The 144,179-nt window shown below is 37.2% G+C and overlaps 1 protein-coding gene and 1 long non-coding RNA gene across 4 annotated transcripts; one reads left to right on the top strand and one right to left on the bottom strand.

Annotated features, from left to right (window-relative positions):
- Positions 1–59,047: 59,047 nt before the first annotated feature.
- PELI1 (pellino E3 ubiquitin protein ligase 1) lies at positions 59,048–114,039 on the top strand. Of its 2 annotated transcripts, none has more exons than XM_028514665.2 (7): positions 59,048–59,392; positions 102,128–102,267; positions 103,805–103,934; positions 106,873–106,974; positions 110,474–110,671; positions 110,769–110,957; positions 111,628–114,037. In XM_028514665.2, the coding sequence occupies exons 2-7, from the start codon at positions 102,197–102,199 to the stop codon at positions 112,192–112,194; spliced, it is 1,257 nt and encodes a 418-aa protein (XP_028370466.1). In that variant the 5' UTR covers positions 59,048–59,392; positions 102,128–102,196; the 3' UTR covers positions 112,195–114,037. The 2 variants fall into 2 exon arrangements, with proteins under 2 accessions (XP_028370466.1, XP_035883940.1); XM_036028047.1 differs by lacking the exon at positions 59,048–59,392 and adding an exon at positions 89,793–89,984 and having other exon boundaries at positions 111,628–114,039.
- A 20,727-nt stretch (positions 114,040–134,766) lies between these two features.
- Positions 134,767–140,006, bottom strand: LOC118501111. Of its 2 annotated transcripts, none has more exons than XR_004903699.1 (2): positions 139,536–140,006; positions 134,767–135,443 (listed from the first exon to the last, which is right to left on the bottom strand). It is a non-coding gene; the product is annotated as an uncharacterized LOC118501111 (long non-coding RNA). The 2 variants fall into 2 exon arrangements; XR_004903700.1 differs by lacking the exon at positions 139,536–140,006 and adding an exon at positions 138,774–139,509.
- Between the last annotated feature and the right edge of the window lie 4,173 nt (positions 140,007–144,179).

Genomic DNA, 144,179 nt, shown 5'->3' with positions numbered 1-144,179 from the left:
AAGAAAGGAAACTTATTCCCTAATTGTCTTATATCTATTTTATTCACTGAAACCTGCAATACTAAACGAGGCACAATTTAACCTTTGGCCTTAATCAAGATATTCCCAGATAAGACTTCACACACTGCTGCTGAAGTCTCACCTCACACAAAACAGCAACCCCCTAACTTTCACACAGATAATTTCATTTTTTAATAAAACAAAGAAGAAATTTAGACTAGTTTTAGAATAGTAAAATTTAAACTGCTCACCAAAACACTTTTGGTTTGGAGCTGTTGGTGTAGTCTGGAACTGCTGGAAGCCAGGGTAACGTGAGGTAATGCCACGTGCAGAGAGGAGCTAAGCCATGTCCTGGTCACGCCAATGCGCCTTTACTGTTTAGAATTCGTTCACTGGTTCTAAAACTCAGTTTCCAGTGTGGGGGAGGGGAGTTTCCCCCACACCAACAAACAATTCCCAAACACTCTGTTCATGTGGGAGAACTCAACTCAATTCTGACACTCTACTCAGAGATAGGATCAGATTCCACAGGTTAAAGTTTTAATCCTACAAGACTGCCTCCCCTTTAGATGCTAGCCACAAGCCCAGGTTGTAACCAGCTGGCTATAAATCAGATGTTCCCACAGCCCCTTCTTGCATTCAATTAATTTGACAGAATGGCTCACAGAACTCAGAGAAACATTTATGTACTAGATCACTGGTTTATCATAAAAGTATATAATTCCGGAATAGCCAGATAGAAGAGGGGCATAGGGCAAGGTCTGTGAGAAGGTGCGGAGCTTCCATGCCCTCTCTGGGCACACCTGTAAGGTCTCTCCCAACCTGTACAGTCTCTAAACCCTGTACTTTTAGATTTTCATAGAGAGTTCATAACATTGGTATGATTGATTAAATCATTGGCCATTAGAGTAGTTGATTCAACCTCAAGGAGCCCTTCTCCCCTCCCCCCAGGTGGGTGTGTGGAGGGGAGTAGCACTGAAGGTTTCATCCCTCTAATCACATGGTGGACTCCACTGACAACTAACCCCATCCTTAGGTAGGGTACAAAATGTCACCTTGTTAACATAACAAAAAACACCTTCCTTGCTCTCCTCACTTAGTATATTCCAAGGGCTTTGGGAGCTGTGAGTCAGGAACTATGGACAAATACCAAATATATATGAGAAATATATTTTAGTGATCAGAATGCATCACATATATCCACTAACATGAGCAAGAGGCTACCAAGTTAAAAAATAGCAAAAGATTATTGTCAGATAGAATATGTTGAATGAATGTTTGGTATTACCTGAGTAAGACCACAGCCAGAGGATAATGTGACAGAGCCAATCAGATTTTTAAAATAGCTGGCAGCACATAGCACTGAGTACAAGACTTGTCATTCCACATTCCTGTGGTGGATTCAGTGGAGAGCGTAGAGAATGGCAGAGCTGATGGTTGCAACATATTGCCTTCTGCAACTTGGTCAAACATCATCGAGGATCTTTTTATTCTCTGGCTTGTGAATAATCATTTTTATGTCTTCACTATTTTCCATAAACTTATTGTTTATGGAAATGAATTCCTTGTCAAAATAAAGAGATATATCACCCTGCCCCAAATGACAGCCTTTTTATTTTAACCTACTGGAACATATTTTCATTTTTTTTCTCATGACCAAATTTGTTTTGATGTTTTTCAATTAATCACTTCCTCTCAGAAGTCTAACCATCCTGTTAAGCAAGAGAGAGAGATAAGAGTACCTTGCCCAGGATGCCTAGAAAATTAGCTGGTTGGGGCCTCTGGGCAGCTGTATCATTTTGGTTCCATCACAAACTTTTCTTTCCTTCCTTTCCCACCCCCAGCCCCACACACCACCAGCACGCCTGTCTCCAAAGGTCCTAGAGCTCCAAAATGACCTTATCTATTTCTTCTATAGTCTCACGCAAAGCGACCACTCATGTGAGGGGGCCAATCTCATGGAAAACTGACAAGTTGAAATGTTCCTTTTTTCCTACCCTGCCTGCACCCTCTGGCATCTCTCTTCTCTGATATTTTATGAAGGCAAGGGGAAGTGGAGGCAGGTGTTCCTTGGGTTGCAGGAACATAGGAATTTTTGTGGGATCATCAGTTTCTTTGGGCTTCAACCTACTTCTTCAGAGTCTGCCAAGCACTTTTGATTGGTAGGAAGAGTCCACACATTTGGGTCAAAGGTGGTCCACTGGCTTAATGATTTGTTATCCAGTTTGTACTTGAAAATGAATGTATTGGTTTGCAGTTTCACCTTGTCGTGAATTGTTAATTACTATTTAATAAGGCTTTTAATTCCATTAGAGTATTTTCTTTAGCCATAATTAAAAAAATGTTTTATGTTCTCTTCTTCACGGTTCCCTACTCTCCAGTTTTCCATACATTTAATTCTTCCAAATTCAGGGTATATGTTAGTATATAATGCTATACTAGATAAGTATGAAAATGTCAGTGCACTAGTTCAATATATTGGTCAGCCTATGCTAGGTCAAACAAGTTCCATATCAACAGCAAAGGCTTATTTTTGGCTCACGGTATATGTTGGCTATGTATTAGCTGCAGCTCTGCTCCATTTGTCGTCTTCATCTGGGATCCAGGCTACATGGCTCTAGGCTAAGAAGCAGCTCCTCTCCGAAGCTGTTCTTAGGACAAGAAAAAAAGAATAATGGTGGAGTTTTGCCATAGCTCTTGACTTTTCTGCTCAAATACAGTCTAGGTCATGTCTATGTCACTCTGTTCATATTCCACTAGCCAATGCAAGTCATATGACCAAGCCCAATACCAATGGGCAGGAAGTGTACTCTTCCTCTAGGGAAACTCACCACCAAAGACCCTCGTAGCTGTACAGACAGCAGACAATTGGGTACAAGAATACAATCTACTAAACAATAGCATTTTCTTACTCACGTAACAATCTGATACAAATGTTCCTGGTTTGTAGGCAGTTTTCCTCCTTGTGATCATTCAGACTCGGGTTATTTTCATCTTGTGGTTCTTCCACCTGCACCTAGCCAGCAGATGGGCAAGAGAGAACAGAAAAGCCCCACTCACTTCTTAAAATTCTAGGCCTAGTAAAGATATATATCTCTCTGTCACATTTTATTGATGAGCACCTGGATGCAAGAAGTCAGAGACAGGGCATGGTGAAAAATACTGCCTCTGCCTAGGCAGCCACCTCCCAGCAGCAGCTCCACTATGGTAGCAAGAGGGTAAAATTTTGGTGATCTCTTAACCACTTCTGCCACACAAAATTTCAAGCTTCGTGTCCTGGATAGGCTTAGGCTTTATTTCCAGACCCACTTCTACTGATATTGGAAGGACCAAAAAATATTCGTGGTTTGGTTTTATTTTTGTTGTTGCTGTATTAATATAGAGCCTACTTACTCAAATAATGAGGCATCAGCTACTTAGAAAATTGCTGTGTCCCTACCCCACCTATCAAGTACCTAATTTTATTTCTTAACAGTTCAGAGGGAAAACATTAGTAATGATTTTCACAGTTTCCCTTTAATTTTCTATTTTCAGTTTGCGGTTATACAACCACTAACACAATTGGTTTTGTCTCTAGACCCCTGAATTTGCACATGTAATCACTTAGTTGCTTAACTACCCAAGTGAAAAGAACAATGGGTCGTTTACAAGCCCAGATTTGCAAGTACAAAGAGGGACTTCACCAAAATTAGAGATGTAAATCTATAGACTAAAATTGGAAATTGGCCTCAATGATCACAAATAACAAACTAGAAGCAGTCAACTGATAACCTCTTTATTTCCACACCCCCCAACTAACCACCATCCACTCCCTATCATGTGCCCTGTACTTTGGCCTTCTCCACCTTCTGGTGGTGGCCCAGATGCACACATGGGTCAAGAGCTCATTTGCAGCCATAGCCCAGGACTCCCAGAGAGCTTTGTTTTTACCTCTTTAATAATATAGTCACATTCTGTCTTGCACATTAGTGGTTTGTATGCAGCCCTTCTCTCTATGTCTACATAATAAGCACCTTGAAAGCAAGATCTCTGCATGTTTATCTTTGCATTTTCCACAACACTTTCCTGGCACATAATCAATGCTTAATATACATTTGTTGATGTGAAATCTGATCAAGTTTCAGATGAATCTGGAGCCAAACCTACAACTAAGGCCACATTCAGATGGTGATTTTGCTAATTAAAACTGCTGGATGCCTACATTGCCTTTGCTGTGCAGGGTGGCTTCAGGCTACAAACTCCCTTCTCTTGTCCCCTCCACTTCATCTTCTTTTCAGTAAAGTTGCTGATGTCATTGAATTTTCCTTTTACATCTTAGATTGCCAGAAGAGGAACTCGAAAAGGAAAGGGAAATCTTTGTCCAGACCTCACCCATAGCTTCCTAATTTCCTTTCTTGGTTTCCATTGTGGTCATGTGGCAACTGTAGGAAAATGTTTTCAAGTCCTCACTGTGAGACTCCTGAAAATGTAGAGACTCTGGGCCTCTTCTGTGGTCTCTTCTTATCCTCACATTCAGAAGCAGAAAGGTCATTCTGTTTCCTTCAGTTTTTCAGAAAATCTAAACCCAGACAGACCTTTCAGATTTATCTACAGTGAAATTTTACACATCCCAGTAGTATCTGTGAAGAAACCAGATACAAAGAAAGAAAACCTTACAACAAAGAAAAAGGAAGGAACCGTAGGGAGCAGTAATGATGAGTAGAAAAAACCATAAAGGCAGGAATCAGAGGACCTTGGGTTTGATCTCAGGCTCTTTGCATTTTCATCTGGCTGACCATGGACAAGCCAAGATCTTACCTCTGGATCTCACTTCTCGGTATAGAATGAGCAGGCTCAGCTAAGGTACCAGTAACGTCCTTCTCAGGCCCAGAAGTAGAAGTCACTACTTGGCAGGCGAAGGCCATTATACTGGAGCTACCATCTCCCGTCTGGCACAGATGTAGCTTTCAATTCAAGCATCTGCCATCTGCCTTTTTGGGTGTTGGCTGCCAATCCATCATCACCTGGGTTAGATATAATATATTACCTAGTGACTTAATTGATATATATACATTTTCCATTTAGAAGAGGTATATATATATATATGTATATATATATAATATATATATATTATATATATATATATTTGTCCCCCTTCCTCCATAAAAACAGATTTCCATTAAAAAAAATGTGACTAGTAGGACAGTACATTCCCCAGCACCAACTACGACCTGATAATATCTCTCCAGGTGTTTACTTTGGATGGGAGGAGAACAAGTCCTAAATGACCTCTCTTCTTTGTAGAGTTCAGTAAAGGAAATAATGTCCCCATGTAAAGGAAAAGCTTTAATTTTCAAGCACTAGTCACAGTAGAGGTCTCTGGGTTTTTTGTTTGTTTGTTTGTTTGTTTGGGTTTTTTTTGCAAGATGTTCTAATGGGCTTCTCACAGTAGGAGTTGGGACATTTTCTGGCAACAGGAGAAAGGAACTGAAAGTATTCTGTGTAAAAAGTTTCAAATTCTATCTCCCACATAGGTGCAAAGATTTGAGGATGTGTTTTTATTTAGAAGAAAATAAAAAGGGTTTCTTGCTTTTACTTTTAATTGAGACTACTCAGTCTGTGAGAAGTATTGCTTTTGTGTGTGTGTATGCCTGTACATGTGTATTTGTAGTATATGTGTGATGTGGGAAGGGAGGGAGTAAAAGAGAAATTTTCTCCTTCACTCGCTCCCAGAGCCTACAGGGATGATAAGAAACTTCTGTACATCCCAGCAATGAAGAAATCCTGGAGGCGACCTTTCCTGGAGGGCTGGAGCCTGCTATATTGACTACCCAAAGTCCCCATGTGGCTAATTCATAACTGAATAACACAGACCCTGGGAACTGAGTAACACAGACCTTGGGAAATGCTGTTGGGGTATCATCAGACTACCCGGTCAGACAAAAGCATCTGGTACTGAGTTTTAATAGAATTTTCTCCCTTGGCAGAGAGTTTCATTCCTGAGGCCAATTGGTAGGGAACTAAGAAGGAAAACAGACTGTTTATGGATCTCTTAAGTGACTTTCTTTATTGTTCCTCTTTCCTTTTTCCACTTTCTAGAACTGAAAGGGTGAAATGGGAAGGGTTTTCTCCTAAAAAAAAAAGGAGTGGCAAGGAAGAGCAGGACATAAGTACTAGGAAAATTCAGAGAGAAGAGACAAAATGAGTCTTTAAAACACTAGAGCAAGGTTAAGAACTAAAAATGTGCCTACAGAGAGAACTTATGGGCAGTTTAAATTGTTTTAGTGATTTTATCTTCCTCTACTAGAACATGTATTTTTAATGGGGGTGAGGCCCTAAGGGGGCAAAATTGGTTTTTGGTAGATGAAAAAATCTTAAGTATATCAATGATTTATGACCCTCCAAAAGACTATGGAAAATAGACAGATATGCAGTGTGTCTTTTGTTTTTACCTTTCATGGGCCAGGATGAGGGGTGGGATGGAACACAAGTATGGAAAAAATGTCTAAAAAGTCTCCTTAGGGGGGTGATAATGAAAAAAAAGAACAATGATATTTACTATAGTTTCACATTATTCACTTCTGTTTGTAACTCTCTCTAGTTATGTCTATTGTTTTTATTTAACACACACACAAATCTTATAGGAGGTGTGGGGAAATTAGTCCTCTTTCACATATCTCCCAGCCAGGGCCACCCAGGGGGAGCAGCTAGTGGCTAGGATTCCTATTGACGACATACAATGATAGAAACAATGGCCCAAGGCAGAGATGAAAGCCTCGGTATAGCATTTAGGGGAAGGGGACTTGTTATGGGGACAGTACAGGAGCTGACAGGAGTCCAATTCCCTCTGTGGTTCTAAATTTTTTGTCCCAGGACTAGCAGCATCAGCATCACTGGGAACTTGTTAGGAATGCAAATTCTCAGGTCCCACACCATACTACTGAATCAGAAGCTTTGGGGGTGGGGCCCAGCCACCTGTTTTAACAAGCCTTCTAGGTGACTCTGAAGCTGGTCAAGCTCAGAGCTACTGGCTAGAGGCAGGTGACTCAAGGGAGTGGGGAGCTGCCCTTTGGGTGACTGAAGGAAGTAGAAAGTGAGGGTTCGGGACATGAAAATTTTCCACTCTCTAATTTTCAGTCATCTTTTAAATTTTTCTTTAGACCTTAGTAACATAAACATTGCTCATTTTCACAAAGGAGGAGAACACTTCTGCAGTCAGCTTTGCTGAGTACGAAGTGAAGGGAAGACTGACTAAGCTGACTAATTAAGGCCAAGTAAGTAATCAAGGCTGTCAAGTCAAGAAAAGTAATTCTGACTACTCTTGGCTGGTTCTGCTATCATCACCCGTCACCAAAACCAAATATTCAGCAATCATGTCTTTATTTCTTGCTGTGCAGACACTGACACAATGTTCATAAAGTATTCCTAATCTGTATCAGGAAGATTAAGTTATTCACTCAAGTCTGGACTGGAAAACTAAGTTATCTATGTAGGATCACATCGTCACTGATGGGCAAGATCCAAACTACAAGGTTCTGACTCTAAATATGCAACATATCAAGTTCAACCTTTTTTCTCTTTTACTTCTTTCCTTTCTTATAAACTATGGCAATTAATTTATAACTTTATATTTTTTCTATTTATGAAGCATTCACAAGATTTGTCCTGAAAACGTTTTTTTAATGAGGTAAGAAGAAAATGAAGGTTGAACGCAAACAATTTGGTAACAATCCACTTCAGTTCAGCCTATTCTGCTTCCAGTTACAAAATCCTAGATTAAAACCCAGGTTCCTGTCATGCTTTTCTCACAGTTAATTTCTGCCAGAGACCTATTAATCATAGGCTAATTATAGAAGGACCATGATAGAATAATGACTTTCCAGTAACTCCACTGTTAGTCCCTTAGGTTACCCTATGAAGGTAGATACCCATAAATATACACCAAAAATTGCTTTCCTGACCAAAGCTAGCCAAATCTCTAAAGAATTTTGTTTGCAATGCTTTATGTATTGGATATAATAATTATGCCTCCATATTTTTCCTGGTTTACATCTAAAATGACCTTGTATCAAGTGTTTTAAGTCCTCTGGTATGGAGGTAGTAAAAATTAACCTAAAAGGTTGTCGTTTCCCCTTTCCTCAGGATTTAAATAATTTTTAAAAAACTTTAGCCCCAGCTGCATAGCTCAGTGGATTGAGTGCGGGCTGCAAACCAAAGTGTCACAGGTTCGATTCCAGCCAGGGTACATGCTTGGTTGCAGGCCATAACCCCCAGGAACTGCACATTGATGTTTCTCCCTCTCTCTCTCTCTCTCTCTCTCTCTCTCTCTTTCTCTCCCTCTCCCTTCCCTCTCTAAAAAAAGTGAATAAATAAAAAATCTTTAAAATAAATAAATAAATAAAAATAAATAATTTTTAAAAACTTCTTCTATTTTACATTGTTGTCCTCCTTCTCCTACTGGGCCAGCCAATGTATCATACTTACACACTTATAATAACTTTCCCTCTGTGTGTTCTCAGAAAAACATGTTGTGACCTAGATCACACGCTGAATGTCAGGTTTTACAAGTTCTTGACCATGTAATTATTTGGAAGCTCACAGCATCTTTCTTCTCATGAACTTTAATCAAATCCCTTTGTAGGTTGGTACAGAGGCCTGCCTCAAGCCAGCACTCTCTCTCCAAGCCAAAGGCAGGCTGACCCGAGACGTAATGAGAATGTATCCTGGCAGAAGAAAAGAAACTGCTCTTGAAATGTGTACTGTCTCTTCAGGATTTGCAACAGAATGTTTGCAAAGTTCTTTAATTGCCTTTTTTTGAACAGGTGAGAGTGAGCCACTAAAATGTCTTACATTATCAAGTAAGTGAGTACTGATGTAAGGAAAGCCCTTTTTTTTTAGTCTTTTTGTTATTTCTAACACTGAATTTGCCAAGTAATTCACACTTATTTCTTAAGGATCTTCAACCTTTCCCATCACAGACATACATGATTTTATTCAAACTATGAAGTGATATCCATGGAACCTCTATGATTCAAAACAGCCCTGTCTTGGTATACACCATAGGTAAACTAATCAAAAAACATCACAAAAGTAAGCCTGAGCTACAAATAAGAGTTAATGTTTATTGAGCGCTTTTGACCAGGTGCAGACCTAAATGTTTTCCATGTACAGCAGTACCCCCCCTTATCCGCAGGAGATACATTTCAAGGCCTCCAGTGGGTGCTTAAACCCACACAGGTAGCACTGAACCCTACATATGCTATGTTTTTTTTCTACACTTACATACCTTTTCACTTAAGGAAGCGCTTTACATGTTCTCTTTGGCATATTCAAGTTGCCAGGATTACTACTCTTGCACTTTGGGGCCATTATTAAGTAAAATAAGGGTTTATTTGAATACAAACACTGCGAAACTGTGATAGCTGATCTGATAACCCAGAGGGCCATTAAGTGACTAATGGGTGGATATCTAACAGATACACTGGACAAAGGGATGATTTGGGTCCCAGGCAGGACCAAGCAGAATGGTGCACAATTTAAAACTATAAATTATTTCTGGAATTTTCCAGTTAATATTTTTCTGGCTATAGTTGACTGCAGGTAACTGAAACCACGAAAAGCAAAGCCATGGATGCGTGGCCACGTGGCACAGTTGGTTGGAGCATTGTTCTGTGCACCAAAAGGTTGCTGGTTCGATTCCCTGTCAGGGCACATGAGTAGGTTGCAGATTCGATCCCCAGTTAGGATACTGTATTCATTTGGACTTCACAACCTGATGACATTGGTGCTCTCATTATCCCCATTTTACAAATGAGGAAAGTACGACCCAGGAAGTTTAAGTAACTTGCCTAAGCTTACGTGGCTGGTGAGTGGCCAGGCCAGTTAACAAGACCTCAAATATATGGCTTGCAAAGATCTCCCCTCCATCACTGCTTTAATCCACTGCCTCCCACTTGCCCTCCTTTCCACTCCTACCCCATGCATTTTTACTGTGGGGTAGCCTGGAACTCTGGTCACCTTCAATCTCCTTTGTTATCCCAGACCCGGTCTTCTTGACAGCCACATCGCTGCCCCTGGCTGAACATCTGATACGCATTGTCATTGCCTCTTACCTTTGGAGACTAATTTCACACTGTACTTAGTGATGCATGCAACAACATTATCTCCTGCAGCAAGCAGCCCGTACGGTGTTAAGAGGTGTTCTCTGCCCAAGGCTAAACTTGGAGAGATAGAAACTTGGGGAAACTGAGGTCCTCTAAGTGCAGGAGCAACTTAATTCCTCAAATGCTTACGTAAACATGAGACAAGGAATAAGGTAAATGAATACATTTGGATTTGTGTTCAATCTGGTGACTCCTTTACCATGCTACCCTCTGCCCTGAAACCTTTCTTCCCCTGTGAACAACCTTTTGGTGTGGGACTTGCCAGCCCACACCCACGCCAAAAGCAGACTGGCAGAGCACGCCAAGTGGCACTGAGAGCCATTTCTAATAAAGGCAGAAGGCTATTGCTCTTTCTTTTTCTTTTTTCCACTTTTAAGTGGATCAAAAGTCCAGTTGCCCCACCAGGTACAGAGTATCTGTCCTGAGTCCTACCTTGAGGACCCTGCAGAATTAACTCTCATTAGCTTTGAAAGCCTTGGGAATAAAAAAGAAAAGATCCCGTCCATGAATAGCAAACATATGGTCTTCTGTTTCACACCCCACCAAATAGTTGTGTCAAAAGCAACTGGAGGTAGCAATTGTTCTGTTCAACATTTGTTCAGTGAGACCATTTAGGGTCTGCTCTATCTTTGCCAGCATCCAAATCCATGACTAGTTTTAGGATGTGACAACACTACAGCAGATTTATCTTGTCACATACAACTTGGACCATATCAAAGTTATTATCCAAAACTTATTTGAGGAATATTTGCTATAATATCCAGAAGTTTTGGAGCTTGCTTAGGGAAGCTTTCAGCTTTAAGAATAAGCACAAAGCCAGGCTGATGTTATGTCTGGAGTGTGGAATAAATAGTTTCCCCTCATTCCACAGTCAGCACAGATTTATGGCACCTGCCAGGTGCTAGGCTCTGCGCATGCCAAGGTGAGTGGCACAGACAAAGGTTCCTGTCCTGGTGAGGCTTCACAATGGCTTATTCCAGGGGATTCTTGCACACTAATTATTTTACTTTCCAAATTCAGTGGAAATTATGTTAATTTAAGAAATGTTCATGACAGCAGGTTCGGGGGCAAACTTTCCAAACATGCTGTAACAAAATTGGCAATTTTAACTAAATCACACCCTGTTCTTCAGACACTTGACTCAGGTTTTTCTTTACTACAATAAATCTGTGTCTGGAACATGGAAGCTCATAAGGACCAGCCACTTCAGCTCAACCTTAAAGACAAGTTTCAGGCTGGACTACATTTTCTAGAAGAACAAATTCTTTAAATATTTTTGTTCAAAGAGGACAGAAATGAAAACCTCCAATAACCAGAATATTTAATAGAAGGCTTTCTAGGCTTTTGTACTGGGATAACCAATGGAATGAATAGATTTAGGAAATGCCAGATTTCTAATAAGGAGAAAAAGAAGAACTATATACCCTCTTAGAGGTATGCTAGAATGTTTCCTTAGTCTTAATTAAGCACTCAGATTCTGAGTCACGTACTATATTGGGTATTTTATAACTTGTCCTTCATGTTATCCGATGAATACCTATCCATATTCATCATACATCACACACTGTTCTAAGCGCTTTACTAATACTAACTTTTAGCTTGAGAACTGTCCAATGTTTGTATATTTTATACACTTTTGGTGCTGCTACTTCTATTCATGCCTTATGGAAGTTATGCCTTTAGTATAGTTTTCTACTAAGTCACTAAAATTAGTGTTACAAAAATGTCTCTGTATACTCTGCATCCCTGAAGTAAATATATTAACTTTCTATCAGAACACTGTCCTTTCAGTTTTATAGGACAACGCTCCAACCAACTGAGCCATACTGGCCAGGGCTACTATTCTTATGTGTTTAAAATAAAAATTAATATGAGCCTCGAATGTCCATCCTTTCATTATTAACTCTCCCACACTCAAATTTCCAGTTATACAAAGCTGCACATTTCTTAGGTTTCTGTTATATATGATGACAACAGCAATAAGTATTTGAAAAAAAAAGACATTTCCCTTAAAGTTTTTTTAAAAGCCCTTTTCTCTGCAAAGTTTCCAAAGAAATTTTTGATGAAAAGAAAGTTTGACAGCACAATAAATACAAAACTTCCTCTTTTGAATTAAAAGACCAGATTCAAGTCTCCAAACCCCAAACTCTACCTCTTATTAGTTATGTGTCATATGACTTTGAGCACGTTACTTAATTTTCTTTTTTTAATGTTTTTTGTTTTTTAATATATTTTATTGATTATGCTATTACAGTTGTCCCATTTCACCCCTTCACTCCCTCTACCCTGCACACCCTCTCCCACCCACATTCCCCCCCTTAGTTCATGTTCATGTGTTATTAGTTCTTTAGCTTCTACATTTCCTATACTATTCTTGCCCTCCCCCTGTCTATTTTCTACCTACCATCTATGCTACTTATTCTCTGTACCCTTCCCCCCCTCCTTCTCCACACTCCCCTGTTGCTAACCCTCCATGTGATCTCCATTTCTGTGGTTCTGTTCTTGTTCTAGTTGTTTGCTTAGTTTCTTTGTTTTTGTTTTAGGTTGTGGTTGTTAATAATTGCGAGTGTGCTGTCATTTACTATACATGTTTTTTTATTTCTTTTTCTTAGATAAGTCCCTTTAACATTTCATAAATAAGGGCTTGGTGATGATGAACTCCTTTAACTTGACCTTATCTGAGAAGCACTTTATCTGCCCTTCCATTCTAAATGAAAGCTTGCTGGATAGAGCACTCTGGGATGTAGGTCCTTGTCTTTCATGACTTGGAATACTTCTTTCCAGCCCCTCTGCCTGCAAGATCTCCTTTGAGAAATCAGCTGACAGTCTGATGGGAACTCCTTTGTAGGTTACTGTCTCCTTATCTCTTGCTGCTTCTAGGATTCTCTCTTCATTTTTACCTTGGCTAATGTAATTATGATGTGCCTTGGTGTGGACCCAAGAAGGAACATTGCTTAATTTCTAGACCTTGGCTTCCTCATCAACAAAATGAAATATCAACACTGTCCTCGAAGTTACTGCGAAGATTAATTAGAATATACTTGTGACCTGTTTAATCAGTATCAGCTGATAGTAAATTCCCAATGAGTGGTTGCTAATGTTATGACCGACACATAAGAATGCCAACTGTATGACAGGCAGTGGGGGAGGTTTCACAAATGCTATTTGATTTAGTCCTCACAATCCTGGGAAACACGGAAGCATCCTGCATTTTTTATAGATTAGGGAGGTAAGAGGCAGAGATGTTAAGTACCTTGCTCAAGGCAGGGCTGGCATTTGCAGCCAGGTCTGCCTGGCTTCAAAGTCCATCTTCTCCCCTATGGAAGAATATTGTTCTTTCCAAATTTCTTTTGCCATTTCATGCAAATGGATCAACATTTTCAAGTTTGTACTAATACATAGAGAGCTACATGAAACCACTTCTTTTATCTACATTGTCACAAGAAGCAAATATATCTCCCACCATATTTAGCTCCTTTATCATTTAAGATAAACATATTTTGCCTAAAGGCTGTGTTGACATTTGGAAGAAACTCAAGGTCTGTACTTAAGATCTATAACAAAAAGTCAGGTCAAATAACAGTAAAGAAATGTCTGTTTCTTTGTTTCCCATAGCTGGGTGTGGATCTATTTTGATCTGAATTTGGATCTAGGGCATTGCAAATCATCTTTGTACACTTCTTCTTTCATTCAACAAATATTAATGAATATTGGATAAATCTGTCCTAAATTCTGCATTCAAGGAACTGAGGGTTCAATAGGAAGATAGGATGTACAAAAAGACCTAAAACTCCAGATGAGATGTGATAGGTGCTAGAGGAAAGAGATGAAATGCAAGATAGCTTTAAGGAGCCACAGTTTCTTTCCTGCAGGAAAGGAGGTTCAAAGTCAGCAACTGCTCCATCCAGGTTGCAAAGTATTCATGAATTGTTTCAAATGATACAGAAAGGGCTGAAGGGTCTGGGTGTAGATGAACCAAGACTGACCATCAGTTGATCATGTGGAAGCTGAGTGCTGGGAGTACAGAGCATCATTACATTAGTGTGTCTGATTTTAGATGTTTGAAATTTTGCTTTATAAAAAGTTAACGTATTGCACAAGATAATTTGCTTGTGTAGTAAACTACATGCAAATAGTTACAAAGTGTATAATGATATGGGCCTGGAGGACTGACTGGACAGAGTGACATGAGTGACCACCAGTGAAATGAACTGAATTCTCCTCCCCCAAACACTACTCCTCCCTACCTCCCCATCCACACTCAGAAGGCCTGCTCAACAAGAATTCTTCAGTGTGAAACCAGAGGTTAGAAAGACTGAGCACAGGGTAATAACAACCCAGAAAGAATCCCTAGTTGCATTGACTACCTCTGGGGACAGAGTGAGCACATATCCTGATGAAAATACAGCCAGTGTGGGTTTATAGAAAATTGAACTCAGCATAATCAACAAAGTTCAGAGGATTCAGGCTATCTGAGGACTTGAATTATGAAGCAAGGTCCTATCACTCTCATCACTCATGGAGATTTTATATGTAACTCACGGAAGGATATGTGTCAGTATTTGTAGGGAGACAAAAGCATTCAAAGCTGCATTGACCTAAGAGTTCTCAGTGGTTCTATGTAGCACACCCCCCCCCCCAGAATGTTCCATAGGTGTGTTATGTAGCAATTTCTGTTAATTAAATAAAGCACAACATGTTTGGACATAGGCAGTTTTTAGCCTAATTCAGATTGCTCTCAGGCGTACCAGAGCAAGAGGGGGGATGTGCAAGGATAGAGCTCAGGCCATCTGGCAGCATTCCATAAAGCTGAACAGATTTGTGAAATACTGTGTGGGGGAGGGTACTAGGTACACTTTTTACTTTTTTTTTTCTCCAGAATGATGGAGTATGTACTGTCTGGATATTTTACCAAAATTAGGATGTTTTGAAGAGGAATTGCCACCCTGACTCCAAACCCCCAAATTAAAATTACAGCAGGTAAAATTAGTGTGTCACATGCTACTTTAATTCTGTGCTGCCGTACTTTAGTAGCTTCTCGTTTAAGAGTACATAATTATTTTCAAATTATTCCATATATCATCTCACAGATAAATTAGATTATCAGCTAGAAAATTCCAGAGAGATTAGAATCCTACATGAAGCTAGATTCAGCTCACTATTTATGCTCCTTTTGGACAGCTTTGTTTCCTGAACCCCAAGATCAGTTATTCACAGACAACCACTGGAAAATATTTAAATGGAAGAGATTGGTGAGGTCTCATGTGGCATGTATGCAAAAGACCTAGTGTGCCTGTATCAGAAATTTTGCTAGTATTCAGTAGGGGTATAGATTTTCAAAAACATTAAAATTGTACTTTAAGGAGATGTAATTCTCCTTAAAGTTCTCTTACTTCTTAAGTGTACCTAGGTCGCATGTTGTGTTTTCTATATTTTATTTCAATAAAAGACAATCTTTTAAGAGCCTCTTTTCCTTTTACACTGTGAGACAAAATGACTTGGAAACTCCCTGGATGTACTATGATCAACTGCTCTGCTTTCAGTTTTGACAGTTTTAATGCTTCTAAGCACCAGGCTCCAATCATTTTCTTCTAAAGAGAAACAGCAATTTTGTTTCCATGTGTAGTCAATATGATAATTATCTAAATTTGTTTCTACCAATCTTGATTGATCTCTGTACTGTCAACTGATAAAATCTATCCCTGTCATAGGACCAAACATCTCTCAGATTCCAGGTCAGAGATCACGCTCTTGGGGAAATAGAAGACCTTAAAAGGTTGGAAAACCTGGATTCCTCACAGAAATCAGCCACATGGATAACCTTACAACCTTCACATCTCCTACTTAATTTCTGCCAGCTGGGTAAATATTTGATTGGCCTTCATCTATTCCATGAGGCAACATAGTTTCAGGAGGGTAGGGCCTGGGTCAGTTTTGCTCACCATTATATCTCATACCCTGAAACAAAGAAGGTGCTTTAAAAAATGTGTTCAGCTAATAACATACAAATATACATAAATGTATTCATGAATAAATGAGTTAATTAAAGAAATTGCTCAAAGGGGCTTTATCAATAACACTTTGGAACTACACTGTCCAAAAAGTAGCCACTACCATTGCAAGCTATTTAAATCTAACTTTAAATTAATTAAATTTAAAAATTAAAAATCCAGCTCCTCAGTTGAACTAGCCACATTGGCTAATGCTCAGTACTCACACATGGCTAGTGGCTACACATTTGACAGTGCAGTTTACAGAGACTTTCCATCATTGTAGAAAGTTCTATTGGGCAGCACAGCTCCAGCAATCCTAAAATTCTAGCCCAAGAACAGCACTATTTTCTCAGGCTCAATCAGCTCATTAGTATTTCTGCTGTTGATATTAACTGTATGACTGAATCCCTTTTCCTATAAAACTATTCTCCACTCATTGATTGAGTATATCTGAATGTGTTACCTTTTTTTTTTCTTCCAAACATGGACATATTATTTGGCTGATTTAATTTGTAAGTGTCCAAGGGTCTATAGTTCTATAGATTTTCCTGAGTACCCAAAGGAATTCTTGAAATTGAAAAAAATCTACTGGCCTTGAAGTCTATTACACAGGCCAGGCCTCTATGCACTACACCAAGAATAAAAATGGAACAGATATAATATGTTCTAGAAGTCACCATTAGTGTGTGAGGAAACTGGATTTGTATTGATTTACTTAACTATGTTAACTGCATGATTGCACATATTCTAAAATTGTAATCATGTGTTAAACAGGTATAGTCTTCTAAATGAATATTCAATGTTTACTGAGATCCTTTTAATTATCAATTGAGCATTTTTAAAAATATAATACTCTAGTTATAGCCATCTTATTCTATACATTGTAAGTATATATTTTGTTTTTGAGAGCAGAGACTAGAAAGAGAACAAAACTATAACATTTATGCTTAGTCAAAAGTAACCATTTGATTTAAATGCCCACACCAAAAAAAAGCATCTTTAGTGACATGTGTTAGAGAAAGGTAAGAGAATGGTGAAGATAATATCATGCTCAACTTGGGTACAGTAAGTCCTCACTTAACATCATTAATAGTTTCTATAACTCTAAGCAAAACAACATATAGAAAAACAGTTTTACCATAGGCTTATTGATAAAAACAAAAGTTAAGTTTCTATGACATCTCATTAATGTTACAAGGAACGACATAATTTGAGGACCTGCTGTACACAAATCAGGAAACCTAGCATACCAGGAGAAATTTGCAAATGCAAATTCCTAGGGAGTTTTGTCTCTTGTAATAAGAAGCGAAGGTTTTATGTCTTCTTTTAGCTAGCTAGACTCTATAACATAATCCCATTTTTCTCCATAATTCTATAAAAACAAGGAAGATTCTATCCAGAGAATAATATGGTTACCTTAACCACATGTTTTAAATTACATAGCACAAACTTTTGTCCATCTGTACCATAAATACCAAAACCAGCTTTTGAGTCAGTACATTTTATCACACCCTCATTTTCATGTCCCATGTTTCAATGACAGTTAATAAAAGCAATGAACACTGGCACTATTTTTGACACATAACCACATCAATGCCACACATGCTGTCAACATAGCTAAAACATTATTATTCATCATATTCTAGTACCATCAAGTGTTCATACCACAGGTGTTCCAAACCACAGGAAATCAAGTATTTCCCTAATAGCACACTTTAAAACATCAAGCCCTACACTGAAAAGCACACAATTAACCCACTTTCAAGGGCATTTGCAGGGATTACACGTATGCCTACTAGGAACAATCTTTGTCTTTCTGTTCACTCTTTCAGTACTTCGTCTTTATGTCTAAGTACTGAATGTCACATTTATAAATGCATCACATTGGCAAAGGTCAAATTATATGGTGCCACCAATTGGCTTTTTGAGCAACTCAGATCTGCTTCTCAGAAGGGGGTGGTCAGAATGTCACACTGGAAGTTTGTCCATAAAGAACTTCAGGAATGGTTTGGGAAGTGAGGGGCCAGATGAGTAGGAAATCGAATTGGGAAGGTTTTTTCCCCTACTTCTTTGCTGATTTCATGTGGAAATCCAAGACCAGACAAACCCTTTGAAATCTGTCCTCCAAAAGTCCGTAACTTTTCAGGAGTTAGAAGCTCAAATGGCTTCTAGGTTGAGGCATGCAACATTGAGGAGTGAAGTAAGGCTATGTGACAGATAAATGAGGGGAGTGGGAACTGTGTGATGAGCCCGTATGAAAACATTTAAGCTTTACAAAAAGTAGTTGAAAATAGCAAAAGCCCACTGAGTACAATCTGTGGAGGGGCAAATTTGGAGTTTCTACTTGAGAGACAGCTTGAGGTGGGGGCAGGGAGAGAGAATTACTGACAAATAATTTAAGGAATTTTGTGTTCCAGTAAAAGTCACAAGGTCATGCTTTAAAAAGTGCCAGGGAGTCCACTTGGAGCAAGTTTTAGGTTGTAAAACTGTATCTAATTATAAACTAACTTTAAGCATTCTTCCACTTTTCTCCATCTCCCTCTACCAAAACCTCAGCTTTCCATTGGCTTGATCAAAGCTGCTTGCCCAACACGGCCACATATCAAATTCTTGCTGACCACCGGTGTTATGGTTCAAACCAAGGAGGGCAGATTTGCAATTTGTCCCAGTTTTGTGTAAAACAATAAAAACAGAAAAGGAATTCTGAGGTCTTTTGTAAGTTTTGAAGTGCTGTATTTCTGAAGATGATTGTCCTACAGGTGGGATTCCCACTCTAAATGGGAACAGAGCATTTAAAAATGGTTGGGCTACATGACTCTGCTGTAACCTGGTACCATGTTTAAATCCTGTGCAAGTTGGGGCAAGTAAATAATCTCTCTACTTCAGTTTCTTCAACTTTCAATGTGACATAGGGCTGCTTAAGCATCAAATGTATTGATACATGTAAAGATACAGTATATTCATCTAGTAAAAATTCAATAAATAATATCTATTTTATCATGACAATTCCCACATCACTTACTAATTATCCTGAACATTGATGATACAATGACATTGAGAAATTTGGTGATAGTGCTTAGGGAAAGGTGTGCAACACTAAAGGAAATGGATTAAAAACAAAGGGGAAATGACAACATTTCTTGGATGCTTACAATGTATCAGATACTGCGATAAGTGCTTTCTTTACATGTATGAAGTCTCATTTACTTTTGACAATAGCCCCATTAGTTGTGAACTCTTAATAACTGCATTTTGAGTGGTTTGTACTGTGAAAACCTGGTTAAGCTAGACCTAACTCAGAATCTTCCTCCTTGGATGGTTCTGGGCTTCATTTGGCCAAGGAGGAATTTGCATGAGATTTGGAAGGCAGAAGTAAAGCAGAATCCATTGCTCTCTGAAGGTCATCATGGTTAGATGGGCAGTTATGGGTAGGCATAGAGGTGCCAGTAGGTTCCAGCTGTCCGCTCTTCTCCACTCTACATCCTGCTCGTTTTTGAGGGACCTCTGGCCCTGATAATCAAATGCACATCATTAGATGCCTGAATGTGAACCTTCTGAGGCAACAGCTTGCCACAGATTTCTCCACCAGCAACCTACTCACAGTCCCCTATTCTGTAGTGAATATGCCTACTTTTCCCAGATGGCCTAGTGGGTGACCCCTTTGATTTTCCATTTCCCCCTTCATACCTTCACTTCTCCAGTGCCTCCCACAATAGCAGTTCAGCTTCCCTCATTGAATTTTGACTGATACAAGTTAGCAGCCTCATGGAGAGATTAACAGCTTACTCAAGGTCACTCAGTGCTTGGTGAAGCCAAAATTGGAAGCCTTAATCTTCCAGAGGCCCATGCTATGCAGCATTTTCTTGAAGGGAGAGACGAGGAAGGAGACAGGGAAGAAAGAAAAGAGACAAGGCTCGGAGATTATAAAAAGGAGGGAGGAAACAGAAGATAAAAAGGCTAGAAGGAATGAGAAGGATGCAGGGAGGAAATTAGAACTACATGGTAAGCAATGGGAGAGGAAGAAAGAGTGAGAAGTAATAAAAGATAAAGTGGGATGGGTTAGTGGCATTCCCAGCTCTACTTGCTCAGCCAGTACTTCTCTTTTACCACAATGGGGGAATTTTAAAGGTGACTAATACATGCCAGAGGACTGCAGAGTTCTGGTGTCCAGTTGTTGAGGAAGCAAATGCCCTTTTGGTTTTATTCTTCTATTAGAAACTGAATCTAAAATTTTATTATAATTTTGTTTTTAAACAGAGAACTTAATGATTTTCAAAGTATTCACTCTTTTTTAGACTTTGTTAATCAATTTTTTACCACCTTGCATAAGTCAGTGATAAATACCAACTTCTAAACCAGCAAACTTTTAGTCAGATTTTCTCCATGAGTTGAGATATCAAATATTCTTATGCAACAGAGCAATGACTAATAATTAATTACAGATCATCATGTTCAACTGATAATCAGTTCGAACTGATTATCATAGAATATGTGATATTCCACATGTGACAAACTTTGTACATAATTCCAAAATAGAGATATGAAATATTTTCCCACGTTGCTACTTGATTTACCCCAGATGTTTACTATGTATAATATATACAGCTGCCAAAGAGGAACAGAAATTCATTTAAAATCTTGTTGGGTTTTATTTCCCACTGTGAGGCAGTTAAGACTAAAAATATTCTGTCTAGGGTACAGGAAGAGCTCTTCAAATATCCTGGTGTGCATGGAGGTGAGAGGACATTATGACTGTCTTAAGGACAAATCATCTCGTTCTCACCACCATCCCATGTAATTTCCCATGCACTGCTCCTACTTGCATTTTAAGTATTGCTCAGCATGCTTTGGGCAAGACTGTACCAGAAGAACAGGTTTTATGAGGGGACAGTGATAGAAGATATGATAATCTTGCCACAAACCATTTGGTCTCTCTGTTAGGCCATGTCTTTCTTCTAAGCTCCATGGTTTCACAGTCCCTAGTTAAGAGGTTAGGCTATAAAGGGACAAGGGGACACCAAACTTGTTTTTACAACCAGTTGTCCTCTTTGTGTCCCAAGATGAGGTTGAGAAAGGCTCCATTCAACACGTTGTTTAAAATGTAGCAATTTTAGAAGACTCTTCTGGATTTATTTTGCTAGATTTCAGTGAGTTTTGCCTCTTAAGAGGTTACCACAGCCTCAGAATACTATCAGAATGCAATATTTTAAAATTATTTACTATAGCCCTGGCCAGGTGGCTTAGTTGCTTGGAGTGTTGTCCCAATGCACCAAGGTTGCAGGTTACATACATGGTCCAGGTGCATGCAAGGGTCAATCAATGAATGCAAGGATGGGCGGACCAGCAATTAGATCGATCTCTCTCTCTCTAATCAATCAATCAAGAAAATTATTATTATAAATAATATAGTTACTAATTATGTTATGTTATAATAAATAATGGCTTATTATATACAATCACTGTGAACAAGGAACAAGGTTAGTTTCTTGGCTCTTCTGGGGCTAAGCCTGGAAAACTACCTTCAACCCATCAGGGTTAACCCTTCAGCAGCCATCACCAGTTAAGACAGCACTTGGAGCCCTAACACCTCCAGCCTTTGCCCTATATCTCTTTACTATACCCACTCTCACACTTCCTCCCCTTATCAGTTCTCCTCCCATCCAGATTCTGGCCTCCTAGGTTGTTTTCCTGTGTGTAGCCTCAGGCCAAACTTGTTACCACCTCCCTGGTGCTAACTTATGCCTTTCCCTCTTGAAGGTTTACTTTCTGTACTTGCTTGACAGGGAGGTTAACAGATGTGGAGTGTGAGAGCAGAAGAAAAGCAGAATGTGTCCCGATGCCAAAGCTGAAATCAACTCTAACAAGGAAAAGCTGGAGAAGGCAATTTTCTTTGTGATAGACTTTAGTTTAGATCACCCATGCTTTTACAATAGTGTTTTAAATCATAGAAGATAATGGGAATCTACCTTGTTTTTTAAAATTGTTTCTTCAATGGAAAGTGTTGCAAATTTTTACAGACTAGATCATTTAATCCTTCTTACTTGCTTGCTTACATAATTTTGTTTCCCTACAAGGTTCTATCATTCATGGAGGTCACCATGTCTTAGTCTCCTTTTATCCCCAGTGCCTGACAAAAAATAGAGACTCAAAAATAATGACTGAGTGAAGAAATAAATGAAGGAACAACAAGCAAATTGTTATCGAGTCAACAATAATGTAAAGGAGACTGGGCTTCCAAGGCTGAGGCTTTTTCTCTCCCAACATGAGAGTTCTTTCCAGTCCTCTATCAGTCCACCAGATAGGACAGGAGCCTCTTTCCTCAAGGCTATCAGGTGCTTAAGGGCAGATTCAAACTCAGCAAACACCCACGGAGAACCCACTATAGGTCAGAGCTTTTAATGTACAGCATCTCATGTAAAACATCTAAAAAACCTATAGTTATTATTAGCCCCACTTTTCAGAAGGTAATGCTTAGGCTCAAACAAGTTAAATGCTCTGCCCAAGGCCACACCCCTAAAAGAGGCAGGGCTGAAAGCCAAACCTGGTCTCACTGAAAGGTTAGTGCTCATTCCACTCCCTCACCACCACATCCGCACAATGCAACACCCAAAGTCTACCATGTAACATACTTTGGTAGAATGCATGGCATACCTTTTTCACAGCTTAACATCCCGAGATAGGGCTGCATTTTATAAATGATAGCCTCCCAAGTTACTTGCAGTGTTACAATAGTTTTCTAAAAATATTAAATATACTATCTCCATCATGTATTATTACCTCTGACCATGAGGTATTATTGAACTCTATTTTATTTGTGGACTCAAAAGGAAGCTGAAAAAACCTCACTGTGATAATATAAAGAACAGTAAGAAGATACTGCTGATTAAAACATTTGTTCTACATTTTTATTTTGTCACTTAACTACTTGAAAGTGTTAACTGAATTTATAGTAATTTAATTGGCTTATTTTCTCTTAACCCCAACTGAGATCACCTCAGAGGCAATGGAGTTGAAGCCATTTTGAGAGGGCAGTAGTTTGGGTTACTTTGGGAAAAATAAGAAGGTACCTCAGGAGAAGGTTAAACAATAGGGGCTGGAGTAAGGAATGGAGTTTAAAGTGGAATAAACATTTCAAGAGGGTAAATAAACACATTCCAAGCATAGACTACCATAGTTTAAAGAGAGAATTTGTAAAAAACTATGGCAAGTAGAAAGGTGACATTAAGAACAAAGGGAAGCTCTTATTTCATATTTATGAATAAGTTAAGTATTCATAAATATACCCAGGGTGAAGCGAAATAGTCCCTAATTTAATTTCAACATCAAAGCCATATTTAATTCACTGATTATTACACCTCCCTAAAACAACTATTGCCTTTAGTGCTTATTATCAACTAAAAAACATTTCTTTATTTTTAATCTTTCTAAATCAGATATCTAGGTTGTTTTGTTTTGGTTTTTAATTATATTTTATTAATTATGCTATTACAGTTGTCCCAATTTTCCCCCTTTTGCCCCCTTCACCCAGCACACCCCACTCCCTCAGGCAATCCTCACACCATTGTTCATGTCCATGGGTCATCCATAGGTTCTTTGGCTGCTTCATTTCCTATACTGTACTTTACATCCCCATGGCTATTCTGTGACTACCAATTTGTACTTCTTAATCCCCTCACCCCTTTACCCATTCCCCCATACCCTCCTCCCATCTGGCAATCATCAAAATGCTCTAAGTATCCATGATTCTGTCTCTGTTCTTCTTGATGCTTGGTTTTTGTTTTTGTTTTGTTTTTTAAGATTCAATTGTTGACAGATATGTATTTATTGCCATTTTATTGTTCATAGTTTTGATTCTCTTCTTTTTCTTAAATAAGTCCCTTTAACATTTCATACAATAATTGTTTGGTGATGATGAACTCCTTTAATTCTTTCTTGTCTGGGAAGCTCTTTATCTGCCTTTAATTCTAAATGATATTTTTGCTGGATAGAGCAATCTTGTCTATAGGACCCTGCTTTTCATGACTTTGAATATTTCTTGCCAATCCCTTGTAGCTTGCAAAGTTTCTTTTGAGAAATCAACTGACAGTCTTATGGGAATTCCCCTGTAGGTTATTATCTGCTTTTTTCCTGCTGCTTTTAAGATTCTCTCTTTATCTTTAACCTTTGGCATTTTAATTATGATGTGTCTTGGAGTGGGCCTCTTTGCATCCATCTTGTTTTGGACTGTCTGTGCTTCCTGGATTTGCATGTCTATTTCCTTCACCAAATTAGGGAAATTTTCTTTCATTACTTTTTCAAATACATTTCCAATGTCTTGCTCTTTTTCTTCTCCTTCTGGTACCCCATGATACAAATTTTGTACTGCTTGAAGTTGTCCCAGAGGCTGTTTATACTATCCTCACTTCTTGGGTTTTTTTTTCTTCTTGTTGTTCTGACTGGTGTTTTTTGCTTTCTTATGTTGCAAATCATTGATTTGATTCTTGGCTTCATCCATCCACTGTTGTTTCCCTGCAAATTTTTCTTTATTTCAATTAGTGTATCCCTTGTTTCTGACCGGAACTTTTTTAATGCTGTTGAGGTCCTCACTAAGTTCTTTGGGCATCATTATAACCAGTGTTTTGAACTCTGCATCTGATAGATTACTTATCTCCATTTTGTTTAGTTCCTTTTCTGGAGTTTTGATCTGTTCTTTCATTTGGGCCTTGTTTCTTTGTTTTGTCAACCTCCCTGTGTTTGTTTCTGTGTATTAGGTAGAGTTGCTATGACTCCCTGTCTTGGTAATGTGCCTAATGTAGTAAGTGTCCTATAGAGCCTAGTGGCACAGCCTCTCCTATCACTCAAGTTGGGTACTCGAGGTGCCCTTTGTGTGGGCTGAGTACATCCTCTGCCTGTAATTGAGCCTTGACTATTGTTAGAAGATCAATGGGAGGGATTTTCCCAGGCCAGTTAGCTTCAAGGACTGGCTGTGACCACTGACCACCTACCTCTGCCCTCCGTGGAGGATCAGCTGTGCAAGGGCAGGGTGGTGGTGCTCTGACATGATCTATAGATATCCACTGGGTGTGCAGGCTCTGGGGTTTAGTAAGTGGTTCAGGCCAAGGTATGCCCTGGTCGGTATTTTGCCAGGGGCCACCCTGCCTGAATTATAAAGCAATCTGAGATAGCTGCTACTTGTGCTTGGCTGGAGATTCCCAGGTGAAGCCACACCATAAATCTAGGCTGGCTGCTGCTACTGCCAGGCCTAAAACCACTTGGAAAGATATATGGGGATTAGGGACTCATTGTGTCTGGCTGTTGCTTATTTAGGAAGATTTAGGAAGTTGTGAAGCATGAGCCAAGACCAGCCATTCATATGGAAAAGCAGCTTGGGTGGGCCTGTAAGTTGGGTGCTTCAGAGTCTCTGGGGATCTTCTGGGTGGGGCAAACAGTGTTAGTCAGGTTGATGGAGGCTCAGAAGTGGCACCAGCCTGCTGGCTTTGTGGATATGTCAGGGGAGGGTTCAGAAAAGAGTAATGGCCTCTGTTCACCTTGATTCCAGACACTTCAGTCTCTTCCTGTATGCCTCTGGTGCCTTTCAAGCCTCTACCCCAGTGCTGGAGCTCAGAGGGAGTGAGTCCAAGTAAGTCCATGTGTGGGTTCATTAAGAGGAACTGCTTGGGGCTCCAGTAGTTTATTCTACCAACTGAATACAAACTGGTTTTTGCAGCCAGAAGTTGTGAGGACTTATCTTCCTGGCATTGAACCCCAGGTTGGGGAGCCTGGTGTGAGGCTGTGACTCCTTGTTACCAAGACATCCCTCCAAAATTTTTATCCACCACACATGGGTGTGGGACCAGCCTGTTTTGTGTCTTTGCCCCTCCTACCAGTCTGGATGGATGTGGTTTCTTTAATTCTGTAGTTGTCAGATTTCCATTCAACTCAATTTCTGACAGTTCTGAGTTATTGCTCTATATTTTAGTTGTAATTTTGATGTGATTGTGCAAGGAGGCAAGTCATGTTTGCCTATGCCACCATCTGGATCAGAAGTCCCCCAAATATCTAGCTCTTGATCAATAAGTACCCAGAAACCCAAAAATCTCCTACATTTGACCTACTTTTCCTGTCTCATCTAGGAAGTATAGCTCAATGACAATTTTGTCCCAACTTAGAAGTCACAGGTCAATTTCCAGGTCAAGGCTAAGACATTTGTACAACCAGTATTATGCCCAGTCAGTATAAATGGATCAATAGCCTGACCTTAAGCTTTGGTATGCCAGTTTATTGGACAGGTCAACATGGTGCCTGTAATATCTACATCACCTATCTAACAGGACACCAAACCACAGTTCCTGACTTTAAGAAGAGTCCCCAAACTTTCCCTTAACTATGGGTGTTTTGTATCTCATGACCTAGTCTCATTGTTTTTGCTAATTAGATGAGGGGTAGGCATTTGATTCAAAGAAAACCAATTTGTCAACTATCTAGCAGCCTATGAAGTAGTCTGGTTCAAGAGCACTTCTGGCTGTTGTCCAAATTGAACCAGTTAAGTTCTATCTCTTTGAAAGATGAATGACACTGACATAAAATGATGCAGAGAAAGACATCTGGCAACTGGAAGTAAGAAGAGAAGTCTACAGACACAGGAAAAAAAAAGCAGATTCAAATGGAGAAGCTAAGTTATTTTAGTGGTGGGATAGTAGAGATCCACAGGGTCCTGAACAGCCTTCCAGCTCTATTTTCTGAGACAGCTAGATATAGTTCCTGTTATTCCTGAGCTGTTGTGTTTATTCATATTTATCCTGAGTTCTCCTGAGCCTTAATGTATTAGTCAGAAATGACTAAGTATTGTGGTGGTAACAAGTAACATGAACATCTGAGCTTAACACAACAAAAGATTATTTCACTTTTTGCAGAAGCTGCTCCAGGTATGGAGACTGTCCAGGGCATACATTCTTCAATATTCTAAAATTTTTCTAGCTGAGGATTGATTACCTCTTCTTAAATACTTCTCCTACATATGTGATTTATCACTTCTACTCCAAGCCATTGGCTAGAGCTTATCACATGGTTCACTTAACTGCAAAGAAGCTTCATAAATGTGATTGTCCAAATACTGAGAAAAAAAACCTGGAAATATGGGTGAATCTGGTACCTAAAGTAGGGACACCTTGCTGCCATACTTTTATGGCATACTTTTACCTCGTCTAGGTGCCTTATGTTAATCATGTTAGCCCCTCCTAAGCTTCACTGAAACCCATCAGGTAATGATACATTCATGTCATTTACTCACCTGTGATTCACCCTCAAACATACCTGACCACACCTCTTACCACTTGTAAATTTGATGCCTCACAATCAATAGCAAAACTTGTAGCAAGCAGGGACTTGCATTATTGAGTAGATGCTTTCAACAGATGTTTTTTCCTCCTTCTAAAATAAAAACAGTAGCAGAGAGTGATGGATTTTTGCCACTTGGTGGTGAATGGGTTGGAGAGGGAGATAATGAGAGCTAATGAGATCATCTCAGTAGGACCAACCTAAGCAATTTCTTTTAAATTTATTATTATAAGAAGAAGAAATTTAATCTAAAAAGAAAAAGGGGGGGGGGGGAGATAAAATTTACCAGTATCTACTATGTATCATCACTTTCCACAGACATTCTCTCATTTATTTACGACCAAGCAGTGTCTATGGGCTAGATATTACTATTTTCCAGCTGATTAAACCAAGACATGAAAAGGTTATTTGATTTTCCCAAAGTCACACAACTTATAAAGACTGTGAAAATTCTACTTAGGCTTCCAGACCTCCAAATCTATGCTTCTCACAATTTCATGAAGCATGAGCAGCATCAAATTTAAAATACATCCTGGGAGAAACAATCCAGATTTTCTGGGACTATTCCTGAAAGAAATAAAGTTCAGGAAGGATTTAATTGATTTTAGAAAAGCCTCCAAGGCTTTTGAAGATGATGATCTCTTATACAATCACTACACACTTATTTATTCAAAAAGATTTAATGAGTGGAGACAAAAAGACAAGGTTGGAAATCGCTGTTTTCAAGATGCTCACTATGTTTAGGCATAGACCCACAAGTAAACAGACAATTGTGATATGGTGTGATAAGAGTTATAGGAATAAAAAAGTGGTATTGAGGATCCTCACCCAGTGTTGCTCTTCAGTTCACTGAGACGCTGAGATGGAAATTTTCATGCTTGCTTTCAAGATCAGCACGTGTAGAGGGAAGTAAAAGAAGCTGAACGGGGAGAGGTTGGGCTATGATGAAGTTGCAACAAAACCTCAGCCTTTCCATGGGAGAATTATGGAGTTAGTATGACCTGCAGAGTTGTCCCACCTGAAGCAATGGGAACAGGCCTTTATAATTCTGTATCAATTACTCATTCCATACAGGCTGCACCTAGGAAAGAAGGCGTGACTTTAAACAAGTATCTCTCTTCAACCAAGGGCAATCTCCAAAATGAAATTTATCTGAGGTCTATTACTTACACTCTCAGCAGTTTGAGGAAGGAGCGTTTCAGTTCTGAGGAGGTTAGAGGAATCCAAAGCATATCATCACATTCACTATACTGACCTTCAGGGAAGGTTTCCTGGAGAAGATGTCCCTGGAGCTGAGTCCCAAAAGATGAGTATATATTATCCAGGAGAATGGCATATACAAACAAGAGACAGTTTGAGGAGAGTACATTCAGGGCAGTTTATCATGCTTGTAGGGACAAATAATGCAGAAGGAATACAGCAAGTGCTGACATTTGGTGTAGAGGCCAGATCCTACAGCACATGCTAAGGAGTTGGACTTCTTCCCAAATGCAATGGAAGGCATTCAAAAATTTTATTCAGAAAGTGATATAATCAGATTTGCTTTGTAGAAAGATAAAACTGGCAACAGGTGGAGAATATATTAGATGGGGATAGAACTGAAGAGAAGCAGATTCATTAGGATGCTGTGACAGTGATTCCAGAGAGAAAAATAATACTTGAATTGACAAGTAGCAGTAACAGTGAGAATGGATAGAAGAGGACATAATATTCCAGGGATAGTAAGTGAGCAAAACTGAGAAGACTTAAGAAATCAATTAAATGTTACAGCTAGGAAAAATTTAAAAGTCAAGATGGAAATATGGTAAATGCAGGTTTGAACATACTGTCTGTGCCACATTCATGCAGAGATCTCCAGCTGCAATGGTTTGCCCTCCTCTGGAGCCCAGGAGAGAAAATCTAGGTTGTAGATAAAGAGTCAGAGTCAACCCATGGATGGTTGTAGAAGCCATGGAATGGATGAGCTCAACTGTACATGTTCTAAAATGTACATAGACATGAAGAAAAAAGACTATTTAAGGTGGAGAGGAACCCAACAAAAAGTGCTAGAAATGTAGGAGGAAATCAGGAAGGAGGAATATCTTGGAAATGAAAGAGGGGACAGTATTAAGATGTTTTATTTGCAGGTGAATGCCACTGAAATATAAGAAAGACAAATTTCCAGAGTATTGAGTAAGTCGGTGATCACTGGCTGGTGACCTTGGCAAAGAACATTCCAATGACATGGAGAAGACAAGCACAGAAACAAAGAGGATAAAGGAAACATGGCTGAAGACATGCTCAAAAAGACATTGTATTAAGTGAAATACCAGTCAACAAAGAACAAATACTGTATAATTCCACTTATAAGAGGTACCCAGAGGTGTCAAACTCACAGAAACAGAAAGTAGAATGGTGGTTGCCAGGACTTGTGTGTGAAATAGGAGGAATGGAGGAGTTATTGTTTAGGGGTGTGGAGTTTCAGTCTGGTAACATAAAGTTCTGGAGATGGATGGTGGTAATGGCTGCATAGCACTGTAAGTATATTTATTGCCATAGAGCTGCATGCTTGAAATGGATTAAAATTGTGAATTTTATGTTGTGTATATTTTAGTCAAAAGAAAAGAAAAAGGAGAGGGAACAAACACACAAATGAGAGATGAGAAAATGGAAGGACTGAAGGTAGCCCTCTCTCAAAAGCTTGAATGGGAAGAGGAAAGATAGGGTAACAGCTAAAGGAGGGTGTAGGGTCAGGGGTATTTTTAGGGAAGAGCCCACAGAAAGGCTTTGTGGAGATATCAAGATATAGCAAAGAGAAGCAGTATTGTGAGCTGAGCAAGACAGGATGATGATGAAATAGGGGCTTTGGCAGTTGTTGATGAATCTCATTTAGGTGAATATTGAAGGAGATAGAATGACATAACAGGAGAATAAATTTTGACCACTAAGGATGGCCAAAGGTCTTACTCTGTCCAGAAGAGGAACTTAAACTGAGAAATTATAGTAAACCACTAATGCTCTCTTTAAGTTTAAAAGTCAAAATCTAGTTCCTTGTCACTGTTTTAAGCAGCTAATTGTTGCTATACAAGTCAAAGATTAAATTGGTGAATCATATAAGTAGCATCATACACAATGAATAGATTGTTATTATGTTGTGATATGTAAGTTTTTTGCAACTACATATTGGATGATGTTCTATTTAGGAATGGGCAAAAACATTTATGAATTTTGAAGCTCACTAAAATGTCAAGAAACAGTATTCTCTAAATTTCAAGGAAGAGTATTGTCTAAAAGCTGCACTCTTAAATATTTTCCTATTTAATGAACTTTAAATTTACTATATATTATTTTATAGTACATTATTTAAAATAGCCTACAAGAAAAAATGTATTCAAGTCATGGCTTCCCTTGAGTCATAGGGAAAAATAGTTAAATAAAAGAGCAAATTATTTTCTCCAGAGTTAAAAAAAAAGAGGAGTTCCTTTAGAAGCCCCATGTTTGATTCATATAGTTTTGGTCTGTCTAAATAGTCCCCACAAATTATTATCACACACATTCAGAATAATGCTTAAACATTGCACCATATTTGTTTCTGTCTAGACATAAAGATAATGAATTACAAAGATAGGAATATTTGATATATCTATTCACAAACATAACATACATTCACAAATGCTTGTGGAAGATTTGGCTGTTGGCCATGATTATGTGAAGTCACGTAATTTCTTAGTTATATAAACAGCACCAAAAAATCAAATACAAACAAAAGTGCTCTCTCACTTCCAGTCCCCTGACACGAGTTGAGTTTTGTGCTTTTATGGAAGCTTTTGGATCCATTCTGTATGAATATATGGAGTGTTTTAATGAGCTCTCCTGTTTGGTACATGTGTATGATGTCATTAAAAAATACCTTCAGGGGTTGGAAAATGGCAATAGGTGAGCAGGCAAGCTGCATTGTTCCTTCTCTGGCCTCTCCCCCACAGGCAATGCTGGCAGGACAGCAAGGAGGGCTGCCCTGCTCTGGTGAATACCTAAGGCCCTGCCCTCTTACTACTTAACAAGTGTGCTGAGACAAAGAAATGTGGCCCCAAATGAAAGAACAGAGCAAAGTTTCAGAAAGAGAGTTAAGCAATGAGGAGATAGCCAACCTATCTGATGATGGAGAATTTAAAGCCATGGTAATCAAAATGCTCACAGAAACTGATTGAGCTTAGTTGAAAAATGAAAAAATAAGTGAAAGATACCCCAAATGAAATAAAACAAAATATTCAGGGAACCCACCAGAGACAGGAAGGAAACAGGACTCAAAACAACAAGTTGGAACAAAGGAAGAAATAATCATCCAATCAGAACAGAATGAAGAAACAAGAATTCAAAAAAATGAAGAGAGACTGAGGAATCTCTGGGACAACCTGAAATGTTCCAATATCCAAATTATAGAGGTGCCAGAAGGAAAAGAAATACAGCAAGAAATTGAAAACTTATTTGAACAAATAATGAAGGAAAACTTCCCCAGGAATAGACTTTCAGGAAGTCCAGAAAGCCCAGAGAGTCCTGAAGAAGTTGGACCCAAAGAAGAACACACCAAGGCGCATCATCATAAGTTACCCAAGATGAAAGATAAAGAGAGAATCTTTTTTTAATTTTATTTTAATCATTGTTCAATTACAGTTTTCTCCTTTTTACTCCCAATCAGCCCCCGAGAGAATCTTAAAAGCAGCAAGAGGAAAGGAGACAGTTACCTACAAAGGAGTGCCCATAAGACTATCAGCTGATTTCTGCAAAGAACACCTTGCAGGCAAGAAGGGGCTGGAAGAAGTATTTGAAGTCATGTGAGTCAAGAACCTACATCCGAGATACTCTATCCAGCAAAGCTTTCATTTAGAATGGAAGGGCAGATAAAGTGCTTCCCAGATAAGGTCAAGTTATAGGAGTTCATCATCACCAAGCCATTATTATATGAATATTAAAGGGACTTATCTAAGAAAAAGAAGATAAAAATATGAACAGTAAAATGACAACATACAACTATCAACAAATGAACCTAAAGGAAAAGAAAAACAATGAAATAAAAACTAAGCAAACAACTAAAACAGCAATAGATTCAGAGAAATGGACATCACATGGAGAGATTTCAGTAGGGTAGGGGAAAGAGGGGAATGGGGGCCAAAGGTACAGGGAAGAAGAAGCATAATTGGTAGGCATTAAATAGATGGGGGAGAGGTCAAAAATGGTTATAGGAAATAGAGAACTCAAAGAACTTTTATGTACAACCCATGGACATGAACTAAGGAAAGGAATGCGGAGGGCAGGGTGCAGGATGGAGGGAGTTAAAGGGTAAGAAATTGGGGAAAACTGTAATAGCATAATCAATAAAATATACTTAAAAATACCTTTGGAGTCATAATATAAGATGGTTAATAATGAACATTTAATAGAACTTTTTGTGCAACCTATAAGCATTCATCTCGAATCAGAAGAAAATTTAAAATCTTTGTTATATAAGAAGTATATCATAACTATTCACAGAAGATTTGTAACACAGATACGACACAAAAACAATATGTCTTGGGAGCCACCAATATCACACCCACTGTGTGTGCATGGTTATTAGGATACTAAGGTTATGCAACATTAAATATGAAAGATGTCATTGTCCCCTGAGTTCGGGAAAATGTGAACTAACTGAATTTGTAAGAGAAACAAGAAAGGGTATTAAAATACTGGTCTTTTCTGAAAAGATGTCAAGCTGGTGGGAAATAAGCTTCTCTTTAAATATTTTCTTTGATAAGCAAGAAATAGGTATGTCCTGTCTTCAATTGCTATGGCTAAATGTTTCCTTTTCTTTAAAGGAGGAAAAAAACAAGGCATTATGTTCTTTTAACAAGTTTACTCATCTGATGTGCAAGGGACTATTCTAGGCCAATTATGCCAATTGTTGCTTTGACAAGGCCTGTCATACTAATTCAAAATTTAAATGATTTCTTAGATAATATAATTATAGTAAATGTTTTTAAAGTAGAAGTACATTCTTATATGATTGAAATGTTGTCCTAGTAATATGATGACTCTTCTAATGTACAGATTAATTAGTATATATGAGTTATATGAAGCCTTATAACTGGAAGAAAAATTTTCAGTATCTCTGGCATAATAAGCTTCATAAGTAGATCTCTCTGTTATTACAAACTCACACCATATTTTATAAAATTCTGAAGCCAATCAGAAGCTTTATCCAAAATCAGTTACTCTGTATTAATTAAATGCTAAGTTTTTACTGAGTGTGGGACCCAACTTTAAAAACTCTGATGCTTATAAATGCCATTTGAAATCAAAGTAAAAGTAAGGTTTTCCTAGAAGTATTAGACCATTATTCTCTATGATGTCCAATATTTTGAAACAAAAATCAAAGTGAATGTTTTAACAAGGTTTCAAAATGGAATATTAAAATTGGAAATGTCTTAGAAAATCTAGAAAAAGTACTTGTAGCTCTGCATTACCATGTAAATACTCAAGAAGAATTTTTTTCTGTTGTACCTTAAACTACAACCCATTTATTTAATTTTTAAAATTCCCCACAATTAGCAAAAGGGCCTGGAACAAAACTAAACTTTCATGCATAATTATGTTTGTTGTCATTGACATAAAGCATCACTTTTGAGTGCACATATCCAGGTCTAAATTAAGTAGTTATCTCCCACACAAAGTTTTTTTTGCAACAAAAGCAAAATATTAAAGCTATTCAGTAAAAAGTGATATTTTCTCATTTGTCTGAATGTTGTCTATGACCATTAACCAACTGAAAAATTTTAATAGCTATTTTGAATTATTAAAATTTGTTTATTAAAAATACATCAACACTTAAGCAGGACATGGGACTTTGAAAGAACATGCAAGTCAACGAAAGTAATGCACAGCCCTGGCTGGGTGACTGAATTGGTTGGAGGTCATTCTGTACAACAAAAAGGTTGCAGGTTTGATCCCAGTCAAGGAGCATACAGGAGGCAACCAATCAATGTTTTTCTTTCTCTCTCTCAAATCAATAAAACAATCCTCACATGAGCACTTAAACAAGTAATGTGCGATAGACCAAAAACACAATTTTTCTTTTATTTCTAGGAATATTTTCCATAAACATTTTTTTAAATGTTCTCATGAATAGTCTAGAAATATGAAGGTTTCTAATTAATATTGAGTTATATAAAGCTACTAAATCAGCAATAGTTGACTAATTTTTAAATGAGAAAAAGGAAATTACTCTCAAAATTAAATGAATGTAGTTTTTAGCTATTTTGTCTTTACTAGCTCAGAGGGTATGCTATGGATCATAATTATCATTATGAGACTAATAATCAATGAAGCACTATAGATGGGAAAAGTATAAGAAATTACCAGTTTAACATCTGCATTTAAAACATACTGTATACATTGTTCTTTAAAGTGAACCCTTGAATTTAAATTCAGAGTCTTTGAAGAACATCTGGTGTCTTTCCTCAGAAAAGTACAGTGATGTGGGGGAATCCAATTATTTTATCATTTTAATAGTTTGAATTTTTGATAAATTATAACTTCTAACTTACAGAAACACTTTTTAGATATGGTAGGTTCAGCATTACCACATAATACAAGCGATATTAAAGTGTGGGACTATTTTTGTTGGGCCCTGTGACACACAATAGTATTAATCTTCATTAACATGTCTATTTGTACTGTTTCCAATATAGAAAACGTCATCTGGTATTATTAGAAAGGAGATATTCCTATAAACGGTCTAATCACTCTGTGTACACCAGAAACCAACACTGTTTGTCAACTATAATTTACATTTTATTTTAATTATCTAAAAAGATATTCCACTAAGGAGTATTTTCCAGATTACTTGAAGTTCCTTCCTTTGAATCCATACTGAATTTATTTTAATCTCTATTTTTAGACTTTAAAAATATGCTATACCTTCCCCTGTTTCCTTAAACAGAGAATAATCAACATAATGTAACTGGTTCTTGATATTAGGGTCTTAATTTTATATGTTCATTGTTGAACCATGTTTACATTCAACCATTTTGTACATTCAAACAAGCCTTACAGGCTGGGGTGGCATTGTTCAAGGCTGTTTCCTTTCATATAAAGTGGCCCAGACTGAAATGCTTTTACAGTTTCTGGGTTTGCAGGGTTTTGCTAGAGTAGTGAGGCATAGGAGAAAGAAATTAAGTTTTCAAGTCAGACAGATCAAGATTCAAACCCCAGGTTCATTATTTACTAATTATGAAATTTGAGAAATTTCATTTAACTCTTTACAGCCTCCATTGCTTTACCCCAAATTGCTTGATGCTGACTTGTAGAATGAGTGTAAACAGTGAATAAAATATACAAAAACTGTAAAGTGTCTGAAGACCCCCAGCCCTCAGCCTCCTTCCTTGTTCTCCTGTCACCAGCAGTCCTTGCTCCTGCCAGCTCACTTCTCTCTCACAGTTCCTTGTCCCTTGTAGACTGTGATAGCAGGAACCTCTGCTGACCCGTCAGTCACAGACCCTGATGTCTGCCATTAATACCCAAACACATGGTCCCTGGTTAAATGCTTGGGCTTGAATCCTGACTTTACCAGTTTATCCTGTGTAATCTTGGCCAGATTTATCATCCTCTCTCTACCTCAGATTCCTTGTCTGTGAAATGAGGAGAATCATTATACATACCTCATAGGATTAAATTCACTATTTATACAACTATCCCTCACCCATAGTAAACACACAACAAATTTTAGAATGACTGGGGGAAAAATAATTTTGCCTCTAATTTGTGGCTAGGGGAATATTATAATCAACTTATTTAAATGAGTTTAAATATTAGAAAATTTTCTACTAATAAAGTTTGGTGAGCTTTAGTATATAGCTTTCAAATCATCTTTTAAATTTTCTCCACCTTCTCCTCCCCCCCCCCCCCCCCCCCTCCTTCTCCTGCTCCTTCTCCTTTCCAGCAGCTCAGAAATTTACCTTTACCCTTGGGTTAGTGGGTCCATTTTGATTGCTGGATAAATGATCTCAAGATAATTGGGATTTTTACCATATAGGCCTATGAGATAACCTATTGTTTTTCTTTCTTTTTTCTTACTATGTTATATGACTACATTTTCTCTGTTACATTTATAATGATAGGTTTGAAGTTTCTTCTAAGCCAGCCACTTTGCCTGTGTTGTCACGTACAAATGTTTACCTTTTATTTTCAAGTGGTCAACCATATCAGTAGCCAAGGCCACAATTCAGCATATCAGTAAAAATTCAAAGCAGTTGTATTTCTAAATCTTAACACCTAACTCATTTCATAATCAAATAGAACTGTCAAATATTTGCATTATGTATTCCATTTCTGTGCGCTTAAGTATCACCTATTTGTCCTCACCTCCTGGCTCAGTCTAATCCTCCAGTTGAATAATCTGTTGGAATTTGGAAATAGAGAGTAAAAATAAGGGTAGATAGTTATTGTTAAGGAGTGAATAGCAACGAATTATTTATAATAACAAAATAATGTCATAAGTGATATGTATTCATGGTTCAATTAAATCTAGAAATTTAATAAACAAAGGTTTTAGCTGAACCTCAATTTATGACATACAGTAATATGACTATTGGTCCCAACATTAGTAGAATTCTGATGGCAATTTCTTCTGTTTTTGTTAAGAGTCACACATAAGTGCTAAATAGGCACGTTACCAACAATGCTCTACTTCCCTTCTGTTTCCTGGACATTTTTGGTCACTCAAGTGATCTGAGGGACCACTTGAACCACATACTCACTAGTTTTGTTTGTGGCTAGGATTTAGGTGTTGCATGTTAGAGACTAGAAATTCAAAAGCTTTCCCACAGACTTCATGAGAGCTTGAGGAAGGGGGTTATTCCTGGCAAGATCAGAACATCCCAGAAGGTATTTGGCATTTGCTCAATGATTTCAACATAGACATTTTTTCAAGGAGGAAGATGAGAGGTAACAGTGACGGCCAGCTAAAGACTATTCCCAATTCTTAGCTCTGACACTAAATTTAACATTACACACGATCACTAATCAGGCCCTTTATTACCTCTCAAAACTTTACATCAGGGCCTGTCTTCCAAGTGACTTGAACTGTTCTAATTTTATTATACATATCACCAAGTTATTTGCAACTTCTAGCCCAGTCTGCCCCTTCATTTGAATTATCTGTTGGAATTTGGAATTGGAGAGTAAAAGATGAGGGTAGATAGCTATGGCTGAGCTGTGAATAGCAAAATAATCTATAAGTAGTATTATATTGTTCTAATTCAAAGATGAAATTAATAAATTACATAAACAAAAGTTCAAACTGAACCTGTAATTATAAAAGGGCTTATTTTCTTATTTTATATCAATTCTACTACTTTAAATATCCAGGACAAGAGTTTTACTGAATTCCATTTTTTTCTTATCAATCAGTAAAACTACTTCTGAGTGAGAGTTTTCTTGAATACTAGTCTTCTGAAAGATAAGAATTACTTCTCACAGTTTTCCTAATGTTAAGCCTGACCAGTCAGGAAATAATAAAATATAGGCATTTATGATAGTAATGATAATCTTCTTATTAGCCAAGTTGCATTCTTTAAAAGTATACAGCACCAGTGGGATTTTTCAGCACCTTTTTGCCCTCTATATCAAGGATTTTTTTTAAACTTTCTAGATCTAGTCTTTGGAATTCTTAAAACCAGAGAGAAATCAGTGTATGCAAAGAAGGTGTCCAATAAAAAAGGGAGACCCAGGCTAGCAACAGATGTTTTAGAACATGTCATGAGAGCATCTTAGGAGAGGGAATTACAGCAGAGTTTAAATGAGTCCTGGTTGAGATTAGGAAATAAGTCCCTCTTAGCATAGGGACTCCATAGTGTTGTGGTCAAGGGTCCCAAGATTACACTAGATTATTGCTGTGACTTGACTGTGAGAAGTATCTTAGGCTGGATATCTGACCTAGAAAGAAATTTTAAGGGTGAATCTGAAACAAAACTCTAGTGGTATATTTTCTATTGTTGCCTCTTAAGAGAATAGTACGAGGGGTTAGAGATGAAAAAGGTACTTGTTATACTACTATTTGGAGAATATATCCTTTATCTTACATATCCCCTATAGTATCCCTGATCATGTTCCTTACTCCAGCATTTGCTTAGTAGTAAAGCAAAATGTATAGTTACCATTTACAGAAGTCTTGGCAGGCATCAAATCTATGTCAATATGTAAATCATAGACATTCAGTTTTATTTTTATACTAATTTGATATTGCTAAATTAATTAATTAAACTCTTAACACATTGTTCTCTAAGGTTCACACCCAGGTTAAGACAGTTTTGTTTTGTTTTGTTTTGTTTTACGCATATTCTGGACTCAATTAATTTATTCTTACTGTGGATTTCTATACATACAACCTCAAACAGAAGTCAAGATTATTTTCCTTTTCACTGGTGAGGCAAAGTCTGTTCTGTTTGTGCCCCTCTCGACTTCTCAGATCCCAGGTAAATTCAGTCTTCTAGCCACCAGACATCCTCATTAGGTAATATGTCTCTCATTTCCCATGCACTGAAATGTCTTAGAACTGGATTCTCTGCCTTAAGTACACAACCCTCAGCCTTCTCTTTATTTTTAGTTGGATTGTTAGATAGTTCTCTTAGATACTTTGTATTTATGTCTCTAGACCTCATGTCATTTCCACCTCTACATATCATATTGGTTTTCTCATCTAGGCAGAGTACTTTCTTAGTAAAAGGTAAGCATATCTAATACCCAATTTATTTACTCCTATCACAACAAGTCATGGTCACCCTTAAGTCTACATGTATTTGAAGGGCAGGATACCATATCAAACCCAAATTTCGTGGGAATATAGTCCCATCAGGTTGGCCGAAGCAGGAAGCTCATTCTTTTTTTTCGTTTCTGTGGATTTGGAACAAATGAGAACCCCATTGTATATATTCACAGTTGATCTTCATTATTCATGGAGTAGGTATTTGTGAATTTGCCTACTCTCTAAAATGTATTTCTAATCTCAAACAATACTTGTAGTGCTTTTGCAGGTCATCTATGGACATGTGCTGAACAGCTGAAATTTGAGTCTCTTGACACTCGAATCCCTAGCTGAGGGTTGAACAGAGCAATACTCTCTCTGCTTTCTTGTTTCAGCTCTCATACTGTAAAGATAAGTGCCTTTTGGTGGCCCATTTACTGCCATGTTTTCCACATTTTTGTGCTTTTTGTTGGTGATTTTATTGTTTAAAATGGCCCACACATGTAGTGCTGACATGCTGTCTAATGTTCCTAAATGCAAGAAGACTGTGATGTTGCCATACAAAGAAAGTGTGTTAGATAAGCATCATTCAGGCATGAGTTTACAGTGCTGTTGACTGTGAGTTCAATGTTAATGAATCAATAGTTTATGTTAAATAAGATGTCTTTATACAGAAGTATACATGAAACAAGATTATGTATTGATTAGTTAACTAAAATGTCATTACCAGATGCTTACAGGAACTTACCCCTGTATTTCCCTCTATGAACAAAGATTCAGTATTTATAGTTCAATGTTCACAACAACTTTATAGAACATAGCTACTATAAAAATGAGATTTGACTGTGTGTGTGTGAATTTTCATGAAATAAAATTACTGAAAGGGCTAATACCTTCCTAAACAGCATATTATAATTTATAATAATCCCCTGAAATCCTATAAATTAAGTGTAGTATAATTATATATACATATTTACCCTTTGATCCAACAATCATATTTCTGGAAATCTGTCCAAAGTTATACTGGCAAAAGAACACAAATTACTATGAATCTTCTAATGGAAGCGCACAACACCACCTTTGAAACAGTCTTAACAAAACTGAACTTTAATCTGATTATGTCTCTAGATTTAACTACCAATTTACAGAAAGTTCAAAGGAAAGAGGAATATGTGAAACATATGTGGATGCAATCAGCAAAATCCAGACCAGAAATCCTACTGAACAACCCCCACACACACACACACACACACACACACACACACACATGACTTGGAGCTTAAAAGAGATTTAAGCACTAACAATACCAACTGTTGGCAAGATTATGCAGCAACTTGAAATTTCAAACATTACTGGTGGAAATGTAAAATGGTAAAACCCCCTTGGAAAAGTTTGGTAGTGTCTTGTAAAGTTAAACATAAATATACCCTTTGACCAAACAATTCCACTCCTAGAAATTTATCCAAAAGTAACGAATCATACCCACAAAAAGATTCATATAAGAGTTTCATACCAACATTATTCTCAATAACCAAAAACTAGCATTAACTCAATGTCCATCAACAGGAGAAAAGATAAATATATTGTAGTAGTGATAGATCTATAAGAAAAAAACTAACCCAACAACATGGATGCATCTCACGGACATTATCCTGAGACGCTTGGTATAAAAGTATAAAAATCTGTGATAGTCACTAATCTAAGGTAAAACCAAAAAAAAATCAAAGTATTGGTTTCCTGTGAGGAGGTAAGAGGCACATGGGAACACTTTAGGGAGATGTAAATGTCATATGTGATGATACAGTTATGGGTTACATTAGTCTACCCATTTGTCAAAATTATACAGTTAAGATTTGTATTATTTAAAGACATGTTCACTTTACCTCAAAAGACTGTAAAAATAATGTAATGAAAATTAGGGAGTAGGTGGAAGTATAGCTGGTAAAGAATGAATGTTAATCATTGTTGAAGCTGTACTATACATGTATTAGTCTGCTTACTTTGTTTGAAATTTTTCCTAATGCAAAGTTTTGTTTTGTTTTGTTTTGTTTTAAAGAGAGAGATACTTAAGAGATATATCAACCAATGGCATGTATATGCCTTTTTGGATCCAAATTCATAAAAACTCTCTGGATATTTGAGAATATTAAGAAAATATTTGGGGCTTTTATCTTTAGATATGATAATTACATTATAACTGTTTTTAAAATAAAGATACCCACTTTTTAGGAAACACATATGAAAATACAGATGAAATTACATGGCATCTGAGATTTATTTTGAAATAAATCAATGGGTGTGGTAGAGTAGATATAAAAGATCTACCAGGAGTTGAAAACTGTTGACAGTAGATATGAGTACATGGGGCTCATTAGGCTATTCTCTTTCCTTCTGTATATTTTGAAAATTTCTAAATTAAAATAGGCTTCTAAATAATGCATTTTAGAAATATATTTCCATAAACTGAAAAACTGTAGGATGGCTAAGTCTAGTCAAATGGATGGAACTATACCTCTGCTGATGGTACAATGCTAATTATATCTGAGAAGAGACAGGCTGCGGGGAGGAACCTGGGCTGGAAACACTAAAAGGGGGCATGTAGTGACTCAGGTTGGGAAGCTGGGAGTTCCGTACAGTGACACAGTGGGGTAGAGTTGTAAAGAAACTGATCTCATAGAGGTAACTGTGGAGGCAGGACAGGCAGGAGAAACCGATGATTAAAGCAGGGTGTGAAACTGCATGGGGGAATTATGAGAAAATATTAAAGCAGGACCAGTTCGGGAGAGCTAGTCGTAAGGAATAAATCTTCAGAAAGGAAGCACTCATATAGAAAAATTCCATAGGTAAATGTAGCTCGTCTCCTTGAACAACCACATTAAAATTACAACTAAAATACAGAACACTCAGAACCATCAGAAATTGAGTTGAATGGAAGTCTGACAACTACAAAAATAAAGAAACCACATCAATTCAGGAAAGGCAGAGATGCAGAATGGGCTGGTCCCATATCCACATGAGGTAGATAAAAATTTGGGAGGGATATCTTAGGAGTGAGGAGTCCCAGTCCCACACCAGGACCCCCAGCCCAAGGTTCCAGTGCCAAGAAGATAAGTCTCCCTTACTTGTATTGAAAAAATTAGCAGGGATTAAGTCAGTGAAAGAAACTTCTGGAGTCCCAAATAGTTCCCCTTAAAGAACCCACACATGGACTCACCTACTCAGACTGCCTCCCTACTGGCTCCAGCACCAGAATGGCAGCTTGAAAGGCACCAGTGGCATACAGGGAAGAACTGAACTGTCTGGCATCAAGGCAGGAGCTGGGAAATAGCTTTCTCCCAAGACAGAAAGGTACGCAGAGACCACTGTCACTTTTCTGAGCCCTTCCCTAATCCCCCATAGAGTCACAGAGCCAGCAGGTGGGAGCCATATCTGAGTGACAAGAAAGGAGAAGAGCAAGAAATTGAAAATCTATTTGAAAAAATAATGAAAGAAAACTTCCCTAATTTGTTGAAGAAAATAGACATACAAGTCCAAGAAGCACAGAGAGACCCAAACAAGATGGATGCAAAAAGGCCCACACCAAGTCACATCATAATTAAAATGCCAAAGATTAAAGATAAAGAGAGAATCTTAAAAGCAGCAAGAGAAAAACAGTTAGTTGCCTATAGGGGAGTTCCCATGAGACGGTCAGTGATTTCTCAAAAGAAACTTTGCAGGCTAGAAGGGATTGGCAAGAAATATTCAAAGTCATGAAAAGCAGGGTCCTATAGACAAGATTGCTCTACCCAGCAAAAATATCATTTAGAATTCAAGGCAGATAAAAAGCTTCCCAGAAAGGAAAAAAACTAAAGGAGTTCATCATCACCAAACCATTATTGTATGAAATATTAAAGGGATTTATTTAAGAAAAAGAAGATCAAACCCTGGCTGGTGTAGCTCGGTGGATTGAGCGCAGGCTGCAAACCAAAGTGTCACAGGTTCAATTCCCAGTCCAGGGCACATGTGTGGGTTGCAGGCCATGCCCCCCAGCAACTGCACATTGATGTTTCTTTCTCTCTTTCTTTCTCCCTCCCTTCCCTCTCTAAAAATAAATAAATAAAATCTTAAAAAAAGAAAAAGAAGATCAAAACTATGAACAATAAAATGGCAATAAATACGTATCTATCAACAATTGAATCTAAAAAACAAACTAAGCAAACAAGAAAAACAGAGAATCATGGATATGGGGAAAATTTTTATGGTTGTCAGATGGGAGGGGTGATGAGGGAATGGGTAAAGAGGTGAGGGGATTAAGAAGTACAAATAGGTAATTACAGAATAGTCATGGGGATGTGAAGTACAGTATAGGAAATGGAGCAGCCAAAGAACCTATATGCATGACCCATGTACATGAACAATGGTGTGGGGATTGCCTGAGGGAGTGGAGGGGCTGGGTGAAAGGGGACAAAGGGGCAAAAGTTGGGACAACTGTAATACCATAATCAATAAAATATAACTTTTTTAAAAAAGAAAAATTCTGTTGGCAAAGTCCAAGATTACCATACTCAGATCTACAAAAAGATTTTTAAAAACTGAGGAGCTTAGGGAGTAACTTGCTGTTTTACTTATTAAAGTCATTCAGAAAACTAAAACAAACTAACAAGGAAAGACTGGGCTATATGTAATGTATCAACTTAGGTGAGTGGGTGAAATAGTGGAAATAAAGGAGCATTATGAATTTATAGTCCTGTAACTTTACCCTAAACCCTCTCTCCATCCTATCCTGGTTCCCCAGTACTCCCTAATCATGTAACATGATTTTCTATACCACCGCTCTAGAGATTTTTTAAATTTATTTTTAGAGAGGGAAGGGAGGGAGATAGAGAGAGAGAAACATCAATGTGTGGTTGCTGGAGGTCATGGCCTGCAACCCAGGCATGTGCCCTGACTGGGAATCGAACCTGTGACACTTTGGTTCGCAGCCCGAGCTCAATCCACTGAGCTATGCCAGCCAGGGCTGCTCTAGAGATTTTTATGCTTAACAGTCAGTATATTTCCTTTTACTTGAACACTAATGAAGTAATATTTTAGAAAGTTGGATGTGTTCTTAAGAGTATTGGTAAAAAGTTTTAGAAAAGAATATAGGTAGCTATGAAAAAGTGTTCAGAATAGTTTTCAAAAACGAATGAAAAATAGGTTATTACATCATGGCCGACTGAGCTAATCAGAGCCATCTCTTCTGATACAAGTACATAGACATGCTGGGTAACTATAACAATGGAAACAACAATGAATACATAGCTGAGTTTGAGAGAAACAAAAAGAAAAATCACTGCTGCTGCTGCTGCAAAAAAAAATAAATCTTGTGTCTATGTAATACCTGAATCTGAGTCATCAAGGGCTGAGGGCCAGGGCTTGAGTGCCCACATAGGGACAGGAGATGTACCCTTGCACCTGCAGTGCAGAAATTAAAACTGGGACTCCTGCTAATGTTGGGACTTTCAAATAGCTACACAGTCAGTGAAAAGGAGCTAGAAAAGATTTGTCCATCAAACTGGAAAAGCAGCAAGTAATTTGCTTCCTGCTCTCAGCTCTGAGTATAGGAAAAAATTCTCCAGGTCGAAATTGAAACCTGCATTATTGGTGAATATATGGCCTGAATTTACTCTATCTTTGTGGTAAGAGAATCCCAAGTTGAGAAACTTACATAAAAATTATCCAGGCGAGAGAAAATATATTAAGTAGATAGATAGATATGTGTGTGTTATCAAATATACACATGTACATTTGATAAAGGATTATAACTAGAATACTTAAAAGAACTCCTATGAATTGAACAAGAAAAAATACAATAAGATAGAAAAATGGACAAAAATTTAACTTAGACCCTTCAAAGAAAGGATTTCCAAATGACCAATATTCTTTTAAAAAGTTGTTCAATTTCATTAATCAACAAGAAAATGTATAACTACGGGGGGATACTATGTACTCATTGGAATAACTAAAATGAAAGTGACAGAAAACAATAAAGATTGGTGAGGAAGTGAACACATAAATATAAAAAAGAATTTATTGTTGAAAAACAATAAAATAATGATGACAACTAACTTTGGGGAAGTTAAAAACAAGGCAGAACCAAATACTAATGACAACAATATGAAAAGGTATGATCAGAATCTTTCTGTATTTCTTGCATTGCTTGGAAGTTTCTTAAAATTGTTGATTAAACTTTATTAAAGTAAGTATACTATGTTAAAATCTAAAAGTATCTATTGAAACAATGGGTATTTTGCATGTATAACCACCACACCAGTCAATGTAAATGGTGTTTTGAGTGAGACAGTTTTCCTTTAAGTGGTATGAAAGGCCAACGGTAATGCTTAGTCATTATGAAGACCAAAAAATGTCCTCACACATTTCTAAATGTCCTTTAGGAGATTGGTGACACCACTAATTGAGAAGGATATTATTAGAAGGATAAATGGTGAGGGGAAAGATAAAGTAAACATGACCAAATTGATGAAAGCTAAGAGAGAGGTGGTGGAGGAAGAAAAAATCAATAAAATACTTTGTCATATCTACTGGTTTTATTTCACAGATTCTTAGATTTAGAAGATATTTTATTTAAAAGGACATTCACTTACCATCTATATTTTCACAAGAATATTTTGTTTGGCAAAAAGAACCTAGTTTCCTTTATGTTGGTCATAGGTATCACCCTTTTCCCATGAAACCCAATCTAAAAAACTAGACCGACTATGATCTTATAGACATATTTTTTTTTTTCCATTAAAATCAGTACTCTTATCTCTCTATTATTATTTTCACCCTTAACTGATCTGAATCCATAAAGCAACTGGGTTTTCAACACCAAATAGTTTATCGGTGAGACCCGATCTAATTTTTTAGTTTTTTATCTCTTATCAGATTTTAAAATCTTTAATAAGAAAATAAAAGTTTTTGATAAATAATATTTTAAAGTTCCTTATTTCCTTGTATTGCAAATAATGAAATACTGCAAAGACACTGCTTGCTTTGGAAAAAAAACCCACTAGTGACCTCTTTGTTGCCAAATGTATTGGACTCTTTCAAACCTCATCTTACCCAACTTCCCCCATTTTAAAACACTTTCCTCCTTTGGATTCTATTCTAATGCATTAAGGAATAAAGTAAAGAAATAAAATGGAGTCATTAGAGTCAAACTGCTAAATTACTAAAATCAAGTATCTGAGGCATGAAGAAATAATTTTTTTCTTGTTTTAATTAGGCTGGGAACTTAAGCTTTTGAACATTCCAGTCCCACCTCAACATCTGGACATACATCAGACCTCCAGATAACCCTGTGATGATCCCCTGAATGACTCAGATATTCAGACCGCCTGACATCTGACTGCTAACTGTCTCACACAAATCCAGAGGCTGAGAATACAGGAGTGTTTCTTCTCAAGAATGGACGTTTTACTATAATAACTCTTAACTTTTTCTTCTTCAAAGCACTCTGGGTATTGTCTAGTTGTATTTCTGGTTTGCAAACCCTAAAACCCTTGAATAAATCTTCATCATTTTACTTCTAGCCAAAGCCTCCCGAACTCTTTTTGAGTTTGTTCACAGCATAATCGATTTCTTACAACTTCTCTGCTGTCCCTTCTGTTCCCTTCCTTTTCCTTCCTCTTGTTAGCCTTTAATGTTAGTATTCCTTAAGATTTTTTCCCTGGTGCTAAAGCATTACGCTCTGAAACCAAATAAACTGGACTTGGATTCTGAATCCACAATTTTATAGTTGGTTAATTTCAGGCCTCTCAGTTTTTTCAACTGTTAAACAGAGTAAGTACTATATTAGTCACAGCTGTTCAGAGAAAAACAAGCAACAGGAGAAATAGGAGAGAGAGAGAGAGAGAGAGAGATGGAGGGGAAGAGGGGAGAGAGAGATGGAGGGGAAGAGGGGAGAGAGAGAGAAAGGAAGGAAGAAAAAAGGAAGGGAGGGAAGGAAGGAAGGAAGGAAGGAAGGGAGGGAGGGAGGAAGGAAGGAAGGAAGGAAGGAATACAAAGAAAAGAAATTTATTATAAGGAATTGGCTCACATGATTATGGAGGTTGGCAAGTTCCAAGATCCACATTCAGCAAGACAGAGACACAGAAGAGGGGATGGTATGGTTCTAGTTTTAAAGCTGACAGGTGTAGAATCCAGGAAGAGTCAATGTGTCAGTTTGAGTCCAAAGAAAAAAGAGGCTGATATCCAGGCTCAAGGCAGTCAGGCAGAAGGAAATTCTTTCTTAATTGCAGGACAGTCAGCCTCTTATTTTATTCAAACAGGCCATCAATTGATTGGATGGGGGATACTCATGTAGGAAGGGCAATCTCTTTTACTAAGTCTACTAATTCAAATGCTAATGTCATGCAAAAATACCCTCACAGACATACACTGAGTAATGTTTGAAAAATTTTGGGGTACCCCGTGGCTCAGTGAAGTTGACACATAAAAGCAAATATGCAAGTACTTATTTCATGTGGTGGTAGCAAAGATAACTTCTAGCAGATGCTTAGCACAAATAAGATCTTAATAATGAAATAAATATTAACTAGTGTCATCATTATTAACTCTATGCACTTTTCCTGGGTGATCTTATCCACACTCTTAGGTCTAGTGATTGGGTGAATCCTATTTATTTAACTCATGCCTACTGGATAGCATCACATTCACCTCCAGCTCCCCTGTCCAAAGTGAAATTTAGTATCCTTCTCTACAAAGTTGCTTCTCCTCTAGTGTTCACCATATTAATGAATAACTCCAATATACAATATATAATGCTCAGTTACACACCCAGGAATCTCAAAACTATCCTTCCCTCTTCTTTTCCTCAATTCTCATACCCAATCAGCAATCAAGCCCTGTTCATTCTACCCTACTTAAATATCTTTGGTATGTTGTCTTCTTTTCATTCTCACAGCTGCTTAGTTTGTCCTCTCTCACCTGAATTACTGCTCGGCTGAATCAGCTCTTGGCTGATCACTGTGCTCAAGCCTAAATATAAATTATATCAATCCTCTGTTTAGAATCTTTCAACAGTTCCTTACTTCCAAACTTCTTGGCATACAGGGATCTGTGATCTAATCCCAGTAAACTTGTCAACCTCATCATTCAGGGTGCCCATATCACTGTCTGGGATCTAGCCATACTGACCTGCTTCTAGTTCTCCAAATGAGCCCAGCTGGTTCACTCTTCATGTCTTTTCCTACAGTCCCACCTCTAATGAAATGCTTTGGCTCTCCTGGTGAGGACTCAGCTCAACCCCCACTTTCTCTTAGAAGTGTTTTCTGACTGCATACTCTTGTAAAATTGATTATTCCCTTCTCTATATTCCCACTACTACTCCCTGGACATACTCCTAGAAAAGCACCTATAAATCATATTGCACTTATCTATTCACTTTATTATAAACTTCTTGAGGACTGGGAATATGACAAATTAATCTTTGTATGCACCATAGCTTAATATGCTCAATGAGGATTTGATGAAAGAATGAATGCATGAAGTTTGAGATACTAAAATATGTCATTATTGTGTGAGCAAATAAATCAATAGGGATGGAAACACAATCTAAATTTTCTTTTCATGAGTTTTCCGCTTTTCTCATTATGCAGTATTTTTTTAAAGTTCCCAATGACTGCTTATATACATGTTGGTTGCACTAATATTGAGAATATATAGGCTGCATTCTTTGACATACAAGCATATTCTTTTAAAACATTAAAATCTTAACTAGCTTGTCTTTGACATTTTCCAAATATATATAAAATGTCAGGTCCAGCATTTAGGGCTTACAAATCTTTTGAGTGAAAGCCCAGGCCTTCAAATTATGTGTCATTTACAGGTTTAAAATAGGAGCATGATCCATGCTGCCTATGAGCTATTTGGAGACTTTGAGGACATTAGAAGATAATTTTATTTTGTGGAGGGGTGCTGGAAGATAAGAGTTCTGAGAGATAACCTACTTATTATCTGAATGCTAAAATGAACACATACACACACTCCACCTTTATTACTCTCAAATCTGAGAATCTCAACAAGAGCTCAATATGCAGCTTAAGATGTTCCTCATCCCAAAGGGAAATCTGCCTGAACTTTTAATAAAAACAAAACAAAATATTTCAAACACGTGCACTAATATAATATAATCATTTGTCAGTATAAGATATGAGAAATTTAGACTACAGTGAAAAGATATACTTATCGCAGCAGATGAAATGTTTTCAATAAAAGGAGAAAAACAGGTTTGCAGCAGTTTCTTCAAATCATAAGATTGGTGTGCCCAATTTTCTCTGCATCATTTACTAGCAAATGAGATTTATTGCATCATGATTTGGAGAAAAGTGTTAAAAGTGTGATTTTTCTTTATTTCATATCCTGAGCACCTTTTTTAATGTATTGTTGATTTCCATATAGTCGATGGTAGAGGAAACACTGAAATTTATTGAGCAACCTCCTAAGATCAAAAATGTTTTTATAATTTAAGAGATACAAAAAACCTAACTTATTAGTCCCCTAGGATTCATATTCTTACTGAAATGACTGTAATAAATTTGAAAGTACAGATAGCAGTGGAAATACAGTTGTTTTGGTCAAGGAAATGTAGGTATTAAGCTAGATATAAAGATAGAGATGATGGTAATTGGAGGCTTACTCATTTTCTATAACTAAGCAGTCCTGAATTCAAAAGACTGAAGGTTTTGAAGAACTATACAGAACTGTATGGTGGAGGTAAAGTCATAACTGCAAAAAGAGATCCACAGCTTTTGATATATAAATGAATGCCCCCTTGATTTTCTACACTTGACTTTGGATACAAACTCCAATATAGTATATCTAAATTGAGGTATATCTGCCTTATTATTGTGGCTCAGTTTCAAAGTGTATACACTGACTGCACACTTACTGTATTCTCAGGACTGCACTAAGTACTTTACATGTATTTACCCCTTCAAGAAAAACTAAGTGAACTAGTAGTAAGTGTTGTTCATCCAAAAGATAGACTATCCCTGGAATTTTAGCGACAAATAGGTGAATCCCAGAACTATGTTGAAGTTGCTGGCAATGTGGCAAATTCTGGGCAATGTGCAGATCTACTTGATCCTGAGAAATGTTCTCTGTTTCATGAGAATACTGTAGGCTTGTGGCTGTTCTGATTAGGTTCAGCTATACATAACATAGAATAACAATGGTTTTAAACAAGATAGATGTTTATTTCTCTCTCACTTAAAAGATGTCAGGAGGTAGAAAGTCCAGAGCCGTATGAAGCTTCCTGTGAGCTCCATGATCATTAGGGACACAGATTTCTTCTATATTTCTGTTTCCCCCTTCTAGCATATTTTTTAGGATTTAACTTTATCTCCACTATGGATTTACTAGCTATACCTGTTTGTTTTCTTTTTGATGGCTGTTCTTGGGTTTAGAATACTCATTTTTAGTTTATCGCAATTTAATATTAGTATAACACTTCATATATGACATAAATTCTAATAATTCCATTTTCCCCTTCCATCCTTTGAAATATTGTTGTCAAACAACTTACCTCTATATGTTATGAACTCTATAATAGTGTTATAATTTTTGCTTTAAATAGTCAATTGCCTTTTGAAAATAATTTTAATGAGAGGAAAAAGTCTTTTATACTTACTCATATAATTACCATTTCTAGCACTTTTCATTCTTTAGTATAAATCCAAGTTTCCATGTGGTATTGTTTTCTTAATGCTAAAGAAGTTGCTTTAACATTTTTCTATGAAAGTAAAAGCAGTTTTATTTGGCTTACCTATAATAAGCCTAAATTATAAGTGAAATGTGTTCCCAGTACTTCAAAACTATAAGCCAGCATATACCAAGAATGAAAAGGTCTATAAGAGGAGTCCTATCTTAATTTGCCCTGTTGTACAAAAAGTGGTCAAAATGCAGAAGAGTAGTCCCTTTCTTCCTAGGTACCATGTAACAAATGACACCTTGCTTAGAAAGCTATTCCATGCTCAGTGCTGAATGAAGACAACTCTGGGTCTGAAGATCATGGTCATTTGTGAATGATACTCATCATCAGATAATATCATTAGAAGGGACATTTGATTCCAGATGAAGGTTTTTTTAGTATTTTTCAATGGAACTTGAACTATAAATGCATTATTTTTATCATACATTTTCCCTCCTTTAAAATGGAGATTTGAAGAATGCATACACTATCTTCTCCTCTTCCCCAAATTCTTTTTTATAATATATTTTATTGACTATGCTATTACAGTTGTTCCAATATTCTCCCTTTGCCCTCCTCCACCTGCTACCGCCCCCATTCCCTCCAGCAATCCTCCCCTTGGTTCATGTCCATAGATCATGCATATCAGTTCTTTGACTACTCCATTGCCTATACTGTTCTTAACATCCCCCTGTCCATTTTGTAGCTACCAATTTATAGTTCTATAGCCCTGCACCTTTTCCCCCATTTTCCTTCTATCCTCTCCTACTGATAACCCTCCAAATGATCTCCATATCTATGGTTCTGTTTGTGTTCTGCTGGTTTGCTTAGTTTGTTTTTTAGATTCAATTATTGATGCTTGTGAATTTATTGCCATTTTAATGTTCATAGTTTTGATCTTCTTCTTTTTCTTAAATAAGTCCCCATAACATTTCATATAATAATGGCTTGGTGATGATGAATCACTTTAGCTTTACCTTGTCTGGAAAGCACTTCCATTCTAAACCTGCCCTTCCATTCTAAATGATAGCTTTGTTGGATAGAGTAATCTAGTTGTAGGTCCTTGCTTTTCATCACTTTGAATACTTCTTCCAGTCCCTTCCAGCCTGCAAAGTTCTTTTAAGAAATCAGCTAACAGTCTTATGGGAACTCCTTTGTAGGTAACGTTCTGCTTTTTCTCTTGCTGTTTTAAGATTCTTTCTTATCTTAATATTTGGCGTTTTAATTATGATGTGTCTTGGTGTGTCCTTTGGGTCCATCTTGTTTGGAAGTCTCTGAGCTTCCTGGACCTGTATGCTATTTCCTTCAACAAATTAGGGAAGTTTTCTTCCATTATTTTTTCAAATAAGTTTTCGATTTCTTGCTCCTTTTCTTCTCCTTCTGGAACCCCTGTGGCCTGAATGTTGGTACATTTGAAGTTGTCCCAGAGGCTCCTTAGCCTATCCTTGTTTTTTTTTTATTGTTTTTCTTCTTGCTGTTCTGACTGTATGTTTTTACTTCCTTATGTTCCAAATCATTGATTTGATTCTCAGCTTCATCCACTCCACTGTTGTTTCCTATGAATTTTTCTTATTTCACTTAGTATAACCTTCATGTCTGCCTGGGTCTTGTTTATGCTGTTGAAATACCCAGTGAGTTTCTTGAGCCATGCAGCATTTTGAACTCTGCATCTGATAGATTGCTTATCTCTATTTGTTTAGTTCTTTTCCTGGAGTTTTGATCTGCTCTTTCATCTGGGCCATGTTATTTGTCCTCCTTGCTTGGTAGCCTCCCTGTGTTTGTTTGTATGTATTAAGTAGAGCTGCTTTGATTCCTGTTTTAGTAACATAAGCTATTATAGAAAAGTGCACTAGTAAGTTGGATGAGGTGAAGCCTGGTAATCTCCAGGACAGAGCAACCTGTGTGAACCAGGTTGATGGAATCTCCTATATGGTGTGGCCACTCTGTGGCTCCGTGTGTGGGGAGGGTTCAGAAAGGGGACATGTCACCCTCTGTCCTCTGGAGTTTTGTCCAGGAGAAAGCTGTCCTCTGGTGCTTGCTCTGATGCCAGACACTTTAATTTCTCCTTCTATGCACTGGCACCCTACCAACTGTTGCCCTGTTGCTAAAGCCCATGGGAAGCTAGTCTGCATAAGTCCTAAGTATGTTACAAGTCTTCTGTTAGACTCCTGAGAATCCTTCAGTTTCTTCTACTGCTCCAACCTCCACTGGTTTTTACAGTCAGAAGTTATGGGGACTTTTCCTGGCACTGGAACCCTGTGCTGGGTGGTCTGGTGTGGAGCTGGGATCCCTTGCTCCTGAGATATTCCTCCTGATTTTTATTCACCACCCACTCCATTTCTCTGTTCCTCTCTGTGCCACTCTGCACCTCCATCCCTTCTATTCTGTCTAAACCAATGTGGCTTCTTTAATTCCTTGGTTGTGAGACTTCCATATAGCTTCGTTTTCTAACAATTCTGGGTGATATTTGTTTTGTAGTGTAGTTGCAATTTTTGCTGTAGTTTTGCAAGGAGGTGAGTCATGATTACCTACACCTTCATCTTGAGCAGAAATGTGCTTTAACATTTCCTATAGTTCAGTTCTAACGGCTTTTGTTTTCTTTAGCATTCATTTTTGAAAGACATTGATCCTAAATGCGGGACTCTAGGTAACAGATTTTTTCTCCTTTCAGCACTTTAAAAATGCCTTTTCATTGTCTTCTGACTTGCAGAGTTTCTGATTAGAAACTTACTGAAAATTTGTTTTTGTTTATGTACAGAATATACCTTTCTGCAGCAATGACTGCTTTTAATATTTTCTCCTTATTACTAGTTTTCAACAATTTAATGATGATGTCTTTTGCAGTGGATTTTGTGAATGTGTGTGCATGTGTGTGTTTACCTAGCTTAAGGCTCTTTCAGTTTCTTGAGTCTCTGAGTTATAATTTCCATCAAATATGACAATATTTTCAGCTATAGTACTTTAAATAACTTTTGTCACCCCTCTCCTACTCTTGTCTCACCTGGAACTGCAGTTACACATATTTCACAATGTTTGGTATGATTCCACAAATCACTGAGGATCTGTTTTTCTTTTCTTTTCTTTCTTGTTTTCATTTTTGTGTTTTTAGGATTTTGTTTTCTTCATGCACTTTATTTTGACTAGATTTCTTTTTTTTTTCTTTTTTTTTAATATATTTTATTGATTATGCTATTACAGTTGTCCCATTTCCCCCCTTCTCTCCCCTCCACCCTGTACCCCCCTCCCACCCACATTTCCCCCTTTAGTTCATGTCCATGTGTCATACTTACGAGTTCTTTCGTTTCTACGTTTCCCGTACTATTCTTGCCCTCCCCCTATCTATTTTCAACCTACATTCTATGCTACTTATTCTCTATACCTTTTCCCCCTCTCTCCTCCTCCCACCCCCCTGCTGCTAACCCTCCATGTGCCCTCCATTTCTGTGGTTCTGTTCCTGTTCTAATTGTTTACTTAGTTTCTTTTGGTTTTGCTTTAGGTGTGATTGTTAATATTTGTGAGTTTGCTGTCCTTTTACTATACATGTCTTTTCTTTATCTTCTTTTCTTAGATAAGTCCCTTTAGCATTTCATAAAATAAGGGCTTGGTGATGATGAACTCCTTTAACTTGACCTTATCTGAAAAGCACTTTATCTGCCCTTCCATTCTAAATGAGAGCTTTGCTGGATAGATCAATCTGGGATGTAGGTCCTTGTCTTTCATGACTTGGAATATTTCTTTCCAGCCCCTTCTTGCCTGTAAGGTCTCTTTGGAGAAATCAGCTGACAGTCTGATGGGAACTCCTTTGTAAGTTACTGTCCCCTTACCTCTTGCTGCTTCTAGGATTCTCTCCTTCGTTTTTACCTTGGCTAATGTAATTATGATGTGCCTTGGTGTGTTTCTTCTTGGGTCCAACTTCTTTGGGGCTCTCTGAGCTTCTTGGATTTCTTGGAAGACTGTTCCCTTTGCCAGATTGGGGAAGTTCTCCTTTATTATTTGTTCAAATACGTGCTCAATCTGTTGCTTTTCCCCTTCCGATTCTGGTACCCCTATAATTCGGATATTGGAACGTTTAAAGGTGTCTTGGATGCTCTTAATCTTTTCCTCAATTTTTTGAATTCTTATTTCATCATGCTTTCCTGCTTGGTTGATTCTATCTTCCTTCTGGTCCACTGTATTGTTTTGAGACTCATATTCCTTCCTTTCACTATTGGCTCTCCTCCGCGTGTCTTCCTGCATCTGTTTTATGGTAATCTGCATTCTTTCATCTAAATTTCGTCCAAAATCCACCAGTTCCATGAGCTTTCTGATCACCAGTGTTTTGAACTGCGCATCTGATAGATTGGCTAATTCTTGGTTGCTCAAAAGGATGAGTCCTGGGGGACTGATCTGCTCTGTTGAAAACATATTTTTTTTTTCCCTCTGTCTCTCCTTTTTTTTTTTCCAGTCTGGTTGCTCTTGTTACGGTGGGGGGCGGAGCCTTAGGTGCTCACTGGGGCTGGGCACCCCAGTCGCTAGATTGTGACGTTATATGTGGGGGCGGGGCAGGAGCGGGAGCGGGGCGGGAGAAAACAATGGCGGTAGTTCCGTTCCCCTGGACTCAGACCCTTGTCTGGGCTTCTGGGCCACGAGTTCTGCCCTGGTCCACAATCGCTACCCCTCTGGGTCTGCCAGCCGCAGCTTGCGTACTCAGGGATCACCGCTGCCTTCTTGCGCGCCGGATGGCTTTTGCGCCGATTTCGCGCCAAACCTTCCCCCGACCTCCGCGCGCCGCCAGCCCCACGCCCGCCCGGCTTGTCTTCTCCTACCAGTCCGGATGAATGCGTCTACTTCAACTTCTTGGCTGCCCGACTTCCATTCAGATAAATCCTCTGCCGGATCTGGGTGTTATTCTGATAGTAAATTATTGTTGTAAATTATTGGTTTTCTAATCTTGGTTGTACGAGGAGGTACGGTGCGTCCACCTATTCCTCCATCTTGCCGGAAGTCCCTATTTTGACTAGATTTCTACAGCTATGCCTTCACTTACTAATATTTTCTTCTGAGTGCCTAATCTGCTTCTAAGTGTTCATAACCTCCAGTGAAATTTTTATTTCAGAAGTTATAATCTCTAGAACTTCCATTTTTATGTCTTTACTTTCTATCTTTCAGCATATGGAGCATATTTATAATTATTTTAATGTTGTTGAATGTTAATTCTACCATCTCAATAATTTCTGGGTTTGTTTATATTGATTAACTTTTCTCCTGGTTATAGATTTCATTTTCCTACTTCTTTGTTTAGCCTAGTTCTCTTGCTAGTTCCCAGGCATTTTCATGATTTTCTTGCCTACTCCTTAAGTGCTGGTGCTATTTCCCAGGGTGCTATTATTGACTTCTCCTTTTCTGCTGTGCATACCCTGGGTGATCTCACCCATTCCTATAATTTCAACTGCCACCTATATGATGGTATATTCCAATTATACTGTTTTCAGTACAGATCCCTCTTCAGAGCACTAGAGTCATATAACTTCCTAGTCCACTTATTCACCTAGATATGTAAACTCAATATAACCAAAATAAACTCATCAAATTCCCCCTCAAAAGCTGTTAGTATTCCCTAACTCAATGAATGGTATCATTAGCTCATAGCCACACAAGACAGAAATCTGAGAGTCATCCTTCTCCTTCCTTGTAGTAGATATTGTGGTCCCCACCCCCACCCCATTCTTAGCCTTAATTCTTCTTTTGGTTAACCACTCCAACTTTCTTTGGGATAACCACTCCTCCTCAACAGAGCTTTGTGGGAAGCTGACTCATATGGGTCTAGGGGCAGGCATATGTTTTTATCCTAAGATAACGAACTTCATGCCATCCCCTGGCCACCATTTTTAGTTTATGTAGACACATGAATCAATTCTTGAGGCTTCTGGGAAAGTAGTTTTCTCTTCCTTCTAAAAGAGTTTTCAAAAATGACTCTCTGTTCTTCTCTCTTCTTTGACCTAATAGCAAGACTTCCGGCCACAGGAATTGTTGGCAACTGTAATTTGACCATAAAGTTGATACTTAAGGAAGGAAAAGCAATGAAACAAGAAAGAAGCATGTTGTGTCCTACATGACATCATTGAGCTGATGAATCACTCAGCCCTATAAGCCCATCTTTTCACTGGACTTTTTATCTATTTAGGTCAGTACTGGTTTATTAGTTAAGCCTGTTAGAGTTGGTGCTTTTGTTGCTGGCAATCAAAAACAGCATAATGGATAACTTTCCTTCACCCTTTACTCTTCAGCCCCAAACACTTTTAATTACTCACTAGGTTCTATTAATTCTAACCCTCAAACGGTGCCTAATTACTCTTGGTCTATCACCGCCAGTGCCTTAGTTCAGGCTCTCATTTTTCTTTAAATGCATAAAATACATTTCTGAAATATATATCTAATTGAAATTTCATCTGCTTACAATCCTGGCAAGGTTTTCCATTGTTTCCAGAAAAGAGTACACATTCTTTAGCATGCTGTATTAGATTCTTCATGATCTAAGCTGTCTCCTTAACCTTTTCTATGTTTCTTTTTGCCACTGTCCCAGCCTAATTCTACCACCAGCAATGCTGAACTCTTTGCTGAACCAAAACACTATTTCATCTCATGCCTCTATCACTTTGCCCTTGCTACTCTCCACACCTCCCTCAATGCTCTCACCCACTTATCCCTTCCCCCTCCTCCACCAAAACACACAGACACACTAACTCCTAGTCATCCTCAAGTTCAAATGTTCTTTGAAGCATTTCTTAACCTTGCCTGAGTTTGGGATAGCTATGTATTAAAGCACCTGGTGTGTTTCCTATTATAGTACTTATCACACTGATTCTGTTTATTTATCTGTCTCCTCTGCACAGTAAGCACTTTGAAAATAAGGCATGCTGTTTTACATCGTTGTATCTCTGTTTCTGGGACCTAATAAAGTGCCTGAGATTTACTATACTCAATAAATATTTTTGAATGAATAAGTATGGGGTCTGCAAACACAGATTTCTGATCTTGAGACTGTGTTTGAAAACTTCGACTTTTCCCACTCTAAATGTGTTTCTGATTTCTAAGCATTATTTTTTTTTCTTCCAGAGTATGGGGTTCTAGGTAGGCAGAGAAGGAAAACAAAAGATCTTCAGACAGGGTGACTTTGGTCAGTCCTCTGGAAATTCAGTAACATGCCCTGCCTTTCACCACCCTCCTCCACCACCTGTGGGTGTAGACTTAGCTGACCAGCCCAACAGCATACTGAGACCTTGGTTCAGACTTCTCTTATTGCCAAATGGAAGTTTGCCAATATATATAAAGTAAACAATTTTCAACTTTCCACTTATCTTTTGAATTTACGCTTCATGAAATTTGTGTTTCTTAGAAATTGTAGGCCTTAAAATACTCTGGATTATTTTACACAGATCAAGTAAAATATAGTGATCTTAACCCTGAACTTTTACCTTTGCTGACCTTAAAGTTAGACGTGACTGATTAAGTGAAAATAATTAACTGTGGGATTCTGAGAGTGGTAGTGTCTCTAACAATTTTATAATCAAACTGTTCAGTTACTCGACGGAACTAAATTTCTACAAGTCTTAGGTTCTTAGGAAAAAAAACATGAATTTGAGGCAGAAAGCTTTCGCTTGAAGGGGAATGAATGGGTATTTTGCGATTCAGGATTTGTGGAATAAAATTAAATAACAGGAAAGATCGAAATTTCGGGAGGAAATCAGATTTCACAGGGCTCTTTTGAGTGGTGAGGCTAGGAGTTGGGGTGGAGCAAAGTAGGAACGACGAGCTGAGGGCGGGATTCCTAGCAGCACCATAACACAAGAAGGGCCTTGTTCAGCTAGCAGCCGCACCGCACACGTTCTTAGTCATCAGTGTGTCGGTGACCATAGTAACAGTAGGGGCCGAACCTCTTCCTGCCCCCAGCATGCGCAGCGCACTGTGAACCGAAGCGTCCTCCACAATGTATCCCTTTTTCTCTTCAGCGAATGAACTACAATTCCCAAGAGACGCCTCGGCACCTCGGCACCTCGGCACCGCCTCCCCTGGGGGTCCACCCCTGTTCCCTCCCTCAGGCCCCGCCCCCTACTAGTCCCCTCCCCTCCCTTCGGGAGTGTGTCAGTGACCCAGAGGCGGTGTGAGTCGTAGGGACCGTCGGGGGGCGCCGCCGCCGCCTCCGCCAGCAGCATCAGCAGTGTCGCGCGTTCGGATTTGCGTGGAGCCTGTCCGGAGTGCACCACAAAGCGGCCCCGCGCCTCTCCTACCGCCCGCGTTTCCTCAGTGCTCGGCTCTGCGGTCAACTTCCCCTCGCCCAGCTTTGCCGGCTGGCGAGGAAGGCGGCGGGCGGCGGCGAAACGCCGCGCTGTCTGCTCGCGCTCCCCGCGCACGCACTCTTCATCCCCCCCCCCCACCCCCACTTCGCTCCGGGTCTCGGGGCTGTGCTGGGATTCCGGCCACCAGCAATTGTCCGGTGAGTGGCTTCGGCGGCCCGCGGGAGAAGTCGAGGCAGGGCCAGCGAGGGGTGCGGGCAAGGCGAGCGCGCAACTTCCTTGGTGGCTTTCTTGGGCGGCGGGTTGGCTTCCCCCGCCCGTCTGCGCGCCCCCGCGCTGGAGGCGGCAGGGAGCGGAGTTTGCGGCGCCTGCCTCCCGCTCTCTCGCTTGGGGAAGCGTCTTTGTCAGGAGCTGGCCCGGCGCTCCCTCCCCCTCAGTCTGGTAGCGGGGCGCGCGGTGGCCGAGTCCGAGCCCCGCGCTGGCCGCGTGTTGCGGGAGGTGAGCTCCACGGCTAGGAGGAAAAGAGAAATGAAAGAGAAACAAAGGAGGTGGTGGGCTTTTCTTTTGTGTGTGCGAATCTGATAACTTCTTTCTCCTTCATTACGTAACGCAGACTTCCAAGTTAGTCAGTCTTTTTATTGTTATGATTATTGTCATCATCTCTGCGTGTCTCTTGCATTTCCTTTCATCTCTGGATCTCAGAGCATTGTAAAACACTAATTAATTACACCTCCGGGGACCCTACGAAACAAGTTAATACTCTCGTTTCCGTAAGTGGGTAAATTGAGGCCCGGAAGAACGCTCTAATTGATGGATACCCTTGATCTTCCACCGCTCCTGGTGTCTGAGGACCTGAAAGCATTTATGAGTTGGAACTCGTCCTCCAATGCCCCGTGGAAAAGTTAAACATGCTCATTTTACTTATAGGTTAACTGAAGTCTAAAAGAAGTCTGGGTAATTGTTAGGTAGTTCAAACAATAACTCTTCTTACGTAGTGTTTGAACCTTAGAACCTCAAAGGACTCTTTAAAAGGGCCCTGAATGGGGAAAATACAGTAAATCATAAACTCACCTCACTATCTACTTTAATTTTTGTACACGCAGGTCTGTTAAAGGCAAGAGAGCAATGATGGGAGAATGGGAGGACAGATTTTTTTTTTTAATGTAGGTTTAGCAAATTTTAATCTCTACACACAGGAATGTGTGTAGGTTTTACCAGCACTAACAACCTTCCCATCGGTAAGTCACTAAACAGTATATCAAAAAATAATCAAATAAGCACTTTATCCATAAGCGCTGATTGTGCTAAGGACTGCAGCTTTAAGTGCATGAAAAGGTCATCTGTTTGTTTTGATTTAAAGGCTGTGTATTTACAGAATGTCAATTTTGTTTTCATAGCAGCTGATCTTTTGTTTCAGAACTGGCTTTGTCTTTTTCTACATTGGGTATCTATTACTTTTATCATTGAGGAGAAACCTAAGGGTTTTAAAAAAATCATTTAGTTTGCATAGTGTGAATTTAAATTTTTGAATTGTGGAAAAGATTCAGTTTCTACAGCTTCCGTTTATATTTTCTTCATAATAAAAAAACGTTTTCTCAGAGTGATCAAATTTACATTTCTCAAAACATTGTCTTTATGGTACAAATACAGCATGTGAATTCCTTTTTTTTTTTTTTTCATTTTTTAGTCATACCAGCAGCCTCTTCTGGAGGAAAATACTTAACTGAGGACAAGTTTATTTATTTTGGTAGTTGAACCAAACTGGAAGGTATCATAAATTTAAATCAAGAATCTTTCCTACTAGTTTTTTCTGAGGTGAATAATATCAGAACTGTAGTATACTTTGACTTATTCTGAATTCTCTTGAATTTAATTTTGTATTACCGAGTTGTCCCCAGATTTTAGATTCTGATGATTCCATCAAAAAAGGAAAGTGAAACGTTTGTTATTTTAATATTCCCCCCCACCCCCAAGTCCTCTAACTGGTTCCCTTTCTGTAATATGTTAAAAGAGATCTGGAGTTGAAAACAAACGATTGGAAAATATAAGTTAAATGTATGGAAGTCGCTTAGAATGAAGTGGTTGTAATGCCTCATCTAATAAATGTATGACTTTTAAGGTGAAAACTCTCATCTAGATTTTTTTTTACTGTTCTGGAAGTGCTGCGGTGTAATAATAGTAGTATTTACTGACTTGAAAAAAGTGAGCTGAAAATTGTCTTAGTGGCAGATTTGGGGAGGGGGATTGAAATTTGTGCTTTCCTTAAAATGATCATTTATCTTATAGCTGGTTATGTTGTGTTTCTTAATTTAGCATTTACAAACCACACTTCCTAGAGGCATCTATCTGTACTTTAAGGAAGCTACTAACAAAATTCCTTTGCTCAATTACTAGAGCCCAAAAGCAGAAGTTGGTATTGACCAGTGAATGGCACTGAAGGTTGGCAATGAAGGTTTCCCAATTTCTTTGGGACCCCTTAAAGAAAAGAAAAAGTACAGGATAGGGAACTGAGCCTCTAGTACTGCTCAGTGGTACAGAGGCAAGTTTCAAGGAGAAGCCTGAGTATGTTTCCATTTGACTTTGTTTCATCTTCCTTTCAGGTTGTCAGAATGTCACTTGTACATTAAGAGTTGTGTCATTTCAGAATATACCTTGTGGTTTTCCAGTAGGTCATGTGATAAGGACTAGAGTAGTTGTACCTGTGAACAACTGTTTTCAGACAGAAGCTTCTGTGGCTGCTAAAGATTTTAAGCCAAAAGACTCAGAACTGAAAACTTCTAACATTCTTACATGCATACATCTTACCCTGGCACATCAACAGGACCCTATCCTAGTGTTAAAATAAAAAGGCTTATATGGATTATTATATACATGTTAACTATATATTAAAATTTAATAATAAAGAATTAATTATTTATTACTATGAATACGGTGGCACCATGTGGTGGCAAGAATATGATGGCACTGAGGTGATTCTAGGAGTTTCTTTGGACAGATCAGGTTATTCCAGAAGATACATTAATGTCTTTTAGTTGACGAGAATAAAAATTTAAGAGCCAGGGAAAAGAAAGAAGAAAATTCACAGAATGAAGGAAACTTGATGAAGATGTTTTTAAATAGTACAACATTAAGGAGTCCTGACAACATTATATAATGGACAAAATTCTAGCTGAAGTCTGTAAACAGTGAATTCCACTCAGCACTTTCTGTTTATAGACTTCTAGCCATCTTTTTCAGATTTCCTCTAAATAGATCACACAGGAAAAATAAATAGAAATCATTCTTTCCAGGGATTTTAGGTTGTGTTTTTTTTTTGTTTTGTTTTGTTTTTTGTTTTTTTTTTTAAGAGAGAGATGGGAGGAAGAGAGGGAGAGACACATCAGTGTGTGAGAGATACATTGATCAGTTGCCTCTCACATGCTCCCAACTGGAGGCTTGTCCGGCAACCCAGACATGTGTCCTGACTGGGAATTGAACCGGTGACCTTTTGGTTCACAAGGCCAGCAACTCAGTTCACTGAGCCACACTAGCTAGGGTGAGATTTATTTATTTATTTATTTATTTACACATATAGTAGCCATTTTTTGTGTGTGTTTCTTTAAGTTTGACCTCTGCCAGTTAAAAAATTATGCAGACTAATGTATGGGAAACTCAAACAAGAAATTTTGATCACTGAGAGAACTAGATATAATCAATTTCAAGTTACACCATTAACTTTTTAAATGTTACCTTGAAAGACCACTCCTAATAATTTCTCCTTCAAAAGGTTAAAAATAATTGCCTAACATATTTGTTGCTACTGAGCAAATTTGCAAGTAATAAAGAGAAAGCACGAGATCTCTTGGGTGATTTTTTTTCCCTTTTAAATAGCAATAGGTAATGGAAGCATGAACATCTGATTGGAGCATTTAAATTATCATAGCTTCCTTCAGAAGTAAACTGAGAGCAAGAGAACTTCATCAGGTAATTTAAGAGAAATGAATTGTAAACGCGTCTTAAGACCTGATTATTTTTCAGAATATTGTACAAGCTGTTTTAGTTTTTTTGTTTTTATTTTTTGCCACAAAAACTCTATTTCAGAATTTTAAAGTTTTTAATTCAATACACATGTTATTTACTTCCTTGTCATAAAATGTACTGCTTAATGGGAGGGAAGTGGGGAGGGTTGGGAGGGTGGGCTGGATTGGGAGTAAAAGGGAGAAAACTGTACTTGAACAATATTAAAAAAAATGTACTGCTGATTTTTATTTTATAGTGAATCTCTTGGGATGTTGCTAATTCTAAAAATATGTGGTACCACCAGTTCCCCATCTTCTACAGTGTCTTTAATTTTTTTTTTGGCTATAATTTGCTTTTTCCTCTAAATTGTAAAATAAGCTAAGTAATGTTTAAATGTACTTGACAAATATGACAGTCAGTAATTTATTATGCTAAACTTCAGCTCAGTTTCAACATTCAAGGTATATTGAATCTGTTTTGGAGATAGAAGCACGCTTATTTTTAAGGGGGCTAAAGCAGGGATAACAAATAGATTTCACCTTGAGTACCAAATCTGATTGCTTGGTGGTATCTGCCTAGGTCAGACTCAGCAAGGAAGAGTGCTATGATTAGCAGTTTTTGCTATTGAGTGGGCAGTGGACTTTTTGGCATTAATGCCACATATTCATTTAGTAAGTATTGAATACCTTTTACATTTCAGCACTGGTCTAGATGCTATCACACAGACTAGAATCCCTGCCTTAGAGTGTTTACATTCTAATAACAAGACTCAGACAATAAATATAAGTAAAATATTTCATTTTTTAAGGACAAATGACCAGGATTCTTCAAGAAATAAATAGCAGGAAAAAATGTGAATAGGGAACTAAAAGTTTAAGAAACATAGGATTCATATCTACCAAATACAGTACAGACCTTAGGCTAGATCCTGCTTTGAGCAAACTAACTGTAAAAAGACATTCATGAAAAATTGGGGAAATTAAGACGACTGGATATCTGATGAAAAGGAATTATTAATTTTTAAGGTATGGTAATGTATTATGTTTTTTAAGCAAGAGTCCTTACCTTCTAGAGATGTAATGTATTCATGAATTAAACTATGATATTAGGGTTTTTGCTTTAAAATAATTTGAAAGGGAAAGGAGCATAAATGGGAATAACATTGGCCATATTGTTGAAAATTGTTGAATGTAGATGATGGATACATGAGATTTCTTATATTCTCTCTGCTTTTGTGTATGTTTGAAAATTTTCATAATGTACAGCTTTACACACAGACACATACATGAAAATAAAATAGAAGGGGAAGAGAAAAGATGTGGGATGGGAGGAGGATGCAGAAAAGACCTCATTGAGAAGATGATAGATAGAGTATTTGAGTAAAGACCTGAAGGAGGTGAGGCAGTAAGCCTTGCAGGTAATCTTGGGTAAGACATTCCAGGCAGAGGGAACAGCAAGTACAGTGGCCCTGAGATAGGAGCTTGACTAGAGTGCAAGAACAATGTGGCTGAGTTAGAGTGACAGAGTGTAACAGTAGATTAAGTCAGAAAGTTAGAAGGGGCGGGTAAAGGAGACCAGATTGTGTGGGGCCTGATTATCAGTCCTTGTTTTAAAGTAAGGATATTTATTGTATACATTTATCTAAAATAAGTCTATGTTAGTCACCTTGGAAGCTACACACTTATTTTAACAATACTTGATCACTCAGAAATTTTGGAACTTCTTTTTTAATTGCCTTCTAAACCAGTTTAAGTGCCACACATGAAAATAGCTCATTACTATATATACTTTTGTGTTTGCTCCTTGTGTTTAAGAAAAAGGGGGGGATTAACCACATGATACCTCATTTTATTTATCAGAAATGACTTAGAAAAGATTTTGACAGAAAGAAAATAGGAAGCAACTTCAGGCTATAGCTAAGAATCAGATCCACTCAGAGAAGACAATTACTGTTAGTAAAAATCAGATCCACCTATAGACTAAAAGGAGTTTTAATAATGTTTGTGACAATTGTAGCATAATTTGGAATAAGAATATAACCTTACTGACTGATATTGAAGAGACTGTTAGTTTGACTGACTGATATGGAAGGGACTGTACTTGGATATTTAAGAAAATTCCAATACATTAAAACACAAACACCCAAGAAGACCATGCACATTTCTTAATACTTAAGTACTTGAAACAGTCATGCAAATAAGTTTCATTTGTGTCATGCATTCAAGACTGCCAAGATGGCATTTATAATATAGTGAAACTGTATAACTTTCTTGTTGCTGTCAATATACTGAGGAACTGAAAGACTAGCACACTTTTAGGTAAATGAATCTGGCTTTCAAGTCTTATATATATGCTTCAATTCTCAAGTTAGTAATTGTTTCAAGAACATGCTGATTTTGATTTCCCATAAAGAACTTTTAAAAAATCATTATTATTAAAATTATGGGAGAATTGGGTTTCATGCTCTAAATGTTTGAAAGCACCCTCACCGAAACCCTCATAAATAGGGATTTTTAAAATCTACTCATGGGCCCATATACATGTAGAGATTACTAGTTTTGAATGATTTTTTTTGTAGAAATTATTTCTAAAAGAAGAAATGCTCTAACCTGAGAAATCAAACTTATTTGAGTTTTACTGTACTGATAACATTGACTGAAGAAAACCATTGTTTTTCTAGTTAATTATGCATAATGGGAGGAACAGTGTTTTCTTCATTATTTTTTATCCAGTGATTTGTAGAATTTAATGGGATGAAGTAGAATTTGTGAACTTTTATTATATAATAAATCTCATAAAGTAGCCACTAAGAATATTAGGTATGTAAAGTATATAAGAAATGCCTTAACAAAGTTTCTTACTTTAAATATTTTTCAGAAAATTGCTAGGAATCTAGTTCTTTAATTCACTCAGAGTAGTTGTCCTTTTGGTGTATATATACGGGGTAGGCATAAGTGGGTTTATAGTCATTCATATGGAAAATAATATAATAATAACTAATTGCACTTTTAGGTTGGATAATTTAATATGCTTTAAACACTAAACTATTAGCATGGAACACAGAGCCCGTGTTTAATTCTTGGGCTTTCCATTAACTCTGACAAGTATTCATCTGTAAAATAAAAATGGCAGCAGTTTTTCATGAAAGAATTTGAAATTCTATAGTGGTGACCATAGTGCAGTGTTTCTCATTTTAGAAATAGTTCTCAGTCTGTTGATTTGGTGGTACGTTAATGAATTTGGTTTTGTTTCCATTTTTGTGGAATAAATAATTTATGGTAGGGAAGGAAGGGAGAGGAGGGGAAGAGTAACAGAAGGAAGGAAAGAAAAAATTGCCTCTCACAAAATAGTAAACAAGACCACAGATAATTCTTGTAACTTGGATCTAAAAGCGTCCATGACTTAATAAGCTATGATGCAAATGTATAAATTAAGTAAAGAGTTATAATAATAATACAACTTCCATCAAGAAAAAAAGTGGCTTTGAAAAAGGGGAATCTTGTATTTCATGTTGACTTTAATATTACAACCACTATGAAACCTATAGCTAGTTTTGGAACTAATAAGGATGATGATTAACAATAATTAAAAATTACTAAAAATTTCAGTTTATGACTTCAGCCTCATAAATTTTTGCAGCATAAGGCTTCACATTGTTCTTTTCAGCTTATGCATTGCAAGATACTTGTATTCTACATCCCTGCCTCTCTCACTTCATCTCTCTCGTGTTCATCTCTTCATCACTCTGCTGCTAACTCTGTTTATCTTCCTTTGCCTCTTTAGTAGTGCCCATTGTGCTTCCACATTGTTTTCTACATTTGTCTGCCATTTTGTATACTTATAAATTAGGCTTGGAATGAATTAAGAGCCCTAAAGAAGTCACCTGTAAAGGGAACTTTTCCTGTTCGTGTCTTACCTACATAGCTTCTTTGTTCTCTCTTTTTTTTTTAAGATTTTATTTATTTATTTTTAGAGAGGGAATGGAGGGAGAGAGAGAGAGAAAGAGAAACATCAATGTGTGGTTGCTGGGGGCCGTGGCCTGCAACCCAGGCATGTACCCTGACTGGGAATCGAACCTGCGACACTTTGGTTCGCAGCCCATGCTCAATCCACTGAGCTATGCCAGCCAGGACCCTGTTGTTCTCTGAAAAAAATAGTTATTTTTAGAGAGAAGGAAAGGGATGGGGGAGAGATCAATTTGTTGTTCTACTTACTTATGCATTCATTGGCTGCCTCTTGTACTTGACCTGACCTGAGATTGAATCAGCAACTTTTGCATATGGGGACAGTGCCCTAACCAACTGAGCTACCTAGCCAGGACCTATGTAGCTTTTTTTTATCTTTTCTTGCCCTTGTTATTGCTGTGTGCTCTGGTAGAGAGGTGGTATATTCCATCCAGCAGACACTAAGAGATAACTGTGTGACCTATAGGATGTAATACTTTTTGAACTGAATAATATCAGGAACAGTAATAAGCTTACTGATTTGAAATCCTCATGAGTTAATCCTGCATCTCTCCAGAACTTATACCTAAACTGGCAAAATTTGAGAGTGGAATTAACAGCATCATGGAATTTCAAAAGCTGTTTTCAGCTCTTGATATATGTTGTCTTTTCCAAAAGTTTCAAATAAAGAGGGTCTTCATCATTACTGCAATATTAGCTTAATTATAAATGGGCTTGGGGAAAAACTGTGCCTGGACTTATGTTGATCTTTTTGACAATCTAGAGGAAAGGACAAAAAGTAATGTGGTGAAGAAGTTTATAATTTCTCCTTCTGTGGAATGAATTACAAGGTCCTGATTTTTTGCTAGTCAGTAGGTGCTCATTGTAGTGTTCAACATAGTTGGCTTAATTTTTAGAAAGCACAATTAAGTTTAATTTTATTTTTTAACAATAAGTGAAAACAGTTGGAAGTGCTCTGATGGTTCTTCAAAACCTTAGTGTTATATTCCTGGTTCTCGGCAGATACCATCCACAGTACTTCATGTTCCACAGGGTTAATGCTGGATTTAATGGACTGCATTTATTGGAAACACTAAAAGCTGATCTCCTTTCACTTTAAAATATAGTTAACACAATGGAATATTTATTCTGCAAAATGATTCTCACTACCATACTTTAAATTTCCAAAAGACCGAAATTAGTTAAATGATAACATTACAAAAATCCAAATTACAAAACTAGTTAACTTTATCATTTGTGAGCAAGTGCGTTACATGTATGTCTTTTTTAAAGTACTGGCTGCTTCTAATTAGAAACCACAGTCCTATAGACAGACTTCATGTAATTGAAAACTTAAAAATTTACTTACTGCTTTACTGTAATTTCCATTTAAAATGGGATGATTCAGTCTCTGGACTAGTTCTGTCAGTTCACCAAAGGATCAGTGAATTGTGTTCTTAAAACTGTTTAACATAGAAGAGGTTTGTGACTTCAGTAATACCAGACTTGTTTCCAATTTATCATTGACTCTTAACAACAACAACAAAAATCAATTTGCTAAAGCTTCTTTGTTGTATCTCTTTTAGAAATGGCACACCAATTTATTTGTGTATAGTTCACCCCTCATAGACCAGCCTTTTAAGGCTTTAGCTAGAATTTGCCTCCTGAAGCTCTTTAAAATGGCTTCCAAAAAGCATTTGCTAGGTTTTAGAACTGAGTAGGCTGTTAATGATTCAGTATGCCCCCTCATTCTTCTCCCACTTCTTAAATTGAAAGCTCCTTCATAGCATCTAGGTACCCTGAGTCATCATGGCTAAACTCTAAAGAATTGTCACATGGAAAAACTCACCATGAAGTAAAATTGTCAGAAAACAATTTGAGTCTGATATTGATCACAAAGATACAACCTACAGATGGTAGGCGTTATTGAAATTTATTAATGTACTTACAAGTACACGTAAGTCTTTATTATAGGACTCGTAAATTCTGAGGACTTGTTTATTCCCAGTTAAATTTTAATTGGTTTGTTTTTTTATTATCTATTACATGAAAAGAATTCATTTTTTTCATTGAACAAATACGGAGTCTGTCTAGAAGCTATCCAGCCATGTACTATGAAAAATAGAGACATTTCCTGAAAAAGATACAAGAAACATTGTACATAGGACAGTGATGCCTTGGTCCCTTTCAAAGTAGGCACCTTGGCACCTTACACAGTTCTCTCAATTGCCATCAGCTGCTCTGTTGTATTTTCCTGAATCTCTCATTGATGGTCTGAAATCTCTTCCCTTTCAAAGGCTATTTTAGTTTTGGGGAGAGCCAGAAGTCGCAGGGCGCCAAATCTGGGCTTTAGGGCAGCCGAGTCACCTGGGTGATTTGCTGTTTCACCAAAAAACTACAGGAGATGTGATGCACAATTGGTCACATTGTGGTGATGAAGCTGTCAGTCACCAGTTGCCCATAGCTGTGGCCTTCTGAATCATCTGAATAGTTTCAGCAGGAGAATGTTCAAGCTTAATGCAAAATTTGATGCAAATTCGTTGCTGTACTCACTCAGTCATTTTGAATGTGATAGTTGCACTGTACACATGGTCACTCAATGGCATCTACCACCTCCACTGGCTCGTACAGTGAAGTTGTCATTGTTCACTCATGCACATTCCAGTCCACTCTCTTTGGCTGCCAGGTTACATCGATGTTGCACAAACTGTTCTTGTTATATTAACAATGGCTGGACTTTTTCTGGACAGACCTCATATATCTGAGACAAGTGGTGTGTATGCTTTAGGATAAAACCCACTATCCCAGAAGTCAAGAGACCTAGAGTTCTGGTCTGTTTATTTAATAGGTGCCTCATATATTTCACTTAACCTCTCTGGACCTTAGTTTCCTTATTTTTACAAGGTCAGCAACTTCATGATAGCCCTCTTTGGGATCAACTCAGGGCAGATACAGCTAATAGCTGATCCCAAATCAGCTTCAGACTCTTTTTTGGCACAGCATGGTCAGGAGCTATAACGGTCAGCATTTTAGATGAAATTTATCTGTCTTCTCAACCTTATAAAGTCTCTGCCAGCTCTGTGATTTCAGGACTTTAAACATTTGCATATAGCAAGTGTCTCTCTTGTTTGAGTCTTTACTATCTCTTCCAGTTGATCGTTATGGGTTGAAACTTACTATGTGAATTGAAGAATGCTTTGTAGTCAGAGATAGCTTGTTTTACATTTCATGTATTATTATAGACTGAATGTCTTCTCCTGAAATTCATATGTTGAAGTCTAATTCCCAATATGATGGTATTTGGAGGAATAGAACCTTTGAGAAGTGATATGGTCATGAGGGCACTGATTAGTGAGTTTATGAAAGACCCCAGAGAGATCCTTTGATCCTTTTGTTGGGACACAGCAAAAAGATAGCCATTGAACCAGAAAGCAGGCCCTCACCTGACAGGAATCTACCAGTACCTTGATCTTGAACTTCTCAGTCTCTGGAACTGTGAGAAATAAATTTCTGTTTATTAGCCATCCAGTATATGGTGTTCTGTTACATTAGCCTGAATGGACTAAGACATGTTGTGATGTTAAAAACAAATGATTGGAGAAAAGTCGTGGGGGCCCTTAAAATTTCCCATGAAATGAAAACAAGTCAAAATGGTCAGGGAAAACTTGATTTAAATTTATTTCAACTCCTATAGGAAATGTTTCTAAGTTAAAAAACTCAGGTTAGTGAAGTTCAAAGTGATGTGTCTATTTGGGGGGTATATAATGAGGCACAACAAATACTAGACTGAGAGACAGGAGGCCTGAGTTCTGTTTCTAACCTGGTTATTGTCATTATCTATGAAATGGTATCAGACCAGTGCTTCTCAAACATTCATGTATTATGTAAATTACCTGGGCATCATGTTAAGGTGCATATTCTGATTCAGTAGGTCTGAGTGGGCCTTGAGTGGACATTTTTAACAAGCTCCCAGATGTGCTACTGCTGTGTGCCATGAACCACACTTTATAAAAATACATTATTGTATGAGACTCCTTCTGGCTTAGAAAGTGTTTAAATCATAACTTGACTTCTTTTTCTCCAACTCTTTTCCAAGTTTCACTGAACTTGTTCTTTTTGTGGCCTTTTTTTTTAAGACTCATTCTGTATTCTCTCAGTCAGATAGCTCCTGTAGTTTTGTTGTTTTTCCCTTGCCAGAACCAACTTCATGGGTGGTTATTCAAGTTAGAAGTAGGGTAGTATTATAGAAAGAGGCTTTTGATTCACATCCTCCCCCCACTGATTAGCTCTGTCTCCTTGGACAGTTGACTCTGTTTACTTAACCTCTCAAAACTTTGAGTAGCTTCCTAGTAGCATTCTTGAGAGGAAAAGACATGGTATAGAAAGTCCTTAGCACAGTGTCAAGCATAAAATAGGTGCACAAAAATTGGAAATTATTTTTATTATTAATGTTGGCATCCTGAGTTGGTTTGGTAGAGGAGAAAGAAGTGAGGGAAACATCTGTCCACAGCCCAGGATCTACCTTCTGTGTTTCACATTTAAAATTCCAACTGCCTACTAGACATGTTAACTGAAATTCTTCAAACTTAACCATGGTCAAAAGAACTTCTTTATTTTTCTTTCCTTATCTGTTCTGCCTCCTTCGATCCTGAAGGAAGTTAATGTTTCACTCTCTACATACCCAAGTCAGGAACCTATTAGTTCTTCCTTGGTTTTTCAAGTACAGTGGTACCTTCATACTCATTGTTAATTCATTCTGGAACTTGTGATGAGTGCCAAAACCTACAAGGGCTGAACGATGAAGCATTTTCTCTTGCGGGGTTGTGTCATGACTCATACAAGTTCTAGCAAGTGCAACAAGTGCCAAGCAAGCGCCAAGTGTTGAAACATTTTTTTCCCCATCAAAATGCCACGCATATAGGGTTTGATGTGTTCTGAAGCCAACGAGTACCGAGGTATGACTGTGCCGCTCTTCTCTATCCTCATTTTTACCATCTTAGGTAAGATAAGCTCTTCATAATCTTTTACCTGGGCTGTTTATAGCTGATCTTGCTCTTTATTAGCCTCCTCAGGCTTCTCATAGTCTTCTCTCCCTTTATCCCCTCCTCCTCACACATCCTCCATACTGCTTTCAAAGTTATTTTCCTAAAAATCCTTTTCTGAAACCAAAATGTTTGAATGCCTGCTATGTAGAAGGCACTGTGTAGGCACAGAGTATACAATGAGAAAACAAAATGAGACAGTTCCTTCCTAATGAAAATCACTCACTAGGGATGGAGATAGATACTAAAAACAAGTAAATCAGAACAAGGTGCTCTGAGAGAGAATAACAGGATTTTATTCGGTGGTAAGAGAAAGTGGTTCTTAACATTTGAATGGTTAAGCTCCTATCAAGAGTGAGAAGGAGACAGCTAAGCAAAGAGTGAGTTAATGTTGATCCAGGCTAAGGGTACAGCAGGAGCAAAGATCCTGAGGTGGGGGTGTTGAGTATGTTTTCAAAGTAAAATTCTCAGGACATAGTGATGGAAAGATATGGAGAATGAGAACTTCCAGGTTTCTAGTATGAGCAGTTACTGGGTTAATAATGGTGCCATTTTTTAAAGCAGAAAGATTAGAGGTAGGACAGGTTGGGACAAGTGGTGGAATCATAAGTTTAGTCTGTCAAGTTTGAGAATATGAAAAAAATAAGTGCAGTTATGTCAGTTTCCTCTCTGGTTCCTGATTTCATATAAGATCTGTTCCAAATTCTCTCTTGGCTAATAAGGTCCTTAAATAGTTGGACTTTTGATCCTAACTTGCCTTTCTGGCTCTTCCTCAGCTTCCCTTCATTGCTGTGCTTACACCATAATGAAATCATTACTGTTCTCAACAGTTTTCAACCTTTGCATGTTATTGTAGAGTAAATGCCTCTTCATCCTTCAAAGCCAATTGTGAATATTATTATTCTATAGAGTCTTCTCCAACTTAGATTAGGGTCTTGGGCCTTTTTACTGTCATTTGGTTAATACCCCTGTTATAGTACTTACCACATTGTTCAATATTAGCATTTCTCTTTTAACGTATGTGTTTGCATTTCACTAAACCATGAGCTATGTGGGTACAGATATCAAAGCTTACTGGTTTTGTGTTCCCAGAATCTAGCATACAGGGTACATAGGTACTGCTCAGAAAATGAATGAGTGGCTGTTGTTTGTCCATAAGGAATCTGACCTGACTCTACCCCCTGAACTGGAATGAGTGTTCTTTGCATCCATAGGGTTCAGACACTACTTTTATCATATTACAGTGACAGTAAAATTTTTACATACATTTGCTAAGGACAGGAACTGAATATTGTTTTTCATTGTTTTCCTAGTGCCAATACAGTGCTTAACTTGCAATCAGGAAAATGCCTTTAGACCATAGTTTCATTACAGAACACTTCACCAATAATGCCCTTGGTGGATGCACATTATGGGAGCTGGAGATAGTAGGAAGGGAGAGCCAGCATAATTATCTCCGTATCTCAAATGCTTTCTTGCTTTTCTTGCTAAAAAATAATGTAAGTATGCTCAAGATAAAATAAAATCTAGTTATTTCTTTGAAATAGCTGTGGATATCACTAATTATCTCCATATTGTGAAATATAGCAACACTTTTTCAGTATTCATCTTACCTGACCTCTCAGCAGCATTTGACATTGTTTCCTACCTTTTTGAGATATTCTTTCTCACTTCCAGGATAGCATACACCATATGCCAATACCTTGATGCTGTTACTCTTTTATTTTAAGAGTTGCTGCTTTGGTTTTTCAGATAACTAAATTTTTTAATTCCTCAAGGCTTAGCCTTAGGCTCTCTTCTCTATATGCTTTCCCTAGGTAATTTCATCTGTAAGCTGAAAATTTCCAGATTTATATTTCCTATATATACCAAGTGGGGCAAAAGTAGGTTTACAGTTGGGAGTACATGAAACACAGTTTATTCTTTTATTATTATTTATTAATTATTGTATTATTTTCTCTATGAACAACTGTAAACCTACTTTTGCCCCACCCTGTGTAAATATTTCTAAATTCTCCCATGGGTGTTTCAAAGGTAACTCAGGTTCCCATGTTCAAGGTCAAACTCATGGGAGCCTCAAAAGTACCAGACTATGGAAGTTTTTGAAGAGTGATTTATTACCCTTCATAAAAATTATTTCAAACATTCTCGCCTTTCCCCCAGAATTCTGTTTAGTAGGAAATTGTTTTCATACTAAAGAAATCATTTCTAAATAATTGATAATATATAAATATTCAAGTAAATAGAAATTGACTGTCAGAAGTACTGTAACAGTAAACCTTTATTGAGCTTCTATTTTGTGCTAGGTACTTTAATTTTCATAACAACCCTTGAGGGAGGTAATACTATATTAGTGAAAACTAATAGCCTATAATGATTACAAGTATAGAGTCTTAATAAAAACTTCTCAGATTCCTATCCCAAATGCCAGCCCTAAAATTTATTAGATGTGTGACCTAAGGTAATTTGATGATCTGGGCCTCAGTTTCTTCATCTATAAAACAGAGATGATAATATTTCTCTCCTAAGAACATTATTAGGAGTTAAAGAATTAATTGTAAAGATCTTTGTAAAATGCCTGGCACCACTTATGATAAGCACTGCATACCTGTTAATGTTATTACTCATTATCTTAGGTTTACGAATAAGGAACCTTAGTCTCACAGCTATCAAATGACATCACAGCTCTCAAATGCTAGGAGATAAACATAGACAGTCTGACTCCACAACTTCCTTAACCGCTCTATTTTACTTTATTTCAACTAATAAATTATCTCATCCTCTTGCACACAGACTCCATATTAATGGTCTCATTGCGATCATACTAGTATTCATTCCAGCTCTCACACCTGGTGTTTAAAATGTAGTAGATCTAAAATATGCAGGTAAAAGCTCACTTCAGTATGATCTGAGAGGCACAAGAATATACATCTTAATTCTGTTTTAGTCTATGTGCATTGTTTGTTTCTCTCCTTTTCTTATTAGCAGTTAAGTCACCAAAATCCCTAGAAAGTGGAAATACCGCATACTTTTATATTACTCTTAAGAGTCTTTAGTTGTGATTTATGTACTTTTTTAAGTCTTTTTCTAAACATTTTCAGAATGACTTGGGGGCTCAGTAGCATGTTATATTCATATAGAGTACCTAAAATAAATAATTTTTGATATGTTTAACTATTACTTCTTTAGAAATTATGTAGTGATTTGTCCATTTTTAAAAGTCTAAGATACTTCAATTTCCCAAGGAGTTTTCCTTTGAATTTTAATTTTATTATCTGCTTTTTGAATAGGAACTTTGATTTTAGTATTTTGATGTCTTTGAGTCTGTATGTATTTGAATGTGCTTAATTTCATAAGCTTTAGTCTCTGACTCTCATTTAGGCCTTTAGTAAAAAAAAGCACATTGAGTTACTGTTTATAGCTTCTAATAGTTAATTTGCCCCCATCCCACCTTATCCTTTTTTCATTGTTGATTTTTCATTCTTACTCATTTGTGGCAAAAAAAAAATTTGTATTGACAATATAAAGGCAGAAGATGGAAAGTTTTGTAGCCTTTGAATTTAGCAGGAAGGACTTCTTGAACAAGAGTAGACTTTGAAAAACCAGAATCATCTATACAGGAAGAGCCCATTTTTACCTTGTTTTTGGAACTACCGAATTTTTTGGACTGTAAGACGCCCAGACCATAAGACACCCCTAGGTTTTAGAGGAGGAAAATATGAAAAAAAATTGAAGCAAAAAATGTGGTAAAATATTTAATAACATAAGCCACCCCCTCCCCCCCTACAAGCCAGATAAGCTACATTAGAACTATAAGACACAACCCCTTTCCTCCCAGATTTGGTGGGAATGCCTCTTATAGTCCAGAAAAATACATTAAATTCTGTGACCTATTGTATTTACTCTTGTGGAAACAAATACAGTTAAAATAGTGTTTCTATCAGTTAAGACTCTACGTGACAACAAAACTCCACTCAAACTGGCTTAAGTGGGGAGAAGAGCTAATGGTTTGTATAAATTGGTCCAGGTTAGGTGTAGCTTTAAGAATGGCTCTGCCCAAGGCTCAAACAATGCCACCAGGACTTGATTTCTGTGTTTCAATAGCACTGCTTCCTCTGAGTTGGCTTTATTCTTCAGCCCTACATGAGCAAAAGATAACTTCAGCCCCTTCAGCCCCTAGATCCTCACAGTGTCTTATGTATCTGGAAAGAGTAACCCTCGTTTTCCTAGAAGCCCCAGCAAAAGTCTTGCTGTGTCTCATTGACTTAGATTGGCACACTCCCCTTGTAGGGAGGAGAATGGAGAGCTCTGACTGGGATTGAGCCATATGCCCAGCCATCAAGTTTGAGGGCTTAGCTCCACCAGATACATGTAAACTATTTCCAAAAGGGGAATGAAGATACCGTTATACCACAGGTAGGGTTTATGTTTGCTAGGCAGCAAAAAGTAGATGTCCTTAACACCTGGTAGTGTTTTCCTTTTCCATTTTAAGGCTTCGCACTTACCTGGGAAAGACCAGTTTTGATTGTTACTGTTGTTGCTGTTTTTAGTGTTTAGTGCTAATTTGGAATTTGCATGAATTCACTTCTAAGCTACTGTTTTAAAGCAATATATAAATGGAAATTGCTACAACTTTTCACTTCTGAAGAGCTATGAGAATATATCGGTATAAAATTTGGTGCTACTTAAATAAATACCCTAATACTAATTTTTCTATTAGCTCTAGTAATCAAATTGGTTGATAGTTCTATGATATAAGGCAATATTTTTGTGACTTAACATGTTTTTCTAGGTTAACATTTTGTTTAATGCCTTAGGCAAACTGGGCTTTTGGACCAAGGAATTTATAAAGAACCATAAAATCTAAAGTTCTGTTCTAGATACTCAGGGTCTTCGAAGAGAGGAAGTAGGAGTAAGGGGTGATAACAGACACTAACAAAGTGCTTTCTGAAAATAAAAGCTCAATTTTTATTGAAAAGGAAAATAAGGTACCTTTTGTGGGGTTACTCTTCCTAACACCAAAAACATGAAATGAAGTTGAAAATACTTAATGTGTTTTAGTCTAATATAATCATTTAGATAGTTCCTTCTATTTTTATGTTATATTTATATATGTGAATGAGTATGTTTATCCCTATAAGACTTTCACATTCTGTAGCCTTTAGTAAATTTTAGTATTTTTCTCTTAAATAATTTCTTTTTTTTAAGATTTTATTTATTTACTTTATATATTATAGAGAGGGGAAGGGAAGGAGAAAGAGAGGGACAGAAAAATCCATCACTTGCCTCTTGCATGCTCCTCACTGGGGACCTGGCCTGCAACCCAGGCATGTGACCTAACTGGAAATTGAACCAGTGACCTTTTGGTTTGCAGGCTAGCGCTCAGTCCACTGAGCCACATCAGCCAGGGTTCTTCTAAATTTCTTGATACAGTAAGAATATTTATGCTTTAGTCAACAAATTATAGTGAAGACTTCATAAAATCTATCTTAAACATATATTTAACATCTTCTTTTTCTTTATTATTAAGTGCTGCAAATTGAGCAAGGCAAAGTTTTCCCCTTGGTTTTCAGCTTTAATAGGAGATAGCACAAGGTCATACATAACTACGGTATTTTTAGGACTATAAGACACACCGGACCATAAGACCTCTAAGTTTTAGAGGAGGAAAATAGGGGAAAAATTTTTGAAGCAAAAGATGTGGTAAAATATTTAATAACCTGTGACCCTGCTCCACTGCCCCCCCCCCCCCCCCCAGTGAGCCAGGTAACCTACATTTGGACTATAAGATGCACCTCCATTTCCCCCTGGATTTTTGTGGGGGGTGCGTCTTACAGTCTGAAAAATAAATAGCGTATAATGCAAAGCTGGATATAAGGCTAAGAGGTTAGGGGATAAAGACTGACTGATTTGAAAAGACATATATGATGGATTTTGAAATGTTAGCAGACTGTTTTACAGGTAAATAGTAACAATATTAAAACACTGTTTCCTGAACATTTATTATACATTTTCATTTGTGTCAAAAAATGTGTGATACATGTGACATAGACAGCCATGTTACTTTAAATAGGGGGGAGAGCTGGAAAAATATGAATTATGTTAGATCCAGAAGACACATAGTATAAAACTTAAAAATCAAAAGTAATAGAGCTTATTAGGACACATCAAATGGGGAGCTTTCTATTTCAGCCATCACAATAATTCTTATTAGTATAATTAACAGTTGAGAAGCATTTCTAACAAAAATTTTGATGTTTCTAACCTCCAGGGAGGTAATCAATGATTTGAATAAAAACTAAATAGTATATACATTACCATAGAAGGTGCTAGATTAACATTAGAGTCATTAAAGAAATTCCTGTGGCTTTGTATAGATCAGCAATATTAGCAGTTGTTGACTGTGTCCTCTCTCTTTTAGAATCAGCAATGTATTTATTTGCTTGGTTTTGATATAGGTATTAGTGCATTCTACAAAATAAGATGGTTCACTTAATTTTTTAAAAGATTTATTTATTTATTTATTTATTTATTTATTTTTATGGAGAGGGGAAGGAAGGGAGAAAGAGAGGGAGAGAAATATCAACGTGTGGTTGCTTCTCATGTGCCCCTACTGGGGACCTGGCCCACAACCCAGGCATGTGCCCTGCCTGAGAATTGAACCAGCAACCCTTTGGTTCACAGGCCAGCACTCAGTCTACTGAGCTGCACTAGTCAGGGCACGAGATTGTTCACTTAAAGTGAACCTTCCAAAATACAGTATGAGTTTAAATGAGTGGTCTTAGAAAATTTATAAATAGCCTCAATATTTACTGAAGAACATTTTCATAATCACCATGAAAGTATTAATAGCAGTTAAACAAAACCTATTTTAATTGCAGTTTATTGAAGTATTGTTTATATGAAAAAGAGTTCAAATTAGTTTGAACAAATAAGATCTGAATTTATGGTGTTCTGAGCCTAGTATTTTGTAATTGAATGTCAGGGGTATATTAAAGTGCTTACATTTATTTTTCTCTATGCAAGATTGTTCTGACAGTGAGTTCAAGTCATTTTCACAATTTATTGCTGTCTAAAAATTTCCCTTGACTTCACATTTTGTTCTGAATGTCTTGGTTTCTTTCCTCCACCTACACAATGTTGAAGGAAAGTGAAGCAAGAGTTACAAAGTAACACAGTGAATTTGAGAAACTTGGCTTGTTTTAAAAAAAGATATATAAACAAAATAAACCTTTATTATAAGGTTTCTTTTTGTTGATACCCAAGAAAGAGCTTTTGGCAAGTGTTCAGTAAATGTGTGAATAACCTGATTGATTTAGTTAGAATAAATAGGAAGCTTTGATATTTGTCCTTGTAGATATTTGGCTCAGTAAACACAGTAATAGACTCTATGGTCAAAGGTATACAAACAACAACAAAAAAACCCCCACCAAACATAGATTCAAATATCAGCAATTTTATATCTAAGGGCTTCAAAGAGAAAGAACAATATGTTATTTAGAATCTTGTTTGTTTCTATTATGAAAAATAATCATGTTAGCTTAAATCAAACCCAATGCTTTGACAGCTGTTAATATTAATAGAGGAGATCCTTGCTGAGAATTTTAAGCTGTATGAAATTCAGAGATATCTATAAAAGTTTAAACATACTCTTGTGTACTCTATAATAAAACTCTAATAAAGGCAGGAGACATTAGGACAAGTAATCAAAGATAACATAAAAGCAAATGAAATAAAAAAGAACTCACTATGAAATGTCACATCAGTTCAACTCAGTCTGTAACTTTGGTTAAAATGTAAAATTTCAAGAAATTTTTGAGGTCCTGCTCATTTTTTTTCCTTAAGTGGGACAGGTATAAAAAAAGATGTTCATGGCAACGAAAAAGTATATTGTACTTTGGAAAAATACATTTGCAAATCTGATCACTTTGTTTTAAAAGCATAGGAGTATATCATGTATAACTTTACTTGCTTAAGACTGTTTTATTATTAAAACAGGAAATCTCAGAAAAATATTTTTTTTAAATTCTGGTAGCTCTGTTAAGAAAAGGATGTTTCTCATTTAATCTTTGTATCTGTAACTCCTAGTGGAAGTACCTGATCCATACTAGGCACTCCATCAATGTTTATTGAACTAACATCAATTTTAGAAATTTCAAGATAGGATGTGGTGTTACTTTTCTGGGCTTTAAAACTGTATCCCCTTTACCTTTGTGTCTACACTCCCACACCTTTGTATCTCAGTTTTCATATAAATAGGTTCTCAGTTTTGAGTGTGAAGAAAACTGGTTATTTTTTATCTACCCAATCTTAGCCTATGCTGAAATTACTTAAAAGGCAACTCAATTTAACAGCATTCCTTCTTTTCACATATTTACAGTATAGAGTATAGATTCTGAATTATATGAGCGGGAAGAGCTTGTTTTTATCTAGAAGATTGATTGGAAAAAAAGATAATGTGGAAAACCAGTTTGAAGAAAATATCTATTCCTGTCTAGTGGTTGGTCCTAAGAAATGTTGTTAGAGGGAGCTAAATTCTGATTTTCAAATGTTAACTGAGGCTACCATCTGGATTTTCCAGGTTAGTTCCTCCTAGCAGGTGCAGTTATTACTTTGACCACAAGCTTGGCAAATGGCAGTTGTTGCAGTCAAGGGCTTACTGAAAAGAGTTTGAGAAAAACAGTTAAAAGAGCATTAAATAATATATTTTTAACTCAGCAAAGTTCTAGAAGGCATCTACTTCCAAGTCAAGTCAGATTCATCCATGTTAAAAACCTGACTGACTGAATGTTTAGCAAACATTGCTATGATGTCATAATTTACTAAATTATGGTCTCCCTACAAATTTTTATTTTCTCTATTGTCAAGATGTAAAGGAGAAAGATTATTGTCATACTTTCTTTTTACACTGAACTGAATTTTAAGTGAGGTTTTATATTTTGGCATACATATATTAAACATCATAATAGATTAATAGTTTCTTTAGTTTTCTTCTAGTCCTCCCCACCTAGATCCTTGTCCCTAAAGGTAAATTCATCCTTACTCAAATTTGTCCTGGTTCTCAGTACCTAAAAATATGCAAACCATATTCAACATCAAATGGAGATTCCTTCTGGTCAGTTTTATCCTGGCTAGTCTTAAATAGTTTAAAAAGCATTCTCCAGCTTTATATAACAATTTATTACTTCTTTTACATACTTGCATTCTAGAAATGTGTATGCCACCCATCACACTCAGGAGAGAGCCATGTTACTGGTCTGTTCTTGATCCGTTTGACCTGAGGAAAAGGAAAGAAACAAACCCACCTCTGGTTACCTGATGGGTCTTCTACCTTCCTTAGAGACAAAGCCTGCCTTCTGGGAGAAATTGAACAACAATATACACAAATGCTGAGGGAGCCCACACTAGCCATCTGTATTCATCAATATAAATTTTCATATATAAACAGTGAAAGAATTACCAAGACAATGTGAGGAGAATAAGTAACTAGAAAAAGAAGCCATGCTGTGCTTCTTGTCTCTTTTGTGGGTTTCCTATGCTTACATCATCCATTTGGTCTAATGCATTTAGCATATATTGGGTTGGCCAAAAAAAGTCCATGTTTTTTTTTCTGTAAAATAAAAGATATTTTTCATTTCCACCAAAACTTTATTGGTTTGGATATTTTGAGTATGTTGGCCATTTCCCATGTGGTATAATGCTGATTGTTCTCAGTGTCTCAGTTTGATTGCTATCAACTTCAGCTTGTCTACCCAACCATGGAGCATCGTCCAGTGAGAAATCTCCACTTTTGACATATTCTGTCAGTCACAGCACTTTTTCCATACACTGCACAAGTCTTTTTTTGCATCTCAGCTGCATGTTTATCTTTCTTAAAATAATAAAGCATAATACTCTGAAAATGTTTATTTTCTCCTATTTTCAATATTAAAATGGCTACACAAAAATTCACCAATTTTGATGTTTTTTTTAAAAATGCACATTGATATGACAGCTGTCACAGTACAGTCTAACAAAATTGTTTTGAATATAGTTAAACTAAGCACACTAGAGCCATTTTATGGAAGAAACTAAACACACTTTTTGGCCCACCCACTATTTCCCTCTCCATTTTCATATTAACTTCTTTTATATCATTTTTAATCTTTGGGAAAGAGAATTCTTTGAGGCGACTTCCCAAGAATCCCCAAAGTGAATTTTATGTGTTTACCACAGCCTATTTTCAGTCAGACTATCCCAATATTCCACCCAGATTTGGCAAAAAACAATTTTACCATAACGCAGTAATAAAGAGACTGAAAATTTTAATTTGGTATAATACATTATATTTACCTAGACATTGTTGCTAGACAAACCGGTATTCTGGCCCTGGGTTGGTTAACTGTTGCTGTGTAGAATGGTAGAAAGACACATGCTTAAATTCACATCTCAGCTTTTGCCACTTAATGTCTAAATAACATTAACAAATTTCTTTAACCTGATTTCCTCATCTGTCATAAGACAGTTGTGAAGATGGACTTCAACAGATGTAAAATTCTTAGTATTTGCTACATAGTAGATAAGACATGTTTGTTTTCTTCTGCTCTGTGAAACCTTGGCTATAGGCTTTTGATTGACTCCAGAGTCAAGTTTGATCTCTTTACCCTGGCTCTTACGGCCTACTGTATTAGGTGCTTCTTTACCTTTCAGCTGCATCTCATTCATTTATTAAACATTTATTTGGTGCTTGCTGATAGGCACTGAGCTTAGAGACATTGTCCTTGATTTCCAAAGACTTACTGTTTTTTGATCTCCTAACCAAACCCTTCACTCCAGGGAACCTAACTTTCCCCTTTCCTAAGCACACAATATGGTTTTTTCCCCCTTTGCTTTTTTTTTTTTTTTTTTTTTGTCTTGGTGTGTGTTGTTTCTAACACCTGGAATGTCTTGTTCTCCACTTATCAAAATCTAATTTGTCACCCAGGGCCCAACTCGATATCACTCCTTCTATGAAGTTTTCCCTGGATCCTCTTCCACTAAAGTAGTAGCACCTTTTTGGGGGGTGGGGGGGAGGTTCTTACAGCACCTATGGTCTTTTGCTTTAATACGGTACCTGTTCTATACTGATTTGGGTTGGGTTGATTAATTTATACATTTCTTTCATAACTGTGAGTGAGTGGTAGTATAGGGAATCATACCTTTTACATTAGTTTGAATATTGGATTAGTAATTGCATTATTAGTGACTGTAGATGCACAAAATTAAAAGGAGACTACAGCCCTCAGCTTGGAAATTGTTCCAATACCTAAATTAATTAAACTGCAGAGGAAGCCCATAATTGCTATTGTTAGTAGAAGAAATCATTAATAAACATTTAATGGAAAGTACTAATCTAGACTATCGGAGAAAAGGTGGCTCTTCATAATCCTGTTGTGAAGAGATACCATCTCAAAAACTAGAAGTATTAGTTTTGATTTGTTAAAACTATTTTTAGCTATTTAGCCAAATAGTATTATAAGACAATATTTTCCTTTATAATAAAAGAAAAACATCAGTGAAGTGTTTTTCTGAGTTGTGTGAGCTATACTAGTAATTATGGAACATGAGCAGGACAGGGGAATTCTTGATTTACAGCCAGTCTGTCAGAAGTAAGGGTGGCCTGGACGTGTGACTGGTAGGAACCTAAAGTGGGGCAGTCTTGTGGAACTGAGCCCTTTAACTTGTGGGATCTGAGGTAAGTCCAGGTAGTGTCAGAATTCAGAATTGAATTGAATGGTTGGACACCCCGTTGGTGCCAGAGAATTGATTACTTGGCTGGTGTCAGAGATTACAACCATCAGTTGCATTTATTTAAAGTGATGTAAGATGTCAACAGAAATCTATGTCTACAATTAAAGCTAGATGGAAACAGAATAGGAGATTAAAAATTCCAACCCTAGTTATGAATTTTGTAATTTCTGGTACAAAAAGCAGTTGGTTTGGGAAAGTCTTCAGCTCTGTGAAAACTTACATATCTTGTAGAATGTTCAAATGATTATTCCCTCAGTCTGGTTTTAGAAGAAGTATAAATATCTAGATTTTTTTAAACTTACACAAGTTCTAAAGCTGCACAGTTTTTCTGGTGTTTTGTTCTTCAAAAAAATCAGTATTTGAATTCCAAATGTGTGCCCACAACCAGTGATCTTAAGTTTATGGCAGATTTTTAAAAATGTGATAAATGCTCTGTTTATTTATTATAACAGTTTTATTGAGATTATTTATATATTACACAGTTCATCCACTTAAAGTGTACACCTCAGTGGTTTTTAGTATAGTCACAGTTGTGCAACTATCACAACAATCAATTTTAAAACATTTTCATCACCTAAAAACCCTATAGCCTTTAGCTGTCACTCCCCAATCCCTGCAGTCGCTACCCCACCCCAACGCAGCCATAGGTAGCCACTAATCTTACTTTTTGTTTTTTCCCATTTTGGACATTTCATATTATAATGGGATCAACAATGTATAGTCCTTTTTGACTGACTTCTTTCACTTAGCATAATGTTTTCAAAGTTCATCCATGTTGTAGCATGTATCAGTATTTTATTCCTTTTTTATTGCCAAATAATACTCCATTGTTTAGATATACCACATTTTCTTTGTTCATTCATTAGTTGATGGACATATGGATTGTTTCCCTTTTTTGGCTTTTATGAATAATGTGCATTATGAACGTTTGTACACAGGTCTTTGTGTAGACATATGTTTTTATTTCACCTGGGAGTAGAATTCCTGGGTCATATGATAACTTTATGTATAATCTCTTGAGGTACTGCCAGACTATTTTGCAAAGTAACTGCACCATTTTTCTCTCCTACCTCAAGGTTGCAACTTTTCTACATCCTTGTCAATTCTTGTCATTAACTGTTTTTGATCATAGCCATCCTAGGGAGTGTGGAGTATATCTCATTGTACTTTTGATCAGCATTTTCCTAATGACTAATGATGTTGAGTATGTTTTCATGTACTTACTGGCTATTTGTATTTCTTCTTTGGAGAAATGTCAGTTCATATCCCTTACCAATTTTTAATTGGGTCTTTTATTTTTTTATTATTTAATTGGGAGAGTCTTTATATATTTGTATGTAGATACAGATTTATCTGTATCAGGTGATTTGCAAATATTTTTCCTGTACTTTGGGTTATCTGTGGCATTCCATTATTTTTCTTTTTTGAAATTTTGTTTTTCCATTACAGCTTACATTCAGTATTATTTTGTATTAGTTTCAAGTGTACAACATAGTTGTTAAACAATTATAAACTTTACAAAGTGGTCCCCCCAGTATTTCCAGTACCTACCTGGCACCATACACGGTCATTATAGTATTATTGACTATATTCTCTATGCTGTACTTACATCTCTGTGACTGTTTTGTAACTACCAATTTGTACTTAATCCCTTCACCATTTTCACCCAGTTCCCCAAATCTCTTTCCCTCTGGCAACCATCAGTCTGTTCTGTCTGTGTCAATTAAGTCTGTTTCAATTTTGTTTATTTTGTTCTTTAGATTCCACATATAAATGAAATCATATGGTATTTGTCTTTCTGACTGACTTATTTCACTTAGCATAATACCCTTTAGGTCCATCCATACTGTTGCAAATGGTGTAATTATATATATTTACACCAACATTTTTATCCACTCATCTATTGATGGGCACTTGGGTTGCTTCCATAACTTGGCTATTATAGATAATGCTGCAGTGAATGTAGAGATTTATATATTATTATGAACTACTGTTTTTGGATTTCTTCAGATATATACCCAGCAGTGGAATCACTGGGTCATAAGGCAGTTGCATTTTTAACCTTTTGAGGCCCCTCAGTACTGTTTTCCATAGGGGCTATACCAATCTGCATTTCTACCAACATCCAAGGGTTCCACAGTCTCACCAGCACTTGTTTGTTAATTTATTGATGCTAGCCATTCTAACGGATACGAGGCAGTATTTCATTGTGGCTTTAATTTACATTTCTCTGATCATGATTGATGTTGAACGTCTTTTCATATATCCTCTTTGGTGAAGTATCTATTCAGGTCCTCTGTGTGGCAGTACTTTTGGTATATAGATTTCTTTGTTTTGTTTAAGGAGACTTCCACATTAGCAAAGTCCATAAAGTGGGAGTGTGAACAGCTAATTTGGGGAGGCATGGCCTATCTGGTGAGCAGAAAGAAACAAATCTCCATGGTTTGCTAATTGTATTTTTTATTTGACTTATTTTCAGCTTTCTCTTTCTGGTATAAAATTATAATAACGCACAGCAGAGAATAAAACTAGAGGTGAAGATTTGGCCATCTCATGTGATAATACTGTACTTACATAATGCAAGGTATGAGTTACTTGTTGGCTGACTGCTCTGTTCTTTAGAGTTTGTGTTATTGCCTCCAAAACTAATAAAACTCGTATAGTAGTCAGAAAGGTCTATTTACTTAGCCTAGTGACCTTCATCAATAACTTACCCTCTCTGGATATAGATTTTTTTCTCATCTATAAAATAGAGGGAGTTGGAAGGAAAATTGAGCAAGTTGAGCAGGTTATTTTTTAAGGTTCTTTCCAGCTTTAAAATGTGATATGATACAGTTAAACCAGTGATTGTTTTTCTTCTCCCTGTCCCAGTGAGGAAGAATTACGCCTTATTGAAAAATCTTAAGCTTCAGTGTATGGTATCTTCTCCTCAAAAAGATTAGAGTTAGATGGATTGGGCAAGTAAAAACCTTGACACATGTAGATATTCGGGAAGGAATTACTGCAGAATAACAAATGCTTTCTATGTGAGTTTACCTTTTAGGTTAGAGGAACGTGACCTAAGTGTCACCAGTGAGGTGCAACTAAAGGATGGAATAATTTACACACCTGCTGTGGGTGTGGCTAGAAGCAAAGGGCCTGTGAGGAATGAGTGCTTCATTGCTTCCTTAGAAGTACTCAGACATCATTAAAGAAGAAGCAAGCTTTAGGAGGTCAGTTGTGTTCAAGGGTAAAATCAAAACCTAGGCTACAGCTAAATAAGAAGAAAAACAGGACCATAAGAAAAAGAAAAGAAAAACAACTGAAAAGGCCTAGAAATTGTGGGGTAAGTGCACAGTTGTGGGGAGGGAGGGTGAGGTTTGTTTTAGTTTTTTCTGGAGTAATTTTTAAACATTTTCACGGTGTGTTGAAAGTTGATCATTGTTCCCTGGCCTCAACTGAGGTAATTCCCAGAAGTTCAGGCATTGTAGATGAAGACAAGGAAGTTTTCAGACACCTTTGAGCCAAGCCAGATATGGGAGAAGTGACAGGAAAGGTCATTTAGATGTAGGTTCATTTGTTCAAGTTTGGTAACTGATTCCCACCAGCCAAGAAAGCTCATTACAGTTTTGTTTTTGTATTTGACTGGTCTCCATGGTGTTATTAATCAGACATCACTATAAATACAGCATATGTGAAAAGCAAAAAGAAGGAAGTTCTTTACCAAAAAAAAAAAATCAGAATTCAGATTGGGAAAGAAAAGCTTAAAAACTTAATTCCAACCCTTCTCTCTCTTGTCCTATTATAAAAATAGTTCACATTCTCAAAAAAAAAAAAAAAAGAGGTTTTGTTTTTGATGTGTAAGAGCTCTTTAAGAAAAATATATTCCCTTAGGAGATAGATTATTTTGTATAAATAGAGCTTGATATACATAAGGAATCTTCATACTCTTAATGCTCTTCTCAATCATTAAGGTAGTTCACGTGAGCTATTGATACCTTGGTTGCCGTAGGAATTGAACAAGAATTACATTCCTACAATTAATAAGAGAGTCAGTGTGTTGGTCTAAAGGATGGCAGGTCCTCAGGTTTTGTTGTGGCACAGTCACAACTACATTCCGTTTAGTATGAGTATTGGGCCTGTCATGTCCGGCTTCTTGAGTAGTTTCAACAGACTAGAATCACATGACCAAGGCAGGCTCACCAAACAGCAGAATCTTAGAGTATGTGCGGATCATATGTATGGATGTGTCTCCTGGACTGGATGTGTATCTATGTTAGACAAAAGCAGGATACCTGAGCAGATTTATGTCACAGTAGCCTCTGTGGGCCTGCTGCCAGCAGAACAAGCAAAAGAAACATTATGCAGATTTACTGAAGAACAGCTTCAGGGGTTGTGACACAGTTGTGGAATGCTGGGAAGCAACAGAATTAAACTTGCTGCTGTGAAGTGGAGGGTGGTTCACCTTCTACCAAGGCATTAGGTGACAAGATATTATTAGACTTAAGACCACCAACAGTATTTTTATATAGGAGAATATCTGCCCCTAGACTCAAGTTGAATATGTTTAATGGGTAGATAGTATAGATCAATGATTTTCAACCAGTGTGCTGCAAGAGTTTTTAAGACATGCAATACTAACTATTTAGTCAGGGGCACTGACCACTCTTCCCTTACATTGTGAAATAAAAAGAGGACAGTAGCCATTCAGTGTGAATGTCCTGTCCTGAACCATAAATATATAGGTCATAATAATAGAATTGCATCTTATTGGTCACATTGCATAATAAATTTGTGTTTGATTGGTTAATTCTTGTTACCAGAAATCCTCATATATAAGTTTAGACATTTGATATTTTTAAAAGTCACTTCAGAACAAAAAGGGTAGGTAATTCCTTTTTTGTGTAAATAGATCAAAATTGTATCTATTTTTTGGTCAAGTTGGCAAAAAATATATTTCTTGGTGTGCCACAGAATCTTAGTAATATTTTATGTGTTCCATAACATGAAAAAGGTTGAAAATCACTGGTATAGATGATTTGCATATGCAGCTTTTTAAACAAGCTTGAACTAGCATTTACTCTTAGGACTTAATTTAGCATGTTTTAAAAATCTTAAATGTAATTAAGCACAAAGCAAGTTAATCTTTGGCTGTGTAAAAGAATCAACTAGTTTCTTGCACAACCCTTCACCACATAAGGTATAGGATAATCTGGAGTAGTAGCAAGCAAGAACTACTCAAATGAAGTTTACAAATAGGATAATCTAAAGTAGGTATTTGATGAAGCCTGTATCCTCCCAGTTCACCTCTGGGTACTGCTGTCGTTTCTCCGTGTTCGTGAGCAGCTAATGAATCTGATTTATTTTAAAGTATAAAGCTGGTCAGTTGAAAATGAGGTTGAATTTTCACCTATTCTTGTGCCTGGGATATATAGTGTTTCATAACAAAACCAAAATACCTGATTCATTTGCTTAGTGCTAAAAGGGGGCACTCTTTCTTCACATATGAATTGTATTGATTCTTGTGGGGTTTTTTTTTAATGGAGTGTTTCTTAACAGATTATTATACCAAATCTGTTAAAATAGTCTAGGCTATTACACTGTCATGAAAAGGTAGGTTAGTGTCATAGCTATACTTCTGACATTTATAGAGCATTTATGTAGTTAATTAAATCAGCCTTTTAAGAAATAGAATAATCCCTTTTAAAGTACCTAATTCCATAACTTCAAAATAAGCCTGTGTTAAAAATTGTTCTGTGCTTCCTGCTGACTTCCGTTTCTTCCCTTTTGGGCCACAGACTTCCTTAAGGAGGAAGTGAGAGAGAAGTGAATTCTCACTTCAGCCAATAGAATCTAGAATTATATAGTGTTTACCTATTTTGCATAACACAGGCTCGCCCACACACATTATGAGATGCTTAAGTGAAAGAACACTGAGCAGACAGCTATTCAGTGTGTGGTTCCAAGTGTAATTGGAAGATGCTTTAAATACTATCTGGATTTTATGTTCTGCTGAGAAGGTCGTTTGTCTAGCTTGTGATAAGCCATGGAATAAAGAGGTAGGTGTTCTCTGGTTTAATTTTTAGTGTAACATTGTCAGTGCTTCAGGTTAAATGTAAGTTTGTAAAAGGAATGATTTGGATCATAATTAATCAGATCACTTATATTTAATTGTTTCATATTGTTTCACATTCAGCTTTAGAAGTGTATTATGTATGAACTGCATTGCCTTCTGTTTTAGAGAAAAGGCTGAATAAATCTCAAGTTCCAAGGGTTTTGTATTTTTAGGGAGGCTTTACACTGATTCGCACCTCCTGTCAGTATTTAAGAACGCATAAGAAAAATAACTGGGTGTTTATTGCCTGTCAGCAGAGCTGAAAACTCTTCATTTGTAATACTTTTCCATCTAAGCTGCAGTATTTGCGTGTGTGTTTTTTACGTGCTTTGGAACTTAATATTGTGTGTTGTTTTCTTTTGAGTTACTAAGTTTGAGAATGATGGTGCTGCCATTGTACTTTGGTGCTGACAGTTTATTCAGAATCGAGTTTTTTTGGTTTTTGTTTTTGTTTTTACCATAAATCTCCTGAATGGTTCTCAAAGAGATCTAGACCTTTAGGATAACTTCAGTCTACTGTTTAAACATTTTCACAAGATAGGGAAAAAATATAAAGAATTTTTTTAATACTGAGACTCTTACTTTATAAGGATTTTAACTAATGTTCCTACCTCAATATTTTGTTCTTCCTCTGATATGGTGGGAAGAGATTTAATAATTTTAGATCTGGTAATTTATGGGAACACGAGGGGGTGCTCTTTCTGCTAAAAAATGAACAATGATAGTTCCCAGCAGTTTTTTTTTAGTCATTTTATTTTTATTAAAAGAAAGATAATTGAGAATGTTTTCTTTCTATAGGAAATTCATGAAAAACTGAATCTGCTTGTTAGAATACTGACATGTTGCCCAATGATGTGCTCTTTTTTTTTAAAAAAAATCATTTTCTAATCTGTTTGTGAGGAGGAAATGTTCACTCTCTTGTGTATGTATAAAGTGGCAGTTACTGTAAATCAGTGATGAGGAGAGTTACAAATTACAATCATAATTTAAATTGATCATAATTTACCTATTGATGTATTTGTAATGTAAAAATACAATAATAATTAGAGAGAAAATTTGTAGAAATAGCCCAGCTGTATGTATGTACTGTTTTCCTAATGAAAGAGTTAAAGATGAATACCATATGGATTTGAAATACTCACTTAGCTAAAAAATAGATGTACTTAGCTTCTCACAATGGCTGTAAATTACTGTTGTAAAAATTTATGGAGAAAACATTATTATTTGGTCAATGAAAGATCAGCTCCTACTTTCAGAACTTTTCATGAACCAAAGAGAAAACTAGAACTCTCATAAGATGAAACTTTTGTTTGTTGGTGAGATTAGTAATAGTTATCTTCTAGTAATGATTCTCTGTCAGTAGGTAACTTTACTCTTAGAAGCAATATTGGAGATTCAATTGTAATTTGAATTTTCAACTACATTTTTTCCCATACCTTTTAAAGATAGTTTGTAATGGAATTGTGAAACTATTAACTTTCCTGTAAGGGCAGGAACTGCATATACTAAATTTTAATTTTACTTAGCTGCACCATTTTTTCCCTTATTGAGAATCAAACATTTATATAGCATTCAACCTTGAAACTAGTTGTAATGATTTTTGAGGCCTTTGATTATATTTCAAGGCCTGTTATACATTAGAGCAGTAGAAAAACTAGAATTTTGTACATTGTATCTAAGTTATCTATAAAGAACAGATTATAAACATTTGTTTAGATACTGAGAAATAAAGGTGAAACTCTGAGAAAATAATTGAATCTTAAGTGATGGGTCAGCATCACCATAAATTAATGAAGTATTATTACTAGGACCTGCTTTGTATGCCTACCTAAATACATATTAGATATTTAACAGACACTTGTTTTGTTTTTCACATTACATTTGTTCCTTGAAAATAACTGGCATAACTTGCACAGTTTGAATAATTGCAGGAGACCCAGAAGTCTATGACTTCTGTAGTTAATGAGTGAACCAAGCAGACAGCCCAGCATCCAGATTTCAGTGCAGCTTTGGTTGCTCATGACAAATTCTATGAGGTGTGGGAAATACTGTCACCATTTTATAGGATGAGAAAATCATGTGCCTATAGAGCTGGTTTTATAGACTTGGTAATTCATGAAGGACCCTGTATATAGCCCACAAGGGCCAGTGTCCTCAAGAGTTGACCCTACGTCCAGTTGTTGTTTTACTTAGTCCTTCATAAGTGTCTCCTCTAGCTTGAGGAAAACATGACAATGAATAATTAGTGAATAATTCAGGAAAGTGTTTGACTTTCTGGCTTTTTAAAATGAAATGTCAGAATTACCCAGGGCTGGTGCTTCCTCACTTTTCTTCCTCCCAGATCCCCCCGTCTATTCCCTTTCATAAACTTTTTTAAGAGCAGAATTCCGGTAGTTAGGTAGACAGACTCAGATAAATTCAAATATGACAGTTAAAGATTTCAGTGTATAGCATTAATTCAGAAGCTGTGATATAATTGCATATACAAAGTGTTTTCTGATAAAAAAAAAAACCTACCTATAACATTCAATAATAAAATTGCCCTTGTATCTTTTTTTTTTTTTTTAAGAAAAACTAGTGAAGCATGGTTTTGTCAAATTCTGGTCAATATGTTGGTGGATTACTTTAGTTTAGATATTGTTCAGTTCAGTGTGTGGCCACGCTTGTGTAGTAATACTCTCTTAACCAAAGGGGCAGTTTCAGATCAGAAAGAGGCTATGAGACCTGGCAGATGCTGTGATTTGACAGGATCAGTACAGCTTGGACATCTTGTACCTTTAGGTGGTAAGAAGGCTGGAAAGAGGCAAACTGTGAATCTTGAATTCATATTTTAATGCCTTTTATTAAATTCAAAGGGCTATTTTGTTTTTCATTATTATTACTTTTACTTTTTATTTTCAAATAAGTTAGCCTTACAGAAAATGTGGGAAGTAAAAGGAATTAAGCTTATATATATTCTATAATCAGCTTCCTCTAAAGTTTAACAGTCTTTATAGCCAGAATATATTTATCAAAACCAGGAAATAAACATTGATACAATACTATTGGCTAAACTGTAGACCATATTCAATTTAACCAGTTTTTCACTAATGTCCTTTTTCTGTTCCAGGATCCAGTTCATGATAATATATAATTCTATGTAGTTGTTGCATCTCCTTTATCTACTCCAATCTGGGAATTTCTTTGTTTTTTCTTGTGCTTCGTGACCATGGCACTTTAAATGAGTACTGATAGTTATTTGCAGAACATTTGTCAATTTGAGTTGTTCTGATGTTTTTTCATGATTAGATCAAGGTTATGCATTTTTTTGTCAGTGTATCACAGAACTGATGTGTTCTCAGTACATTATAATCAAAGGATGCATGATATCAAAAATGTCTCATTACAGATTGTTAAACTTGGTCAGTTGGTTAAGATGGTCAGTTGGTTAATTATATTTATAATTAATAAATATCTTTGAGGTTATTGTTGTCTTTAAAAGAAAAAAAATCCACGTAACTTGGTCAGTGTTTTATAAGGACTAAAGAAAACCCAGATTATTCTGTTTCTGGGGATAATTTAACTGTCCAGAATAATCATTACACAATACCTTTTTTGGAAGGGCCCATAACTTACATAAGATTGATATGGTTTATTCCTGGAATAGAAAAATATGACCATGGACTCAGTGTTCTGTTTTTTAAATTATTATTTCATAAGTTGGCATAGATTTAAATTGGTTGGAAAAAAATGAATAAAATCATTCATTCATTAAAACCAAGTTTAAATTTTATCCAAGGAAATTTTAAACTCAGCTTTAAATGCCTGAGTTACTGAGAAAATTAAAATGGTTAGTCAGTATTACAGAAGTTTATCCCCATGTTGGGGCAATAGCATTTAATGTAAACTCTCACTCTTTAATACTTTATCCCTAGTAGGAAAAGAGTTGGGGATTTTCTTGTTTGTTGTTTAATTTCCCAAATTAGCTCTCTAGTCCCCCCAATCCCTTGTATTTTCAGCAGTTCCAGAGTGTTAACTAGAGTTTGAAACCACAGGCTTCTTATCTATAAGATGAGCGTTATTATAGTTTCTATCTCATATAGTTGTTCTGGGGAGTAAATCAGATAACACATGTAAAGTGCTCCTAATAGTGTTTGGCACAGAGACAGAACCCAGCGTTAGCCACTATGAAAGAAGGTGGGCAGAGCATGAGCTGACTGCCAGTGTTGGATGCTAACTTTATAAAATGATAGAATTTCCCATGAATATACTTTTTTGTTCCAAATAACTATCTGATCCCGCCAAATTTGCTACTTTCTGCAGAATTTTGTTCAGGACTTTAATGGTTAAACCTAGGGGAATTTCTAGTCCTGCTTTCTGAGAAGTATATTCTAGAACTTTGGCAATCTAAAAGAATTGAATACAGGCCAAGTAAGCATGGGTAAGGTACAATAAAAATGTTTCAGTCCTTTGTTGTGTCTTTTAAAATAACATTTTCTAAATGTGGGGAATTAGTGACCATTTTGGCATAGGGTGGTGGGATTGTATTTAAACCCCTTCCCTGATCAGGAATACTGACTGCCCTGCAGTTTCTTCTTGCCTGTCACTTTTCAGGGAATACACGAAGTTTTGTGTTCCTAGGCTGTCAGGACTTACTTCTAATACAATTTTCTTCTTGATGGTATCAGGAATTTGACTTAATGTAATACCCTGTTTTTCCCCTTGGGTTCCTTTCTCCACATCCCATTTTTCATTTGTTTGTTTCTTTGTTTGTTTGTTTTTAAGGTTTTATTATTTATTTTTAGAGTGAGGGAAAGCAAGAGGAAGAGAGACAACGATGTGTGAGAGAAACATGGATCACTTGCCTCTCACATGCCCCCAATGGCAGACCTGGCCCACAACCCAGGCACATGCCCTGACAGGGAATCAAACTGGCAATCTTCCAGTTTGCAGGCCAGCACTCAGTCCACTGAGCCACACCAGCCAGGGCTCCTCACCCCATTTTTTAAACAAATATGCAAAGTCCCCTTCATTTACTGAAGTTTTTCTTGTTGGTCACTATCAGGAAACAGGGTTGACAAATAAAGTGAGCACTGAGGAAGTGACAAAGTTTCAAATCTCAAAAAGCACTAGTCATAACTGAATAGTGCGTACAAGTCTATGCTGGAGTATAACTTGTTTAGGGTTTATTTTACACAGGTATATCTTCTAGTTATAGTCTCTTTCCTAAGTGGTCCCATTGCGCAGAGTATCTCATTCTTTTTTAGGAATCAGTCCTATCAAACCTTGTCTGGGGTGTGATAATTGGTATCAGAAAACCCAGACTAATTAACTTCTAGGAGCTTCATTTCCCCATTTATAAAATGGGGATAACAATTTTACTTGATGCAGTTGTGTTAGAAATAAATGAGTTAATGCATGTTAAATCAGTATAGGGGATTTGGTTCTAACTCTGCCAAATATTACCTGTTTGGCCTTGAACTAGTCACTGGTGTTTCTGACTGACATACTGAGTTCCCTTATCTAGAAAATGGATTTAATAAGACTTTCCTACCTAATTCACAGGGCTGTGATATGAGGGTCAAATAAAATAATCTTATGTGAAAGCATTTTGCTAATTAACAGTCTGTACAAGTGCACTATAGACCTTAATCCAAGGTTGATTCAGATTGACACTCCTTTTGATTTCAAAGAATTCCTCCATGCTTTCCAAAGCCTGCTTTTAATTTTTCTAGGCATGGGTCTTCTGGGTCAAGAAGATATTTCCTTATCTGGCCTCTACAGGTTAACATTTCTATGAACATCAGTCTACTAGTACTGGCCATATAGGTACTTCCCTTCAACTACTTGACAGAGGTTGTTTCAATATTAAAATAATCAAATGCATAGAAATATTAATAATTACTATCAAGGTATGTTGGTAGTTCTCCCATTGTCACTCCCAACTACTCTTTCAGTTCTAATAAAATACTGAAACTACAGCTATCTTTAAAGCCATTGCCTTTACTAACACAAGTGTGAGTGGAAACCCTTTAAGACATCAGTATGATGTTAATAAGAAAACATTTTTCAGATGCCTTATTACTATGTGCTGAGCACTATGTCAAAAATAGGGCAAATTACCCTCCTGAAAACTAATTGGCATCCCCAATTTGAGATTTAGAGCAGTGGTTCTCATAGGGTGAAGGGTGGGAAGGTGAGACATTTTTGACTAGCACAACTATAGATGCTACTGGCATCTAGCAGTTATCGAGGTCAGGGGCACTGCTGACCCTCCTATAATCATAGGTCAGCCCCTCGCAATGCCGAAATGTTAGTAGTGCCAAGGTTGAGAAACCCTAGTGTATAGGAACAAATACTGTCCCTGGGAAGGATGTTAACTTATTTTCATCCTGGTAGAAAAACAATGATCCTAGTGGGTGATAGAATATCACAAAAGCCCTGTGAACTAGGTAGGAAAGTCTTACTATCTAGCATGTCGGTTGCCTTCCCTAAGGAGGAGGCTGGGAATTTGCCCAGGGAGTGAGTGCCCTGTATTATGGAAAAAGGAACATGGATATTACATCTTTTACTGCTGTACTGAGAAAGCTAGAAGACACTGACAAAAGTAGTAATCTCATACTCCTACTTCTGACACTATTGTTTCTCCTATCCCTGCTCTCCTTTTGTGGAAAGATGCTGCTTATTAATCCTGTTAATTGTGAAAGAAGGAAGAAGGTAATTAATTTTTCACTCTTACCAGTAAGAAGCTGCTGTAAATTTAACTTCCTTCAATCATCAGCTGACTTGGTTTCATAAAATGGCTCTGCCACAAATATACCAAAAAAGTTCTTTGTTTGAGTCATTCTTTTGAAATCAACCACAAAGGAACTCTAGTATAGATGGAAATCTGTTTCATCAGAGATAATGTATGCAATCCACATTATATTTTTATCATATCATTTTCATATTTTAATGTTTTTTTCTCAACACTCCTTTGAGCCTACTCACTTGCCCACCAAAATAGAAGTGTTCAAAAGATGAATATAAACATCTATATAAGGTCTGTTTTGTCCTTTATTTAGTATTTGTTTTGCTTTTTATTTTTTTCAGGGCAGGAATTTTGTGTTTAGTAGGTAAGAAAAAGGGTGTGTTCAATGTAAATAATAAAAGAACAAATATATTATGTTGAGGGAGCAGTTTGAGCAAAGATTGACTTCCCAGTTTTCCTTCCTTAGGTGAAACAGACTATTATATTTTATGTTACAGAAAGTCATCTTTGGGGGAAGACTTGATATGAAAATAGTTGTAGTCCACTGGCCTTTGAAGAACAAATGATCAGAATGTTATATCAGTCAAATTGATAAGACTTCTTCAAATTAATATGTATTTTATGGCTAACTTTTCATGTTTTCCCACTATACACCAAAGGTAACACTATTCCAGAATATATTTGTTTAAAAAATATTTTTGACATGGGAAGATTCCTGCTGATAGAGCAACATGCTTAATTTTTAAGGATCAAGTACAGGTTCAAAGTCACTGATATTATGTAGAAAACAGCCTTATCTTAGAAAGATTTTCCCTAATATTTTTTTCCCGTTTCAGGTAGAATTGATGGTGCTATTTCATGTTCTTTGTGCTGCATCTCTTTGGGATAGAACTGAATATGGCAGGGGGTAGGGAGATGAGTCTGACCAACTAACTTAATTGCATACCAACAGCTGGGCCCAGTAATTGAGGCATTAGAATAAACTTGATTGATGTATGTAGTCATTTCAAGTCATCAAGTGCATGTCTTCAGAAATCGATGTTGAAGAATCCTGTATCTTATCCAGATTTTAAAGCAGAATATATAAAGAGAGTGCTAGAGCACTGTCTAGCTGCTAAGATTCTACAGTATTGTGAAGAGCATTAATCTTTCTTCAGAATACAGAGATTCCAACAACTTCTTTACAACAGTCACCTGTCAACATATATTAGAACTGCAGTGAAAGGTTCAAGGAGAAAAAGCTGTCATGGCACATTTTATTCATAGTTTAAGATGCCAGTTATATGTAAATTGATTATATGCCATTTTAAATTTAAGAAAACTTTAAATTGGGTTATTTTAACCAATTGGTTATTATAACCAATATTCAAGTGTTTTACTATAGCACAGGTGGCAAACACAAGGCCCGTGGGCCGAATCCAGCCTTCCACCTTTTTTTACCCCGTGGCAGTGCCAAGCTCTCTCAAAACTGTTAAGGAGTAGTTACATTTATACAGTCCTAAAATTACATTAGACCCTTTGAAGGCAACTGCAAGGCTGATGTGGCCCCCAGTGAAAATGAGTTTGACACCCCTGTACTATAGGTTTTCAATCATTAGATACAGAAATAGAATCCAAGCTTGAGTGTGTTCCTGCTATTGAAACTTTAGTTTCACTGATAAAATATCCCAAGATCAGGACCTAAGTAGAATGAGTGTAATTAGAAATACATTGTTTTTCTTGGCTAAGGTAAAAATTGTTTCTTTTTCTATAAAGGTAAGGACTAAATTATAGTGCTATGTGCACATTACTTATAAATTCTTATTTTAGGACTACTATAGTCTCATGTATTTCCAGCTCCAAAATTCTCTTCAGCCTACTTTAGTCCCTTAATTTTTAGAGATGAGGAAACATACTGCTTTGTTCATAGAGAGCTAGAACTAGAACATGAGCTAGTACTTGCTAGCCGTACAATAGACTAGTATCAGCCAACTATGAGCATTCAGATATCACTTTCAGATTTTTGCCACATCTGTGTAATACTATTTATTCTATTCAAATAGACTTTAAATAAATAAGCTTTTTAAAAGGAAATTATTTGCAACTAAAAATGGCAAACCATCATTTCCTAAATTTTAAATAGAAATCCAAATGTAGACTAAGCAGTATTGTTAAAATTTAATTTAGAATTTGAGTTTAATTAATTCTTCAGATTTATTTGGGAAGATAAGAGGATTTTATAGTGTATTTGAGTGAATGGAGTTTTTCTTAAAATAATTCTTAAGTGTGTTTTACGTTAAAATTAATTTATTAAGCATGTTTTAACTTACAACAAAAGTTGGTATGCTGTCTGAATTGCTAATCTAAATGTTTATGTCAGTTAAAAGGAATAAAAAGGTCAAGCTGGGTAAGCCTTCTTGTTCTTAATCATTGGGCTGTAAATACTGTGTTTCTTTCTCTCCAAAAGTTGCACCTATATACAGGCTGCATTTTACTGTACAGTAGAAAAAAAAACAGTAGGTATTTTTCATTCATGAGTTTCCTATGAAATCTTTTGGTGGAATTATAAAACCAGAACACCTTTATGGGTTAGCATTAGAGTTTTCTTGTGAACTTTTTGAACAAGCCTAATAGGAAGACTGGGGAGAGAAATAGACATAGCAAATATCTAGTTCCATTAAACTGCTAATGAAATAGACCTGAGAGTATTGTGGGGATTGTTTATTATAGTGATTTTTCTGAAAAATCACATCAGAAGTGTCAGGCTTTTGTTTTTTATACTTATGTCAAATTTATATTTTTGTAATTAAGCTTTTTTTTATAGATTCTTTTTTTTAATCCTCACTGAGGATATTTTTTTTTTATTGATTTTAGAGAGAGAGGAAGTCGGGTGGTGGGGAGAGACACATTGATGTGAAAGAGAAACGTGGATCCGCTGCCTCCCATTCTCAACCAAGCCATGAATCGAGCTTGAAACCTAGATATTGCCCTGACTGAGAATCTAGCAACCTTTTGGTTTTTGGATGATGCTCCAGCCAACTGAGCCAACCAACTGAGCCAGCCAGGGCTTAATTAAACTTTTATTTTGAGATGATTGTAGATTCACATGCAATTGGAAGAAATACAGAGATTCTGTGTACCCTTTACCCCATTTACTCCAATGGTATAATATCTTATAAAACTTAATATTCAGTAATATTTCCCAACCACAATATTGATATTGTTAAAGATACAGAACACTTCACCACTTAAGTCCTTCCTATTGCCCATTATAGCCACACCCACTTAGGTCCTACTCCTGCCCCCTCCTTAACTCCTGGCAACCAGTAATCTGTTTTTCATTTCTATAATTTTGTCATTTCAAGAATGTTACCTTTGAAGGTTGTTAGCTTTTTTACTCAGCATATTTCTATATAGAGATTTTATCCATGTTGTTTTCATCTAACAGTAGTTTATTCCTTTTTATTGCTGAGAACTAGTACACATAATAGGAATAAAGCTGCTTTAAACATTTGTGTACAGAAGTCTTCATTTCTCTAGGATAAATGCCCAGGAGTGCAATATGTATATAATTGTCTTAACTATTTCCTTTACATACATTGGAACCACATCAGAAAGTGTTAACAATTTTTGCTTTGGCCTTCAGACATAACGTAGGAAATTCAAGAAAAGAAAAGCTTATTGTATTTGCCATATTTTTACTTACCATATTCTTCCTTTTTGATGTTCCAAGGTTCTTTTCTTTTATCATTTATTTTCTGCTTAGAGAATTTCTTCTGGTCATCCTATTAGAGTGGATCTGCTGGTGATAAATTCTCCTAATTTTCCCTCATCTGAGAATGTCTTGATTTCTCTTCCATTTTTGCTGACTGTAGGATTCTGGGTTGACAGTTCTTTTCTTTGAGTGCCTGAAAAAAATATGCTACTTTCTTTTGGCTTATATAGTTTTTGGTAATAAATATACTGTCATTCTAATTGCTTTTCCCCTATAGGTAAGATGTAGTTTCGCTGTGTCTTCTTTCAAGATATTTTCTTTGCCTTTGGTTTTAAGAAGTTTAATTATGATGTGTTTTGTCATGGATTTCTTCAGATTTATCCTGTGCAGGGTTTCTTCAGCTTCTTGAATCTGTGGTTTTGTTTCTCTTTCCAAAGTTGATAAGCTTTCAGCCATTATTTCTTTCAGTACTTTTTCAGCTTCATTCTTTTTTGCTTTTCTGGGTTCTAGTGATACAAGTTTAAATCTTTTGCTGTAGTCCCACAGGTCCATGAGACTCTGGTTTATTTGTCTTTTCATTTTTTGCTTTTTTTGTCTATTCATTTGTCATCTTGTTTATCTTTTTGCATAGTTTTAAATGTATATCATGAATGATTTTCTATTGAAACCTGGGTATTTTCGTATTATGTTCTGAGACTGAAGATATTAACTTCACCTTCTGTTTCCACTGACTTTACATGATACTGTTTGGCAGGGGAATAGGAGGCGCCTCCTTTTTGTGGCCAGCTGGACATAAAAGTTTGGATTCCTTACTCAGCCTCCATTGACAATCCCCCCCACCCCCAGCCCAGGGAAAGAGATCCTTTTTACTACTGTGGTTAAGGGTAGAAGTTGGGGCTCCCTATGTGATCTTCCCTGGCACTGCTAGAGTAAAGGTGGGGGCATGTTATCAACCAGCAGGGTGGAAGTCCTGGCTCCCTATTTGGCCTACCCTGACACTACCATGGGAGGTTGGGCCTTCTCATTAGACCTCATGAGGTCAAAGTCTAGGCTCCTCACTCAGCTCTTGCAGCTCTGGATAGAGGTAGGGCCACAGTGTTTTCTGTGGTGTTTGACTGCAGTAGGGCAGTTATTGTCAAAAGTTTTCAGTCTTACTAAAGTCTGGTCCTTTCTTGTTCCTTTGACTAGAGAGACTAGGCTTTTGTTGGGCTTTGTTTTTTTTTAATTTGCTAGTTGGCATTTCAGGTTGCTGTAGGCAATTCCAAATCTGTTATATTAGGCAAAAAGAAGACTTACCTTCTTTGTGTTGTTGTTGTGTTGTTCCTTGGCTCCTGAGTTTCCTAGCTGGTTGGCCTTCTCTCTACTCTTCAGAGTCTTCCTATGCTTTATATGTAATGTCCAAGGTTTTTAGTTATACTTAGTGGAAATAATAGGGAAAAATAAGTCTACTCCATCTTCCTGGAAGTAGAAGTCCCCAAATTTACATTTTAATTTATTTATAAACAGTTTTATCAGATACATAACCATTACTGGGGGAAATATTTCATATTTTATATTATGTGATAATTTGCATAATATTTGTACCAGATAGACTAGAAAATAACATCTTTATTTAAACTGAAATTTATTGTTCACATTATTAATGAAAACTTTTCCCCTCTAGGAAATAATGCAAAAGGTGTCCCAAGGCTCCTGACCAGTGAATAAAGATTTGAGAAAAACAACCAAGCTCATGTTTTCTCCTGATCAAGAAAATCATCCATCCAAAGCACCAGTAAAATATGGTGAACTCATTGTCTTAGGGTAAGTTTTCTTCACCTGATGACATAAAATTGAATATTATACAGTAACTTTAATATCTAAGTTAAAAGTTGTTTTTTGTTGTTGTTTTTTAGAATTTATATCTTACCTATTTACAGAAAGGATTTAAAGATACAGGGTAATATTACCAAGTCAGGAAACTCTTAATTCTCATTTTTATGCCATCACTTGTAAGTGCTCAAGTACTGCTTAAATTTTGCCTAACCCCCACCCCTAGATAGGACAAAGCTTCTTGAAGACGAAATGAAAATGTGTTGTCTAGAGCTGCATAATTATTTTGTCTTCACCATTTCTTGTTTTAGAAAATTTGCCTTGGCTGACTTTATTTTTTATGAAGGGTGGTCAGTGTAATTGTTATATATTTATATATGGCATTCTTTGAGTAAACTCCCTTCTCTTCATTGTCAGCCACTAAAGTAGGCCATTTTACAATTACATTCTCCTCCAGAGCCTCAAAACTGTCCCTGTTCCCTGCTTCGTTTCCTCCCAGATTGACCATGACTTCAGGATGTGAGGGGGAAACAGTGAATGAGGCGAGATTATTATTAAACTACTGCCCATGTCATGATGAAGCAGTAAAGAATGAAAAAAAAAAGGCATGACAACACCTGGATCTGCTTTGCTGGTATCACATGTGTGACCTTTGGAAAGTATCTTAATTCCTCTGAGTCTGTGAGGAACTTCATTCCTCTGAGGAATAACTTAATTCCTAATCTGTAAGAGCAGAGAGTGATGCCAGTCCCGGAGAGTTTTTTATAGGGATGGATTAAGTATGGTGATGTATGGGGTAGAACCCAAGAGTGAGTTTACTACACAGTAAAGACCCAGATGATGTGTTTTGAACTTTTCTCCCGGTAGTTCAATCTTTATAATGTTGTCATGGAGAAAATGGACATGGATTAGAACAACAAAAGTATATTTAACTGCTGCTTAACAGGCATTTCAGTTGGACAGGTTTTGCCAACATACGGTGAATGTGTACGTTTACGTTTGGGTGGTTGAGACCTAACAAACAAGTCTAAAATTTCTCATTTGAAAAGTTCAGCTATTTAAAGTGTTTGGTGCAAAATTAAAGGAGATTCTATTTTTAAAATTTTATATTGTACTTTTAAAGATTAGATTAGCACACACAAGCATTCACCTTTTGGAAAAAATAGAATGAGTCATAAGGAGTCAGATATGCTAATCAGCTCTTGGTTATCTTAAGAGGGAAGAAAAATACAACTAACTCAAAGTAAAGAATGAAAAAAAAGCATGACAAACACCAGGATCCAAATTCTAGCTTTATATGTATAATCCAAAAGGTACTTCTCTGTGACTTAGAATGTGGCCAGATGGAATCTCATTTTGTTTTATACCCAGGCAGCTGGGGAGCAGCAATTGCTAAAAAGAATTTTAGATACTTAGAATGTGGTAATAGATAATTAATCGGAATTGATCCTATAAGGCAAAGTAACACATCTGTTAGAATTGTGTAGTTCTTACAAGAAATCACCTAAATCTTTTTTCCCCCCTTCAGGTATAATGGGTCTCTCCCAAACGGCGATAGAGGAAGAAGGAAAAGTAGGTTTGCTTTATTTAAAAGACCTAAGGCAAATGGGGTGAAGCCCAGCACTGTGCATATTGCTTGTACTCCTCAGGCTGCAAAGGTAAAAAAACAAACAAAAAACCCTGTAAATTAACTTGGAGAAACTGAAAGACTTGTTGTGCATGTTGTTCATATTCTCTTGCGTTTTCCCTTCACATTTGATACCAGAAGTTTCCTTTTGTTTGGGTGAGTGAAGACACTTTGGAGATGTAACATGTGAAGGGCTGCTATATGGAAGAGCATTGGACTTTTTTTTTAGTGACAAACCAGGATCAGTGGATGGAAATTAGAAGGAAACATTCTCTTTTCTTATTAAAAAGTGTGGGGGTGGGTCTGGTACTTTATCTAGTATTTAGAATTGTGCAGCTGCCTGCCCTGAGAATTAGTGTTCCTGCACTAGAGGGCCCTTGGCTAGGCTTGGCAAGGAATGTAGTATGTAAGAATTATATTCAGGTACTAGAAGCATGCTTGGGTGTGGTAATTTTTTTAACTAAGGGTCTTTCTCAAAGATTCTGTGGATGCTCTTTATTTTTATATTTTGTTTTATGATCCTTATAACTTTTAGCATAATGCCTTGAAAAAAGTAGACCTCCATAATTACTAAGTTGAATCGAAGCTATGAAAAAGCAAATACTCAACTGTATCTACAATATAACTTCTCAATCTCCTTGTCTAGTGCTTTTAGTGCTTTTCTGTCCCTACCAAAAGTCACTAGAACCCAGGCCACCATTTCAAGACACTTGGACTTTTCTTAGATTGATAGACAATTAGAGGGAATTTTAGATCTTCACATTTCTTATGAATTCCTGTACTTCCCGTTGAAGTTCCTTGGCTTATGGGAGTACATGTTATCTTTAGCTAAGCAGCCCCAGGATGTATATTAATATTATTCCATCTGAGTATATCTTTGTAAGTTAAATAACAAGAGACAGAGAAATTGGTAAATGATGCCTTGTTTTAAGTCGTAGTTTCAGCCCCCAAAGTTAATTGGATTTTTGGCTTGTTTTTATATTCAGTGTGATGTCTAAAATAAAGTCCTCATGCCTTGACCAGGCATCATCTATTACTGTTTGAGAGCCAGTGAATGTAGAAAAGGGACAGTTTCTTTTGTGTTTCTTTTTGCTCCTTTGAAGAGAATGGATGTGCTAAGTAGGTGGTGGAAGTGAACAGCTTATTGATCCAATCAGAGGGGCTTCTTTCCAGTATTTCTCCACAAAAGTGCTTTGGCAACTTGGGTGTGCCAATTAATCTTTGTGCAGGGTTGTCTCACCTATTGCAGGACAATGCCTTGTAAGCCTTCAAATCATTGTGACAGCCAGAAAATGCACCTGCATATTTCCAGATGCCCCTCACACAGCTAATATGACCTCTGATTGAGAACCATCATCATTGGGAAAATATTTCTAATCCCTACCTCTGTAATATTCTGTTCTGTTCTTTGCATTTTTACTTTTATACCTCTAATGTTTTCACTGTTAGCTTCTTTTCATTTTTACTGGACAACAAGGGTTTTAGGGAACAAAGACTGCCTCTTTCCTTTTTCAGTTTTGGAAGAACGTAGTATGAGGTCATGAAGAAAACTGTTTAGTCTGGCAGTCCTCTGGGGTGAATGGTTAAACCCTGCCTTCCAGTCCAGTGAGAAGTTAACTTGACATAGTTCTTGCTCAGAATCTGAAAGTAGGTTTAATAGCTAAAAACAAAAATGAAAAACAGGGTTTACAATCTCAAAGTACACAAAACACCTGTTTTTAAAGCTCTTTAGCCATTAAGAATTAACTTTCAAAATACTGAGCAATTATTTGATTGAAAAGTCAGTTCCTTAATGCTGAGTTAAAGTCATTTGTAGGTTTTAAAACCTGTAAAACAATTACACAACATTTATGAATACATAAATGCACAGTGAAAAAGAACACGCGTAGGAATGATCTGTGCTGCTCTTGAGGTTGGATGCCTACGAAGAAAGGGGAGTAGGGAGGAACATGCAGACAGTATTGATTGTATCTGTAGCACTTAATTTCTTTTAAAACATCAGAAGCAAAAATGACACTGTCGAACTTTGATGAAGCTGTGTAGTTAGTACCCAGGTGTTTGTTTATTCTCTTGGTATAGTATATGAAAATTTCAAAATCTTATTTAATCTTAAAGCCACTATTTTAAGGCTTTATTTGTTATAGATTGGCTACAAAATCATACCAAGTAAAATTTTAAAATGCCAGAGCTCTAAATAAGAACTTTACTTTTTTTTTTTTTTTCATTTAGCCTTCCTGTGTATAATCATTGTTTTGTGTCTTTGTATGTTTTCCTTTTACGCAACCTGTTTCCACTTCCTTTGTTTGGGTTTTCCCCCGTCCGGTATTATCTTCAACTCATATATATATAGAGAGAGAGAGAAAATGCCTGAAAACAAAACTGAAAAGTTCTTTTTAGCAATGTTTTTAGTTTGGGACAAGTCAGAAGTATAGTCGTAAGCATTATATCCATTTCCTTTGGTAATATGTAATCATTCTATGAATTTTTCTGTCTCTAGCCCAGCATGTGGCAAATATTTGTCATCTGTAGTCACAGAATGGTTAGAAAACCAGTTAACTCTGCTTATTGGTTAACTTTATAACTCTTTGAGTTACTTTAAAAATAAGATTCCTCTTATCTTGCAAATTTTGTATTTTCTTCTTACCAGATTAGTACTGAGCACTGTTTTGAAATTCTACATGGGATTGGTTTTGATGATTTCATAATTAAATACAAGGCAGCCCCAAATTTTATTGTTTTTATACAATGAAAATATGTTCTTACTCCATAACTATGGCAAAGTATTTTTCTATGTCCCACTCATCTTGAGAAACTGCTGTCACAGCTAAGGTTATGTGAGAGTTACTAATCTTTAACTTAAATTTCAGGATAAGGGGGAATATGTCATATATGTGATAGATTACCTTTTTTTAAAATCTGGTTAAATTGACCTGCCAACTAGTTTTTGCTATTAATCTTTTCTCTCTTAGGCAATAAGCAACAAGGACCAGCATAGCATATCATATACCTTATCTCGGGCCCAGACAGTGGTGGTTGAATATACTCATGACAGCAACACTGATATGTTTCAGGTATTATGATATGTGGAATTTTTTTTTTTGGTACAAAACAAAGAAAGTTAAAACTTATGGCCATTGATTTCTGCTCTGTTCAGATTGAAGATTATCATATTTTCATGTATTTTATTAAATAAATATTGTTTCCTAAACCACATACATAGAAGGTAGTATAGCATAGTTAAGAGATGGTCTCTGGAATCAGAACTCCTTTAAAGATCATTTAGCCACTGTATGCCTCGGTTTCCTCCTGTAAAGTATACAGTTAATAAAACTTCCCTCATGTGACTATTACAAGGCTTATATTGGTTTAGTACATGTAAAATGCTCAGAGTATACCAGGTAGATGGTAAACACTTAGATATTAATAATCTAGATACAAGAGTAACTCTGTTAGCTATTGTTATCCCAAAAAAGGAACCAAGAAATATTCTGCACACATATATGACCTTTTTTTGACACCACTTTCCCCTTTTCCTCTGTAGACAACAAAAAGTACAGACAGTTCTGTTTCTAACATATATGTGAAGTCAAACTTGTTTCTCAGCACATATTTGGTCAATAAAAGGTGGGTTTTTTTTCCCCCTCATTCTCTTATACCAATCCGTGGCATAAAAGAATGTTTATATAAACTGGTAGATGATAGAACAGCCAAACTCAAAGATGTATAAACAAAATTCATAGTATCTTCTCCCTTAATATTGAGATTTGTAAAGACCTGGGGTTTTCTGATTAAAAAAAAACGGAAGCACCTAATAATGTTGTTTTTACAATTATTGTCCTAATGACTTTTTAATATTCCCTTTATTTTACAAGATTAAATGAATGTGAAAAGGCCTGGAGATGTCTTTAATTATCATCATTAACAAAATATTTCTTTGAAATCACTCACTCCTTCCAACCCTTTTAATGGAATACTGAAGTTTTAGAATAATGTTTCTAACATTAGAATATGGATGTTGATTTTACCAAAAAGTTAAAAATAAATAACAACCTTAATAAAAATGAAGGTTTGGATCTTAACAAGAACCTAACACAAACTTTAGGATGATTTTCCATATTTTATTGTTGCTGACAATCAGTTAAAATTAATGTACCTAGTTAGCTTTTTAAAAATCAAAATGCTACAACCACTGTGGCAAGTCTGATAAAAACTCTCATGAGAGAGCTCCCAGTGGCATGGTCCCACCACCACATTTCCACAACAGTCTCTTTTGCCTGCAGCCCTGGCTGAGGCAGCACCTAGAGGGCATCCTGAACTTCTTGCCCCTCTAATCAGGCCCACTGACCCTTTGCTGTCCTGCGGAACTTGCCATCTGTCTCGTGTCCTTCCTCTGAATGACTGCCTTCAGACCCTGTGACCCATCCTTACTCCTTGCCCTGAGTAAGTCACCGGGATCCTGAGACAGCTCCAGGCCCATCCTCAGCTTTATGTGACTCACTCTCCTTTCACTTTCCCATGGAATTTCCCAGTTATGAAATTAATAAAAATCGGTGATTTCAGAAAAAATCAAAATACTACCTAGATATTTGCTCATAGATTAGAATTTTAGTGTAAAGGAATAGTTTTTCTCCATAACAGTAAACTGATATCCTTTCTACAAGCATTACACCTTGTAATGTATAAAAGATACAAACATTTCTACATCAAAAATTAAAATATATCAGAAACTATCCCAATAAATTAGCTAGTCTTTGAGGAACTTGTTTTGTAAGCATTCAAGGATTGCTTACCTTCTAACCTGAACAAGAATATTTATTGTTCAAGACATCAGATATTCAAACTCCAATTCAGTGCATTGCTTGACACTATGAATAAAGAAAGGAGACATTACAAGTTGATTACATATGTAGGCAGTCTAGATAAGATCTGTATTTTTAAAACTAATAGCAGTTAGAAAGAGGTGGAATTACTAAAGTTTAACACATTTATATTTTGCATCAGAGCACAGTCATGTAGGTTTTCTCTTCATAGGTACTTAAGAGTTCTTCCTTCATATCTGTCATTACCAGTATTGCTTTGATATCTCAAATCATCTTCTCTAAAGCCCAGGTCAAATATCAGATCTTCTGGAACAATATCTCTTCCCAAATAAATGCTGCTTCTGAATATCTTGATTCTGAATATCACTTCTCAATCCAATCCTTGGTTCTGCATCTTTTGGCTCTAAAAGAGCTTTTTTATTTTTGGAACTATTTCAAAGGTCTGAGATTATTTTCTTTGGATATCATTTATCTTTGAAATAAGGAAAAGGTACATTCAATCTTAAATTTGTTAACCAACCAGTTTTCCCTTAAAACTCCAAACTAAATAAAGACTTTATACTTAACGGTAGGACAAAAGCACTGAAGAGTTTTATCCAAAAGTATCCTGATATGAGGAATTCCTGAGGCTCAGCTATGCAAAGAATGACTTTTAAAAATCATCTTTGTAGAGAGTCAGTATTTTCTTTCAGTACCCACATTATTCAATTTTATGATATTACTTTATAACAAATACATTAATATGCCGATCATTTTTAAAGGTTTACTTTTAAAACACTGTGACACTTGTCAGTTCTGTCATCCATTCCACTGATTGCCTTTTCTCCTTTTTAACTTTCTTCTTTCAAAATGAAATCAATTTATTTATTAGATAATATTCTGAAGTTGTTTTTAATTCTGACACTTCACCGACCAGAACTCTTATCTGGGAAACTTATCTCTGAAATATGGCCAAGAACAAGGAAAAAATTAAAAGGATATCTAGGCATATAAAGTAAATGTCAGGTAGGCCAAGCACTGAAATTTCTTTTCTGTGCTTGCTGGAGAACCCCTTAGGCTCTTATCAGTAACCTTTTGAAATGCCATTCTTTGAAGTTTGGTTACGGTATTGGATTTCTCAACCCAAGTACCAGAGTAAGAGTAGCTGGTTAGAGGAGGGGTATGCTGCTAGAGACAAGTGTACTCAACAGTGAGAAATGATAGCTGACAACCTGGCAGAGACCAAAAAAAAAAAATCTATGAAGTATATATAAGACCTCAAAGCAATACTGTATAAGCCCTTAACATTAGGATCGATGTTCTTGTATGCTTTTATAGCACCTGAAGACATCAGTGTACTTCAGCTGAATATAAAGGGTATTCATTGTGTAATATCCTGGAGTCATCATAAAAGATTTAGTTATATGTTAACTATATTGTGTTAAAGAAGGTAGAGAGTAGTACATGGTAGACATATTTCCATCTGTAGCCATCTAGAAATCTCACCCATCCTAACCTCTTTATTCCCTGAGGGTTTCATATATTCTGAATTGTAAGTTCCCACTTAATTCTACGCTCTAAGTGATTATTACATTAGAGCAAGTCTGACAGATTGGTTTTCAAGGGTATAGATGCTTCCAGAGTTAACTATGATAAGTTTGAGCTCTAGAAATTTCAGAGGCTTAATGATTGCACCTTATTGTGCCTTTGTTGAAAGGATTTTCCACTGTGTTCCTTTGAACAGGTTTATAGACATTTCTTTTTCCCTTAGATTGGTCGGTCGACTGAAAGTCCCATTGATTTTGTAGTAACTGACACAGTTCCTGGAAGTCAAAGTAATTCTGATACACAGTCAGTGCAAAGTACTATCTCAAGATTTGCCTGTAGAATCATCTGTGAACGCAGTCCCCCATTTACAGCACGGATATATGCTGCAGGATTTGATTCATCAAAAAACATCTTTCTTGGGGTAAAGAGCTGTTTTCCTAAATGATGCATTATTTTAATAATCACTTCTATTTCCAAATTACAAGTAAATGGAAGCTCACTCTTCTTACTCCAACTAGGAGAAGGCTGCCAAATGGAAGACATCAGATGGGCAAATGGATGGCTTAACCACTAATGGCGTTCTAGTTATGCATCCACGTAATGGGTTCACAGAAGACTCCAAGCCTGGAATATGGAGAGAAATATCAGTGTGTGGAAATGTATTCAGCCTGCGTGAAACCAGATCAGCTCAGCAGAGAGGGAAAATGGTAAGTACTGAGATGTAGTTTCTTATTTAGCTACTGTAAACACATTGGGTGAGTTGTACTGAGTACATTACGTATTCCCCGAAACTCTTAAATCTCTTGTTGACACATAGTACTAAGTTTGATTATCAAACACTGACTACTAAATACTATACTATATGATGTTTTAATGTTTTAATTTGGACACTCTAAAAATTAATTTTTTCATATTATGTTACTATATTTTAAAACCTAAGCTTTCCCAAATTAAATAGCACTCTGTATTTTCTACTTATATTTATATTATCTTTGACCATGATATTTATTGGAAATATTAGATCTACTGATTAGCCTTGGAAAATAAGCTCATATGGACATATGTGTTCAGAAAAGACAATTCCCTGTTGGTCCCAGATATTGCTTCCTCATGGTGCTCATTCTATGTAGCCTATCTCTTTTGTTTGAATCATAAGTTATCTTTACAATAAGGCTGAAAAGAAATAATGTTACTGTTTACTATTTTATCCTCGATTTTCAGACTTATATTTTTTATGACTATCATTCAAGTTTTTTCAATATTTAGTAACAGTTACAGAAAATGTTGGTTCTATATAAGGAACACATGAGACAACACTGTTATGTAAAAAATCCAAGACACAGCTATGAATGTGTTTTTTGATCTTCTTTCTTCCAGGTGGAAATTGAAACCAATCAGTTGCAAGATGGCTCATTAATTGATCTCTGTGGTGCAACATTGCTGTGGCGTACTGCAGAAGGCCTTTCCCACACTCCTACAGTGAAGCATTTAGAAGCTTTAAGACAGGAAATCAATGCAGCACGACCTCAATGCCCTGTAGGGTTCAACACACTAGCATTTCCTAGTATGAAGAGGAAAGATGTTGTTGATGAAAAACAACCATGGGTATATCTGAACTGCGGCCATGTCCATGGCTATCATAACTGGGGAAACAAAGAAGAACGTGATGGAAAAGATCGTGAATGTCCTATGTGTAGGTCTGTTGGGCCCTATGTCCCTCTGTGGCTTGGATGTGAAGCTGGATTTTATGTGGACGCTGGCCCTCCAACCCATGCATTTAGCCCATGTGGGCATGTGTGTTCAGAAAAGACAACTGCCTATTGGTCCCAGATCCTGCTTCCTCATGGTACTCATACTTTTCATGCAGCCTGTCCCTTTTGTGCACATCAGTTGGCTGGTGAACAAGGCTACATCAGACTTATTTTCCAAGGACCTCTAGACTAACAGACAGTTGTCCTCTTGGACTGAATTATAAATTTATAAGCTAAGTGAGTTGGGTTTTTCAACCTGTTGTCCATGTCCTGATTTCTCTAATCTGATCATTTGCATTAAGATGGAGAAGTTTTTTAAACATTTATAATAAAGAGTAATTTTTGAGCAAAAATCTGGGAAACTCAAGCAAAGGAATTTTCTCAAAGTACCAGAGTTCTGAATTCTGAGTTTTTTAAATCTATTTTGAGGAGAAAAAAGACAGTCTAATTTTATGCCTTCATTTTAGTGTTTTTGAATCACCCATCCTCAGTGTTGAAAAATTGTTTTGTATAACTGAGGGTACTGTTGGTTCAAACTATGTTAGTTTACAGTTTGTTGCAAATATTGTAAAATACAGCAACATGTATATTAACTTTTTTCTATTTATCTTTATTATAGATATATCTTAGAGTGTTCTTGATTGAGTAGCATGGTAACGATGGTGTCACACTCTTGGTGTGAATAGTAGGTTAGCAAGCATAACTCAAGGATTTGCAAAGTTAGGAAGAAGGACAAGAGAGCCTCTTTCCCCACCCCATCTAAATATGGAATTTGGTAAATTAGAATATTTTGTAAAACCAAATTCATTTTCATTATCATTATGTAAGAGGTGTTTGTTTTTAACTACATTGAAAGTAATCAGAAAACATTTTTTCCTTAATGTTTCTCTCAAGTGTAGTACTATAACAAAAATGTAATGCTAAGAAACGTTTTATATGCTCCTTTGAATATGCAATTAAATCTAGATTATCTATTTTTCTCCCGTGATAACTAATCTGTTTTTAGTATCAGCAACATTTGGCAAGTTTATTTTTTAGATATAAACTGTGGTTCATCTGTTCACTGTTTCTAGAAAAAAAAATTCTCATGAGAAAAAGCATAAATTAACAAGAAAGGAGAGTGGGCTTGATTTGCTTTTAGAAAAATAAATGCTTAATTAATTATTCTGTTTTTGACCTTATCCAGACATCAAGAAGTCTAGAGAGATATAAGGGGTTGAATGACAAGTGTATGCCCCCCCTTTTTTTTAAACCTAACAGACCAGCCTTAACTTTGGACTTGCATACTAAGGAGAGTTGCCAGTGTGACTCCAGGAAATGCATGGTTGGCAGATGCACACTGTTGACAGCAGAGTTGGAGGGACGTACTTGCATGGTCTGTTCATTCTCTAATTCCAATAAATCCTTTGCTCTCAGAAGCAAGAAGTTTCTTCTCCCCTTCTCTTCCTGATCCCTTCTTTCTGTAACACCGCAAGGAAAGTATAGACAGTTGGCACTACATCAAATCCTCTGTGGCACTTGTAGAAATCAATACACTTTCAGATTAGACAGAATTATTATTTTAATCTTTTGATTTGTTTTTCTTTAGTTTCAAAAGTTGTATAATAATTGACTTCTAGCAAAATTATGTATGTGGTAGCATAGCTTTAATTTATCCTATTACAGCACTGTTCTGGATTTTCTTTTGGTTTAAAAACCTATTGCTTAGAAGCCACGAACTATTTTATTTTACTTCAACTTGTCAACATTTTCTTGTTTTTAAAAATGATCATTTGGGTTCACTCAGGAAATGCATGTCAGGAAATTTGTATTATAAGTTTACTAGTTGTGATGTATCAGTAACTGCTGTTGCCCCCTTTTCAAAGAAATATAATTGATATTGAAGTTTTCTAGATTGTCACATGCTTTGTGACTAATGCAAGGAAATCAAGTCCTGTGTTGTGTTTGTTCTAGTCATTTCTATTCAGTCTATATATTGTAGCTAATTTTTATTTGCAATTAATTTATTCAAACTAAGTAAATATTTTCAAAATAGATATTTGAATTTGTCTCCGTGCATTCATTTTTGCATAACTGAGAATGGGAAATCAGAAGTGATAACTTGTGGACAAATCTACTTTGCACTTCAAAACTATTCACTTGAAATAGATGAGTTTGCATTTAAGGTACAATTTGAAATCTCTGATTCTTTTGGGAATACATGTCGTATTATTAATGGTTGAATAATTGAGGTCCTTTGCTAAGTCCTGCTAGAGTTGGCTCCTTGCAAGGTGCATACTAGACTGTTTAAATAGTGCCTCAGTTACCATAAAAGTTTCTGTTCTTCCCAAAGTGCCTGAATTTCGTCCTACCAACTGGGAAAATTTAGTTCATTTCTTAATCAAATTCATGTTTTGAAAACTCAAGTAATTTAAATCGGTAGTCAGGTATCTTTCTGTTCAAGCATTTTGAACATTTTTTCCATCATTTTGCCAATGCCAAATGGAACTACTTTTACTTTACTCAGTTATATAGGGGAATGAATGCCAGTGTTCTGGCCAAAGAGGAAAAAGTTATGCTCAGGTCTCCTAAATGCACTATCAAGGCAGACATTCTTCATGGCTTAGCTCTTATAAATATCTAATATCTAAATGTCTTCATTTCTAAATGTTCATTAATTTGTACAGGGGATTAAATTTCCCTTCATCTAAATGTTAGGTTATCTTCTTGAAGCTGAAATTGCTTATTTCCATCACAAAAATCTAATACAGGTAAAACAGGATAAGAATAAATAATAATATAAATATTGGGTTAGCCAAAAAGTCTGTTTAGTTTTTTCCTATAAAGACTTTTTTTTTTTTCATTTTCACCAATAACTTTTTTGATTTGGATGTTTTGAGCATGTAAGCCATCTCCCACGTGGTATAATGTTGATTGTTCTCAACTAATGTCTTCAATTTGTTGGCTATCAGGTTCAACAAATCTCCATCATAAAACTTTGCAAACAACTTTTGACATGTTTACACCATCTTCTCCATACACTGCACAAATCTTTTTTTGTTTTTTGGTTGTATTTTTACCTTTCTTGAAATAATAAAGCATAGTATGCCAAAAATGTTGCTTTTTCTTCTATCTTCAATACTAAACAACTATATAAAAATTCCCCAATTTTGATGTTTTTTTTAAATGCATGCCAAAAAAATAAAAATGCATGCTGATGTAACAGCTGTTACAATACAGTCTATCAAAATTGTTTCAGATGAAGTTAAAGACAACTAAGGACCACTAGAGGCATATTAAACCAAACAAACTTTTTGGCCAACCCAATATATTGTATAATTACATCTTACATGAGTATTTCCACTCCACTCTCCCTCAGGATACCTCAAGAACCATGTGTGAAGCATGCTTTTCTGAAACATAAACTGAGTAAGGGCACCATGGAAATTCATCCTTTAATTCTTTAAATGTATATGATAAATAAAATTCTAACACTTTGTCCCCTCATCCCAGTGGATCATCTTGATATGTGCTACCCTACTTTAGAGACTACTGTCTAAAAAATCTGTGATCCATTCCTTTACGTTGTAAGAATTAACCCTGTAGCAAATTGGATCATCAAAATACTGTATAACTGAACTGTATTATTCTAACTCCCACTCCCACTTTCAGGATTACTCTTATAAATGTACTTTAAGGCCATGCCCTCAAATTTTATCCATACATTCTTAAAACAGATACTTGAATATCCTTTGTGCACCAAGCCCTGTTCTAAACATAGAATGATGTAGCAAAAAAAAAAAAAAAAAAACGTTCTTCGTGGGGTTTGTATTCTATTGGGGAAAATAGAAATGAATAAGAAAAATAAAAGATAAAGTATGACAGCAGTTTTGAAAGGACAAAAGAAAGCAGGAAAAGGGAAAAGCAAAGTGTGCACGCATGTGCTTGTCTGTGTAGAGAGTGTTTGCAATATTAAATAGCACAAGGGAAAGCCCCACTGAAAAGGTGATACTCTAAAGATCTGAAGGAGCTAAAGGGTGTGGCTACTTAGGAGCAAAACATTTAGCCAAAGGGAACAGTAACTGTAAGGATCCTAAAGTAGAAGTGTGTGATGTTTCAATAGCAAAAAGGCCAGTGTGGCTTTGTGGTATGAAAAAGGGAGTATGGCTTCAGATCAAGATGGCAGGTAGGCAGACGTGGCTTCACACAATCACATCAAAATTATAACTAAAATACAGAACAACTATCACTCAACTGTCAGAAATCAAATTGATCGAAGTCTGACAATTACGGAATTAAAGAAACCACATCCATCCAGACTGGTAAGGGGGCTGCAGATGTGGAACAGGCTGGTCCCTCACCCACATGTGGATAAAACTTTGGGAGGGATGTCTTGGGAGCGGGGAGTCACAGCCCCACAACAGGCCCCTAGCCCAGGGTTTCAGTGCCAGGAAGATAAGTCCCCTCAACTTCTGGCTGCAAAAACCAGCCAGGATTGAGTCTGTGGAAGAAACAGATGAAGTTTCTTAAAGAACCCACTTTTAAGATGCACCTACTCAGACTCATTCACTCTGAGCTCCAACACCGGAATAGCAGCAAATCTCTGAGCCCAGTACAAGTTGCAGCCATCTCAGATTGCTCTAACCGTGTCCTGTATTACCTGGGAAAGCCCAGGGCCAGCATACCCCGTGGACAGGTACAAACCACGTCAGAGTCCCACCACCATGCCCATGCACGGCTGATCCTCCATGGAGGGCGGAGTTTGGTGGTAAGTGGTCACAGCCAATCCTTGGATCTGACTGGTCTCAGTAAATCTCTCCCATTGATCTGCAAACAGCAACCAAGTTTCAACTATAAGAGGAGGGTGTACTCAGCCCACATGAACAGCACACCTCAAATACCCTGCTTGGGTGATAGTGGAGGCTGTGCCTTTGGACCCTACAGGACACCTACTTCATTAGGCCATACTACCAAGACATGGAGTCAAAGCAGCTCTACCTAATACATACAAACACAGGGAGGCTGCTAAAATGAGGAGACAAAAAAACATGGCCCAGTGGAAGAACAGCTCAAAACTGCAGAGAAAGAGCTAAACAAAATGGAGATAAGCAATCTATCAGATGCAGAATTCAAAACACTGATTACAAGGATGCTCAAGGGACTTTGAAGGTCTCAGCAGCATTAAAAAGCAGAAACAAAGTACACACTAATTGAAATAATTCAGAGGAACAACAGCGTGGATGAAGCTGAGAATCAAATCAATGATAAGGAACATAAGGAAGCAAAAAACAACCAAGAAGAAAAGAATCCAAAAAAAAAATGAGGCTAGTATAAACAGCCTCTTGGACAACTTCAAGAGGTCCAACATTCCATCATAGGGGTGCCAGAAGAAGAGAAAGAGCAAGAAATGGGAAATCTATTTGAAAAAATATGAAAGAAAACTTCCCTAATTTGATGAAGGAAATACACATGGAAGTCCAGGAAGCACAGAGAGTCCCAAACAAGATGGACACAAAGAGGCCTACTCTAAGACCCATCATAATTAAAATGCCAAAGGTTAAAGATAAAGGATCTTAAAAGCAGCAAGAGAAATTAGTACCTACAGGGGAGTTCCCATAAGACTGTCAGCTGATTTCTCTAGTGAAACTTTGTAGGTTAGAAGGGATTGGCAAGAAATATCCAAAATCATGAAAAACGGGGACCTATAGCCAAGATTGCTCTACCCAGCAAAGATATCATTTAGAATCAGATAAAGATCTTCCTAAACAAGAAAAAACTGAAGGAGTTCATCATCACCAAACCATTATTATATGAAATGTTAAAGGGACTTATTTAAGAAAAACATCAAAACAACAATAATTAGCAAAAATAAATATCAACAATTGAATCTAAGAAATGAAAAACAGGATCATGGATAAAGAGAGAGTTTTGTTGGTTGACAGATGGGAGGGATGTGTGGGGGAATGGGTAAAGAGGTGAGGGTATTAAGAAGTACAAATTGGTAGTCACATAATAGCCATGGGGATGTAAAGTACAGTATAGGGTATGGAGTAGCCAAAGAACTTATATGCATGACTCATGGACATGAACAATGGTGTGGGGATTGCCTGAGGAAGCAGGGATGCTGGGAGGGTGGGCAAAGGGGGGAAATCAGGACTATAATAGCATAATCAATAAAATATAAATTAATTAAAAGCAAAAAAGTAGTAGGTAGAGCAACAGAGGGTAAAATGGGGCATGGAGATGAAACTAGCTCTTGGAGGACCTCCTGAGATTTTTGGCTTTTATTCTGATATGGGGGCCATAGCATTTTGAATAAGGAAGTAACATGATCTGATATAATTTTAAGAGTTTAAATAGACAGAAGTGGGAGCAGAGAGACCAATTAGAGGACCAGTGCAGCAATCCTGGAGGGAAATGACAGATATGGGCCAAAGTGGAAGTAGTGGAGCTGGCTTGAAGAGTAACTGGAATCTGCATATGTTTTGAAGGCAAAGCTGACAATAGTGCTGGTAGATCAGATATGGGTATGAAAGAGTCGAGGCTGATTCAGCTGAGCCTAAGCAACTGAAAGGATAGAATTGCCATTTATTGAAGTGGAGAAGATTATGAGCAGAGCGGTTTGCAGGGGAGGGTGCACTGGTTGTGGAATCAGGAACTTAGTCTTGGATGTTAGGTTGACACTCCTTTAAACAAGATGTTTGCCAAAGTTAAACCATTTCTGCTTTTAAAAAAAAAACCTGTCAAACTTTTTAACTATTATGATTACTGTTCTCCATACGTTCTATGATAGTTTAGAAGCAAACCAAGTATTCCTCCTGATTAATAGTGAGCTTCCTTTCTTTGAACTAAGAGTTGGGACACCTCTCATGTTTCTCTCTTTGTTTTGGCTGCCCTCTCAGGAAATGAAGATCTGTTTTCAATTGCAGTAACTTCCTTTAGCCAACATGTTCTGGTACAGTTTTTCTCCCCACTCATGTACACCTTTTTCCTTAGCTCTTGCATTTATATTTTTAAAGTCCTCAGTTTTGTTGACTCAATATTTTGCTGCTTCAAATCCTTTCTGGTAGTGGCAGAGCACATGTTGTGTTTTATTTTTTAAAAAGAATTTAATGTTCAAATATTTATGGAGAACAAAGAATTCTTACGCCTATTATATAGGTCTAGATTTTAATATCCAGTTTCCCTTAAGCAAATATGCCTGGATTTGACAATATGGTCAAAAAAGAATAAAAAGAATTTTCCTTGTAATTGTAAAGTATCAAGTCCAAACATTCTGTTAAATGATATAATGGGAATGGTGGTTTGTTTAAGTTGACATTCAATTGTTAACTCCACTATATATTTTAAAGCTAAACCAGCATAAAATAATTCCAATATCTGAGTGTTTGCTATATGTCAAGCACTGTTCTAAAAGCACTATTCTATGTATAGGGAGGGGCAAAAGTAAGTTTACGGTTGTGAGAATTTGAGTTTATTTTTGTATTATTTATTAATTGTTTAATTTTACATACTAACAATTGTAAACCTACTTTTGCCCCACCCTCTCTATTACTGATATTATTTAAAATTCAAAACACCCTATGAGACAGGAACTATTGTCTCCATTTTACAAGAGAAACCTGACACAGTAATGTCTAGTAACTTGTCCAAGGTTCACATGGTTTATGAATAGAGGAGTCGGAATTTGAACTTTGAAGTGTTGCTCCATATCTGTGTAGGCAGCTACCACATTTTGCTGCTTCCTCCCAACTTTTTTTTTTAGTGAAATTTGATGTCTATTTCTTTGCCACTTTTCAAAAATGATTTAAGGTGGCTTACAAAAAAATTACAATTAAGATTAAGCATCAACAGCAAAAAGTTTTAAAAGAGGGGGAAAATAGTTTGGTATTATAACAAAAGATAGAATCAGAAGTGGCATGAGTATACAACCGGATTTAATGCAATTTAGCATAAAGGTGTTTAGTAGGTTATTCAACAAGAGAACATTACAAGATCTATGCAACTGCCTGAAAAGTAGCAGTGGATACACTGGTGCAGAAACTCATAATTATTTCTGGTTCTTTAGTCAGAGAAATTCACATCCAGGAAGTACTGCCGTTCCTTTATACAGTAGCTTCATGCAGTACTTGTCTTTCTGTGACTGGCTTATTTTGCTTAGAAAACATCCTCAAGGTTCATCTATGTTTTCACATGTTGCAGAATTTCCTTCTTTAAGGTTAAATAGTATTCCAGTGTATGTATATACCATGTTTTCTTCATTTATCTGTTAGACATTTAGGTTGCTTCCACAGCTTTGCTCTTGTGAATAGTGCTGCAGTAAGATGGAAGTCCTAATTATCTCTTCACAATTCTGGTTTCAATTCTTTTGGATAATCAGACATGGAATTGCTGGATCATATGGTAGTTCTATTTTTAATTTCTTGAGGAACCTCCATACTGTTTCCATAATGGGGCTGCCCCATTTTGCATTCACACCAACCATGTACAAGGGTTTCAATTTTTCTACATCCTCACCAATACCTGTTTTTTATTTTTTGTTAATAGCCAACCTGACAGGTATGAAGTGATATCTCATTGGTTTTGATTTGCATTTCCCTGATGATTAGTGGCTGAGTATTTTTTCACATATGTATTGGCCATTTGTATGTCTTCTTTAGAGAAATGGCAATTCAAGTCCTTAGCCACTTTTTCCTTAGGTTATTAGGGTTTTTTTGTTTTTGTTTTTTACTGTTGAGTCATAGGAGTTTCTTAGACATTTTGGAGGCTAATCCCCTGTCAGATATATGATTGGCAAATATTTTCTCCCATTACATAAGTTGCCTTTTCAATGTCTGTTTCCTTTGCTGTACAGAAGTTTTTTAATGTGATGTAGTTGCACTTGTTTATTTTGCTTTTGTTGCCTGTGCTTTTGGTGTCATATGTGCTGCTTTCCCATTTTAACCCTGGAGCATAGCGAAGGAATCATTTCCAAGTCAATAAAGGACTATCATGGTGTCTGACACATGACAAATACCCAAAAATGATTTCTTAGATAATTATAGAAAACTGTTAGAGCTCTGAACCATTAAGATGCCAAAACAATCTCCGAGTAGTAGCATGAAAAAAAATAGTCAAAAGAATGAAGGTTACTGAAACTGTTTATTTGACCAGAAAGTGTGTTTTCATTGGCTAAAAAGACAAAAAATGGAGAAGGTGGAGATATTGCAAAAAGTGACAATAAGTAGAAGGTTTACAGGACAACAGGTGAAAATCCATAGGCAATGCCAGGAAAAGAACAGAAGGATTATCCTGAAGAAAAGAGAAGAAATATCAATTATAGCCAAAAATGTATGTCATCCATAGATACAAGTTTCTGAGCCTGTTCTTGGTTAGGAAAGGCACAGAAGTCAACCATGATTGGAAGGGAAAATTAAGATCTACCCACCTTAGAATTTCCTAAAGTTGTAACATATCATTACTGTATAACTATTAATAAAACATAGAATATAAACTAGAAGGGATCTTGACAATTAAGTTACAGATGAGAGACCAAGGCCTCAGATAACATGGCTACTGAGTGATAAATCTGGTACTAGAACCTCAGTCCCCTATGTCTGTCCTAATACTCTTGACTATAATGAACCTGAGTCACCAAGATTCTATTAAATTCCCATGTTTTATTTGTCGAAACAGAGATCAGTACGTTACACTTTAATTGTTTTTCTTTTTAAATTAAAAGTGTCAGCAGAGTCAAAACATCAGCTCTCATTGCCATAAACAATGGCTCCCAAATGTAGGGCACGTTCTGCTTCAGAATTCTCTTCACTGAAAGGCTGCCTAGTTTGGAAATGAAAGACGAATAGGAAAGGAGAATCAAGGGTTCAGCAGTTTCACTTAGAGCTCTTTGGTACTCTGCCTGAGTCATACAGTGAAGCTGAATGTTCATTTAATGGTAAGGCTCTTCTTATGATTTTACTCTTCTATTTATTGTGAATTTAGCACAGTCGTTTTGCATACCACACCTCTGCAAGAATGCAACACATTCAGATACTGGACTTTCAGTTGCCTTCCTTGTCAAATGATCTTCAGAAAATGAGTTATTTGAAATATGGTGATTTTGTAATATCTCATTACAATGTTAAAACTACTATATTGTTAAGCAACTCAGAATCTTTCTTAGTCCACAATATAATTAAATAATAGTAACCCAAACTCCAAGTGCCCATAAAGTTGTCTAAATCTTGAGTTATGAAGGGCAGATCCCTACGTGGAGAGACAGGGGTTGAATTGAGCTAGGCGTACAGGGGCAAGAAAAGAAATTTCCTACAGAATGGACCTAAGAGCTCCCAAAGTGGGGACAGACCAGGTGGCAGCTGAGGGGAAATGAGAGGAATTTCTCACTGAGGGTCTTGGTAACATGTTAGAAACTCTAAAGTAATTACTTCTAAAGTTGAGTTTGTGTAGGGACTGGGGTGGGGGTGTAGAGTTAGAGAACTTATTGTGGTCCCATAGTAATTATATAAATGTCCAGGTGTGGAAATTATAGGAAGGAATCATACCAAGAGACAACTTGGAGTTCTCTCTCTCTCTCTCTCTCTCACACACACACACACATACACGCACGCATGCACACACACACACACTAAATGGCTGCTCCTAATTTTGGAATAAGAGCTTTTTAAGATGACTTTTTTAAAGGAACAGTGTTTACTTGAGTGTGTAAAGTCTAACAAGTTCATTAGTGTAATTCACACTGCATGAATGAAAATGTTAATTATATTTTGGTTGATTTTGTTCAAAGAACTCAACCATGGCAATGATCCCTGAGTCAGGTGTACTATGCAAAGTTGGTATCTAGTTGCAAGGGTAACATAACCGTGAAATTCTATTTGTGATGTGATGAAACAAAAGTCTGAGACATTACCCTTGGGATGTGGCCTTTTGCAGAGAAGCAGTAAAAGAGTGTTTACTGCTTTAGTATACTATAGGATTTTGAAAGTTTCAGAGTTAACAATCAAGAGTTTGTTTGAAGGTGCTTTTGTGGTTTCATTATTGCTACTGACTTCAAATATGGCCATATTTATTTACCAAAGTGTTTTAATTCCCTTTTAAATACAAAAGGACCATTGAAAATGTCCTGGTGGAATTTCACAAACAGAAGGAATTCTTCAGTCAAGGCTCAAGTCCAAGCCTTAATTCAGTCTGGCCTCAGATACCAGTCCTTAGATGTTCCTTTATCAAAGTAGGTAACAATGGGCACTTATTCAGTGTAAATAAACTAGAGACTGAGTGAGGGGAGTTAGAAAATATCAAGATAAGCAACCCCCTTAGGAAAGGATCTAGTTATACTGAAGCCAGCACTTCCTGTAAATTTTGTAACATACTTTTATGTTACTTCTTGGCTTTATCGGTGGTCGTGAATCTCATTACTTGCCATTCTATGGAAACAAAATAATCCAATTCTTTGGCATTGATGAATTAATATGTGTTGTATCTCATTTTAGTTTGTTAGGACTTTGGTGCTGGTCCTATGTAAAAGCAGGTGGTCTCAAACTAATAAATTTATTGCTTCTTCAATTGGAGAGCTCAGTAGCCTCTTTGAAATATAACAAAATCAGAGAATCTTAACTATAAACAGAGAAAATTAACTATAAAATTATCTTCAGTTTAATCATTCAATGGCAAATGGAAAGGATATTCCAAATTATTCATAGCTGAAACAGTTCTGAAAAAGCATAGTTTGGGAGACAGTTCACAGCAGTGACCCAACAGGTCAAATTCCCTAACAACAAATTCAAAGGAACAGTCCCATCAACCTGTATTGGAATTTATTTATATGTTGACACGTGGCACTGGTTTGAACATCTTTTTGATGTGCAAAAATGTTTGACTGTAATGGGAATTCAAACAGAAAGTCAATCTTAACCTTTTCATGCATTCCTTCATTATGCTGAATTAAGCCTGCTTACCAATGAAATAATGATACTACAAATGGGAGAGGCATGAGTGAAAGATTTGATGTAACATGTAGTAGGTAAAATTTTTACTCTGAGAACATTATATTAATTTGTCTTTTGTCATTGTCGTTGCTCATTATGGCTGACAATTTGAACTGGATTCCCTAATCCCCTTGGTCTGGTGTATAAGTATACCTGTAACCACAGGGCCCAGCATTTGCTGCAGAAGATTTACACACAAACAAGAAGGTCACATCTCATTAAGTAAGAACAGTTTCAGAAAACTGTTGGTGACAGAAGTCTTTACTTGGAGAACCAGGTATAAGTAAACAAAATAGAGTCTTGTGACAGCACCATCTTCATGGCTGGCAAGAACACATCATCAACTTTTAACGCTTTCTTTCATTTGCGTCTATTTGCATGGTTCGTGTCCAGCTAGCAGCATTTCTAAATTCCAGCATTTGCTTTTTGCTTTCTGGGTTGGTTTGTTGTTGTTGCTGCTGTTTTCTACCTAAGCAAACTAAACTTATATGGGTGGCAACAAGATGATGCTTCCCCCCTCCCCCACCGGAATTCGAGATCAATTCTCTAAATGAAATTGGAGATAATGGAGTAAGTTTGTTAATCTAAAATTTTATCCCCTTTCTGAAAAAATTATTTTCTCATGCAGAAAAAATATTCTAACCAGAAAATATGTACCAGGGACTAAAATGTACTTGAATGAATGGATATGAGGGTATTGTGAAAATAATGCAATGCATCATGATAAATATTGGGTTGGCCAAAAAGTCCATTCAGTTTTTCCATAAAATAAAAAATACATTTTTAATTATCACGAATAGCTTGATTGATTTGAATATTTTGAATATGTTGGCTATCTCCTGCTATTGGCTTCTAGTGGGGAGAGGCCAGGGGTGCTGCTGAACATCTTCCAATGCATAAGACAGCCCCACAGCAAAGAATTATTTGGCCAAAATGTTAACAGTACCAAGAAACTTCACAAACCAATTTTGATACATTCTATCAGTCACAGCACCTTCTTCATACACTGCACAAATCTTTTTTGCATTCAGTTGTGTTGTTACCTTTTCCAACTCCAATATTAAGATGGCTGCACAAAAATTCACCAATTTTGATGTTTTTTTAATTCATGCTGATATGACAGCTGTCACAATACGATCTAACAAAATTGTTTTGAGCCAAGTTAAAGACAATTAGGCACTACTAGAGCCACTGTACAGAAAAACGTAAACAAACTTTTTGGCCAATCCAATATTATTAGAAAAACAGCTCAGAGCAAAATTATTTTTGGTGTCTTAAATCAGTATTGTGGTTTGGACCTGTATGGCTGGGACTGAAACTACTTATCTGATTTCATTCTGCTTCTTAAAGGCCAGGAAGGTCTTCAGCAACAGAATAGGAACCCCTCTTTAAAGCAGGGAGATCTATGCCAGAAAAATAAAATACTTGGAGGAGACAAAGTTTTGATCATTTATAAAACCTGAGAAGATAGTAAAAAATAAGAGGATGTCTTACATATAATCAGCCTTCAGTTAAATATTCATTGAATATTTTAGCAGAACTGGACCCTTCATCCTTCATGAAGTATGAAGAGCTATTTTTAATTTTCTAACAACCATGAGATCACAAAATAGGAGAGAGGAACTCTTGAGTGGAATAGCAAACTAATGAGTGTCTTTGCTGACAGTTGTGATACACCTTTTTCTCTCTCCTTGTCCTGTGGGAATCCTGGAGAAATCTCAAAGAAGAAAGCCCGTTGATGACTTAAACTGGAAAGTGAGAGCTGATTTTAATTTGATCTTGAGTTTCTTTACATGAGCCTCACAGTTTATAGCACTCTAATGATTTCATAAGAATTAAATAAACAGGTCTGGAAAGCAGAATTCTTTGCTAATTCAGCATGAGAGTGGTTTTTAATAATACTCCACTGAATATCTCTTAATTGCCTGGCTAGTCAAATGTGTTTATCCACCTGGAAAGGGAAGCATGTGTTGAATACTGAATACCAACTTTGGGCTCGTTTATTTGACAAAAATATACTGAGCATCTACTAAGTGAGAGGCATTGGAGATACAAAAGGTGAATAAAATAGATATGGTGCCTACCTTCACAATGCTGAAAATCTAGTAGAAGAAAGCGGGTAAATAAGCAATTGTAGAATGATGTGTAAGTGCTAAGACAGAAATACAGATCCTTTAAGAGTGCATAGGATGGGCATTGAACTGCACTTGAGAGGTCAGATAAGGCTCTGTAGATGTAATACTGTGCAGAAGAGGGAGGTAGCCAGGAAGAGGGCAGGGTGATGGAGGACAGTGGAAAGAGGAGTCCCAGAAGAGGGAATAGCTTATTTTGTGGAGAGGGTCAGCACAATAGAGAGTAACACATGTTTGAGGAACTGAAATAGAATGTAACAGTGTGGAGAGTAAAAGAAGGGGAGTGGCAAGAAAAGAGGTCAGAGATACAGGTGGGAAACATTATCAGTAAGGATCTTTGTAAGAAAAGCCAAGGTATTGAGCTTTTATCCTAATAGCCATAAGGAATCAGGGAATGATGAGATCAGAGCTGCACTTTTGATCATTCTGTACTGTGGAAAATAGGTGTGCAAGATTGGAAGCAAAGAATGAATGCAGTTTGAGATCACTGTATGATCTCCATGATGCTGTAATGTTGTGACCTAGGACAGACAAGAACATTCACATTTAAGAGGTAGGGTAGAAGAAAAGAAGCCCATGGCAAATATTGAAAAAGGATGTCAGAGGGGGAAAAGACAGAAAAAATACAAGAGATCAATGCCATGGAGGCCAAGGGACGAGAATGCATCAAGGAAGGGTGGTCTACATTGAACATTACTGAGGAGCAATGTGAGTTGAGGACTGAGATGTATCTGTTGGATTTAGCCACAAGGAAGATGCTTATGACATTGACAACAGTATTTCCATGGAGTCGTAGGGGCAGAAGCCATTCTTCAGGGGTTTAAGAAGATCCTGATTGATGAAGAGGTAGAGACCTGGAAAAATCAGGCAGCCTGGCTATGGAGGAGAAGAAAGGGAGAGGAAGAAGGAAATGAGGGAAGGGAAGGGAAGGGAAGGGAAGGGAAGGGAAGGGAAGGGAAGGGAAGGGAAGGGAAGGGAAGGGAAGGGAAGGGAAACTGGACAGGATTGCAAAGTTGAAGGAAAGTTTTTCTGTGTGTTTCTTTTGCATATTGGAGCTGTTTGATGATGTTAGAAAGCTGAAAGGAAGGAGCCATGGTATAGGGGAGGAAGATAATGAATAGAGGATAGTTCCTGGGTAGGATGGAGAACCTTGGATCCATAATATAGAAGGAATTAGCTTTAGACAAGCTAATTTTATTGTAATTGGAGGAAAGGAAAAAACAATGGGTAACTTTGGAGGTGGGCAGCTGAGGGGGATAGTTCTTATCTTGTGGTTTCCTATAACTTCCCTCTGATATAAGCAAACATCAATTTCTAAGAGGAAAATGAAAGAAGGAAGACTGAAAAGCTTGAGGAGTGTGACAGTCTGGAGTGGTTGCTGGAGAGAATTGGAGACACTACTTCATAGCACTGAGGATCCAGGTAAGGTTGGAGAATGTACTAGATATTGGGCACTGATCTCCTTAGTCATGTGACTTGACCATTAGTGTTTAGAACCCCTAGTATTGGTGTAGGGAGGCAATTATATTGATCCAATATTGTTACATCAGTATGCTTGGTTGTAAGTGACCAAAAAGCCCAAATAACAGATGAATAAAAATGAAAGAAGTTGATTGCTCTCTGACATAAAAATTCAGGTAGACTATTAAGGCTGGAATAGAGTACTAAGGTGTCAGGAATCAAGATTATTTCTAGCTCCTTGCTTTGCCATCCTCCGGATTTGGCTTTCATATCATGGTCCAGTATGGTTTCTTCAACTCCACTCATTTTGTTTGCATTGTAGTCAGCAGGAAGAAGGAAGGACTGGGAGAAGGCTGTATGCCACTTCTACTTAAGTCCATTGACCACAGCTTAGTCCCATGGCACATCTAGCTGCAAGGAAGGCTGACAAATGTAGTATTTATTATGGATTGCCATAATAAAGTTATGGTCATAATGATAGGAGAACTCAAGGGTTAAAGATTTTGGCTTTAGTTATAGTTGATAGGCTTAAGTGGTTGATGCATGTAGAAAGCTATTTTCCAGGAACTGGAGTACGTAACCTATGTGATTCTGGGAGGTCCACAAGCAATTCAACTTTTGTGCCCCAAGAGGTCTGCAAGTGATCAAGATAGTGTCTGAGCCATTGTGTTCCAGGGAGGGAAGTCTGTGAAACAGATAAAGAATTGTTGATCAGTAGATAAAGAAATGGTAGGAAAATCACCTCTGACCTGCAACTCTTATCTGATGAACCCTTTTCCAAACCCCTTACCTACCCTTTTCTTCTCTTTATAAAAAGGTCAGCTTGAGGTCACATGCGAAGATGGTTTTTAGGGTACATAAACCACAGTATCCTTAGATCACCATATCCTCTGAATAAAGTGCCCATAAAGATTCAACCCTTGTCTCTACTTATTGTTCTGGTAGTGACAGGCAGTATGAATGCTGACTTTTCCAGTTTCAATAATAGAGCTTCATTTTAATTTAAAATTTTGAGCTTATACCTTGGGAGATACTAAGAGTCATTGCCACAGTAGCTTTTATCTGGATATGTACAACAGAATGGAGCTAGGAAGTAAATTATATTGTCAAGAGGGATTTAAGTAAAGACAGAAGGAAACAAGATTAGGAAGGTGCTGAGTGATCTATTAATTTTTGTTCAGGTATCCATTTACCCAGCTGTGGCTTATGTGCTTCTGGGGAAAGTGAATCCCTGGCTTCAGGAAAGGGGATGGGGTGGCCTGATGCTCTAAGCCAGTAGTTTTTGGCAGGGGCACTATTAGCACTTGGGGAAGGTGAATTCTTTATTGTATAGGACTGTCCTGTGCATTGTAAGACTTTCTAAGCTCCTAGCTCCCACCCACTAAATGCTAATGGCACTCCAGCTATAGCATTCCCAAATATTTCCAAGGAGGCACTACTGCTCACAGTTGAGAAACACTGGTCTAAATTAATCATGGTAATTTCACCTCCCTTTCTGCTGCGATTGGCTCAAGGATGGACAAAATAAAGCTCAATGAATCAGCATATGGCAATCTCCTAGTCACCATGATTGGTCCATGTTGTTCCAATTAAGGGAGGTGAAGATTTTAGTGTGATGGTTATAGATGCTTTTTCTCTAGACATTTAATGAGGAAACATGTGGGCCCAGTGGCTGCTGACATCCAGCCTATAACTGCTAGGGAAGCCGGTCCCAGAATGAAGCTGACCCCGAGAGTAGCAGAGTGGAGGCACAAAAAGACACCAAGTTCTTGTTAACTCTGAACTGCAGCCAACCCCATGGACCTTGCCATGACTGAATTTTCAGTTATTTGAGTCAATAAATGACTTTAATGTTTAAACCAGTTCGACTGGAGTTGCCTGTTACTTGCAAATGAAAACATATTAATAAAAGGAGAAAGCAGAGGAAGGCTGTGTCAAGGAAGTGAACATATAGGGAAAGATGTAAATGAGAGTAAGGGAAAAGATAGATGAATGGAGGGACTTATGTCTTGGGTAGAAATCAAGGAAAACCAGGAGAAGAGGTATGCTGAGTTTGGTCAAATGTAAGATTTTACAAAAATTAGTCTCTGTTCTCTTAGACTAGGGGTTGGAGGTAATCAGAACAGTTCTAGGATTGTGCTAGGATAACCCAATGAGATTTACATTAACACCAATATGTAGAAGAAGAAACTTGAGACTCACCTAGGGCCCAAAGCTAATAGCTGGAAGAGGTTAAGTCCTAAGTGAGTTTGACTGCAATGCCCAAGTTCTTTCCACTACTTCCTCATTGCTACTTGGTGCCAAGGGAGCAGAAACAACCAGAGTAGAGACAAATACCCCTCACCAATCCCTTTCACACCTCACTCCAGGATGGCAGACAAGACTGACTGGGTCAGTAGAATTATTTTCCCTGTAGAAGGGATGGCCTACCTACAAGATGTATAATATTGTGTTTGGGGTACAAAGCACATGTGGGTCATGGGCTAGCTGGAGAGGCAAGATAAGCAGCTCATAAAACTAGGCTCAATGCAACAACAATTAAAATAAAAAATATTAAAAAGAAAACAAGCTCAGTACAAATGAAAATAACTGTGGAGTGCACTGAGGAGAAGTGGCTCAAAGATTTCTCGTGAGATGAAAAGTATTTAATGCTAGTTGTCAAGCATTAAATATCAGATTGCATTCACAATCTGTAGATCAATGTGCATCCACATTTTCTTTTCATTTCAGAAACTTTTAAATTTATTTCTTGAAGAGTTAATGCTGATACATGGTACAAATACAAAAGGTACAAAATGTGTACAGTGAAAAATATGTCTTTCTCTCTCCTTTGTTCCCTACTCTCCTGGGAGGCAACCAGTTTTGACAGAATCAATTCCTGTCCTCCCCTCTCCTCCTTCCCCTCCTCTTCATTACTGGCTAAGGTACATCAAGCCAAGTTCTTTTCACTGAGCAAATGATAAAGACCTTCCTTTTTATATACACTAAAAAAATAAGATATACAGATATATATATATATATATAGTAACTTTATTGTCCATAATGACTTCTTGCTAAAAAGCCCCCATTCCTGAAAATACTAGATTTTGCTGATTAAAAATACCTCAGTTACTTGAGGTTTAAAATAATCCCTCTTGGGAAATCACCCAGTCTCTCAGTGTTTCTCCCTTATCCCAGAATTCTCCTCTTCTCTTTCCCCTTTCCAAAATGTGGCCCAGGTGGAGGAGAAGCTATAGGGGAGTTACAGGAAAAGTCAGCATCCTCCAGGACTTTGCAGCCTCCCTTGGTGAAGAAATTGCTCTCTCTGGCTCTGGGCCTACATTGATTCTAGTCATGGTCACCTACTGACAGTCACGGTCCCTGTCACCATGCTCAGTGGTCAAGGCCACATGCCTTGTACTTTCTTGACCCAAGACCAGGCCTCTTCCAGCCCACTTATCCTGTCAGCATTCTCCCACTGGATCCCCTGCAGACCATGCACAGGCCTGCAGGGACTGGAGGCCCTGCCTGAAGGCCTCTCATTGCCTAACTGGCACTTCCACTTTTCTGTATTTGGCCTACTTCCAAATGGAAATGGGGTACACACTTCTTCTGCTTTACGACTCCCCCACCACTCATGTGGGGCAACCCTGTGCCTATACCCTCTGAATCACCCCCCTTCCTGTCTGCTGCTTAAACTTTTATCTTCCTTTCCAGTCATGGAAAAATGGCTCTGACATCACATCCTGTGTTCTTCCAGTCATGGAAAAATGGCTGTGTTCTTTCCAGTCATGGAAAAATGGCACCAGCTAAGATGTGTTCAGGGGCAGTCCTCCAAGCTCTCTCTGCACTGGTGTATGCTCTCACAAGTATATATTTTTTCTTTCAGCAAAGTCTGGCTTTGGCTAATCATATGCACTTGATTTCAAACTATTCTCTTGCTATGAATTTTTAAGTCCTTTTTTGATACTCAAAGCTAAATGATGACTTGGCTGAGTTTTTTTCCTTGCCATGACTCAATGCATGCCATTGACTCAGTGGGTGGGGAGCCAGGGACAAGGGTTTCGTGGGAAGGCAAATTGTTGGTTGAATATCTCACAAATGTGTTCTCTATTGTATCAGCATAAGGTTCCAGTGCAGGCTGAAGGGAAGCCAATGTCAGTGTGGTGCTACAAAATTTTTATGTTGTGACACAGGTACACCCACTTCACATAAAAACTTCATGGTCCTCAAAGTGAACACGATAGAAACTGAACTATTGATTCTACCACTATCCACACAGTCATTCAAGTGCAAACTTGAGCCATTCTGGATTCCTCTCTTTCCTTCACACCCCACAGTTAATCCATCTGTGCCTTAGGACTACTAAAGGTAAAGGGAGGCATTTAATGGTGGCCTCATTGAACCCCTAGGCCAACCCACCAGTGTCTGTCACTGGACTTCCACCATTGTCTTCTTTCTGGTCGCCCCATTTCTATATTTGACATCTTACAATCCATTTTCCACAAAGTGGCTAGGCTTGTCTTTTTAAAATATAAAACAGATCATGTATTTCCCAGCTTCTCTACTTTAAACACTTCAGTAACTTCCCTTTATCCTTTCACCTGGCTCTGCCTCCCTCTTCAGCCTCATCTCCTTGTTTTCATTCCAAGCCTTCCCTCTCCCTGTTCCAACCACACTGCCCATCTCTGTGCCTTTAAATACACCAGGCTCATTTCTACCCCAGGTCTTTGCACTTACTATTTCCTTGCTAGTAGAGCTCTTTTTTAGATTGTCACACTACTGCTTCCTTCTCAGCCTTCAGGTCTCAACTCTGATGTCATCAAGTAGCTGCATGAGGTACGATCTACTATATTACCATATTTTATCTTCATATTGCTCTGTTCCTGAAATTGTATTTTTATTTGTTCACATATTTATTACCTATCTCTCCCTCACTTGGAATGCACCCACCTTGGACAGAGACTCAGTTTGCCTTCTTCAAAACTGTATTTTTTGCATTAAACAGTGCCTGGTGCATAGTAAACAACTGGTAAATATTTGTGGACTTACACCAACTAATTTCAACCAGAGGAGAAAAGGAGGAAGACAATATTTTTTTAACTCCACAAGCTCTAGTACCTTTTTATTAGTTTACCATTTAGAAGAAACCATCCAATTCCACTAGTTTCTTTTTAAGAGAATCAAAAGATTAATGTGGCTTTCTAGTGAGAAACTTGGTGGCAGGACAGAACTATCATCTATATTTATGCCACGAAAAAAGTAGCTTTTTCAAATGATCAAGCCAGATCAAAGTATAAATTGTTAGTGTTATTTGCCAGGTACAAAGTTTGAATGATTGCATGTGTGTTGGTGTGTGCTTAACCTGCTGCAGATCATCTGCTATTTTAGGGTCCCTGATTGCTAAAAGTTGTTTACTTGATTTCTTTCATTTCAAGTGTGGCTGAAGAGGCAGAGATGATCACAAGCAAGATGGAAAAAGAGAGATAATGTTAATGATTTTTCAGGCACACTATTAAACATTTCAACAATCTTTAGGTATTTCTTGTACTTTAAAAAAAAAAGTGAAAACTAAGCTCTCCTTGAAATGTGCTTAAAAAATTGAGTAACTAATATACTGGAAAGTCCTGAACAGCTACACAAACCCTGAAGTAAGGACTTTAAAACTCTGCTCTAGGTGACGTTTTAGAAAAAAGATGCAGGGAAATAATGCCTCATCTTGGTCAGAATAGAGGAGGCCAAATGTACTTTTCCTTTCCTGGTGTCATAGAATCTGAAATTTCTACCATTAGAGTTTCATTTTTTTATCTTGGCATTCTCTTCTAAAATACATACATTCCTGGAAATATGTTAGACTAATTCATGAAGATATTGAAACTAACTAGATCCATCTTCCTTCCAGTGGGAGAAATTACCAGTAAGCGAGCCCTGAAACAGAAAGGGAGAGATGTATTCGGGGAGACTAGAAACACCAACTGTAGTTTCTCTGAACCTAGAATGGACCCAGTACAGTACAGCAGTTGTTGAATGACTTTAGATAATAATATTATGGGGCTAGTGATTTAAGAGTAAGTTTTGTGATGTGAGTTACTTAATTTGAGAAAACAGATTAAAAAAACCTCAAGGGTTGCTATGCAATATGAATTTTAATGGATTTTTTCCCAGTTAGGGTCCCAACAGGAAACAGATGGTGTACTTAAATTAGTATAATTTGAGGAGGGTTTCCCCCCTGCCAAAGAGATTACTGACAAGAGGGTTAGTGTGTTGTAACAGAAACCAAAAGGTTAGTCTAGGAACTACATGCTAGAAGCAGCAGCAAGGGTGACGTCCCTAGGCCCCGAGGGAGAGACTATCAGAACCTGGAAGAGAAGTGTTATTTGAGCAGACCACCATGAGTGGAGCCATGGCTTTGACAGAGCCAAGCAGAGGCAACCTCACTGGGAAAAACCCAAGGGTATGAATACCTTGACCTCTTCTCCCTTCCTCTGGTCTTCGGCAAGGGCTCCCCCCTGGCCAAATGCCATTGGATGTGAAAGGGAAAAGTAGCACACCCATAAAAGGTTAGCCTCCCTGGCAGAGAGAAATGTAGAAAACAGTAGAGTGGATATTTAGAAACAAATGGAAGAGGTCTGGCATAATGATAAGAAGTGCTGAGGAAGAGCCATCCCACATGCCTTCCCCTGCCCACTGCAAGCTTTCAGAGGAAAGCCATTTGGGGCTGGAAAGTAAAGGATGTGTCCTAACATTAGGTTGGGGGTTTTGATTATATCTTGGACTTAATCTAATTTCTGCATCAAGACTGTGTTTCTAGCCCTGGCTGTTGCAGCTAAGTGGTTGGCCACCATCCAGTAACTGAAAGGTTGTGGGTTCAATTTCTGGTCAGGGCACATGCCTAGGTTGCAAGTTCATTCCTGGTCCAGGTACAGCCTGTGCCACTCACAGTCCCCGCACAGACCCCCAGTCTGGTTCCTTGGTACTTGGTTTCCTTATAGCTCTGTGAGGTTTAGATCTTAGCTTTGTGATTCAGTAACTCAGTTTCATTTGTTCATCCAAGAATAACCAGGTCCTGATGAACTCATGTGTTTGCCAACCTCACAACCGATTTACTGGTAAATCAAAATGCCTATTGAATCACCCTCAGAAATGGTATTGTCAAAAAGACAAGCCTGGTGTCAGCTAGTCAACATTCTATAATGGAATGTTTGGAGAAATGTTATAGACAAATCAGACATCCACTTTTGTTCTCAAGAAAATGACTCTAAGTATACCTTCCATTGATAGTGGATCAAAGACATAAAAATCACATGTAAACAACAACATATACTATTAATATAGTGCCTTACTGACCATGGGCCCTGCATTTTTACAAATTCCTGGGTAATTTTTTTATAATCCTCACCCAAGAATATGCTTTACTGATATTAGAAAGAGAGGAAGGGAAAAAGAAGCAAGAGAGACATTGATGTAAGAGAGAAACATGGATCAGTTGCCTCCCATGTGAGCCCCAACTGGAAATCAAACCCACAACCTTTTTGTGCATGTGATTATGCTCCAACCAACTGAGCCACCTGGCCAGGGCTCCTGGGTACCATGATGTGTACATTCTTCAGTGTGGTCAAACCTTGGCATCATAAAACTTTGATTCACCAGAACTGAATTAGAACCCTTAATTTAAAAGAATTCCTTCTGGTACATGTTCCAGTTATCAGTTTATTTCTTCTCAGCTCCAAATCCACCCTTCACGGACTTGCTTTGTGACACTAGAGCTGAACCCTGTAGACATGTGTCCTCTGCGGCTGCAGTGATGCTCTGTCTGCAAACAGTGCAGATGGCCGCTGCAGGAGGAAAGTACTTCTCTCTGTTCCGACGTGCTCGTCCTCTGGCAAATCAAACAAAGCTCCCAATAGAGACTGTTAAAGAAAAAAGTACACAATGACACTTTGTCAACGTCAGAAACATCCAAACCTGTGGAGAATTTTTGTAGTTTATTCGAGCCAACCTGACGACATATGCTGGGGAGTAAGATCTCAAGTGCTCCAAAGAATAACAGTTTTGCAGCTTCTTTTATGCATTTGAAATTAAGGAGGGCACCTAACAAAGGTAACATGGGGAAAGAAAGGTGGGAGAAAGCAAGATGGGGGTTGAATTACAGGATAGTTAAGATTATTTGCTCTCTGGAGGTGGTTATGTCTTAGAAGCAGGCGGGGGCAGTGGTGGGAAGGATCTGAAAGTATGGTTCACGCATTAGAAGGAGGGGTCTGAAAAGAGGCATTTCGAAGATGTGTTAACCTAGATGCACAGAAAAAAAATGGACAGGACTTGTTTAAGGCAAAGATAAACCTTTTACTAAAAAGTTATATATGGAGTGTGATACCTACCAAGTAATGTGTGAGGTTAGTTTCTATAGAACCCTTTTTCATCCACAACTTGTTAAAGACAGTAAGACAGGCTTTCTTCAGGTCCTTCGTTTTAGAATGACCACTGTAATGGGATTTAGCAGTGGGGGAGGGAGACAGGGTTCAATTCCAAAAGAGCAGGCAAGTGGGGAATTATAGACAAAGATCAGGGTGGGGGGGTTAGTAGATGGGAAATTACTAAGAGGAAACATCAGGGTAAAGAGACCCAACAGGATTCTTTTTTCTTTTTTTTAAGTTTCTTTTCTTTTCTTTTTATTTTTTTAATATTTTGTTTATTTATTTATTTTTTAGAGAGGGGAAGGGAGGGAGAAAGAAGGAGAAACATCAGTGTGTGGTTGCCTCTCACGTAGCCCCTACTGGAGACGTGGCCTGCAACCCAGGCATGTGCCCTGACTGGGAATCCAACCTGCGATGCTTTGGTTTGTAACCCACACTCAGTCCACTGAGTTCTTATTGAAGGGAGACTGGGGTGATCAGACATCACATGGGGAATTGTGGAGGATGAGGAATCTGATCAGATATTGAGGGTTGGGGGTGGGGGTTCTGGTTAAATTGACTTAGTAGGGTTCTTGCTAAAAGTGAATTTTCCAAGGAAGTATTGTACTACACAGATGGACTTAGAAGAAGGTTCAGAAGACTGACTAAAGTTTGGTCAAGCAAAGAATCTCTGTTAAAACATTGACAAAGCATATGAATAGCCAGTTCTCAGAAGTGGAAACCCAAATGACTAAAAAGGGTTGAAGAAAAGTACATCACTAGTAAACAGAGAAATGCATAGTAAGACTGTTTGGGATACCACCTCAAACCTAACACATATGAAAGTTGGACAATGATTTGGCAGTCTTAGCAAAAATGTGGGGGAAACAAGAACCCTCATGTGCTGCTGATGTGACTATAATTAGATACAGTTATTCCAGAGAGCACTTTGGCACTATTTGAGTGTGTGTGAGTGTGTGTGTGTACACGTGCTCTCACATGCCATCAGTGACTCAGGAATCCCTCTCCACACAGTTTCATAAGAAGAAGTGTATGAAGATGTTTATTACATAATTGTTTGTGGTACAAGGGAGTAAGAAGCAATCTAGATATCCAGCACCAGACGAATGGATATGTTAAAAATATCTGACACATAATGCGGAATCTTATGCAGCCGTTCAAAGAAATGAGCTACATGCGCATAAAGAAACATGGGAAGAACTTAAAAACAGCATTGTGTAAAAAAGCAATGAAGAGAATAAGAGTCTTTGAACAACACAGAATTAAAACAGACACATTCATAAAAAAGCATTGCATAAAAAACAACTTGGGGCTTTGTGTGCATCGAAGCATGTGTTAAATACATTAAAGTGGCTACAGATGCTGGAAATTAAAAAAGAAAATAATAAAATAAAACAAGAAAATAAAGTAAAATAAAATAAGAAGAAGCCTCATGTGAGGAGGGTGATTAACTCAAGCCTTTGCACTTAAAGTTCAAAAGAAAAGAACTAAATCTAATCTTTCTAGACATTTTCCAATCCTGAAGTGAAATGTGATGCCTGCTTTTTAAGATAATGTAAGCAGCTGTGTGTGTAGCTCATCCATGTCTCCAGTTCTTCCTGGTCTCTGGGGAAACTTGAGCAAAGCACATACCCATGAAAAGCCAGGGGGTGGAAATAAAATAGAGGGAGTGGATACACCTGTAAATTGAACTCTATAAACCAAAGCCTCAATGAAGCTTTCTTTATGAAACTACGAGTGCAGGGTGAGACTAAAAATGAACATGATGTGGTATCAGATCAGTGACCCTGGCTTGGTCATTTCCATCAAACAAAAAGAAAAGTCATTTGAAATACTATCTAACTATGAAAAGCAGAATAGAAACAAACAGGTAGCTCCAAGACATCTGCAAACACAATTTAGTTGGCCAAGGAGGATTATTTGGCATCATCAGGCAAGATAAAATGCATCTACACATGTGTGTGTGCATATATATGTATGTATGCATACACACACACACACACACACACCTTTTTAAACTGATCATCTCAGGATTCTGTTTGCTTGAAAATGCCTTCAATCAAACAGGGAACACAAATCCTGGTTTGATCCAAGACTCTTCCTTTTTAAAGCTGCCAGGTTTGTCCTCTTGCAGGGGCTGACAGTGACCAAGGCTGAATATTTCTCTATGTTTCTCAGAAGGGCTTGTCTCACCCAACCCTTGCAGCTGCAAACACCACCTGTGGAATGAATCTGGTGCCCTTTTCCAGTTCGTTTTTTTTCATCTCCAACTGCCTTCCTAGACAGATGATGGCTGGGGATTTGCCTGTCTTTTGTTTTTCATGAGCTTTAAAACTATAGTCCCCTAACTGAAATCACACTCCCATGTGAACAGATACTACTTTTTAAATGAAAGCCTGAGAGGTAGGGACATGAGGAAGGAAGGACCAAACTGTTCATTCTTTGGTGTTATATTATCACTTGATCCTTCTTCTGAGTTATCTTTTGTAATTAAAAAAATCCTTTTATATAACAGTTAAAGTGAATGATTCATACACTGTATTCACTCAGGACACCAAGATATTTGAAAATATTTTGGGCTGCCTTTTTATTTGGCTATCATTTTATAGTGGACTCACCTATGGGTTTAACTAAAAGAATATCAAGATATCCTTTAGCAGCACACCAAATATTATTTATCTTATAAAGAAAATTAACTTTAAAATGTATACACACTGAAAAGAATGTAACTTTTTAAAAGTATATAAAGACATACTACTAAAGTAAAACTATCACAAAGTCTCTTAGAATTTTATAGGGAAAGAACTGTACTTAGTACTTACTGACCAGTTCTCAACCTCTGTACTTTTTCCTGCCTCCATTCTACCACACTGTGTAGCATTGCTCCTACACAGGAGTCTCACCAAGGAATGGCAAACATGATGTAGTTTGGAAAGATACCCCTTTTCTTTCCCCATACCAAGTTTATTCACTTTTAGAGACCATTTGGTGCTGTTGGTAAAAGTAATACAGGCTTAGCTTGTTTGATTGTGCTTCACTTTATTACGCTTCAGAGATATTGTATTTCACAAGTGGAAGGCAAGACCCTCCACCAGCAAAGGTTACGGCTGGCTTTATCACTATACTTGCTTTATTAACGGTGGTCTAGAAGCAAGCCCACATATATCTCTGATTTTGCCTGTAGTGTGACTCATAGACTTTCTGTTTTGTCAACCAGACTGTGCTTTGCTTTGAACTGGATAACGTAAGATAGCTGTCTACAGGGCCATGAACACAAAACAACTGAGTCTCCATCTGCAGAGAACCAGTAAGTACCTGGATATTGTTCTGTTTCCTTTTTAACCTTATAATTAAATTCCATGTTTTTCTGCTATTGATTAAAGTAATTAACATTCAATTTAAAAGATTTTATTGGCTATTAGTATTAAGTATTTGCTATATTATCAAAAGCCAAAAATATTAATCAATTAACAACTTTCACAATGCAGTATCTGGCTTTGATTTTTAAAATTTTATTACACATATTCATGTAGAAAAGTTACAGAATACAGCTGAACAAAAAGAGAAAACAATTTTTCATAATCTTACCACCTAAAGAAACAGCATGTTTCCATATGTACTTCTAGTCTTCATTTTCATCTTAAACAACAATATTTTACTTTAAAATTTTCACCCAGATAGACTTGCCTCTACAAAGGTGAGCTTCTGAGAAACCCCCATCCTTTGTGCAGACAGCAGATTTTGCTTTGGGGGGAAGGAAGTGGCTCACATCCTGGCTAACAGGGGCTCATTGTTACTCTATCAGAATTGGCACAAAGCCTTCTTCAGCCAGAAAGACTATTATGTGACAGAGAATTCAAGACTTGGGCCTGTCTTAGGAGAAAGTGGATTAAAAGGCAGTGCATGCTAGACATTTTCCATGTCTTCTCTCTAATTATTATTATGCAGTACAACCTGTGTTTGAATCCCAGCTGAACCTTACAAGCCAGGTAACCATGGATCAATTATGAAGCCCCTCTCTGTCACAGTTTTCTTATCTGTTAAATTGTAACAATAATAGTACTAACCTTACTGAGTCCTTGCAAAGAGTGATTACAACAGAGTCCTTAGTGCCTGGCCTGCAGTAAGGTTTCAACAAATGTCGGCAGCAGTGCTGTTATGGTTGTGGATTGTCATGAGGATTATATGAAATACTCTATTTGCAACTCCTGCCACATGTAGGAATTATTATTACAATACTTAATATTACTGGGGGGAATGGGTTTGTTCTGACCCACCCACTTTTTCACTTGGCAGTGCTCCCAGGTGTTTTCCTCTAGTTCAATGCTGTTCAGTAGAACTGTCTGTGATCACAGATACGGGCAGTAATCTGTGCTCTTTAATATGGTAAACACTAGCCATATTGAGCTCTTAAAGTGTGGCTAATACAACTAAGGGATTTAATTCTTAGTTTTAATTTTGTTTAATTTTAATTAATTTAAATAGTCACAGCTAGTTCCTTGATTTCTGCCTGTTCTTACATGTCTCATCACCCCAATTGCCTTTATATGCAAAGCAAATCCATCTGTAGGGACTTCAGAAAATAGCTCCTCATTCATACTTAGTTTTGAATAACACAATTTTCTATATAGTACCTTCTTGATAAATGATAAAATATAATCTTATCATTAAGAAAATAGAAACAAACTGGATATATTTTCAATGTCAAGCTTCTCTGCCAAGTCCGGTTTTCTACTAAACACTTTGCAAACTTGAATGAAAAGAATTTAATAACTTTCCCAAAAAGCATTTGGCAGATTAGCTTAAAAGGCTGTTTTACAGATCTGGAATGAAAGGGGGTTTACTTCTGCTATCAAACACCCTCCCTCACAACACAAGGCAGGGTAATTCTTGCTCTGCTCAAATTCTATGTTTTGGGGCAAAATTTGTTCTTCCCTCTGGACTCTTGCTCAGAGCCCATTCTGAGCCTCAAGCTGATGTGCCTTCACCCACCACAGTTGGCGTTGAGTCTGCGTTTCACCAAGCTCTCTGAGGGCAGTCACTGAGGAACTCCAAGCCAGTGGAGTTGGGTCCAGGAAGTGAGCCCACACCCCCTCTTCCAGGCTCCAGGGTCCCTCTGTCATGAAGCCAATCTTAACTTCTGGCCCTAGATAAATCAACTGACAATTATATCAAAGAAAAGCTATAAAACCGAAACAATTTTGCATTAGGGAAACCTAGCTTTTCTCTCCCGAGGAAAGGCTGCCACCTGCTGTAATACATTAGCATTAGGCTTTTCCAAGGTCACTGAACAACCACTTCCTCCATACGAAATTAATATATGCACAACCCCACCTGCCTTCACCCGTGTGCCAGGAATGTAAAGAGGAGCACAAAGTAGGATCATGCCTTTTAATTCCTTAATGTAGAGCAAGGAAACAAACTCATTCATATAAATGATGCCCAGGAGGAACTAGCATCACTATCTCTGAATATAAGGGTGTCCTTTTCTCACCAGTCAGCAGTACTGTTTCTAAATTAGCTCGTAGTAACCTTCATAAAATCTCTGCTAAGAGGCTTATTATTTCCTCGATTCTTCTAATTCTGTGAATCTTTATCTATTCTTCACAGGCCTGGTAAGACTTCGGTAGGTAAAAGGATAAGAGAAAAATAAAAATTGATAGTTCTCAGGGGAGCACTCTGATTTTCTGCAAAAATTCCAAAATTCTATTTCCCTTTCTTCACTCTCCACTTGCACCCTGCTTTCATTTATCGCCCACCAGCTGCTGTGGTCTACTTGCACACACACACAACTTTTAGTTGGTTTTGCTCACCACTATCTTCCCAGCAAAAAGTGCTCACCACTCCCATTCCCTTTCCCTAAATTATGACTTTATATCTGGGGTCTTACCATACAAAGAATTGCTTAGGGGTTCCAATGTTGACTAAACTCAAATATAAACAAGCTGACATTTACAACTAAAAATTCAATAGCCAAAACATTGGCAATAAGAGAAAAATAGAGCCAGGCATCAATAACTTTTAAGCAAAAATAGCTGAAGGAATAGCTGGTCTTAGCTTTGTAGAGTCTGTGGCATTGACATGGCTGATACACATATAAAATGTCTGGATAGCCATTGCCAACCTCTTCAGGAAACTTTCCCTCACTGTAAGTCACTGGTGAGCTCTGGATCACCACCCAACATCTCCTGCCCGCATTTACAGGCTGAAAAAAGCAGACTTTGGAGGCAGGAAAGGACTGAAATATTTTTGTTGGTGTGAGAGAAGGCTTTTAAAAAGTTGCCTCAATAGCAAAAGGAATGAACCCTTATAGTATCTGATGTTTCCGCATATTTGTGTGTGTATGCTTTCTTGGAGTAAGTTTTTTAAGGTGATATTTTATTTATTGTAATATTATAACTATACTAAATGTTTAAAATTCTACCTCCCTAGCTTTTATTTTACTTTAGCTTTGACAGTTTTTTCTCAGTTGCATTCCTTTTACATACAATTTGTAATCTACACAGAATTTTTAATGTCTTGAATATTTCTTTAAATTGCTGTATCAAAATTTACATAATTATTCTCAGTTACTAAGGATTTAGTTTCCAAATTTTTCATTTTAATTAATTCTGAACTATCTTTGAGAAAATGCTGTTCTCCTTCTTCTAAGTTAACTCACCATCCATTACAATGAGGGGGCATGTAGTAAATGCTCAGTAAATGCTTGTTGTACAAGCACATTATTGACAATAAATTATCAAGAATTAAAATATAGGGGTCGAAGATTTAAAAAATTTTGGCATATACAAACTTAATGTTTCTGTTTTCTTGGCAAGATAATTTTATTTACTTGCAGCACAAACTTAATATCTCAATACAGCTAACTACACAACTGTCATCAGTTAAGTGTTCAGCATATCATTTCTACAGATATATCTTTTTAAATCTCGTTAATTAACGAGAAGTCAAGGTGTGAGTAGCACTGATGAAATCAAAGGACAGAAAGGGTCTGAATCAATTTGGAAAGTGTGGACCACATTTTTAATTGTTCTTTTAAAGTCTATACTTGACTATAGTTTAATTTTTCATTTCTTGAGGCCCAATGTCTAACTTGCAAGGCAGAACATGTATTGGGATCATTCAACCTCCCAGATTTGAACACTTTAGGCAGTTTGGGGTTATTGACTTTAACCCAAAGCACTAAAGTTGTGTTACAGAACACAACAAGGGGGGCCTGGGATGATATACTATTATTGAAAGAAGGCCCCGGGTCCATTATGTCCGCCGCCAGAGGAAAGACGTCTCTCAATGCCAGAGATTCGTGAAAAGGAAAGGAAATGTTTATTTAATGCTATACAAACTTCAAATAGTGACCTAATGTCTTCACCAAAATCCCAAAGTCCCTAAAAACACCCACAAACAGACACAGTCCTTCCTTCCTTCCCCCTTTGCCCAGTCCAGAGTACCGTATCTCAGGAAAGGAAATAGAAGTCCATGGCTTAGGCAGTCCTCTGGTTCTTCTCAGTTAGTAATCCCTCTCGACTGGGAGACCTCCCTGGGTTCCCGGCACCCTCCGCTGAGTCACCGGGATTTCTGCTAAAACCAGGTGGTGGATTCCCCTTCTAAAGCTGTGGGGGGGGGGGGTCCCCACTCTGTCAAGGCCGCGTGGTTCTCCCTTTCTCAGAGCTGCAGGAGTCTTCACTCTGCTAAAGCTGTGTGGCTCTCTCTCCAATGGCCGTGATCCTCTCTCTCAGGGCTGCAGGAGTCTCCACTCCCTCAAGTCCGCATGGTTCTCCCTCTCCCAGGGCTGCGCATGGTTCTCCTCCCTAAAGCAGCATGGTTCTCCTCCTCTCAATGGCCGCCAAGTCTGGGTTTTAAATCCCCACGGCCAATCTTCCTCTGCAGCCTCATTTCCAACTCCTCCCACACTCGGCTTCACATGCCAGTACTCGTATCCTTCCAGCTTTACTGGGCTGCCATCATGAGTCTGGGCAGGCGTGGCCCCATGTCCTGGAGCCAAGGCTCTCTGAGCTCCCATGCAGGCTCTGTAACTCAGGGGACCCGCCCCCCCAGTTACACCTGGGTGGGGAAGTTACTTCCATTCCCCTGGCTTAGAGCTGATCACAGCTACTTAACTTATCTATGCAACCAGTCAAAGGTTATAGATATGCCAAACGACCACGCCAGAGCTTAGCTGCAAGGCTGTTGCTATGCTAAACAGCTCTCAATGGCCCTGCTCCATTTGTCCCT

The sequence above is a fragment of the Phyllostomus discolor genome, chromosome 6 (genome assembly GCF_004126475.2).
Source record: "Phyllostomus discolor isolate MPI-MPIP mPhyDis1 chromosome 6, mPhyDis1.pri.v3, whole genome shotgun sequence".
In the NCBI taxonomy this organism is placed as follows: domain Eukaryota; kingdom Metazoa; phylum Chordata; class Mammalia; order Chiroptera; family Phyllostomidae; genus Phyllostomus; species Phyllostomus discolor.
Note: the sequence above shows the minus strand (reverse complement) of the source record. Positions and strands in the feature narration are given on the sequence as shown.

Excerpts from the sequence above, each read along its gene's own strand:
- PELI1 (XM_036028047.1), top strand. The coding sequence starts at position 102,197 with ATGTTTTCTCCTGATCAAGAAAATCATCCATCCAAAGCACCAGTAAAA. Across the intron at positions 110,672-110,768 it reads CAAAAAACATCTTTCTTGGG|GAGAAGGCTGCCAAATGGAA; the intron begins GTAAAGAGCTGT and ends TACTCCAACTAG. Across the intron at positions 110,958-111,627 it reads CTCAGCAGAGAGGGAAAATG|GTGGAAATTGAAACCAATCA; the intron begins GTAAGTACTGAG and ends TCTTTCTTCCAG.